Source organism: Astatotilapia calliptera, chromosome 19 (assembly GCF_964374335.1).
Source record: "Astatotilapia calliptera chromosome 19, fAstCal68.1, whole genome shotgun sequence".
Classification (NCBI taxonomy): Eukaryota; Metazoa; Chordata; class Actinopteri; order Cichliformes; family Cichlidae; genus Astatotilapia; species Astatotilapia calliptera.
Genome location: NC_137440.1, coordinates 13,665,707 through 13,781,609, shown reverse-complemented (window position 1 = coordinate 13,781,609; position 115,903 = coordinate 13,665,707). Strand labels below are relative to the sequence as shown.

The following is a 115,903-nucleotide window of genomic DNA, read 5'->3' as shown; positions in this document are numbered from 1 at the left end:
AATATAAATTATTCTGGTTCACAAGACATTATAGGGGCTAAAATGGTAGAATGGGATCATTTAATTGCTCTGCTTGTTTATCATACCCATATTAATTCATTTGCTTCTATGCAGATATACTAAAATGTTCATCATCAGTCATTTTTATGTGAAAGCAGCTAATTCCTTTCATATAAAAATGACTGACTGCCTTTATTGTCACTTTGGGCATCAAGTATCTGCCTCAAGGTTTCTGCAGGAAGAAATCTCGCTCGTCTGCGTCTGTTAGCCGCAGTTCACTGCGCAGCTATTACAATAAAATCACAGACTGACAAATATATGGTAGAAAACATATTTGCGATTGAAAATATCAAAGCAGCACACAGGTCGCACAAGAGTGCCAACAGGGACTTTGGCTCAGGCGCAGTTCAATTCAGTTTATTTATACGGCACAAAATCACAATAACAGTCATCTCAAGGTATTTTATTTTGTAAGGTAAAGACACTAAATAGTACAGAGAAAACCCACTATGACCACCTATGAACAAGCACTTGGCGAGAGTGGGCAGAAAAAACTCCCTTTTAACAGGAAGAGACCTCCAGCAGAACCAGGCTCAGCGAGGGTAAGTTTGCCGCGACTGGATGGGGGAGAGGGGAGGAAGACAGGACTGCAGAAACACTGTGGAAAAGTACCAGAGATTAATAATAACTGATGATGAAATGCAAAGTTGTGTATAAAACAAAAATGGCCCCAAGTTAAATCCAGAATATAATGTAATCTCCTTCTTCCTGAAGAATTTCAGAATTTCTTCTTTCATGTTTTATGTTCTGTTGTCCTTCTCTCTCTATGCTTCTCTTTTGTCTTTTTATCCCCTCAACTGATGCCAATCTGAGTGTGGTTCTGTTAAAATGGAGCTCTGTCTTCCCACTGTTGCCATAGTGCTGTTGACATGGGATCATTTGATCACTGAGGCTTTCTCACTTTGATTTGAAGGGTCTATTTTAAAGATAAAGTAGATATAAAAACTGAAATATACAGCTCTAGTGATAACTCCAGTGATATCAGTCTCTCACTCACTCTCATGTTTTCATGTAACAGACACACCAGCTTGTTTAAGCTTCTTAAAAAATACCTGAAAATGGAAAGACCTTTTTCCATAGCGTCCAGCTTGAACAATAACTTTCTTTGATTGCAGCTGAAGGTCCAGTTCCAGTCCAGCTCCTACACCATCCCACTCCATGTGGAGTCACACATGCAGCCACTGGAGAGTCTTAAAAGGTGTTGTGGTAGAAATACAGAGGCACGCTTTGGGATGTCCTCGCCTTTCTATGATGCAAACAGAAACTTTCTCTGCAGCTTGAGCAGTTTAGATTATCAGATAGTGCACTGAGATCATCGGTTATTGAAAATGTATCTATTGCAATTAATTTTCATTCATACCCTGCTTTGTCTTAATTTTATCTTTAGTAATAGAAATTAGATTCAAACTAACTCTTTTTTATAAATATTGAAAGTTGGTTCATTTTGTTCATTGCTGAGACATGAAAGCAATGTCAGTTTTGTGAGCTTATTCTAGTAAGCCGTGATGCAGCCTGGTTGTTGGAGGGCTTTTACAACCCACTTACATTTAAAACTAGTTGGCTTGGAACAGCACTTAATGTGATGGACCCTGCATGGCAATGGAAATGCAGTGAAAGTAGGGAGGTGCTGTATTGGCAGCTCCAGAATTTAGTTAAACAGTAAAAAGAAAAAATCCCTCCTACATCTTTTCTTAAGCAGTGCTGCTTAACCTCAATAGAAAATTACATAAGGTCAATAAAAATGAGAAGCAGAACTCCAAAATAGAAAAGAATGCAGTGCAGCAGATCCCAGTGACACAGAGAGGCTGCTTAATGGGACAGATATTTTAGATGTAGCTCTGCAGTGCGTTCTACATGTTTTGGCCCATTTGTTCCATTTTATGCAACACTTCCAATCCTGCTAAAGAGATTATCCACTTTAACTTTTGCCTTTAAGGCTTTCAGTATCTAAAAAGTAAAAAAGAAGCTGGCAGTACAGCAGTGCTCAGAATGAGGACAGATATAAACTTCACTTCGATCATTTTAATGTATTTCATCATCTTAGTTTAACGGACATTTTTCTATTGCATGTTCCAGTGTGCTTCAACCCCCCCCCCCCCCCTTTTTTAAGGCAATGCATACAATAAATGAGCCATTATTAGTATAATACTTGGGTAACAGTATCGTCAGTGCATTCAGTGCAATGGAAAACCTAATTGGTAGCGCTGAAAGACAGGAGGGCGGTTCACTCTGAAATACTGCACTGGCACATGGTTATAAACAGAATTGCAGTCCTGTTTAGTCCAGAATTTAACTTCATATCCTTCTTCCTGAATTATCAGGCCCTGTCATACATTTAAGACAATTCGGCACTTTTGACCCTAAAATATGTGAAAGATTCAGGAAATCCAGAGAAAACTATGCAGAGACAAAGCTGAAAAGTCTGTTTAAAGCTCCGCAGTCCAAACACAAAAGATAGATATTCAAAAGCCTGCCCTTTGGTCCAATCAAATAATAATTCAACTGGACCTTAATGATAATTAGTCATATTTTATTGTCACTGCACATCAAAAAGGCAGCATGCGTACAAGGTAATTACATATGGCACAGAATATGCTGTGATACTGCAGACAGTGCTATTGCTTATTTCTCCATTCTGCACACATTCCTCTGTATCGAGGGACTATACTATACTATACTCATCTGCCTGGAGTCCTGAACTGTCACCCAATGGAAACATGTCGGCATGAAAAGCACAGGAGACCCTGATCTGTTGAGAGCTGAAATCCTGACTCAAACAAGCTTGAACAGTAATTTTGCTTTGAAAAGCTGCAGCATGTGCTTTTAGCTCCCAAACTGTAGAAGTGTGTAATTAAGGGCCTCTTCATTAACTCGGTAAAATATGTCACAGATTTTCATTTTAGTCATTTATAAATCTAATTGGTAACATATAATTGGAAGCACAGATTAAAGATTATGTTCATTTAGCATTTCTCTGCTGAGATCTGATTTCTTGCCACTAGATGTTCAACTGATGCTGATGGAGACCTGTGGAAGGAAGAAAGCACAGATTAGTTTAGATGGTTTAGGTAGGAAGTATTTTGAATAGTTCAGCCCCTAAAGTGATTAACCTGAAGACTGATTATTTGTGGATCAGGCTCCACCTGCTGAATGGTGTGGCTCACAGGTCAGTAAGTGGAAATCAATAAAAAAGGTGTCAACTGTAGATGATTGTAATCTACCTCTAAGCTGGTTTGACAGCTGCTAATTATCGCATGCCATTTACTTAAATTTTATGTAAAGTGTAAAGAATGGATATTAGTATTCTGCATTTTAAATATTTAGGTGTTGTTTTTTTCTGATACATCTGCAGGTAAATTGATTTTTCAGTACAGCAGTGCTTCACATGACTCAGTGCTGCTTCACCCACCACCTCAGATCTTAATCACCAATTGCTGACGGTTGAAACGAGTGCCCAGTGGAGAGAGTGGACAGCTTCAAATACCTCGGAGTTCACATCACGCAGGACCTGTCATGGTCCTGTCACATCAACACCGTGGTGAAAAAGGCCCGACAGCGTCTCTACCACCTCAGACGCTTGAGAGACTTCCAACTGCCCTCCAAGGTGCTCAGGAACTTTTACTCGTGCACCATAGAGAGCATCCTGGCGGGAAACATCTTAACCTGGTTCGGGAACAGCACCATGCAGGACAGAGGGGCTCTACAGAGGGTTGTGCGGTCAGCTGAGCGCACCATCCGCTCTGAGCTCCCTGACCTGCACTCAATCTACAGCAGGCGGTGCTGGACCAAGGCCAGGAAGATCGTGAAGGACCTCAGCCATCCCAACAACAGACTGTTCTCTCTGCTGAGGTCAGGAAAGCGATTCCGCTCCCTGAAGACCAACACAGAGAGACTGAGGAGGAGCTTCTTCCCGCAGGCGATACGGTCTCTCAATCACACCACCACACAGTACTGACCCACACATATGGTTCTTACACACACACTGGACTTTCTGGACTTTGTTTTTGCACAACACTGGTCACTATATTCTTCATTTCCGGTTAATACTTGTACAGCTGCTGTTATTGTGTATATATTTATTTATATTTAGATTTCTTCATACATTCTTATATAGTTCTATATTGTGTATTTTGTTGTACAGTTATTTTATTTTCAACTTTAATTTATATATTTTATCTTATTCCTTCCCAGTTAAATTTACCCTTCATTCTAATTTGTGTTGTACAGTTATTTCATTTTTAACCTTAATTTATATTTTATTCGTTCCTAGTTAAATTTACCCTTTTTAATTTTTCATATTTATTTCCTATCTTATTCATAGCCTTTTCCTTTTTTGTTTTCTTTAGGTCACGAGCAGTTGTCCAAGCATTTCACTACATATCGTACTGTGTATGACTGTGTACGTGACAAATAAAATTTGAATTTGAATTTGAATGTCAAAAATAAAGCAGGAGGGCTCTAGACTGACACTGACATGAAGTGTTTGTCTTAGCTCTTCAGATACAAAGAACGAGCTTCTTTCAACACACAGCCCACTGACATCCCTCACCTGAGTGGCAGGTATCAGTATCATCACTGATGGTACAGCAGTCGCAGAGCAATAAGTTATTTCCAGTGTTTTTAGGCAAGCTGATCATTTCTGTTAGAGTACTTAAAAAGCACTTTTGAGTTTCCAGGAGATATCAGAACACCCGAACTGTTCTGGATTTACCAACAATTACACAGTGTAGTGTAGTGTGAAATCATTGCCTCCCTGCGATGTGAATCTTGAAGGTCAGGTATTAAATACAGCACTGAGATGAAATATTCATACAGCATGCATTATTGAAATGAAAACCACTGCTGCCTGGGGTGTGATGGACATACTGTAATTTTCTATTGTACTAAAATCCTACAAGCCACAAATACCCTGCTTTAAACTTCTGTGTATAAACAGCAACCTCTGGAGCTGAAAATTGAAATCCAGAAGTTGCAAAAACTGCAGTTCCTCTAATGACCACTTGAGGCGGGCTCCAAAACCAAGGCACCCCCCTTGGGGCCTTTTAGAGCATCGTCAATGGTGTTACCTAAACTAATTTAAACTTGTTGTGACCTACAGCTGGTCCAAAGACTTTACACTCACTGACTACTTTATTAGATATATCTGTTGAACTGCTCATTTGCACAAACATCTAATTATCCAATCAAATGGCAGCAACTCAGTGCGTTTATGCATGTAGACATGATCAAAACAAGCTGCTAAAGCACTACTGGGCATTACAATGGGGAAGAAATGTGATGTAAGTGACTTTGAATGTTTCATGGAGGTTGTTGACTTATTGGCTGGTCTGAGTTTTTCAGAACCTGTCGACCTGCTGGGATTTTCCCCAAAAATAATCTCTGGAGTTTACAGAAAATGGTTTGGAAAGGAGAAAATACCCAGCAAGCAGCAGTTCTCTGGAAGGAAATGACATGTTGAAGTCGGAGGTCCAGAGGAGGGTCAGGCTACCTCAAGCTGATAGGAAGGCAACAGTAAGTGAAATAAACACTTGCTATAAACAAGGTATGCAGAAGAGCTTCTCTGAATGCAGAAGGAGAATACCACACTGGGTGTCCTTCCTGTCAGCTAAGAAAAGGAAAATGAGGCTCATCAAAAACTGGGCGACAGGAGAATTAGAAAAACCTTGCCTCACCTGATGAGTCTTCTGTTATGACTTTCAGATGTTAAGGTCAGAGTTTGTCGTAACATGAAAGAATTGATCGATCCTGCCTTATATCAACAGTTCAAGCTGTTGGGGTTGTGTGGGAGATATTTTCTTCTCTGAGTACCAGTCGAGCATTGTTACTCACCATGTCCATCCCTTTATGACCACAGTGTACTCATCACCTTCTTAACACACCATGGCACTTGAAACTCAGATCATCTCAAACTGATGTAAACTCTACTGAAACGGCCTTCACAGACACCAGATCCAATTTGCATTGTGAACGTGCAGCTGAGAAATCTGGGGCAACTGTGTGATCATGTCAATATGTACCAAAATCCCAGAGGAGGGTTGAATCTATGCCATGAAGACTTAAGGCGGCTCTGAAGGCAGAAGAGAGCCAATCTTTTACAAACAACATGTACCTAATAAAGTGGCCACGGTATCTGATCTAACCTGAGCTCACTGTGTGGCTTCAGTCGCCCCGTTTACTGATGAAGCTCAACCAACCTTCATTCATTTTTATCAAAATTAAACTGTAGTTAAGATCATCCTGTATAAAAGTATAGGATGATAGGACAAGTATAAAAAGTATCTGAATTTTCCTGAAACCCATGAAACCGAGCAGCTGTTGAATAACAAGTATTTTAATAGGAACCTGTTGCCATGATGAAATCCTCAACTCATCAAGCTTCATATTAAGATTCAGTATATGCTCCTATGCCGTCATCAGGTTGCCTTGGATACACGCAGCAGCTGCTCAGCTCTACCTTGTGATTCCCTGTCAAAAAACATGAGCAAACATTCCCAAATCGAGGCATCAATAACACGCCGTCTCTGCATCCTCATTCTGCTCCTCTTACTAATTTTAGAAACACAGTTTTTCAGCAATAAAGGAGCGATGCCTCACGGCGTGTGGCATGAGTTAAAAGCAGCGTGTTCGCGGGACACCGCGCTCTTTGACATGAACATCAATTACAGAGCATTCACTGCAGTGAGCCTGTGCATGTAGGGTACATTCAACAATGGGAAAACAAAAGGGGTGAAAAATGTTGATCACTGGCCGGCTCAGCCCAGCAGGACTGACCACTCACTGTGACCTTTACACTGCCACATGCAGTACGTGACAAACAGGCTGCAAGACCTTTGTAAAGTAAGAGAGCCCATACAGAAATCGTTAATTAGTAGACAAAATGTCAAGCTTCCTTTCTTTGTGTATTCAGCTGCAATTAGAAATATATTTTGTCTCTTTTATTTTTATTATTTCATTTATCTGAATGCTACAAAACAGCTTCATCCCGGTGAGAAATTGTTAAATAATTTCTTTTAGAGTCAGTGGAAGTGAAGTCACCTCTAACCGCATCCTTTGCTGATGCGGTGAGTATATACTGTAAGAATACTTCTACACTCACTTTGTTCACATGTGGGAAACTGTGTTCATAAGGTGGGATAAGAGTTTGACAGGGGAAAATGGAGGGGACTAATGGACAGGATAAATGGGACATTAATCGCATAAATAAATATGTGCAAATTACATGTACATATGTAGAGATGTGCATAACACATACACAGACATGCACCGCTCTCGCCACCTCCTCTGCTCATACTTGTTTACTTGTTCTATTTATAGCCGCAGCTCTGTTCAAATGCCCTCTGCTGGGCTCATCAAAGCTTTCTGTTGTCATAGAAATGGGCTGCTGCGACCATTAGCTCCTCTGTCAGTCCGCTTCCCAGATCACATCCACTAGAGGTGGGAGCACAGCTGCAGGTCAGGTAGATGGATGATGCAGACCAAGAATCTTTATCATGTGGGAACAGAGCGGAAAATTGTTCAGCCGTTAACAGAGCAGGTGAGGCGACACGTACCGGTTTCTCCCGGTCGTCTGAATGGACTGTGAGGCTGTTGTGTCACAGTGAGCAGCATTTACAACACAATCATGTCCGCACCATGTGTGACCTTGAAGTGCGAAGTGTCGACTGCGCTCCTGGGATTTACCTAGTCTAACCAGACTGCTCAGGGTTACTGCTGGAATAAACTGGTTTCTGCTTTCAATCAGAGACTGCAGCTGAATGAGAAGCATATACTTTAATGTTGTCTGAGCTAATCCTGAGATAACCTGCTTTTATATTTGCTCCTTTGTTACTGAATTAGATCCGATAGGGACGACGTGATGGCAGATTTCAACCTCTTTAAAATTTTCAGCAACAGATGTCCTTAAAAACCAAGCAGAGTGCTGTTCAGAGGAGCATAACAGGAAGACGATTTTCACTGTTTCATACTCAATAATAAAAACACTGTGCTGATTAGTTTTTGATGTGTTGCACAATTTTGAGTAATGCACCAAATGAAAGGGGCAATGAGCACTTTTGGTCCTGCACCCACCCTGCTTTGAGGGTCATTATCCATGCGTGAGAGCTGCGATCTGGGACCAAGCTCCAGCTATAGCTTGTTTTGAGCAGCCATCTAACCCACAGGATATATGACCTTTGAATGTTCAATGTTTGAATGGTTACCCAAAATGCAGTTTTTGCCAGTCAATTTTCAGAAAACAGACCCCCCCCCCTCCCTCCAGAGCACCAACGTTTGTTTGTGTTCTTTTACAATGTAGACATTGTGGTGTTTTGCTATTAGAACTGTTATTCAGTCATGCTTTAAAAAATGAAGAACATGCTTACTTCTTCTAAGGGAATTAATAAGATAAGCAGCAGGCAGGTGCTGGTCACCAAATGCACTTGATTAACTGATTGTCATCAAGCATGATCATCTCTGTAAAAGGAGCAGTTTTGCTGGCCTGTAGCATACAGACCTTTCATTAATACAATGCCACAGCCTTTTTATTTTCCAGGCTTTTCTTCTGTCTATGCAGCTATTCAAATTGCATAAGTCTTTATTAATATTGCCGGTTATTCTGCAAAGGAAACCATCTAATATTTTCATTATAAAACTATAACAAATGCCTCAAAGGCTGTTTGAAATGCAGATTGAACCAGAACACACACTGCAACATGCACCTTTATCATAAATATCATTTTATCATCACGAAAAACTCCCATTTTCACCTCCACAAGATTACACGTGGAGCTGTTCTTATTTTAAAATTCAATCTTTTGTCGCTCGGGCTGCTTCTGAACAGACAATGCAGAGAAATACACAGGATTATGCAAGTGTTCACATCAAGCCCATTATCTGCCAGTGCTCTTTGTGAAGAACCTGATATCTTATGCAACTGTCTGAGAGCTGAGAAGGCAAACACTATCTCCAAGTTGTTAAAATGAACTCTGCACAGAGCAGTGAGGAGCTGTTTCCATAGTAATAGCCGCCTACACACAACACAAAGTGACCTGACTGCTAATTTTAATGTGACATGAACAACAAAGTCTGTTGTTTTGACTTAAAGCAAATCAAAGCAACAGCCTAGGAAATAATGGGGGGGTTGCATGGGTTTAACCACCCTGCAACCCCACCTTAACTTCAAAAATGTAAAATATAGTAAATCCTGCCCTTTAAAATATCTAATATCTTCTTTTACTGCGTGTCTACTTCAGTACTGTGACAAGCTGGACCTGTTCCCAGCTGTCAGGGTTAGAGGTAAGAGTTAAACCAATCCGATCGCAAAAACAATCTGACCAGCAGATTTTTCATGTGCAGTAACACGTGCATGAAAAATCAGCAGAGTATCCCAAAACGCACGGGGGAGTGCCGGAAATGCACAGCAGAGGAAGGCAATGAAGCACCACCACCACCACCTCACAGCAAGTGAGGGTTTGAATGCACCAACTGATTGTGGCCTTACAGTGCGAGTTGTGAGGCCTGCGAAAGACGGGTGACCTCTCTGAGGTGTCCCCTACCCTCACCCTATCACAAGCTCCACCTCAACCACTACCTCGACCTGGATAAGCAGAAGAATATGGATGTATAGGTATTTATTAGTGGTGGGCAGATCGATCCAAATATCGATTGTATCGATACCAAGTCAGCATCGCTATTGGATCGATACCAAAATATGCAGCATTGCACACGACTAGTATTTATTCATAATATGAAAAATTTCCAAGCCTCTCTTTGCAATTTGCTATTTTGGCACTTCTGCTTAACATAGCACTTTACTAAACTGTGACACCTCAGTGCAGTGTAGTGTCCTTATCAGCTGATTCTGAGGGGACAAGGCAGTGATGGATATTTCAATGAATGACCCATGAATTCAGTTATGCATGGCAAACACTTTATTTTTATCTCGTTGCTTTGCTCTGGGTTTTATACTGTTTTTTTCATTGCATGTAGTCAAAACTGTCCATATTTGATGCTCTCTCCTTTCATGCCGAACACCACAGGGATCAGAGCAGAGATACTATCAGTGAGCAAGTGCCGTTTCTTGCTACGAGAGTCACCAACCAATACTCATTTTGTTGTCAACACACATGTGGGTAAACACAGTGTCACACTTCACTGAGACTTACTGCGGGCTTTCTGACAAACAAAATGGAAAAAAAGATGCTAATACTTGTCTGAAGTGTTTCTAACTTTGAGGCACTTTTGATTAGAGAGCTGTGACACCACCATGTGACAAAACTGTGTAACTGCATGCTAAGCAATAATTACTCAAAATGACATTTAAATTAAAACACTTAATAACTTATAAAGATTTAGCTCAGTTACTTAACATATAATCACACTAAAATATTATAAACTTTCTTTAAATTATATAAAGAGACTTTTGCTTTTAAATTTACAGTAAAACTGCACATTTCTTTATTTTTCCTTCCATTCACTGAAGTTTTTTCATCGTTATACACACCCTGCCCACACACACACACCTGCACGCATACAAAAGTTTAACTCTGCAGTTTGTGCTTCAGGTTGGTCAGTTGCTCCATGTTGATGGTGGAGCCACCGCACACAATCATCAGCAGAGGGCCCATGAGAGCTGGCAGACGACCTAAAATGAGGAGAAGCAGTAACTGATGTAGTCATTTCTCTGAACTGAGAAGGTCTCAACTGTCTCAGCCTGATGGACTGAAGTACTCATCAGCTGCTTCAGTATGAAGAAAACAGAAGGAAGGTGAGGACTTACCTTCATTTTGTAATCTGACTATGATACCGCTGTAGACAGCTGCCAGCGCTGCTCCACACGCCATCTCCACCAGCACGCGTTCCTCATCTGCAACCGGCATGCCATCACATTAACTCTGGTGCAATTTCCACTTAGTTGTGCATAATTTTTCAAACATTTTCCACTATTCAGCAAAGCCACAAAGCAGCAGGCTTAAAAGTTACTGATTAAAAAGTTTTGTCATGGTGTGAACATTGTTGCCATAGTTACTGAAGGTAGAGGTATTCAGACCCTTCACCTGAATTCTTTGCATGCGTGAATCATCCAAAAACCAACTTAAAGTGGACCCGCTTTGTACAATTCACATTTCCTCTGTAGAAGCCAGTGAAGGTGGCTCCGGCCTCTGGTTAGGATGCCTCCCTAGTTTCTCTCTTTGCAGGTTTCCAATCACACCCAACTGGGAGGAGATCCTGGAGTAGACCCAGACACAGCTAGAGAGACGATACATCTCATCTGGTCTGGGAATACCTCAGGATCTCCAGGAAGAACAGAAAGTGTTGCTACCCTTTAAAGCCTAAACTGTCCTCTGACTGGCTGGCTGGGTAGGGCTCCTGACTTCATACAGATATGAAGTTCAAAAAAACCGACAGCAAAATGTTTCTAAAGTCTCAATGGAGAAGTGTTTGTTCTGTTATAAAATGATAAATTAGCATGTTTAGGGGCTTTTGTGACACTGCATTTTATGAGGGAAATTTAGGCAGCATTTTACTGCAAAACACAGAGGACAGGCTGCACTGGAGGTTGCCAGATTAATATGGGAAGATTAATGTGAGAGGGAAGAATTTAAAGTATTGCTGCACAGATCTGTGTTCTTTAGTTACATATTTAAGTTTATAGTGCAAAGCAGCCCTAGTCTAATATTTCACAAAGTGTTGTGCTATATAAGATTAGTATATGTTTTGTTGTATTAGATAAATTAACTACAACTGATGTTGTTCAGTATAAGTTAATAATAAGTACCAACAAGTATAGTGCTTGAATAAATGTGCTAATAAATTATTGCCTTCCCCTGGCTGTTGCTCTATCATTAATCATTAGACTTTCTCTGCCCCCAAGAGGGCAGAAAATGGCTTCCACAGGCCTGTATGGTTTGCAGTTAATTTCATTCATTCTGGGGCATAAAGACATGCTTGTCCAGCAGCTCGAAGTGAAGAAAAACATTGTACAGGGAAGCCAAACGAAAGCATTTATGTACAGGAAGTCTTTTACAGAGTAAAACCTCATTCTAATTTTCTGCAAAAACCCTTCTTTATACTCCTTATTATCAAAGTAACCGTGGAAACTGGAGGTATTAGGATGCACAGGATAGAAACAAAAGTCTACCATGCTGATTTGGACACTGACTTAATAGCATTTGGTGAGAATAAATGTGATGCAATATGAAAAAAAAAAAAAAACTATTACAGATTCATTAATTGACACTCATCACCAAGCTTAAAGGCAAATTCAGAGGTAAAAACACTCACCCAGGAATGTTTGGATAGCATGCAGAGCCTGCTGGTCGGTCACCAGCTCAGAGATGATTGTCAGCTCGCTGCTCTGGCTGTAGTCGAAGGCTTGTTTACAGGCTGTCTTCGCTCCAAGACATTTAGCCTCGCTGTGGAGAGGCAGTAGGTTTGATGGATGAGGGTACGTTCGAAACACTTCATTGCAAAAAACTTTTAAACTCCTTTAAAGTCAAACCTGGTGATGTCATCTAAAGTGACCAACTTCCCCGCTTTAATTGCAGCATTGAAACAGTGTGCCCCCACTGTTTCCATCGCGACGATGGGCACGTCTGTCCAGCCCACATCCTTGAGGCCCTGGATGACCCCACACAGGAGGCCCCCTCCGCCCACAGACACCACCACAGCTCCGGGCTTCACGCTGGGACCCAGAGAGGCAGTGACCTCTGCAATCATACTGGCGTGGCCTTCCCTGTATGGGTGAGTGCGTGGACACAGGTACAGTTTGAAAGGGAGTCTTTTTAAAGTGCCCTGTGCTTTAATGAGGAGGTTCTCTACCATAGCAAGGGGTGATCGAATGGAGCAACATAAGTAAGCCCTTCAGTTTCTGCCAGTTTGAGAGCCTCTGCGTTGGCATCATCCCAAACCTGCAAAGATAAGAGTCTTAGTCTTCTTTAAAAAATAAAAATAAAAAAAAAATCTAAATTCTGGATTTTAAACCATCATATCAGTGAGCTTCACCTTGCCTACAATTCTGACAGTAGCACCCTGATCATGGAGTCTCTGGACCACCAATGGAGGAGTGGAGGAGGGAACTATGATGGTGGCTGGCACGCCCATTTTTTGGGCTGCATATGCTGCAGCCATACCTGCATTACCACCTGAAAAAACACCACCTTCAATACTAAAGAAACACACTAATGACACTGCATTGTAATGAGAATATGATGTTTAACAGGACAGAGTCACCTGAAGAGCAGATTACTCCTTTGGAGTGTCTGGCGAGCTGCAACGACACATTAAACAGTCACTGTGTGACAATGTGGATCTGAAGAAAGGGAGCACGCGTGAGGGGGGCTGTAAAGATTCCCACCTGCTGGCAGAGGTGCCCGATGCCACGGATCTTGAAGGAACCAGAGGGCTGTGCATTCTCCATTTTTAGATAGACAGTGGTTCCCACCCTCTTGGACATGTTGATGCTCTCCAGCAGCGGTGTCTTCAGGTGGAAAACCTCTGCCATGGTGCACCTAGATGCCAATGAAAGAGAAGCAGTAAAAACTCCACAGAGTGCAAGTGGGTGGTACAGTGGAAAAGTTGTTCATCTTTTATACACATTTTCATCTTCTGTTAGGTTTATTGGTAGTCAGAGCACAACTATCACCAGCTCTCAGATTGCAGTGCTGAAGAAAGAGAAGAAACAAAGAAGTTGCCTCTGCACAATTTGTGTTAATTTAAGGCACTGAACTCTTGAGTCATTTTCCATTGGTAGACTGTCTTTCACATGTAATTTCACTTTAATCTTTCTGATCTGATTTAAAATCAACTTCATCATATTTTATTAGTAACCATGAGAATATCACCCCCCCCCCCCTTCTCTGTGTACTGTATTCACGTACTGTGAATATTGTAACTTTGATTTTTCTAATCTCATCTATTCTGTTTATTACTGCACAAATCATTTCTCCCACTTTCCACCGAAATCTGTAAAACCACCATCCTTCACTTCCTTCCTTCCATTGTTGTTGCCACCTTCAGTTTCTGCTTCTTTCCTGATAAACCCGAGTGTTAAATTATTTTCCTTGGCTTCCTTCGAAACCTAATCTCACATTTTCCAATGATACCAAACGTGCCAGAGCACATAAAAACACCCCAATGTGTGAATTCTTTAGTATTTCTCTTGGAATGCCCGGTCTATTGCCTGTGTAAATACACTGTAAATGGGTTCGTTTTTAATATTAACTACTATCACCGTTTGAATTATGTACCAAGCATGGGCAGTGTTGCTTTCAATAATAAAATAAATTGTCCAAAGTGGAAAATCAGGTATTTATATTCTTCACTTTAATCTTCAGCAGCTCTCTTTAGGGGTCGAATCTTCTCGCCTCTGTGGCAGCAAAACCTGTCTGCCAGCGGAACTTTATTAACACAACAAAGCAATAATTAACATAAAGCGTCCGAAATGCTACGTTGTAATTTGGGATATCAAATACAAACCATTATATAAACCTCTGACTTACGTTCGGTTAAAATGTCTTCGTGAATGAGCCCCGCAACAAAAATTAATCAACTGTTTTCTTTTGGAAAATGTATTACAGTTTCACCAGACGCTACGCTACATACGAATGTAGCACATTGTACCGGAAAAGCATCCAATAGTAACAAGACTACTTCCGGTCACTGCTTCAAAATAAGTGTTTGATTAAAACCAATGACTGTAGAAACTTAAAGTGAATTTACTGCTGGAAACAAGATTATATTACGTTTGCCTAAAATAAACTTAAACTAAGTGTAAAAAAAAAAAGCATTTTAGACAAATAAAATTACAAGATAACAAAACTAAATAACATAATTGTCTAAAAAGTGTCTTAACAATTCGTCAGTTTCGCCAACTATGTCAGCACACCAACTCTGAGCCAGCTTTGGTAGGCATGTAAACTGGGTTTTTACATGAGTATGAGTATGTGTGTTAGTAGTGTTTTGTAATTTTGTACAGTTCTGAACTCATCAAACAACATCCATTTCACAGTGAATACATTCTAAACTCCAACTAATAAAACTAACTGAAGTGAACAGTTTAACAATAAGAACTAAACTGGAAAACTGCCCAAGTAACTCAACTGATTTTGAAATTTCCCCACAGATCGGTTTGCCAAGTGTTTTTATTTTGAAATTACAAAATAAAGGGCTGACAGTTTTCTGTAGTTCAGTTCCTGCATTAGAGTTAAATTACATAACAAACGCCACAGTGATTGAATTTAGGAAAAAATTTACGACTGAAGAGCTTTCTGTCGGTGCTGGCTCTCCTGAATGACCTTTGAACTTTAATTCCCATCTAAAGTCCACGGTTTATTACTTGAGGCTTGTAATTATGTAAGCTCACGTGTTGTCTGCCTGTAACTGTTCCAGCTGTGCATTGTTTGACAAAAAAAAAAACAAAAAACGAGCTGAGTCATTGTTATTTTTCTCTGTAGGGATTATAATTTCTTTATTAATATTGTACAGTAGCTGTATAGTTACAGTTTGCATATACACAAAGTGATGGTAAGCACTTCTCAGAACAATATCTCACTCTCACACCAAACATCACTCATCTTATTGCTTCATATTTTACACAGCTCGTGCTGAAGAAAACGGCGCTTTATTTTGTGGCAAACCTTTCCTGTACACTAGGTGGCAGCAGTGAGCAGCACCAGCACTGATACATGAAAAGAAACAGGAGCAGCGTGTGCTAGTAATGAGAAAAATAATAATAGAAAGCAATGTTTTGTTTTAAATAAAGCAATATAAATCAGGGCCAGAAACAGAAGCAGTGGAAGCAGTTCTTCCTCCACTCACGGCTAATTTAGCCCCATTTCAACACTGACACAGGTTCTCTTTCCCAGGCCAGAATTAGGCTGGGCTTTCCTTGAAGCCACCTTTCTGAGCAGCCACAGGACCTTTAATTTAACACATTTAACAGCAGATTGACAGAGTAGCGTTTAATTAATGGGTTAATCGTCAGTTTTTACATGAGGGTCGGTATCTTTAGTCTGAAGAAAAATATGCAACAACTAGCAGCATTTTTTTTTATCTCCTCTAAATAAAAGTATCACCCATCCTTCACTTTCACACCCTTTTCTCCTCATTCTTGTTTTCCTTCCTCTTTTCCCCCTTTCTCCTCCTTTACCCTCAACAACCATTTTGGCAGTCGAACACATGTACATGTGAGAGCGTGCATTCATCCCATAATAGTTGACAAATGCTTGAATGTCAGATTATGAACTCAGAAACAGCCCATTATTCTGACTTGACTTCAAACCTTTTTGCTTCACCGTGCGTGGGTGGATGCAGATCCCAGCTTCCACGTGTCACAGTCTTGTGGTTGCACTTCCAACTCTTTTCCTCTGATTCATTTTCTGCCGAAACCTGACTCCCGTTAACGTTGTTTACCCTCCCCTCACTTTCCTCTTTCCGGCTCCACTTTCACATTTCACATCTCACACGTACTTTCAGCCTGTAAATTTACTGCATTTACAAATCTTCACGCCGTGCAGCGTGAAGGTGTTTCCACTGTAGCTGAGAAAGAGCGCATTCCTTTGCTATGTCGCTGATGAGGCTGGCATTATTTTAAATTAACACAGTACAAAAATAAAGCGACATTTAAAGAATATTTGGAGAATATCAGACAGAGCTTTATGACTCCAAGCTCATTGTTTCATATTTTAAGCTGCGTGGAGCTTTAAAAAAGCTTTAATTGCTTTTTTAATACTCTTTTTTTTTCATTCAGCATTTCTCATGCAGCTGAACACTTTGAGTTATGAATTTACGTCAGCTCTGCAACATCTTGGTGAAAATGCACACTGCATCTATCACGATTTGGCTCTGTTGCATCCACACAAATAGAAGAAAGTGGCTCCATCTTTGTCCTCCCCTCATTCTGCTCCTTCTTCTCCTTCTTCTTCTTCTTTCCTGCATGCATGCCCCCTCTTCGAGCATGAGGCTCCTGATCTGGGCTTTATGCCAGTGAGCGTTGTCTGGGTTTGATCCTTGGATACAGCTGCAGAGAAAACAAGACAGACACAGAGAGCTAGAAAGAGCAAGCGAGGATGTAGGTGAGGTCACAACATCATGTCAACATGTTCTCAAGGTGCCTGAACATCTGAAGGCCAGCAGACTGAGGGGCATCGTGTGGGAAGAAGGTCTTCCTGCATTTGCATGTTTTCTGTGTGGTATAAACTGAACAGAACATAGGACAGACAGGTACTTGACATACTCTTGCTGCTCTTTTACACCATCTATGTGACGCCAAGAGTTGGATGGGGCAAACCTTTCTGCAGTTAAATAGCTCAAAATCAGAAATCTCATCTTTTCTAAGTGTCCTTGACGTCTTATATGCTAACATGAAACCAGCTGCTTGAAACTTCAGAGCAGAATTTCAGTCAGCCCTAACCTTTGAATAAAACTGGACTAATCTTTGAAATAAAATCCTTGTCAAACACACATGAAAAGTTTCTCTCTTGCCTCCCACAGAGCAGCATCTCCACTTCCTACTTTCACATAACCCCTAATCTGGCTTCTCTCCACTGGCCTTCTGTATGTCTTAGAGTTGATTTTATGATTTGCTGCTACATGGCACAACTGTTGGCACCATATGAATATGTTTACAGGCTTAGATCCTCAGCTGGGTCCTCCTGGCACTGTGAAAGTAAGGTGATCGTGTTTATATCATCAGGGTCACTCTACTCTGCCTGAGGAGATAAAACTCACAGTATCATCGACTCCTTTGAAGTCTTTCTCTCTCTTTTTGTCCTTGAGTTGTACCTGTTCTTATACTAATGTCTAACTTTCTCACTGTGATATTTTCACCAGAGTCGCTCTTTTGGTTTCGGTTCTCTCACCCCCAGCAGATTTCTGGGCACGTATCCCTCGCGGTCATTCAGGCGCGCCCACCACCACTCTGTCTCAGTGTCGTCGTGGCGACGCACCACAGTGATAGCATCACCTTCGCTGAAGGAGAGCTCATCAGACTGCTGGGCTGTGTAGTCCCACAGGGCATAGACTAAACCTTTGTTCATCACACCCAACTTTTCCTGCACACCTGTGAGAGACACAACGATGACTTTAGACGTTTACCTGTGCGATTATGGTAATTGCACACGCAGGTGAGTGCGTCTGTATCTTCCTACCGTAAAGGAACTGGGAACACTGGGTGTAGCCCTCTTCCATTTCTTCACATTTGTCCGCGGCTGTTTCCACGTCGCTGATCGTTGTGGCAAAAATGGCCGCCCCTGACTCCACCAACATCTTGCAGAGGTGGACGCTGTTACATGAAGCTGCACAGTGCAGCGGGGTCCTGTGAAGACAACAACATTAAAAGGGACCTTGCAAGGAAGAAAAAAAGGAAATTTGATGATATATTATGTTACTGTAATTGCAATAAAGATCTTTTGTAGATCTAAAGCAGAGTCAGCTGAGCTTTTAGTCGCCTTAACTCGCTTGATCAAATTTTGTATGACTGGCAGAGTTTGTGACTTCACAGCAAAAAAAAAAAAAAAAAAACTGTTAGCATAGCAGATATCCAAAACTACCAAACTGCTGTCCCTTTGCTGTTAGCTTCCTTCACAAATAGATTCACCCATAGGTGGGTCTGATCCAGCTTTATAAGCCAGTATTGGGCTCATGAATTCCCCTTATTATTAGGACTATCCCCTCTTTTTGATATCATATTGAGCTAAAAGTAGAAAAAACTGCATATACCAAGCATTTAGAGCAGTATCTGAAATCTGAAACGTTGCCTATGTTTAATATGAGCATCGCAATTCGGTCAGTATATGCAGTCCTATGAAAAATGAAGTACACCATTACTGTTTGTTTCCATAGGAATTAGAAGGGTAAGCGTTAGCACCTTTATAAAAACAGAACGAGACACCAGCATATCAGCACAAACTCCTCGTACCAGCTCTCAAGCACAGTGGTGGAGGGATGATGATTTGGGCACCTTGTAGGATTGAGTTACCAAGGGCTTCTCTGTATACCAAAGTATTCTAGAGTCAAACGTGACAGCTGAAGCGTCACTGAAACTAGGTCATGCAGGAACACGATGATCCTAAGCACAGCAGGAAATCTACAACAGCTGCAATGGCCCATTCAAAGTCCAGACCTCCAAAAGAAAGATTGGGTCAAAATTCCTCCACACTGATGTGAGAGAGTAATGAAATCCTTCAGAAAACGATTTCTCCAAGTTACTTAGTTTAGCTGCTAAAGGTGGTTCTGCAAGCTACTGAATCGTGGGCTAGATTTTTTCACAGCACTGCGCACATTCCATGTGAGAGGAAATAAAGAAAAGGATTAGGTCCTCCTTCAACATGAACATTTCTCTTTTTACCAAAGTTCATTCACTTCCAATCAAAGAAAGAAAGAAAAGATGTTCCTGTAATGCATTTTAAAACAACTACAGTTTAAATTAAACTAACCACGAAAGAATCAAATGCATCAGTAATTAAATCAAGCAACTTGTGGATACAGACCCTAATTGCATATTGTAATCTCCTCCTTCAATACTGCTAAGGCAGCTGAGCCTAAATGAAAGTGGAGTCAATTATCTCTGTCACTGCTGCCTCTGAGCCGAGCTCCAGCACCGCCACCACAAAGCGTGCTCATTACTCAAACTCCCTCAAGTCCTTCATGCAGCCGCTGCTCTGTTATTGGTCTCTGTATTACTGCATGACGCACAGACCGAATGAAGGCACTGACCATCCGTCACTGTCGGCTGCGTTCACGTTAACTCCAAAGTCCAGCAGGAACTTCACAATATGGTGATGACCAGCACAGACGGCGTTATGAAGAGGTGTTATGCCTTCGTCGTTGGGCATGCTGGGGTTTTCCACCTGAAATAAAAAGAGATGCGTATAAAGAAATATTAGACTTGGAGAACGCCGGAATAAGTTATTAGCTGCTCACCTCCACAACGGTGATATCAGCCTGGAGAAGCTGAGAATGATCTCAGTGCAAAAGTCAGGAAACAACATGTTTTGAGCAGGTTGAAAACTATTGAGTCTCACAGCCTCAGAGTGTAATAATATCAAACTGAGCTTTTTGTGGATCTGACTGTTTCCTTGAGAACATTAACTTCAGTTTAAAGCCTAAGAAGTCAGTAAGGACTCTCTTCTCCCGTGAGTGATGGCAGGGTTTCCATCGAAAGATGTGAGGCTCTGTTTTCTCTGCTGCTACAGAGTGCATCCCCGACTATAACTTGTACAGTTCCCTGCTGAGACCTCCTCTCTACTGGCACAGATTAAAGGGAAGTATTGTCAGGAAGGTACTGAAAATGCTTTAAAACTGCCTGGTAAATGGCAAATTTGTTGAGGCAGTCTGCATGTGGGTGTAATTACTGGCATGTAAAAATATTACACTGTTGCATAACCCAATGTTTTTTTTAATGCAACACAAAAAAGTAACCTTTACAAGTGTAACCACATTGTGTGATGATTTTCAGCTCTGCTTAAAAATTATCTCAAAATCTGAAGGCTCTGCAGAAGTTTCCCTTGTCTTCTAAGAAGACCAACTTTCCATAGTTGACCAGCTGCTACCTCGCACTTCAGAGACTATTTGTTCAACAGGACTAAAGAAAATATCATCAGGACAGCTTCTGAGTTCAAATGCACTCGTTATTTTTTTAAGTTTACTGTTGTATGACACAAGATTTCTGTGGTTTAGGTCATTCTCCAGATGCAGATCATATCTACTGTCTCTTTACAGTAGGGCATATCTCAAGCCTCATCACTCATTCTGACACATTTCAGTGTCTTCACTACAATAAGTTTCTTCTTCTTCTTCTGGGCTCAGTGGGATGCTGGATATCGGCTTCTGGCCCAAATCCTAAATGATAGCGATCCATTCCTGTCTCATCAGTGCTCCAACCTGATCACAGTCGGTGTGCTTCTGCTTTTTAATCACTGACCACATCAAAAATGTCCTCAAAGACCTGTCTTGATGCCTGCTCAATCATCCAGGTAAGAGCATCATCCAAACCGACGGCCAAACTGAGGTCACTTTGATGAGTGATGAAACTGAAATAGTGCTTTCAAATGTCTGTGAGTCAGTTTTCTTGTTTTAGCTTCTGCGTTTAGGAATCATTTGGAACTATGGCTGATGTAGTTATAGAAATAAATTATATTCAACTTAATTTTACCTTTGCAAAGCAACACAGTAATCTTTGCAAGTATGAAAAGTGAGACTGTGTTATAAGAGCACTATAATTGCACAACATCATGTTCTGATTTACCTCATATATGATTCTCTGCACCAGGTCAAACTCTCCCTCCAATGACGCATCCAGGAGAAGAGCCAGAGGGTTAAACTTGACTCTCAGGCCGTGACCGGTTCGCTCTGATGACGGCTTCTTCAGGTTGGTTCGCTTTACCTGCAGCAAACAGCATAAGAGAAACAGTAAAGAAAATGAACCTGGTGTATTGTTGTGTGACAGATGCCCAGGTTTAATGTGTATGCTTTGTGTTGTTGTATACATACCTTAGGCAGAGTGGGCGGGGCAGGAGGAGATGGTGAAGGAGAGATGTGGCCAACTGAGTTTTGAGCAGGACTAGAGCCTCTCTGGTTGTTATTATTTTGGTCCTCTGGTCTCTCAGGTACAGGAATCGGGCTTGATTGGGTCGATGGTGAGACGCCGTTGCCAGTCTCTGCCGCTGCTGTTGTCTCTTTGGATAATTCTGTCGTAACTGCAGGAGGAGACGAACGGCGGGAATCCGAATTCAGGTTTTGGGCTTCACTCTCCGCGGCTGCTGCAGCGACCTGTTTATCTCCACGTTCTACGTTTCCATTAGCTGAATGAATGTTGTCCATGTCTCCCAAAAGGCAGTCCGGTTGGTAGAAAGTATTGCCTAGAATTAAAGAAGGAACTTAAATCTATATATATTTAGGCACACAGATGTCACCTGACCATCATATGTCGGTGTCTTACCTGAGCTTCCCTCCATGCCTCCTGCTAATGTGTTGAACCTGCAAAAAAAACACGGCAAAAACAAATTACATTTTTCCATTTTGATTCTGTTTCTGTCTTAAATTCCTGAAAGTTTTTTGTTTGTCCTGGTGCAGTTAAACATGTGGTAGCACCAACCTCTGGTAGAGCAGTTTTTGGATGTTTGGCCCCTGAGGGCCTTCAGGTTCAGTGATCGAGCTCCGTTTCTTGAGGGGCCGCGGCGCGTTGCTGAAGCGGCGGCGGAGAACCTCCAGGTCTGCATCGCTCTGGTATCGGAGCTGAGAGTGGGCTGTGGGGGACAAAGCTTTAAAGCTACTTTCTTCTTTTGTCATTTGTTCTTGGCAAAATGTATTTTTTTCTGCTCCTGTTTCTTAGATTGTATCTTTTTTCTTTTGCTGAAATTATTCCCAAAAGCTCTTCAGGATAGCGTGATCTGTGACTGATAAGCACACTACCATAACTTAATGAGAACTTTCTTTAAGACTTACAGTATAAAAAAGATATAAATGTGATATTCTGGGATTTAAAAATCTGGTCCTGCTTTTAATGATTTCCAAGGTGTGGGCTACAATTCAAGCGGGCCAAGAGAGATAGATTTTTTAAATGTCTTTTTTTAACATGTTCTCGCATCTTATTTTTGTTATCAAGGGAAAAAGTTAAGTACAAAAAGATCTAAATGTATCATTGGAAAAAGAAAGAATTAAATATATTTTATTTGGCTCACGTGATTAAAGGTTTGGGTGTGTTTCAGGAGATTTGGAAGCAGGCTGCAGTTTGAGAATGGCTGATTTAGCTCTTTCTAAGGAAGGTCCTCTGACTCAATTCTAGGGCTGCTCCCAGGAAATCAATGCTTGACTGAACAACTGACATAAAATTTGTGGTTAAATGATGAAGGAGGCTGGAATATGCTTTAGTAAGAATAAAAAGCTAATAAGAAGAGTATCACTCAAAGAGACCAGTGAAGACACGGGAAATTTATGAAACTATGCGAGTAATATTTCTGCAGCCAGTGTGACTAAGTGACTGGGTTACTGTAATAAACTTTAAAGTGTGTAGACATGCATTTAACACCCAAACAGAAAATAAACAAATGCATTTTTTATAGTTCAAAGAGCGTTAATTTATACATCTTTTGCATATCTAGATTGCTTGAAATGAGCTTTTTCAATCCTTAGTGTCGTATTTAACATGATGTGACATCTTTTTCAGTGTGCAGACAAATATACTTTTTTTTCAGCACAAAGTTTGGCCTAAAATGTGACAGTGCATTAAGTGCTGCTCCATCATCTGCCTCCATCCTATCCCTGGCTATCATCTGTCACACCAACCCTCTGCATGTCCTCTTTCATTACATCTGTGAATCTTTTCTCTGGTGTTTCTCGTTTCCTCCTGTCGAGGTCCAGCGTTCAGCATCTTTATCACTCTTCTTATTTTAACACAAAATGTGTTTTCTGGTATTAAACACATACAGGAGAAACATTTTAACAAAGAAAGGTAACATTTATTGGTGATTGGTTGCACCTACCAACTGGGGTGAGCTTAGTGGGACTGAGGGGACGAGGGATGTTGTCCACACTGGGTGGAGGTTGAATTTGGCCCTCGCCGCTCTCTCCTCCTTCTCCTTTTCCTCCATCTTTATCTGTAGCTTCCTCCCCTGATATTTTTACTCCTCCTCCTCCCCCCTGGAGGAAAAAGACAGGGGATGGAGAAGTGGAGGAGGAGGGGAGGATGGGTTTACCGTAGACTGTGGAGAGACAGGAAAAAGGATGGGTTATGGTTTGTTTTCACCTGCAGAAGCTGTCAAACTGTCTAAACAAGTAATTGCTGTTTAATCACCTGCTTTGACAGTAGCCCTGTTGCTCAGAGATCCGTAGTTTTTGGCCTGAGGCTGCTGTAGGTACATGCTGTAGATGGAGCTGCTGTTCATAGTAGCAGGGCCCTTCCTGGGGGACTGTGGCCTGGAGGGATGGTCCGGGACGTAGGGACGTACGGCCACCGCCGGAGGGGGATCTGTCCGCTCTGTTTGTGGGGACAGCGGGGAGGGCTGGGAGGTGGTGGCAGAACCTAAGTGCAGAAACAGAAAAACAAAGTTATACAATCAACAGGACTGAAAGAAGAAGAAGAAGATAAGCTTTTATTTTAATAAATAAAACTATTTATTACCTTGGCTTGAGTTAGGAGGGACAGAAATACGGTGCTGTATTTGCTGTGAAGAGGGGGATGATGAATGGGGGGATGAGGCGGCACCGGATCGAGGCCAACCCAGTGTACCAGGGGCAGAACGAGGCAGGGAGCTCGTGGCACAGTGATGTGCAGCTGCCTGGTGGGTGGCACTGGGGTACGTACCATAACCAGAGGGAAGCTGGTGGGAGGGAGACACAGATATGAAGTATACAGTGGGGCAAAAAAGTATTTAGACAGCCACCGATTGTGCAAGTTCCCCCACTTAAAATGATGACAGAGGTCAGTAATTTGCACCAGAGGTACACTTCAACTGTGAGAGACAGAATGTGAAAAAAAAATCCATGAATCCACATGGTAGGATTTGTAAAGAATTTATTCGTAAATCAGGGTGGAAAATAAGTATTTGGTCAATAACAAAAATACAACTCAATACTTTGTAACATAACCTTTGTTGGCAATAACAGAGTATTTGACTAAATACTTTTTTGCCCCACTGTAACTGCATAACCTATTTTTTTTTCTTCTTACACCAAGACATTCATGACTGCTTCCCATGGAGATTTTCCTCCTTAGACATTTTGAGTTGAAAAGTTCACACCATCACTTCACTGCTAAGCAGAAGCCTCAAGTGAGCCTTGATACCTCTATAACAGCGCTTACAGTGCAATAAATTATTTATTATGATCACAGAATTCATGAGAATAACTAATATAACTGAGAATTACACCAGTACCTGTTCTGGACTGTTGGTCCTCCAGTCTGTTACGCTCTTAGTGATGGTGGGCCACGGTGCTTCATTGGCTGAAGGGAGAAAGCGGCAGAGAGTCAGGGAGCCGAGGAAGGGATCAAAACAGGAAAGGAAATTAAAGTGAGAAAGAAGCAAATAAATCCAAATGGAAAAGACAGATGAAAAAAGATACTATGAACGGTTAAGTAACTAAAAAAATGATCGGTTAAAGGGAGTGTATATAATGTGTATTTGTTGCATATACATGTATATTTTAATGCTGCTAAAATAGCATACACAGAGCATGTCTGTAGTTTACTCGGCAACATAAATCCAAGCGGACAATGCACTGATTCCCAACCAGGCGTACTCCAGGCGCTTACACCTTTCACTTTTCAAGAGTTACAATTAAATTAAAAAAAAAAGGGTTCTTAGCAAGAAAAAGTGAGAAAATTAAGAATGAATGGTTGAAAAGGACATCTAAAATAACAATACTAAGTAAAGGTAACTCATCAATACTTAAAATTTGTAGCCAATATAATTTAAGTTGTAATAATGCACAGTGACTGACAATAGCAGTCACAGAAAATGACTCGTGGCTGCAGTTAAACTATTTTTACTAGAAGAATAAAACCTCTAAAAAACAGGAAGCCGCTACAATCAGGGTTTAAAACAGAACAAAACTCTACAATGTGAAGTTTAACTCAGCCTCTGTCTCTGCAGAGGTGTTGTTACATAATAAACTGGCTCAGTTCAGTGCAGAGTCACAGTAGTAAATCTTCAGCCACTGTTGTCTGTGACAGCTAAGGTCAACAGCCTAGCTCAATGCTTTGGAATTTCATGGCAACTTGGCCACACCCTTGAAGACATTTAACAGGAAATAGCTTTGTGAAGAAGTCAGGTGATCTTCCAAGGTATTGCAGAAGTGGAGAAGAAATGACTGATGGAGATCCACCATCAAAGCCGTGGCGCTAAAATGGCTAAATAAGTGCTGCTAAATAAAATTCCACATAATGTTAAACTCCAGCAGCCATTTACAAACTGTTACCTAACCATTTCGCCCAGTCACGTCACAGTCCTGGCTCATACCAGACTAATACTGATTAACTCTTCAACCCAGGAGCCACGCAGTCTGTACAGTAAGTTGTGCTGCGAAACCTGTTGGCTGCTTTAACCCGCTGACCTCAGGAAGAAAACAGTCACGACAGGAAACAAGCAGTCAGTTCTGTGAGAGGTGGAAACTTGGCCGCCTGCCCCTGAGAGCCCAGATTAGAAGCAGTCACTCAGTGTTATAGAGGAAAGACAGTTTACAGCACAGTCACGGTACGTCCTGGTGCAAACGACAAACGGGTCATGCAGTAAAGCGTTTCAGCCTCACCACTCAAGTCTCTTTAGTTCACCATTTTTAAGCGTTTGAGTTTGATATTCTGTCTGTAAAATATGATGTTGCCATAATCAGCAGCCACAGCATTTAATGCAAACAAATGATTAAATGCAATGCTCTGCTGAGAAATCTCTCCTCCTGCCTTTGACGTAGATAACAGCCCAGCTCTGTATCTGAACAGCATCATGGTGGCTCTGTGGTTCCAGGCAGACCATTCTGTTTCTGAGTTCTCCCCTCTGAGCTCCAGTTTCTCTCTCCATTTAAAAACATCTAATTTGATGCTGTGAGGACGCTTTCACAAGAGAGATTTCACTTCCTGTTTAAATAAAGGTTTGGCTGAAAAACTGCACGCTCATACAGTAATGAAATCAACAGGCACACATGCTAAAGCATAACCTGATTTATAGTCTATTTTTCTTTAAATGCGAACATGTTTTACAAGATAAAATCATTTCGTATTAAAAACAGAGCGAATTCACGACAATGTTTTTGAAACGTGAAGCGTAATTTTGATCTTCTTTTGCTGCTGGTTCAGTGAATTTTGGTCGGAGAGAGACCAAAGCTGCAGTTTCAGAATCTGTGTGTCAGCTTTCAGCCCCGACAGCGTGTCCGTGGACGTGCCGTCAGGTGAACGGTCCACACTTTGTGTTTACATCTTTTTGCGGAATCCGTTTACCTGCTCTTTAATAGTTCTGCTGGTTGTTGAAATAGTTTTGTGAGCTTTAACATGAGATGCTGGCATTTCTTGCAAAATACATTTATATTCAAAAATCAATTCAGGATTTAATGAATCGATATTGTATTTTTCCAAACTAAAATCGATTTGAATCGGAGAAAAACGATTTTTTTAAACACATCACAATTATTGAGGTCATATATAAGAGAGGATCACGATCATTTTCTCACAGACTTTTATATAATCTGACTTCTATTTACAGCTGGAGAAGTCGCACCCTGATGGCCATGAATAAAAATGCAGCTTTTCAGAGCCAGACTCAAGAGCCACCTTTCATATACAGTCACACTACGAAAACTGCTTACAAATGGCCTCACGTAATGAGAAGGAACTGAAGGAGTTCACCAGAAACAGATCCGACATCTTTCACCCAACCATCAGGATGCACAACAGAAAGCTTTAGATCCAAATATAAAATTATTATAAAAAGTAGTGTAATAAATATCCATCGTTTCAGCACTTTCTAGCAAATATGAGCCAGTTTTGTTTAACATATTTTAAACAAATAAATGATTCCTTGCTTTGCTTTTTTTCTGGGCTTAATCTCCCCGATGACATCACCCTCTCACCTAAAACCTCTTGTTATCCGACTCCCTCACACACTCATCACACGTACTAAAGATAGCTACAATTCAGGCTTTCTCTCATTCATGTGCAATGGCCCCCTGCCCAGTAGACTGTTGATTTGATTTACAACTACGAATTTTCCGCATTACATAAGCAGCGACATTAATAGAACTGTGGCATTTGCTTTGGGATTCAAGAACACAATGGGTGTTAAAACAAAGCTGGTTGAAGACTCTTTATTTTACTTCAGTGTAGGTGAAAAAAATAGATATCGGCAGTTTAAATTGTATTTTTCCACACTGTGTAGGAAGAGATGTCGGAATAAATAAACTCGAGTCTAAAGCCAGACTTTGGTTTATTTTCTGAAGCTGTGCTTCTTAACCCTGAGCAGCTGTTGGCTATCAGATGGCATGTCTGCACCCTTGTACACTCGACCTTTACAATTTAGGGTCCTTTGAGCAGCTGATTCAATTATGTTTTGTCTCTTTACCATCTGGTCTGCATAGCGGTTTAAACACGAGCGTGCTCGGTTTGAATGCATCCACTCTGGGAGTCAGATTAAGAAAATGTGTGCTGTGAATGCCCTTTTCTATTTTGGGTCTTTGCAGCTGGCTCCAAAAGTGAGTCAGTCCCTATAAACTCCCGTGTTAAAACGTTCAAGTTTACAGCAGATATGAACACATTTAGAACCACATACACAGAAATTTTAAGCTCTCTGTATTAAATTTCCCCTTCATGACAATAACGGAGGTCAACTTTTAGTAAACTCAGTTCCTTAAACTGAACCGCTCAACTACATCTGTGGCATTTTGGAACATACTGGAATCTTTTTAAAATCCATTATCTGAAAATGACAGTGATCGCTATGTAGACTGCTGGACTAACCTCCTAATTAACTTGCACTAATTAGCAGGAATACAGTCTATGATAACTGCTCATGAACATGTTTTTCTGACACACACACAGAGACACACACACACACACACACACACTTATTCCTGGACAGAAAAATAACTTCTTGCTGGACTGGGATGGTTTATAAATCGAATAAAACATCTTGCTCTGAATGAGCACCATCACTGGATCTTTCTAAAAATATATATATATAAAATAGTGTCAGCCCTAGATTTGAAACCTCTGACCTGATTTGAACCGATTTAACGAATGTTATGTGCCTTGTATATGAGGAGCTGTACACAAAATCTCAGTCTCCTACCTGCAAAACTGTGTTTTCTACAAGGCTCCAAATCTACTGTCTCAGATCACACATCTGACATTAACTTTCTATGTTAACTCAAGCTGCATGTCTCCAGTTACTCTCAAGAGCAGCACCCTGACCTCCTTAGAGGCCATATTTACAGAGCCATACCACCAAATATTCACCCTAAAAAACTCACACAAGCAGTTTCTAGATAACAGAATGTTTAAACGTCTGCTCAAAAAATCTATTAAGTGAATCTTTCGAGTGGTCATCCCCTTCTTTTTCACATAAACATGTGGTGCTATGTTGAAATAATATTATAACCTATAAACTAATTTTCACTACTATCCCATACACTGTTTTGATACTTTACACTTGGATTTGTGTAAGGTGACTTTTGGCAACTGAGCAACTTGGTTTTTGTGTAAAAACGAGGAGTTAAGGCTGAAGGTGCTGCTAGCATCGTGCTATCACCAATAAACCCAGCGGTGAGTAAGTGTGTTTAGTGGTTTCTCCTGGACTCACTGTTACTGTCGCCCCCCTGAGGGGACAGAGGCCCCTCCCACCGCTCAGTGGGCTCTGACAGGACGATGTCTAAATCTGACTCTTTCCATTGGCTGGGAGGCTTCCTGATGGCACTCCTCTCTTCCTCTGTAAGGCCACACCCACCACCACAGACAACACCAACCACGAGACAGTAACACCCACCAAACAACAGCACAGACGTAAACATCACCACCATGACATCGGAATGACGAAAACAACAGCGAGACCCACACCAGCACCACAACACATTACAAAACAGCAATCACAGAACCACCACATTAAATCATTGAACATTGGAGAGAACACCGACAGAGAAGGGGAAGAGGGAAAAAACACGACAGGAGAAAGAAATGGAAGAAGAGCAAGTTAGAGGTCAGACAGTGATAAAGACAAACCAAGTCTGGTAAAGCACAGAGACTTAAAATGGGGGAAAAAAACAAAACAAAATAAACATCCACCAACCTGAGAGGGAGCGAATGTGGCTGAGAGGGGTGGGTTTGGGCGGTGGGTCAGCTGGGAGCGGGTACCCTGGCTCTTGTCTCCCCTCGGATGGAACCTGGATGTAGGGGCAGACAGCTGCCACTCGACCCGAAACTCCAGCACCGGGGTGGGAAGAGCTTTGAGGGGAGGACAGAGTGCCTCCATTCATACGACTTAACTGAAGTGGACACACACAGACACCCAGAATGAGACTCATATAACATGATAAAGAAAGACCAGACTTCTTTGCAGACTGCACCTCTGCTCTCTTCTTATGCAGGCGTTCTCTCAGGTCACCGATGCGTTGATCCATCACGGTCACCTGGGCGTTCCTCTTGTTCAGCAGCTCCTTATTCTGGGCCAACTTGCTGCTCTGCTCCAGATTGTGCCGGTTACGAGCCTTAAAAACCCCCAAAACGTTTTACTCACATTTATGATTTCTGACACCCAAAGCAGGCAGGAGAAGGTCGCACTAAACATCTTTTTTTCTGCAATATTTTTATTATGTTTTTGATTGGTTTTAAAATAGCTGTGATCAGACAGCCACATTATATCCACTGTAGGTACCAAACTAGTATAACCTCATGGCATTCACAGTGTTTATTGCATTGCTTATTTGCATGAGCTTCTAAAACATATTGTTCCCACATGCTTAGATGGTTTGGTGGTGCAGCGGAGGTGTTGGTAGAACAGGTGTCCTTTGTTTTTCCAACCAGATTGAGACATAAACATTTACTACACATCTTTTCAATTAGCCGTAAAGATTGCTTGGCAAAGGCCAAGTGTTTGCTCAGGGTATAGTTTACCTGCAGCTCCTGGTAAAGTTTCCTCAGCTCCAGAGCTGCAGGGCCTGAAAGAGGCGATCCCTTATGACCAGTGCCTGCACCCTGGGGTCCCGTGGGTGCCCCCTGACCTGGTGCACCAGAGTGTAGCTGCAGGCGTCCTCTCCTCAAATCCTCCAGCTGCTGAGTCAACTGTTAGACCAAAATTAAATACATATATGTGCACATATATCTTATCAAATCAAATCTGCTTCAAAGTTTATAGAAACCAAATAAATTTTCATACCTGGTCGACTCTGATCACCGCAGTCTGCAGCTCCGCCTGCTTCTCCTGAAACAGGCTGCTCACATGGTCAATCTCTGCAGCTACACACAGAGAGCAGGACGTCAGATTGAAATTACATCGCTGTAGTTATTAAGATTTTAGTGCTCAGATTCTACAGAAATACATATAAACACCGAGCACGCTGTAAGGGACTGAGTAAATGGTCAAAAAAAATCCCTCACGCTGCAGCATCAAGGCTTTATGAGATTAAATTCATGGTCTTTTAATATGCAGTCGTTTACTTCAGGGCCTGTAATCCACAGTCACCAACTCTACAGTGTTACAGAGTGTTTAGGCTTACAGAGGTTTCCGTTGATCAGTTTGCTGTAGTCGACTTGGCCTCTCATGGCTCGGATCTTCTTCAGCTTCGCTTCCTGCGTCTCCACTCGCTCTTTGAGCCGCTGCAGCTTCTCAGCTTCAGACTGAAAAAGAGAAGTCAGTGTTTAAAGTGGTTAAAAACTCCCCATACACTCAAGTGGTGGCAGTTCCAGTCATTTAGGTATACTGAAAGGATACCTGCTCTGTAATTTAACTAAAATGTGACCCAAGATGCAGAAAAATACATGTTTTAGTTGATTATTTACTGTCTCAGTTTCAGGAATAAATGCCTACAATGTGTTTAATTTGAAGATGCTCAAATGAATTCTGAAGGTTATCCAATGAAAGCGCAGGTATTTGCTTTACTTGGAAAATACTTGCAGACAGCAGTAATCAACAGACAGAGCTTCAGCACCTGTTAACATTTAGCCCTCTGACAGACAAACAGGAAACTTAACCTTCAGCGAACTGGCCTCTAGGTTAGACTGCAGTCACATTATTAGATATAAACCACATAAAGGAAGCAGTATGCAGATTATTGTATTTTAAACTGTATTAGTTTGATGAATATATTGCTCACACAATTGTGAGTAAAGCAACAAAGCAAACTTTAAATAGGGTGTCCTTGTGCTGTATAGACTCAAAGGAGACTAACAGAGGTGTGGATCGCACCTGTGACTGTCCCTGGTTGGATCTGCCTCCTTGCTGAAGATACCTCAGTCTCTGTTCCTGCAGGAAACAAAAGTACAGTGAAAGTAGAGTCATTTCCAGACTTTCATTTATTTCATTTGAAAAGTGGCATGGCATTTTCAGTTTTAAAGAAACTAAATCATGTTTTGCAAACCCAGCCAGAAAAAAAACTAAAAAATACTATTTTTATATTATAAAAATAAGATTATCTGGTATACCAACTAAACTTAGCGAGGTTGAGCCCGTTTTCACTTGGAGAACCTGAAAGCCTGTTTTCTGAATCAGCTCACTGACTGAGGAGGATCCTACACAAACAGAGGAGCAACAGTGGCATTTGTTCCAGCACTTCAATCAGCAGAATTCAAATTTGATAAACGTGTTGGTGTTATTCGGTTACGTTTTTCAGCACTGGCTGTTAAATCTAACTAAATGACTATAGAAATGAAAACTGCATGTGTTTTCACATTGTTCCCTCTCATTTTGCACACCTGCATGTTAATCTTATTTTTCATAAATAAAATCTTATTTCAAATGTTGGTGAAATAGATTAGTGTGCCGCTTCATACCATGCATCCTGTTGTACACACATAATACCAGATTATATATATCAGCAGCACTAGCACCAGCAGCTTATTGCCGTGTTTAAGTGTTTATCTTTACTCTACATAAAACATGCATTTTCTGGACCATCACATCTGCAGCTACACACAGCCGTCATCTATCTCAACCTCAACCTTTACTTGAGCCTTAAGATCTTAATAAAGCTGAAACTGTAAGTCAAACTTGGAGACACCAGTTACCCCACTCGTCTAATATTTTACCAAAGAACAGAATGTCAGATTCCTCATTAATGAGGAATTAATTAAAGGCTGGCATCACTTTACCAGGAGCAACAGTGAATTGGAGTACTTAATGACTTAAGTACAGTTTCCACAAACTGCAAAGAAATCTAGTGGGATAAACTGGGCCCTTTGGTGTGCAAGTACTGGTCCGTGGTCCACATGTTGGATGCCCATGTGTTAGACCTAACAGTCAGCTGGTCTTCTGCATTCATAAAATATGAATTATTCATTTAAACGAGAAGTGTTTTCAGTGCTGAATAGTGAGGGCAGGAACACTTAATCATCTGGCCGTGCACATCCTTAGTCAACAGCATAATACTATAATAACTGCCATGCATGCAGTTTATTTTCACCCGATCATCACATCCAACTCCGAAGACCATCAGCTGCTATTGATTTTCATTTAAGCTTGTGTGTATCTATGTATCTGACACACACAATAAACTACAGTGAGGAGACAGAGAAAGGCTGTGATGTGTGATGCTGACTGAAGCAGTTTACACCACTCACTCTGTATTTTGCAGGTACATAGTACGGCTGACCTGTGTGTGTGTGCGTGTGCGTGTGTGTGTGTGTGCATGCGTTTGTGTGTCTCTCTCTTTCACATAAACACACAAAGAGGAGGAGAAAAGGGCATGTTGGCAGGAAGCTGCCCTGCTAACACATTACATAAGAGAAGGGTGTTTAATTACAGACGTAGTGCAGGAATAAAAGTTTTTATGTTTTCGACTTTTTATTTTCCAGGAAGTCATCAATCTACGTTTCGTTATATTAATGTTGAGAAGACAGAAAATGTTTCTACATCAGCGCCTGGGATTTTTTTCATCCAGCAAGGAAATGCTTGAGCAAGCTGGAAGGAAACACTTAATAGCTGTCAAATTACAGAAGCAGTTAAACTGCTGCTTTAAAAAAAAAAAAAAAGCTGGATATCAGCATTAAACTGACAGGCAAAAGAAATCACTTCCACAGCAGTCTTGAAAAACTCAAAATGGCCAAATAAAAGTTTGTGGTTGATGCATTTTATCGAAAACTTTACCAAATGAATGCCGTTTGGCTCACTTTCCTGACTCCTTCCTGGAGTACAATACTGGGTAAACTTCCCAGCAGCTGTAGATCTCTGCTGAACTCATTTCCTGCTAACTCAGAAGGCCACTTCCTGAATCTGGGGATGGGGCCGAATGACCATGATCTGTGTCTCCAGATATTTTCTCACATGTGCTGCAGCCCTGAAGCTTTCTAAACATCAGCCAAAAGAGTCAAAAGTGAGAAAAAGTCGAGTTCACACCACATCAAAAAAGAAACATCTTTACCCCTTTCTTTGATAAAGACCTCTGTTCTGAATCCAGGCAGTATTTGTTTATCCCCAAGGGGCAATTAACATACAACAGAGCAGCATAACGTTGACGAGAAGGACAATAAGAACAAGCAATAAGAGTGAGACAATAAATACACAGAATATACAGTTTTAAAATTACACAGTTTTTAAATTAAAGTGACTGAAAGAGGGGGGAGAGAATAACATGAAAGCATGGGTCTATGCTGCCTTGTATCAATGCTTCATGCTTGTGGTGGTTTAATGGTGCAGGAGATATTTTCCTGGCACACATTTGGCCCGGTAGCACCAACCGAGTATTGTTTAAATACCACAGCCTACTTGAACGTTGTTGCTGACCATGTCCATGCCTCTATGACCACAGTGTACTTATCTCAAACTCTAATTAATCTCATATTAGTTTCTTTTACATGACAATGAGTTCACTTTTAGTCCACTACAGCATGCTTGGGATGTAGTGGAATGGGGATTTGCATCATGGTTGTTCAGCCGATAAATCTGCAGCGACTGTGTGAGGCTATCACATCAATATGGACCAAAATCTCAGCACTAGCAAGGTCCACCAAACAACATTTCTACAAGTCTAACTTCTTTTTTATGGTCAGCCTAGCTAAAAATCCATAGCTCAGTCTTCTGCAACAAAGCCGGCTGCAAGGAAAAACAAAACTTGCGTTTACAGTTCCAACACTCTGAAATGGGCTAGAACAAACTGAGCCTGTGGTGCTGTAGTCGCGTTCCTATTTTTAAGTTCAGCTCCTATGTGAAGGCTTTCCAAATGTTCAAACGACCCAAATTATGTTGTTCTAAAACAGAAACTCTTTCATGACAAAACAGACGCACTATGTAAAGACCCACACTGTCCAGTCTCTCAGATCTGCTCAAACTGTCTCCCTTCAACATCAACAACGTGTGCACATCTACAACTGACGGGGTATATATGTACTTGAAAAAAACAACGACAAAAAAACTTAATCTGGGCGTAGCAATATTTTGACCCATGTCACCTTGGGCTTAAGGGGTTAACGTGCAAACTCTCCAGCACAAACTTACTGTGACCTTCAACTGTGCGAGTTTTCATCGATTTGTGCTGATGTGAGAAGAGCGCTGGTAATAGTCTGGAGAGCAGCTGTCATGTGCGCTTCCTCCTGCACACTCCACCCAGGCAGCTCCCTCAGGTAAACCTCACTGAGTATTTCTAAACCAGACTATCTCCTGTGTGGTGCATGTAAGAAACTGCAGCCTCGGAAAAAGTCTTAACTCAATTCTCCCCAGCCTACGTCTGAAAACGACATCTCTCCTCCAGAGCCAATCTTTCACGTCGTTCCTCAAACCCTGAACTCAATCACACACACACACACAAAAAGATGCATGTGATGTGATGCGCACACACATTCATCTGAGGCTCCAGGGGCCTCAAAGCCGATCTTTTCAGACAGACTCTAATGTAGCTAACCTTACATTAACTGACAGGCAATCCATCCAGCAGCTCTGTGTGCGTGTACAGTATGAGTGAGTGTTTTACCTTGGCGAGCAACATCTGTTGCTGAGCCTCTATTTGTTGTTGTTGTCTTGTGGCCATTTCTTGGAGCTCAGAGAGGGTCAGCTCCACACGGGGAACCTACACCGGCACACAGGGGTTATACATTAATACATTATGTACATAGAGACAGACAGTGTTTTCCCACAGTTTCCATCCATTACACGTCTGTCGAGATGAAAACCCAAACTGTGACAGGAGATAAAGCACAGCTGCACACATATATCACCTCACATTTTAGGTCACTGAGCAGCTTTACTGAATGTTATTAGGCAGGCAGCTGGTGGCTCTGGAAGAGCGACAGAATTATAGTTTAGGGCTAAGAAAAAAAAAAAAATCGCCAGAATCATCCCCTTTCCCTCACAGCATTTCCTTACAGATACATCTCTGGGAGAGTGCTTTGTTCAGGAATATCTTTCTAGAGACTGATGTGTGTTTGCGTGTACGTGTGAGGGTGGGAAACGGGGAGGAATGCCTTTAGCAGACAACAACGGAAGGTTTCAACCCAGCTACATCCTACTATTGTGCACATTTACTTATGAACACACACAGACACACACTGCACCTGGGGTGTTATATTCATTTCCAGTTCACAGTGAAGTCAGACAAGCTGGATATGACTACATCTGTCCTTTAATAGCCAGGTTATCAGAACACGGCTCCACGATTACAATACTTTTCAACAGACTGCGGTACAGTATTATAATATTTAATAATTATTGTTTGACAGTTTGACTCCTACAACACCAGAAAGGTCTGGCCTCTGGAGATATTTTACTATCAGCGTGTGAATGACTGATTATGACATAATACACTACATCAACTTAAGCCATCCTAGGACAGAGAAAATGGAGTTTCAACCTGGGATTAAAAATGCGATCATACTATTAAACCTCAGACAGGCTTACAGCTTCATTTAGTTTAACCCCCCATCCAGAGTAACATTGACGTATGAATATCATCCATCACTCCCATTTGGGCTGAACAAACTCCGCCTATTGTGCTGCAACTGTATTCTTGTGCAAAGTTAATCTCAAATCTGAAGCTTTTCCAAATGTCAAAATGACTCAGATGATGTTCTACAAAAACAGAAACTGTCTTATGGGCAAATGAATGCATGAGCATTAAAGATCAAGACTCTGTACACTGATATCTATTGAAATTTGCTCCCATCAACATCTTCCATTTTTAAGACTCGTCGTGTGACTGTTGTTTCCAATTTTGAACCCCTAACATATGAGCCATCTTCCCACATCACCGGGCGAGAATGTGAGTTGTGAATAATTTTTAAAAAACTGCGAACTTTTCAGTTATGCTTAGTTTATTGCATTACATCACCAAGAAGTATTTATTTCCTTGGTCAGCCTTGGAAACACTATATGATTAGTATAGTAGATTACTTATACGGCACAGATATCTATTAGGGCAGTTTGATCATCTAAAAGGAATCAGTCGGGACCTGAGATGAAACCCTGAGGAATACCAGAGTTAACAGATTGTGGTGGGACAACATTATAAGTAATATAAACGAGTATGGCAAAATCTAAGATGGTTATTAGTATAAATGATATACTCACAAACAGGGAGTATCAGAGTATCAGTAACAGAGGTCTAAACAGTAAAACCAGTGCAGATGGGCCTTAAATGGGAATCGCTTGTAAAGGCCAGCAGGGGGCGGTTGCTCAAGAACAAGACAGATTGGATAAAATTCTTGGCAACTGACTCGTGATTACTTTAGTAAACCCTTTTCTCTTGAGTTTATGGGCTCAATCACTAGTTTCAAGTCCAATGTAATAAAACATGATGTTCATTTTATAAATTATGGTCCTTATTAGTGACCCTGAGACCTTGAGTATGCAATGTCCTTCGGTTTCTTTGTCATGTGTTTTCACTTGTGTCATCTGGTTTCAAAAAGCTGAAATGGTAATGGCCAAAATGCTTCAGAAACCAGCGATTACAATGTTATTGGCTGACATTACAGTGGCTACTTCCTTCTTTATACTCAGTCTTTGGATACACAGTTTTAAAGGGTCAGTTCATCTATGTTCAGTGCACTAAAAACATTTTTACTTATGTGAGTTCTGAGTTCTGATCATTGCAGGTTTTTGCCAGATGTCTGCTTGAAACCATGGACGTTTTTTTTTTTTTTTTTGATGGCGCTCAAGGAAAAAAAATCCCAAATCAGTCTTTTTATCTAAATAATCTACAGTCTTCTCTGTGAGAGCTACATTGGTGTCTGTTTGACTTGAAATGATTATTGGCAGTACTTCAGTGGCCTGAATTTGGGGACTGCTCCGATTATCGGACACAGAAACTGGAGACAGAAGAGTCTGTTGTTACTGGCATTTAATGGGACTTGGAGTAAGGGTTGAGTAGTTCAAGTAAAAATGATTTTTTTTCCCAGTGATAAGACAGAAATAGTTTCCAAACGTTAAATTAGGGTCGAAGAGGACGGAGGCCACTGCAAATTTTGTTAAATGTGTGAAAAAATATTGATGTCTAAGTGGAGACTTAGATGTGCCATGAGTAAGGGAGGCGCTGATGAATAACTCCATTACCAAGAACAGCGCCCTTGGGTTATGACACAAGTTATGAAATCAGTGAAACAAATTAAAATCATCATCAATTTAACTACTGGAAGCTCTAACTCTGGCAGCACTAGTGCTATGCTAAATATCAGTATTGGTGATTAATAGCCCTGACAGCCACACTGTGCTATAGACCGTGGACCGAGTTATGTAAATCTACATAAAACATAATGCACACATAGTGTATTCCACTGCAATACATCATGTTTTAGACAGTGACATTATGCACAATACACAAGGTTTTCCAGGCAGTGTCGCCACATATCATTAGCTAATTGCTGACTTTTGGGATCCTGTGGTTCCTCACTTTGATGTGCAACAATAATTGCATTGTTTTCTCATATCTCAAGAGTAATTTCAGAGCCAATCAGCATAAGACACTTTAAGATTTTTTATATTTTTTAAGCCCTTTCAGTCTGATATCCCTTTAAAATGTATATAATGCATAGATGGAACTACAGGGTGGGGCTTCAGACAAGCAGCAAAAAGCAGTTTTTATGCTTACATGCAGTAACCATACGTGGTTGATGAAGGATGCAGTCAGACTAGGCACACTTGTCTTGTGCCATGCCTGAGCCTGATAGCCTCCCCTCCACACAGACTAAACTAAAACTGTGCAACAGCATGCTTCAGTCTTTTCTGTCCACTGCTGAAACCACTGCTCCTTTCTCTCTCTCCTCTCAGTTCCTCGTTCTTTTAGTGCACGCTCTGCGTTTTTATCATGAAGAAAAGTGCTTTTGCAGAGCATCGTGAGGTTCATGAGTTTATGTATTTATGCTTTAATTGGTGTCATTTCACATCGGCCTTTCTCGTTGCCTTATTGATTTATGAATTTGTTAACATGGCGATTTTCAGTTAAACTTCAGAAATGCTGTTGTTGGTGCCAAAATGTTGAAGTTCTACATAGTTACAACATGCACAACATGTCCTCTCGGACCCACCTGTTAAAGTCAGACAGGGCAGAACGGATGGATGGTCTGACTTTGGGGGTCAAACATGCTCAGGCACAGCTCTGATCACCTAAAGTGAGTATACACTTCATTTTTACTCTGATATAAAGCCGTCCAGAGACCATATATAGATTTCAGGCACCTAGTGACATAATGTGGCAGGACCTGAGATAAATTCTCTCAACTTCCACAGAGTGCAGGATGCCACTGATTGACATATGACCTCATGGTAAATACATTAGTGGCTTACCAAGGCAACCAGAGCCTAAAATGCCCACTAGTGACCAGCAGTCAGTTTCAAAGTCATGCATGATGATGGACTCGTTTCCAGTTGCAGCTTAATGCCCGTACAGTCACCTGGATGAGTTGCCAGCATTCTTTCTCATGCTACATGCATAACAATCCTACTACTGCCAGCACTGAGGACCTTTTAGAGCTGTTCATTTGAATATGTTTTAGTAAAATTTTTCCTGCCGTGTATGATTTTTGTTCCATTTTTCACGTTATTCATTAAATTATATTGTCATCTTTTTTCTGCCTCTGCTCTCCATCACAGCCGAGCCTGCTCCTATTTTACCTTTAAGCAAGAAAAGTAATTGTTTTCTTTCTATTGCTTTTGTATCACGAGTGTTTGCACAGGAGTACACGTGTGTGTTATTTGAAAATGTACTAAACTAGAACCCTGCAATGCATCAGCACTTTTCACATTTTGGAGCCATCGCAAATACATTTTAGAAGCATCTAGAAAAAGCTCTGAAGATTCGACTGCAGCTGGTTTCAGAAAAGCAAACATGATACGTATTGCTCTGTAAACACCCTGAGCAGTTTTGCTGACTTCCTCAGTTTAAAAACCTCCGTCTGCAGGACTGAGGCTGAGGATCGCTTGTCAGTCAAAGCAGTGTGTGAGACAGTTTTCCTGGGATTTCCTGCCACTGAAGTCCTCTAAATGCTTCAGCTTCTAGCTTTCCACTGATTCAAATGGGAACATGCACTCCAGCTACAGGAAAGTTAAAAATTCACCTGACACTTAGCCACAGTGTCATGCCGCTCATGCTGTTAAGACACTCTAACACATCCTGCAGACTGTGTTGCTGCGAGCCCCCCGCTGACGTTAACATGCAGTTCCTACCAGCATCCCGCTGTGCTGTATTTACCTGCAGGCTGTCCCATGTGATCCTGCAGGAGCGGACTTTAATTTTGCTGCATTGTCCTTCAACAGTAAATTCCTGCACCAAATCTACCTCATTCCACTCCATCCTCACAAGCGTCTCAGAGACACGCCGGACCTTAATGCTTTCTGATGGAAAAGCGTTGCCAGAGGCTTGCACGAGAACCGCTTAAAGAGGAGGAAATGAGAGCGATCCTTATCACAACTTTCCCTCTCGTCCGCCTGGTGATGTGCTGAGATTTACGACACTCGCTCTTCCTCTCCCTCACTCGCTCGGCCCACACACCCTCCCTTCTCCTCCTTTCTCTCTCTCTCTCATAAAAACTCTCGATTATTAGTGCGTTCTCATGTGACGTTTTTACAGAGAGCAAATCCCACCGATGTGACACCGCTTTCAACTGCCACAGTAAACATGAAAAAACACAAATAGGTGCGAAACGAGAGAAGGAACTCCTCGCCGCCCTCGTTTTCTGTTTTCTTTCAGTATCACCCTCTTTTTCTGTTATTGCTCTCAGTTTCCAGTCTCTTCGACCTCAACCTTTTCTTCATCTATTCGTCTCCACTCTTCCTTCACTTTTCTCTCTGCTTATTAAGCCCCATCTTTCTCCATATCTGTATTCTTTCATCTCTCTTTCTCTCAGTCCTTGTCATTTCTCTGCAGCTGGCTTTTTGCTGCAGCGACATCCTCTCTCACTCTCTTTCCCTCTCTCTCCTCTCACACCTCCCTTTTTCTTTCTCCTACTTTCTCTCAGAAGGAAAATCACTGCACCACAGCCTGATGGGGCACTAGCTGCTCTCATCAACCTCTGCCTCCTGCTCCAGATGTGTGGTGTAAAAAAGGTGAAGATGATCAATGGCTGTGGTAGTATGCATGGCGCACACACTATACAGTTAACAGCTGACTGCTGCTGCGTCATATTTTCATTCACACACACACACACACACACACACACACACACACACACACACACACACACACACACACACACACACACACACACACACAGAGTGACATGTGACTCAGTTGCTGCATCACACATTTTCATCTTTCACACAGACAAACACACATTTGTTATTCCTCCTGTTCTGGGTGCAGCCCTCCATGGGCGTGACTGTGCTGTGTGTATAGTATATTGAGCTATGTCAACTATTTATAACCAGCAACACTGATTTTAACATGTTGTACTTTAGGATGTGAGTGTTATTTCTTTATAATGGATGGAAACTTTGTATCATTGTCACTGCAACAGTTGCTTATTGCTTTATAGTGGAGTGGAGTGGAGCTGTGTGCTTCCTGAAGTCCACAATAATCTCCACTGTCTTCTGGGCATTCAGCACCAGGTTGTTGTGGCAAAAAATAGCAAAAATGTTACTTTTAACAGTTTAATAGTTGAAGCTCAGATCTCCCAATAATTTAATTCTTACAATGTTTTTCCAAACTTGACTAAAACGTGACCTCTTTTCTATGAGTGACTCCGGGAAGGTTGGCAAAATTACTTGGGTTTTTAAGGAAATGGAAATCTTGACGCTAGTATCTGCAGACTGCAATGGAAACACCAAGAACATTAACTATTGCACCGGTGCCATCAATGAGTTCAGTCTGCAGCCACTTTAAGAAGAGGATCACAGGGCATTCTTCTAAGTTGGGTAAGTTTAAGGGAGATACCAGAGCTTTTAACTTAGTTACTTCTGTAACTAAACATCAATTACATTTAAAGTGTTTTCTTGTTGCGGCCTGCATTGTTGTATTGTTGTTCTAAATGTTTTATAGCAGGTGAATAGTCCGTTTCAGGTTTGCATCACTCATTTAATAATGCATAACACAAAGATTTCAATAAAGAGCTTCAATATTTTTGTGGATACAGTGTTATAGATGCAACATTAGGATGTTCAAAGATCCATATTTGGACTTTGCTTTTAGATGGAGGTGTTCTGGTGCTTTGTTTGGCTCCAGGATCCACATTTTGGCTGTCAAAACCCTTTTCCACCAACACTTTGCTGTGCCAGTGCAGAGCCAGTTCTGTCTTGGTGTCTTTTCAGAAACAGCCCACATTTACAGAATAACGAGAACAAAATATTTACTAATAGAAGTTTGGATCCACTTATCTGTCCTGATTTTCATTTCATTGAAGTTACCCAACTTTTTGTTTTTGGTGAGAACATGTGGAACCAGTTCTAGACTGGAAAAGAGCAATTTGTGCCGTGGACTCCTGATAGACAGAGGAGCTGCTTTCTCACTCATGGTCCAGGTGGAAAACAGTGATCTGAAGGTGACTGAAGTTTCTGACGTGCTCTTTATGCTGTGCCACGTTTCCTTCTTGAAAAAATGATTAAACATCTACATGCCTGGATGGCAGTAGAGTGTGTGATCTGGGTTTTGATCTCAACCATGTGGGTGCTCACCTGCTTTGCTCAGTTGTCAGTTTTGTTGGCTCTAACTGGTGGAGAAGTCCTAGTTTAGGGCAAACAAAATTGGGCTACTTTGATGACAGCAGGGGGTGGCTTTGAGGCTTGGATAGTAATATTTGGTGTCAGACAACCCTGGCAACCTGAGCAGTGTGTGTTTTTCAGCTGTAAACTACTTTCTCATGGTGCAATTGTGCCTATAATCTGAAGCACATGGAGATATTTGACCTTCTTAGTGTGTGCACACTGCCTTTCTCAACAGTGCTCAAAGTTATGCATACAAACACACACATTGTTCTGATCATAGGTCCCTCCAGTAATAAAACCCATCCCCTGCCCATCTGCTGTGCACCTCCAGTAAAAATATTTTTCTAAATTTACAATAACAGCCTTCAGACATTCCTGAAGCCCCAGGCCGGACCAAAGGGGAAAGCTCTGTTATCAGAAGAGCTTCAGTAACCAACATCCACACAGCAGGGTGGCCTGGTGGCTGCAAACATCCTATAACTGAAAGAGCTCATCTTTGAACTTGTCCATCATGTGACCCGACTGTGTCCTTGGGCAAAGCAGTTAACAGCATTTAATTTAAGAGTATAGGAAGCTTCGGCACAGCAGCACCAGGACTTGCGTCACAGGAGGCAATTCAAGTCCGCAAACGCCCCTGACCCTGGACTTTGAAAGGCTTCATATTAATTTAAATCAACACATCCCTTGATGTGTGTTTGGTCAAGAGCGCTCAGACACACCTGACTGCTTAATATATCCCACAGCAGCGCTCCCACATGCAGCTGGATGGGGTTGAGTTACACAGAGCAGGATCAGCAAACTGAATTCTGTGCCTTAACTCAAAGTGTGTGACGGCCCTCGTGGTTACTCTGAGGTCAGGGGCGAGGTTTGTAAGAGAGTGTGCTGCAAAGGGAAAGGCCTGCAAGACACCAGCATTAAGTAGTAACAGCTACTCATTTATTGAGCAACTAGCACTGTGTCAGTCAGATGAGAAACTATATGCTAACATGTTTTTCCTAAACAGAATAAAGTGAAACAACACAGCGACCATCTCTAATTTAGAGTATGTGTCAGTCCTTCAAAGAGCGGCACAGTTTGAGGACACAGACGGCTCCTTGATGCAGTTAATGTCAGCATGAAAATTTAATTTCGTCTGTAATTTATTATGCATCAGTACTATTGGCTAACAGCAGGACAGTATATGCTAACAAAATGCACCACTCAGAGCCATGCCAAATGTGTCAGAGGGAATCCTCTTGATTTGTTTTTTCCCTGAGATGCGAGCATAAAATTTTAACACATTTCCCAACCAGCCCCATCTGGACTGGTCATTAGACAGCCATGCCCTCCTTTCCCTAATACTGTTAGAAACTAGCTGGGTCCTGACCAGGTTGGTGTATGCTAATAGCTATTATATGCTACCAACAAACAGAGTTAGTACTTCAAAAACTTTCAGTTCACAATTAAATGTCTATCAGTGTTTTTTGACTTGTGGCTCCGTGTTGCAGTAGTTAAGGCTTCAGGCCACCAAAGATTATTGGGGAAAACTGTGAAATTCGGTAACCAGGGAGTGGGTACAGGAGGTTGCTGGCCAGGTAAAATCGATCCATAATCCACATTGATCCATACGATGACCTGTCTGCAAACGCTCGCCATTTACTCTCCGAGCTCCAGAGAAAGGTGTGGCTTTCTGCTACAATCAACACAATTCAAAAGGTACATCACACCTTTCACAGTTTCACAACTGCTTGATGTGTCGTGTTTTTGTGTTTCAAACTGTGGGCAACCAGGTCAATCTGCTAGTGGCCAAAACAACTGCAAAGAGGTTTTCATTGCTGTACTACAAACCTTTTTGCAACCAATTTCACTTAGTGACTGATAGGAAAGTCCAGCGCCAAAATCCAGTTGGGGAATACATATTTATTCCTAATGACTGGTGATTGTCAAGGCGTCACTGGCTGGTCTCTAGACTCCTGTGATTGGGGCCTAATATATATGCCTTACACACAAAAGATTACCATTTTCAGACCAGAAGGAGACACAAACCCAGCCTCACAAGCCAGTCATCTTCTATTGCAGGTCCCAAATTCAGATAAATGAAAATGCTGCATCAGAATGGCATCCAACATCTAAAATATATAACAATAAATCTGTGCCAAATCAAACATGTGGATCCAGCTGTTGTGGTAAAGTCTTCAGAAATACTTAAAAAAAATCTGAGCAGTTTGAGGCATAAATGAAACTCTACATGATTTTCTCTGTAGCTGTGCACACACGTAATGATGGATAGACTGAAAACCTTGTGGCGTAGATGAAAATATCACAACTAAAATCATCATCCAGGAACCACAAATACAGGTAAAAAATGTCACTACAATCTGTAAAATATAACCATCAAATATAAATTATTCTTTACTCGACTGACTTTACTAGGCTGCTCTTGGAGCTCGTGTATTTGTCCTTTTTTGTCGGAGAATGACAAAGTCTGGTCTACTTTTTAAAGAAAACAGGGAATACTCACTTATCCTGGATTGTTGCAGTCAAAAACTTAAAGGATGAATCACTATTCATTAGTGAATAACAATTCTAAAAACTACTACACACCGATCTCTTTCACACATCGCTGTCATCTTTACATCATCCTGTGGCAAGAAACAGCATCTGGTGTGCGTTTGTGTGCGTAAGTGAGTGAGCGCTTTTGGATATGATTACACAGCGCCAACAGCTACACCCCAACTCGGAGACACGCTTCCAAATCCCAAAGTAAGGCTGACACACATACACACACACACACACACAGACAAAATAACACAGTCAAGCAAGAAGAAGCCACACCCTGTTTTCACAAGATGTAAACCACACTGATTCACTGACACACAGAGAGACACACGGCCAAACGCTCCACCCTGACACATAGACAAACTGCTCGTAAAGTATCCAGCCAATGTGTGTGAGTGCAACCAGAGTCAGAGAATATCTCTCAGAAGTTTAAGGAGGAGAAAACAAGCTTATACACAATTATTCACTCGCTCAAAGTCACCTTCAGATTGGCTTCTGTTTGGTGGAGTTATTCTACTGTTTCATCTAAAGTGAAAAGGTCAAAAAAAGTGGAAATCGCATCAACGTAGCTTCAAACACACACACACACACACACACACACACACACACACACACACACACACACACACACACACACACACACACACACACACACACACACACACCCATATAAAAAGAAATGGACCAAAACTCACCCCCTCTGTCTTGTTGTGCCTCAGATCTTTTTGCTTTAAAGCAAATGTTCAAGGATGAAGACGAAGAAACACGGAGACCTTAAGAGTGTGAAGGAGTGTGTGAGGTGAAAGGAAGACGAGACGAGGGAGGAGGAGCTGTTTGGCTCACTAGCAATCCTCTTAGCCTGGTTATGTCATGGGACCAAGCTAATCCTACCTTCACTGACTGACCCACACACACACACACAGAGGATGACCATCCAGCAGACTGACCACCACCAATACGCACAAAAACAGTCTATGACTGGCTAGCCGAGGCCTAACCCAGATATACAAAGCAAATGTGCAGTTTGTGCTGAAACACAATGGTTTGGATGGTTCAAAATAGCTGTTAGTGACAAATTAAAAGCACCAAACATGAGGTCAGTTGCTCTTTTTACTGCATGACCTCAAGATAACAGGATAAGGCATGCTGGCAAAGCAAAACATGGTTAGCTGAAGGACTGACTCAGGCTGGTGACAAAAGACTAATTACCCTTTTTTTCTCTTTGTGAATTTATAAACAGCAATTACAGTGTGCGTGTATAGTGCATGTGCTGTGTTTGTGTGCTCGCATGGTTGTTCCTGGTAGAACAGTTCAATCATCACTGTCACTAATCCCCCGGCTAATCCGCTGCACTACACACACAGACAAATACATACACGCAAACGTGCACATGCATTGTGCTGTACGTGTGGGAATACTGGCTCACAAAGACACACTCATACAATTACTTCGCTGCGACTACGGGGTTTATTTTGTATTCCTCAAATTAAATGCTATTAAGGAAAGTTTAAAGAGCCAGATGTCTTTTATCCTTCGCTGACTGGGATTATTTCTTGCATTTATTTTGAAAGTCAAACCCAAAAGCTATCAAAATAAATTATAGGAACATTTCTGCAAACAGAGGGTATGACTAACCAAATCCACCTTTAAAGCTCACCAATAAACACTTAGTGTATCTCTATTGGTCCATGCATGAAACACCAATATGTGCGGTACAAACAAGCTTGGTTAACCCTTTTAGATTGCCAGATATCCCTTTAGTTTATGGGTCACATTCAGTCCAATCTGATCTCAAGTGGGCCGGACCTGTAAAACTGCTGCATGATAACCAAAGTGTCTTTTAATGCTTACATCATTTCTTCATCATTTTACAAAAACAGCCCGAGTAGTTAATTTCAGCAGCATGTATTATTACATTTGCAAATCACAGCGAATCTGCAAAAGCAAAAACATGTTGACTTTGAATTTTGAGTTCTAACCATTTCAGATCTAGAATTGACTTTCCAGATATTTCTATGTATGCAAAAGACTGCTGACATGACATCACCAGGAGCAGCAGTGCAGCTTATTGAAAAAACAAACAAATGAGAATAAACTGCATTTTCCATTCTTGCAAAGACATCCAGGTGACCTTTTGACCCCCGGGCTGCATGTTTGTCACCTCTGTGCTAGTATACTTTACCTTTACAGGCCACGATTTCCCTCCTTTTCCAGTCGTTGCTCTTGCCACAGTTTCTAGCAGTAAGCAGAATCCAAATGCAGGACTCGCAGACAAAACAAAGTAAATGAAAACTAACCTTCAATTAAGTCAACAAAAATAACACTCCAAACTCTTGGAAAGAGCACACACAGGGCATTAACACACACAAAAACAACAGGAAACTGAGGCTATATACAAACACACAGACATGCAATCAATGGAAGAGGAAACAGGTGGGAAATGGGGCACAGCTAAAACTAATCACATACAAAAGAAGTAAAACTAAATACAAAACACGAGAGACTAATCATGACGACGAAGAAGATGCGGGAGAAGATTAATAACTCAAAGAACGCAAAATCCAAGCAAAACACAAAACCTTAAACAGAAGCTAAACAAGGAGAAATAACCTGAACCTCACAATGACAAAACCCACAGGCCATGATGGCGCTATGCCAAACTGGCTGCAGGTTAAACCACAGACAGCCCAAAGCTGTGGCCTGAAGAGGCCGTGTGCTATCTGGAATCAAGGAAGTCATAACTGACATGGATGGTCTCAAAGCTGTGGATGTTTGTTTGTGTGCTGCAGCTCTTCACCGAGTCCTCATCTTCAAATTTTATAACAGAGGTGTTTTGATGAAATTTTACAAACCTGAACCTAACGTGGAGCTTCAGAGGAACAGAAACAATCCCAGTTTAATAAATCAGAATATTCTTTTGGTGCATGCACATCAGTATGAATCCTGCAGTTTTAGAAATAAAACCTCTGATATGTCATGCTTAAATAACTGCATGATATATATTTTTTGTAGTTACATATACAAAACATAGACTGTGTGTATAAACATGCTGTAACTGTACAGAATCAAAATCTCAGGAGACAATGAAAGCCTGGATGTTGAGGTTGAGCCAATTGGAGATGCAGAACGTGGCCTGTCGTGTTCCTCATGTGTGTGTGTGTGTGTGTGTGTGTGTGTGTGTGTGTGTGTGTGTGTGTGTGTACCAACCTTGTCATTAGCACTTTCTGCTGTTGCTGCTGTGGTCCAGCTCTGCTCCAAAGGCTGCTGACTTCCTGCATATAAATGAACAATGAAAAGAAAAGTGTGCAGAGATATTGAAACAGCATATTAAAACTGGACCTGGGTGTGCTGAGCCCTGTGACCTGGCAGACATGTGACTGACACACACAGAAACAGAGCCTTGGCCTTAATTAACCACCGAAGCGCGCGTGTTCGCCTTATCGCAAGGATAAACGAACAGGATGTGAAAATCTGCTTTCTTTTCCCGTCCACCGCATACTAATCATTATTATTATTTTAACACTGTATTTTCAAAATAGAGAATATTTACAGCAAATACTGAGAGAGAAAATCCTTTTTTTGCACCCAAAAAGAAAAAAAGGGATCCACTTATCTGTCCTTATATGTCATAATTAATTATTATGACATATTAATATCTTCAGTTGAATGTAAGCTCTCCTTTAAGGATGTCAGCACTAGGGATGGGTACCGTCATGGCACCGGTTCTGACATAAACGGTAGTAACCAGACCGAAAAGCAGCGCACATTTCGGTGCTTTATTTCGGTGCTTTTTTTTTCCTGAGCTGTGATACACTTTAGATTCTAGCCAATCATTTTACGTTTCCGAGGATAGTAGGCGGGGCCAGGTACGTACGTTCTTTTAGAGCAGAGCTACAGATTAAAAATGTCCAAGGAGGACCGGTCAAAAGTCTGGCTGTACTTCACAGCAAAATATGCAAACTCAGCAGCAACAAGTGCTTTAAGCTGATTGTGATACTGTCAAAGGAGGTAACACCTCAAATCCGATGAAACACCTGGCGACGCATAGCGTTTTTTTTAAAAGCCCAGAAATGCGCCGTATTTGATAGCTTGCTGCGAGACCTCACACCGTGCACATCTACTGCGGGTGGGTTGCCAGTTATCGGAGCCGGAGCAACATCCCCCAAAAACCCGAAGAATAGAGTCCTGGCCCCTAGCTCTGCCAGTGTAGCAGAAACAATGACGGATGATGACGGCAGCAGCAGCCGTTCTTCTCTGCGTGAGTAGCTTAATGTTGTTCGTGTGTAATTTACGTTGAGTAGGCTAACCACGTTATTACATTAATGCATGTAAGGTGAACTAGCAAGCATCATCATAGCTACATGCGGCTGTCTTCTTGTTTGATGGCAGATGCTCCCTTCACCCTGGCCAAAAAGGCTAAAATGACCAAAGAAAAAGTGGAAAACAGTTAAACTTGAGAGGTTTTTGGAAAAAGTTTGTGTTTTTTCCATTGTTTAAGCACTGCTTCCAGCCAAGAGTGATACCATATATGCCCCATAGCTGCAGAAAAGGCTAACATTGTTATCTTTTCACAAAAAAACAGCTGAACATGAGAGGTTTTTGGACAAAGTTGGTGTTCTCCATTCTTTAAGCACCGGTTTGAGCACCGTTTAAGCACCGGCACCGTTTCAAAAGTACCGGTTTGGCACCGGTATCGGATAAAACCTAAACGATACCCATCCCTAGTCAGCACATAGATCACTGGGCAGCCCCAATAAAAATTGCCCAGGATCTTTACAAACTTTACTTTTTACAACTCCACTTATCTTTTAACTACATATTTCCAAAACTTGGAAATATAAGGGCATTCCCAAAAACAGTGAATACACATTCCTAGGGGGTGACCTGTTGGAATGTATTTGATTCACCACAGGACACCATATTTTCCATGTATTATCTTATATTGAATTCCTTTATTTATTACTTAGAAATAAGGAATGGGATCATTTACACTAAACCTCCCAAATATCCTCACCATAGGCTTTCTGTAAATCATCCTGAGAACATTCCCAGCATTGTGATTATATTATTTCTGCAGGATGTTGTAAAAACCCAAAATAAAACCTTTATTTAAAGCAAACTTCACAATAATTTTCTATGGAGCCTGGAAGTGAGCAGGAATCCTGCGACGTCACATAGTGACAAATTTGAAGATATGCATAAAAATCTTTCTGAGGAAGGCCAAAGGTATTTTGAAACTGGGCAAAGGTCATAAGTTTGTTATTTTCATCAAACAGGTCTGCTGTTAGTTTGACACCTTTTCTGCACCAGGATCCAAATACAAGCAGGGAGAAAATCTCTCTTGCTGAGAGGAGGTGTAATGTGGGTAACTAAATCCTTCCTACCAATTTATGTCTGTTTATATCTCGCCATCTTATCATTGTGTTTGGAAGAATTGGATTGTCTTTCGTTTTGAAGCTGGGTTTATTTTCTACATGTAAGCTCTCCTACTAAATCAAAGGCATTACATCCCCATTTCTCAAAAGGAGTTTAAGATAACAGTAAAGCCACTCATGGATGAGCCTGCCATGACATGCCCAATTATAATGTCTAATGTTAGGGAAGGATAAACCTCTGCAGAGAGCTGCACAGTCTTCTCCCTTGCCAAATAAATTTAGAAAAGTCTTTTTCAGTCTCTTTTGCTATCTTAGAAATATATAGTGGTAACAACTGAACAGAATAAAGTAATCTTGGCAGGATATTCATCTTTATAAGAGTTATTCTACCCATCCATGAAGCTGTCAGATTCATCCATCTTGTAAGGTCCTTCCTTTTTTTTTTTCTTTTTGCACTCTGGTCAAATTGTGCCTCAAGAAGGTGTCAATTCAGAGTCAGTCCAGAAGAAAGGGGAAACAGATGGATGTGAAGTTTTACTATAAAACCAACTGGCATTGCTCTTGATTTTATCAAAGTTAATTTTATAGCCTGAGATCCAAAAAAGATAAACCCCCTGACGAGTGAGGCTCTTATCGCCCAACTAGCTTAACCAATGTTGACGGCAAAACTTTCCCCAAAATCCTGGTTAAAAGATTCGAGAACTATCTCCCTCTCTTAGTTAAATCAGACCAGACTGGTTTAGTTAAAAACAGAGCACCTCTTACAAACATGAGAAAATTATAATTATCCAGTTTTCTATAGTGAATAAGATACAGGAGCTTATTATGTCCATGGGTGCAGAGAAGGCTTTTGATCGGGTAGAGTTGCCTTATTCATTTGAGGTCTTAGAAGAGTTTGTACTTGGAGAGGGCTTTATCATTTTTGTCAATTTTGGTCATAAGAAACCATAATAGTACAACAGCACTTCAAACAGATTCTGTGCAAACAAGATATTTTTTTGCATGCTGATGATGATCCTCTTCATCTCTACAAATCTATACTCATGTTAATGTTGATCATTCAACATTTTTGGATCTCTTACTAATACCTTAAAATAACTTAATTACATGTAATTATGTAGCTCTGTATTTATCTGTTTTTAATCTATTAATTGCAGGATTCATCTTAGATCTACTAAGATAATAATAATAATGGATTGCATTTATATAGTGCTTTTCGGGGCCCTCAAAGCACTTTACAATCCCACTATTCATTCACTCACATTTGTAGCCACAGCTGCCCTGGGGCAGACTGACAGAAACGAGGCTGCCATATCGCGCCATCGGCCCCTCTGGCCAACACCAGTAGGCGGCAGGTGAAGTGTCTTGCCCAAGGACACAACGACCAAGACTGTCTGAGCCGGGGCTCGAACTGGCAACCTTCCGGTTACAAGACGAACTGCCAACTCTTTGAGCCACGATCGCTCAAAGAGTTGAGCTCAAATGAGACAGGTTCAATCTGGGCTAATCCCAGGCAGCTCCAACTTTCACCTCCAGCCAATAAAGCAGCCACAGCAGCACTCCCCATTCAATAAAGTAGTTAAAATTGTATTTAAGCACCAGCAGAGAGAAAGTTCACATCAAGCAGATCAATAACTAAATATACTGTGTACTCTGCACTTTGGTTTTCACCGTGGGACATCGATCCATCAGTCCATCCATAATCTGACTCTTATCGCGGGAAAGCGGTCTGAGAAGAAATGCTCAGACCTTCCTTTTGATGTAATCACTCCAGAAGTGTCAGGATTTCCTACTCAGCAGACATGCTGAGACACCTCACCTCAGAGGGATCCAGGAGGTATCCTAGTCTGATGATGAGCTATGGCGCCCTTTGAGGTGAGGAGGGTTGCTTCTCTGGGTTGGGAATGAATGACTGCACCAAGTGGTGGAGTTTAATACAGATATCTAAAAATAATTTGGTTTTCTGAATGCTAACCTGAACTAACGAACTGCTTAATGAAATTCTAGTCGTCTTTCTGTGATACTCACAGCCTGTGCATGCATCTTGCAAACGTTAGCCTATATCCTTCTTTCAAACATATTTGTTTGGACCATGGATGTGACCAAGCACACATTGGTTACATCCATCACTCATATACAATCTGTGCTGTGGGCCATATTGCTTCTATTAAGTTACCTCTGTTCCATTCAAATAAGACCAGTTTGCTCTCCATGGACGGACCAATAATTTTTAGGTAATGTGGATTAATTACAGAAGTCTTGATGATGGAAAGTGATATCCTTGCACAGGAAGTGCAAACTCACCACAGGCACCTTCAATAAGGCACTGAGGGCAGATGAAGCTAAATTAGCCTAGGAGCAGGTAATGCATTAGGGTAATGTGATGCTCCAGTCCCTGGAGAGCTATTGGCTCATTTAAGAAGCTGTTTTATTGTATTAGGTGCAGAGCCAAACACAAGCTGGCAGCAGAAGTGTGGGACAGTTTGGCTGCCGCAGGGGGCTGCACCAACAAATCCATCCCTTACAAGCACAGATGATGTTACTCTTTCTGTAGCTACGTGCGCTCACAGCTCAAAACCACATCTGTACTAAAGAAGCAGGCGGACCACAGGGAGAGAGAAGCGCTCCACAGCAGCAGACCAAATGAGCTGCTGTTCTTTTTATGTTACCACAGATCTCCTGGCATATGAACTGCGACTGGATAAAATCTGAGATCCAGACACCATAATGAAAAAATCTCAACAGACACGAGAAAGCTTTAATGGGCTGAGCCAAGATGAAAAAAAACTTGGTGGTGATTAATTCATTTTTCTGAAAAGACTTCACAGCTCGCTAACAGACGATAATAATGAGATTCTAATGAATGATAATTGAGCTTTTTAATGACTGAGGGGCAAGACGGGAACCAGCAGGTGGTGAGGTTGTCCCGTCCCTGTGGGGAGCACCAGACGCAGGCACAAAAACACACCAGCGCTACAGTGACGCCAGTACATGCCTGCTGATGAATGCTTTGGCCGGTAACTCTCAACAAACGTTACACAATCGCTCATTCGTTGATTAAGAAGTTTACGGGGGAAAATCGGGTCATTTCGCCTGCCTGGTTTCACAAAGTTCTTCTTTATGGCTGCCAGCACATCAAAGAGTTGTTTTGGCAGAATATCGCCTGGCGTTTCAGCAGCATTTGTCTGCCCCCTCGCCGTCACACCCCTGCCATTATGTAACTCTAATCATCTTATCTGGCTAATTACTGACCGAGACCCTGAACTCACCTCTAAACCTCATGCACAGCACTTATACCGTGTTTTTCCCACGTTCTCTTCAAATAATACCCCCAAATCCTTTTTTTTTTTGGTTTAACACCAACAGCTGGATATAAACGTAGTTTTTACTGAGCGCTTTAATGAATTCAGTGTGTATGTGTATTTGTTTTGCTGTACCTTGTGTCCAGGAAGGGCAGTGTCTGAGGTAGAAGCTGACCTCGGGCCTCCTGGCTCCCCACTGCTGAAGGAGATCCAACAATAACAACTCCTGAGGGAGAACTCGCTCTGAGAACAGACGAAGGGTGAGAAAACATTTGACAAAGATCCCACTAATTACATAACGTCACACTATTGTGTTATAGAGCTAGAAAGAGATAATTCAGAATTCTTACTTTGTTAAACAGCACATTTACAATTTTATCAGGTCGACATGTATAATTTCACTGACTAGTTTCAAAAAATTACCTGTGCACGTCGTGTACGGCCAAAATTGTCTATAAACGTATCCTCCACACATAGATACTGTAAAATATGTCTTTTTTTACAAACTGTGCAAAAGCTCCTTATAAGAGAATGAATAATCTTTGCTTTGGAATAATGAATAAGAATTCAAAATTGCAGCTGTATTGTTGTTGGCTGTACATCAAGCCACACATGAAAGGTTTGCAACATATATGCAGCATATGCAAGACAGCAACCTATCACCATTGTCTGCACAGTGACAGTGAAACGCACAAAACCCCAAACCTCTTTCTGAGTGGAGCGGGGCTTTAAGGATTTATTTTTACCCTTTTTTGCAAATGTTAGTGTGGAAAAATGAAGCCAGAAAAAAACCCAGAGAATCAATATTTTCACAGTGAAGTAAGCCAGCTGTGCCCTTGAGGCACAGCCTGTTGTCACGCACCAACACTCGGCACACAATTTATGCCGCCATCTATTATGTGCTGCTTTACACAGACACTCACGAAGACATGGTGTAGTATTAGAGCCGTTTATATCCTGTCTGGCCGCTCAGTCACATCACAAAGCCGCACAAACGCACCGCCGTTACTGCGCAGGCTTCACCGCGTCGACAGCTATGACTGAATGAATGTGGGCCACGCTTTAATGGACGCCCTCAGTGTGTGAATGAGATGGGCTGGTCTATTCATATAGTAAACTTGGAGCACACAGCACTCTTGATTTCACAAGCTGAAGCCGCAGCATACTGTAGGTCTGACTCGGTTTATAATTAGCTTCACAGCAAGTGACTCAGATCTGAGTTACGCCGTGTCGATTATCCTGTCTCTTAATGCAAGATTATAATCATGCAAGTGCTCCGATGCTCCAAAGACAGACTGCCAGTAGTAATTATATGAGCTGGACTCTTTATGACGAGTGTATGGATAAAGAGATGCACTGTGAGAATAGTCCAGTCCCGTTCAGCTAATTTTCTAGATGTAATATCCTGTCTTGTCTTGGCTGATTTCTAACTTTGGTCAAGATTTCTTACTGATTATGATTATAAGCCTGGGCGCCTCCAGGGTGAGGTGTTCAAGGGCACGTCCCACTGGGAGGAGGCCCGGGGCAGACCCAGGACATGCTGGAGAGATTATATTTCTTGGGTGGCCTGGGAATGCCTTGATGTTCACTCGGACAAGCTGGAGGTGGCCGGGGAGAGGGAGGTCTGGGCTTCTCTGCTTAGGCTGCTGCCCCTGTGACCCGGCCCCGGATAAGCGGAAGATGGACGGATGGATTATGATTATAAGTTAACAGAAGATATGAATAGCGGGTTGTTTTAGGGATACATTAGGGATATCCCCTCTCTTTGACATCACTGAGGCGAGAGCAGAAAACCTGACTTAAACAGAGCAGAACTGAGCTTACAGCTTACTGGGGTTATTTGTACTTACACTGACCTCCTTATTTGAAAGTTTGGTTTTAATATGAGCATCCACCACCGGACCAGAGATGTGACAGAATTTAAGCACCTAAAAGGGCCACTGACACTGATCAAATGATGCCACTTTTCAGCTCCGTGTGTGAATCTGCAGCTGCTGAATAATGCATTCGGCGTCTCCACTTTAAAGCTTTCATGAAGTTAATGTCTTGCATTTGCAGCATGTGCTGCTTTCCTTAAGTGATACTAATCAATAAGCATTATCAACCAATGAATGGACTCACCATGCCCGTTCCATACTTCAGCTAGGTGACACTCCCCCTCACCGGCCTCTTTGCAGTACTCCACCACATCGATAACTCTGGTCGCTGGAGTGACAGGGACCTCAGTTAGCATCTGCTGGGTGTCATTGAGGTAAACTGTCAGGATCACCTGCAATCAAAGAAAAATCAGGTTAATATCACTTAGATATTATTTTATATGGACTCAAACTCAGTAAGATTGTTTCCTATGACTCACTGGCTGGAATCAGATCACCAATCTCCAAATGCTGATTAAATAACTAATTTATCAGCCATATTTAAACTCTTATTTTGAAGGAGTTATTGTGGCTGGTAGCGATGATTACATTCAAAGCTAAAAATCCCAGTATGAAGTCAAGACCACCTCTGCAGCTGGATTTCATTATGTGCAGACAACAGGTGAGTCAGCTGTGATATTCAAGTGAAAAATAAATTTAATACAAAAGTAATGTATTAAAAAAACAACACATCTTAATGTTGGGCGATATGAAGGTGACCAAGGAGCAGGGGCAGATTTTGTCCAACAAAAGCATGATATAGTCCTTCATCCATGTCATCACAACACTGATCTCAGCTTAATAACCTCACAAAATCAATATTGTGAGGTCTCACTTTGAATCCTGAGTTACTGTTTTTCTTTGTTGTCTTTTTCTTGTTTTATTTTGGCGTTTCTTTTCTTTCATTTTTAATGTGAGTTTAATGCGTGTCTTCCCGTCTTTCAGTGGCAGATTCTCTTTGTACTCCATGTGAAGTTTTTTTTAGTGTTATAATTCTGTTTTCTGGTGTTTGCCTCTGAATACTCTTTGTTGGGTTTGCTTGTCTGATATTTATGGACGTCCTCTTTACTTTTTGGCCCAGTAAAGACTGAATCTTTAATTTGTTTTCGAATCTTGTCCTACTCTATTAGTTGTGACACATAACTGGTTGTACACAGAGTAACACACACGGCCAATTCTCTCTATGACAATGGCAAACCCAGCCTAATCCATCCATCCATCAATCCTGCTTATCCGGGTCTGCGTCGCTGGGGCAGCAGTCAAAGAAGAGGTATCTCCTCCATCTTTGCCTGTGGGTCTCCACCAATTGGGACCTGCCTGAAACACCTCGCTTAGGAGACATCGGGTCAGATGAATGACCTCAACGGGCTCTTTTTAATGTGGAATAGCAGCTCTACTCTGAGCCCCTCCAGAATGATTGAGCACCTCACCCTATCTCTAAGGGAAAACCCAGACTTTCCCTGGAAAAAGCTCATTTCTGCTGCTTGTATCCATGATCTCATTCTTCTGGTCACGACCTAAAACTTGTGGATAGGTGAGGGCAAGATCATCTTTACTACTGCTGCACCAATCTGCCACTTCCTCCCCAGGTCACCAATCAACAAGACTCCAGATCACTTGAACTCCAACCAGGGTGGGCACTCCACTTTGTTCCAGCTGAGAACCGTGGGCTCACTCTCATTTTAGTGTCCGTTTATTTCTGTTAACATAAATAGAAAAAGCACTTTATGATTTTAAAGGTGATCTGCGGAGTACTGATCCCCTCTCAATAATTTTGTTATCAAATCCTGTATATTCTGCAGCCAAAAGATTAAAATGTCAATCAGAAAAGGACATCCTGTGTTATCGTCAGTGATGTCACTGGTGATGTCACGCCAGATAGTCAGCCGGCAGTCGAAAGATAAATTTAGGGTAATCTGGGATAGGAGTGCATCGACACACCACAGCGCTCACAGATACATATACACTTTTTAATCTCAGTGTTGCTTTTTCTTTTTCTCTCACACACACACACAAACACACACAGTCTTCCTGTGCAGATACTACAGTATGCACACACTCAAAGTATACTCTGTACACTAATCCTCAGTATTCTATATACCTGTCCCAGATCATGTCAAGTAATCTCTGGCTGCATGCAGACGGACAGAGCAGAGACACGGGCTCTAAAGCTTGGATTAGACACACACACATACACCCACGAGTAAACTCCTAAACCCTGCAAACACACCAGGGGTTTTACTCGTCCACAAATCGTTCAAAGTAGGCTAATCGTGGCCTCAGAAGCGCTGTTATGTTTTTCACATGGTCAGAAACATCATTTGTTACACTCACGGGGTGCCGGCTGCAATAAAAGAACATCAAATCATCCAGTGTGCTTTTCTCCTTTAAGTGATTTAATAAAAAAAGACTACACAAAGCAGACAAAGACGAATGCAGTGCAAACACGCTGTCGGTGAATTTCACTAATAATAAATGCTGTATTTGAAACACTGTCTGCAGCACATTTTCTTGTATTTTGACCTTCGAGTGACTGAGTGTGATCACTTATTTATTTACATGTGGCCCTGTAATGTTTTTAATTGTGAAACTGGAAAGTTCGTGGTGTGAGACAATCTGTTTCTCCTAAAACTTTGGCCTGTGAGGGATCATTTATTTCCCAGCATGGCCTTTGGTTTTAATGTCATTTATTGGTAATTAATCAGGCGTCTCATATTAACAGTTATATCTTTCAGATCTTTTAGTAATCTAAATATTTTAAGCGTGTCTCGAGAAATTGTTTCAATTATTACAAATCTACAGTCTTGATGTACAAAGGAAAGTCAAATGAGGGACCGTGCCGAGTGATACAACACAAACATTATAAAAAATGAGGCAGGCCTTTATTGTGGCTGATCAAAAGTCTCAAATACAAAAGTCCAACCAGAACCAGAATCAAAAGAACACTGAATATGCAGAAAAATCAAACAGGAACAAAGCAGCAAACACAGACAGGAACATAACAGATGCTTTGATAAAAGACAAAGAGAAGATGAATTGATTGATGAGCCTTTCTGGAACTAAAACCTCACTATTGCTCATCTGAACTCAGACTTTCCTGAGAAGGGATGCAAAGAAACCAAAATACAAAGACCAAAGACAGAGTGAGGAACTGAGAGGAAAACACTGAGGGAACCAAGTCTACAGCAAAGAATAAAAATCAAAGCCATAATGTAAAAACAGTAAAATACTGTAGGTGAGCTTCCTCCAGCTCATCTATGGTGCTAGCATCCTGCAATACACGATTCACTCAAGCATAATTTAAAGGTTTAAATGAAACTGTATTTTCTGTTAAACAATCAGATCAGGCTGGTCTAAGCAAGTAAGTTGTATGATTTGTATTTTGTATCAAAATTATTTCAAACCATAACAATTAAAGGAGATCTCAAATTCATCCTTTAAATAAATAAATCAGTTTATTTGCTGAAGCAGTTCAATCGCATGAAGGTAAAGCTGAGCTCTCGGATCCCTCACAGGCTGCCATGTTAACCAGCTGCGTTAAACCTAAAGGCTTGGACACGATGAAGAAAACAAACACTGTTTTGCACTTCGCTGATGTCGTCCTGCATTAAACTTTCCAAAAGCTTCTTCTGGGTTATTATGAACACTGCATAAAAACACGAGCTGACGCGTACAATAGAAAGCTTTTTACCTCCAAATTCTGTCCCAGCTCTGTCTAACATACTGTCCTCACATAACTCCTGCATCCAAACTACAGTCTTCTTTTACAGTTTACCTGGAACTGAAAACCTTATTATGGTGTCAAACTGAAGCATGAAAAGAAAAAAAGATTTTGTGAGCCACTTTGTTAAGAAATATCTAAGTTTCATGATATCGTTTCACCTCCCATGTAAGAGGCTTCTTCATTTCTAAAAAAGTCCCAGGTACCATATATCATACCTACAGCCATGTTATAATAATAGCGCTGTATTGGATTGTAGATTCACCATTTGGTAGCATGGCTACAAGCACAATTTGGGCACCTGTTGCTGACCATGTCCATCCCTGTATGACCACAGAGCTTCAGCAGGATGATGCACCATCTATCTGTCTGTCTGTCAATCTTGTTAACATGGAGATTAATCTTTGTGGAATTTTTCTGGCACCTTGTTGAATCTATGCCACAGAGAATTAGGAAAGCTTGGAAGAAAAAAAAGGAGCCGGTCCAACTCAGTACAAGCAAGGTGTACCCAATGAAGTTACAGGTAAATGTGTATCAGTGACACAAAGCAAAAGATCACAAACCAGAAATTCCAATTTTCTATTTTGCAGCAGCACATTTATGTCCTAACTTTAACTCTATACTTTGTGCACATGCAGACCTCTAAAGTTAACAGACCTTTAGTGACTTTCCTAATGTCAGCAAGCATTTAAAGCAGAGTCAGCCTGAAACCAAAAGAACTGACAGTCAACCTTTGAATAATAATAAAGTTCACGGGGACCAGAACTTACTAGGAAAACCACAATGTAAAGATCAGGAATAAAAGCTTTAGTAACAGAACTCACCGTTAGAATAATAACATAAACCCAAACTAAAAAAATGTTCATCAAGAATCTGAAACTCAAAAGCACCGTGACAGCATGTTAGGATCAGTAAAATCACTTGTACTAGTGCTCACTGATCATGTGAACATAATGACCTCACAGTAATGACAGTTCCTTCCTGGCTATCAGTGACTGAGACACACAGAGGCAGATTGAGCTGTAGTTCCTGAAATGCCTGTGGGGCTGAATGGAGTGACTCGGGCTATTTTCAGCATTAGAGAAGGAAAAAACAGAAAGTCAGATAGAGGAAGAGTGAGCCAGGGTGACAAACAGCCCGTGTTAGTGTCTGCAGGAAACAATCAATGCTCGTTTTATTAGTCATTTTAAAACAACACGTTAGCCTCTATCAGGGCCCAAAACTCAAGTACAGAAAACTCCGTCCAGACCTTTCCTAGCAAAAACTAAATAAAACTCACACAACTAACTTCATCATGTTAGACTGAGAAGAACATATATGAAAAAGCAAAGTAGAGCTCTTCTCTCACTCACCCACTGTTTGCTTTTCCTGGTTTGGAGCTGCTGCTTCTTCTTCTTCTGTTTCCTGCAATTACTCAGTTTGAAGTTTTCAGACAGAAACACCAGCCGCTCCAAAACCAGCCCCCAAAAACGCCTCATTGGAAAATCACTGAGCAGAAGCACACACACCAGCGTGTGTACACGTGTGTGTGTGTGTGTGTGTGTGCGTGCATGTGTGTGTTTGAGAGCGAGAATGAGATATATAATTGATGGTGTCAGACAGAGAAGGTAGTGTGTCTGTAGGTGAGAGTGTTTGAAATGTACGTGGAGCAGGGAATACAAATGTGAGAGAGGGTGTCAGTGAGGGAGGAGGGAAGGGAGTCGGCTTTCAGTAAATATAAGGAGAGGGGGTGAGGAAGATGAGCCATAAGAAAGGAAAGGCCAGACTCTGTTCGTGTCTGTTGTTGGGAGTAGACCGTGAGCTGATATTGTTATATGTTCATCATACATCTGGCATGACGGGGGCGTTTCTATTTTTTTGTCGGTGACTGAGTCAAAGGTTTGACTGTAAAACTCGGACGCTTGTCACCATTCAGTTTTAGGTAAAAGTTTAGTTCTTCATGATAAAAGTAAACCAACTTCCAGCTGCTGTGAAAGGCTGCAGTTGGTTTAAATACAACTCGACCTGACGGAAACAAAACAGAGCTTTATTTTAAAGAACATCTGTTAACCACAGTCATATAAAGATGATGTTAAAACAAAAGTAACAAAAAAACAAATCAAGTAGCTAGATGCAGAGGACAGGAAGCACAGGAACATAGATGATGGAGCCAAGAAGGAACACAGACAACAAAGACCATCCCTGATTCTTGTCCCTCTCATCGTGGATGCAGGTGGAGGAGGGGAGCAAAGTACGAGCGGGGAGGACTCGAGACATCGAGACGATGGTATTTGGTACAGCTGCATCACAGATAGTTTTGTTTTAGATGAATTAAAACTACAGCTGAATTTTATAACCTCAGGTGTTGCACTATGAATGACATGTTTTCTATTTAGGACAATGTGATCAAACCTTTTGTTTTTTAAATCATGCACACAGAAGCAGAGCAAATCAGAAGATGAGGAAAGGATGAGGTCACTATGTGACTTTGTTCCACGTTATAAATTTCTCATTTATGAGCTTTTAATTTGACTTAATTGCTGTAATTGCAGTAATTCTTATGTCTAATGAGTAAATTATTGCGTATTAGGGAAGCATAAAGTCTATCACTCACTGTACTTTTCAGCTAACTGGTTATAAAAGAACAAAAAGCTCAACTCTGTGAGTTAACCCTCTCTTGTAACACTCTGCTATTAGCCCTTCCAAGCATATAGCTAATAGCTCTTCCAAGTTTTGTCAATTGTGATTCACGTGTCAAAAAAAACTATCACGTGGCAACAGCCCAGTGCATTTAGGGATGTAGACATGGTCAAGATGACCTGCTGATGGTCAAACAGAGCATCAGAATGGGGAAGAAAGGTGATTTAAGTGACTTTAAGTGTGTCACGTTTAGGGGTGACAGACAGGCTGATCTGAGGATTTCAGAAACTGCTGATCTGCCTGGATTTTCCTGCACAACCCTCTCTAGGGTGAGAATGGTCTGAAAAAGAGAAACTATCAGTGAGCGGCAGTTCTCTGGTTGAAAATGCCTTGTTAATGCCAGAGTCGGGAGAAAAAGACCAGAATACTTCAGGCTGAGAAGAAGAGAACAGTAACTGAAATAACTTAGTATAGCCAAGGTATGCATGAGAGTATATCTGAATGCAGAAGCAGAAGAGCACACAAGGTGCAGTTCCTCTCAGCCAAGAACTGGAAACTGGGGCTACAAATTTTACCATAAAGACTGCCTGGTTGTTTCAGTCTTGATTTCTGCTCCAACAATTGGATAATTTTCAAAATTTGTCATAAATGACTTGAAAGCATGGCTCTATACTGCTTTGTATCACCTGTTCAGATTGGTGGTGTGGTAATGGCATGATATTTTTGACAGACTTTGGTCCCCTTGGTACCAACTGAGCGTCATTTAGACTCCACTGCTTACCAGAGTACTGTTGCTGGCCATGTTACCGTAATCCCTTTATGGCCACAGTTATCCTGGTGCTAGGTTATCTAGGAAAACACGCCATTTCACAAAGCTCAAATTATCTTGAACACGTGTAAATCATAGATCATGGATGTGTGGCTAATTCATCTGCAGCAGCTGTGTGATCCTATCACCTTGTTGAATCCATGCCATGAAGAATTAAGGCGGCTCTAAGGCAAAAAGGAGGTAAACGTTGGTTATAGCAAGGTGTAACTAATAAAGCGGGCAGTCACAGTTTAATGTTTGTTGAACAATTACTGCAAAGTGAAATTTTTAAAAAACCTCAACTTAAGAGAAACACCTAAATATAACAATGAAACCACACCACCACCTAATAAACTACAAATCTGCAGAAATATGAGCGTATCTGTATTATTTGAGCTGTGGTGTGGATTGAAGCTGTCCAGCAGCAGCAGTGGTAAAGCTGGAGGGCAGAGATTAGAGAGGCTGCACTGATATGCTGCAGCATGACTGCACTGACACACACACACACACACACACACACACACACACACACACACACACACAGATAGGACACAGAAGGTACACTGGCAGAAGAGCTTCACCCCTCGCTCTCTGTTCCTGTCACACAAGGTCACATGTTGGGTGCATGTGCTCAAACACACACAGATACCCTCTGTCTCTGCGGCAGCTATTGGCAGAAAATCAGTACACAGTTCAGTAGAAAAGAGACGTTACATTAACATGCACTGTGACTAAATCTACTGTTCCTCCTGTTCTTGCACACGCGTAATCAGAAATCTTCAACACAGATTATTTATCATGTGACTCTGACTGATATTTATGCCCCACAATCCTTTGCAGCTGCTGCCTGAAGACACTTGAGCCAGACAGTGATGAGTGAGAAGGACTTTTCTTGATTAAAGAGTTATATTCAGAGATACTCGAATTCAAGTGAAGAGCATCATTAAGACGTTTCATCAGTCACACGTGTCATTAATAGATAAGTGGAAAGATTAACTTTTAATCACATAGCAGGCAGTGTTTTTCTTATAAATGATAGCAGTCTGCAACTGCCACGTGTATTATCAGGGCCTTCAGACCAACGAACATCTACTATGAGTTTGGATTTAATACACAAAATGTTTGTCCAAGTTCCTAAAGAGGACAGTGATGTACAACCACCTACAACATACAATACAGGCACAGAACAGAGACAACCAGGCTCTCTCACACCCACTTTTCCAACCATTCGTCCATTACAGCTCTACAGGAAGTACGCTGACTGCAGTGTGCATGTTTGCACGTCACACTAAGGCATATGAGAAACCACTGAGGCATGTTTATCAGCTGTCACCAGCTGTCCACTAGAAGGACAAGTGCTTACAATAAGTTCTTAAACAGCTACAATCATTCAGTGAGCTAATACCGTGTAAACTGACTTGTGTCTGTTTGCAAGTACTGCATGACTGAGTGTGTAAATATCAGAATATTTTAGTATGTTTGTTTAAATAATTTTATGAACGTACGTACATCCAGCCACAGGTTCACCTTTATTTCAGCCTCTAGATGATCTAATGTACCAATGTGTTTCTTTAAAACAAACAAGAAAGTTACAAACTTCATTATTTCTTTGTTTAAAATAATGAGGAAAAAGTAAAATTCATCATACTAGGATAATAATAACCCAAAAAAGGGAATTCCATCCTCCGTTACCTTTCAGTTAACCAAAGTCAGGTTGGGGTTGCAGCAATGCTTTTCAGTTCCTCCTCGGGGAATCCCAAGGCTTTCTCAGGACAGATGAGATATATAATCTTTTCAGCAGGTTCTGGGTCTACCCAGGGGTGTCCTCCCAGACGTGTATGCACAGATAGTACGCACCCAGGAGGCATGTACATGCTACCTCAGCTCCTTTCAATATGGAGCAGTGGCTCTAATCCCACCAGATGTTCTTGACCCAGTGTCTAAGGCTGATCTCAGGGGAAACTGCTAAGAGTGGACTGCTAAGAAGAAATCGTCACCTTCCAGCTCAGCTCTCTCTTCACCACAGCAGGCCAGTTAAATGCCTGCATTTCCACACTAATCCATCGCTCCACCTCATGCTCCCCTCCCCATTAATCGTGAATAGGATTCCGAGTTACTTGAAATCCAGCCTCTCTTCCCTATAAAATCTCTAAAGGATCAAACTCACTTTGGGGATATTTAATCAAACTTGGAATCCACCACTTGAGACAATAAAACAGACCTCACACTGCAGCTGATTTAGCTTTGGGGCCATCAGTCTATGACCAAGCGACTGGTGGTGAGGGAGCATGACTTCTTTGCATGCCAACAACCAAGAAATAGCCTGGTCCACAGTCCATGTAATCCTCCTCATCATCTTTTTCAAAGAAGCTGAAAGTTCATATTTCATTTGAATCTAGGCCTCGATGGTTCAGAATGCCTACGACATATAAAGTTTCTACAAAGACGGCCTTGTATTTACAGACTGTGAGTCTGTCTTTCACCGCATTAGTTGTATAACCAAGCATAATGGCCGTGTCAGGAAGTGTGTCATTTTCCTGTGAATTATGTAACCAATGTGACTGGATGATGTTTGGGCTGCTGTTGCATTGCTGTTTTGAATGATGATAGACTGTGTTGGGGATGTGGGACTGTAGTGTTCCTATATCTGCTCTACCAGTCGTTCATGGAGAGAAGTTCTCCGGGGAGTGAAATGGTTTGCAGGTGGTTCCTTTCTTCAAAGTTTTGCACCATTTTCCACTTTTTTTTCTGCATGTCCTGCGACTGCTTCTGCTCTTACACTGTTGCCTCCACCTTAGATCTTTCTGGTCTAGGAGCTTAAATTAAATCAGGAAGAAGATCTGAGAGCAGCTGGTTGCAGCAGCCCACACAACTTAAATTAAATTTCTGTGATATTTCAAACGACAGTGCGTTTACTTGTTAATCATGAATCATGAAAGGATAAATCAGCCAACGTGGGTGGGGAGAAAATTTGGAAAGTGTTGCACACTGAATAGAAAATAGCTCGGCCCCTCCAGAGAGGCAGCTTCAAGGAACACCTGCTGTTAAACTGGAGGGATTTAAAGCTTTAACTAGGAGATATGGAGCAGTGCTCACTGAGGGCAGACTGATGACATATTTTAAGCTAACTCAAAAATACAATTAAGCAAACCGTTAAAAATGCTCCAAAAGGTACCCAGAGCACAAAACAGACGTAGAGATCTAGTTCAGTGGCTTCCATTAGCAACGTGAAATCTAACAGACAGCAATTAGCTACAGCTGCCTGTGTCAGGACACCACGCCCTTAAATCCAATATCCAGGTGAATGAAACCATGTAAACAGATGATGTAAAGATGGAAGTAGCTTCCACGTCTGTATTCTCTTTAAAGGCCAACAGGGGGCGACTCTTCTGCTTAAAAAAGTGATTTCTGTTTGGATACATAGTGACTTTGATAACAAAGTCACAATTTGAAAAGCTGAGAACACTGCACACTCAAATCTCTCAACTCTTAGAACCACAACATCAATACACAGTGAAGTGATGGTGTGATGTCTGTCTATCATACAGTTTATGGTGTCCTTCAGCCACCTGTAGACTTTTTAGACAGGTAGGAAACTATCTGCAGAGGCTATAACCTCTGCAGATAAAACACTTTTGTTGTAAAGTTGGAGATTTTAACCACAGACCAGATAAAAGAAGCTCCATGGAGCATCGTGGTGGGTTTCCTTTGTTCTTTTTAGCCAGAAGTTACCTGATATGGACGAATGGCTGGAGTGTTAATTTATCGACTAACGCAAGCATTCATAAACTGTCTGGGTAACTTAGGTAGAGGATTAATACAATGCTAGGATTTCACTCACTAAAACTGAAGCACGCAGATAATTCAATACAAAAATGATTTCAAAGGCACTAACACCATAAATATAGTGAGAAAGTCCAGTTTTAGGATTCAAAGTAGTGAAGATGAAAACAAGAAATTGCTAATCGGCTCCAGCTGCCTGTCAATGAATGTGGCCACGCCTCTAAGGCAATTATCTAGGTGAAGGAGTGATATTAAGAAGGTGCCTTTATGGATAGGATTAACCTGTCTGTAAAGGCCAAAACCATTTGTGGTACCACCTGTAAATGTGCTTGATATGGGTTAAATATGTAAATTCGGGTGGGGGACTCACTCTGGAGCCAGCCTCAAGTGGCCACTACAGGAACTGCATGTTTTGGCATTTTAACTCAGACTGTTCTTTAGCTCTGGAGGTTGCTGCTTGGTTTCATTGCATCCAAAAATGTTTCCTCTGGTTATTAAAGGTGTGTTGCGCTTAAATGAATAAAGCTTCTAAATAAAAAAAAAGCAAGGAGCATAAACAACAAATAACAAAACAAAAAATTAAAAAACAAAAAACAATCCCAGAGTCACACCAGCCTCCCTACTGCCAGATCTTGGCCTCTGTGTATGTGTGTGTGTGTGTGTGTGGGGGGGGGGGGGGGGGGGGGGGAGTAGGCCACAGTGACAGCTGAAGGTGATTTGTGTTTCAGCCACCCTACTCTCACTATCCACACCCCCTCACCCACACACCCACAGAACAGTCAGTACCGTCTCTATAGGGACTGTGTGCATTGAGTAAAACATGAGCTACCAGCTCAATGAGAAGCAAAACAATTCTCACACTTGGGGGGCAATACACTGCTGCTGTATTAATAAATCATTTATTTTCATGGACTTTCTTTAGTCTTTCTTTTTCTACAAAGTCTATGCATAACAACTTTTCACAAAATACCACAGTTATTTGACTAAAATAAATAAATACTCCAAAGCAAAAAGCCACTTGATCCATTTACAAATATTTTCACCAAGCTTAAAATGTTGTTTTTTCCAATCCAGACGTGATGTATTACAGACATTAGCGACGGACAATGCTAAATTTGCTACTGGTAAAAATACACGAATAAAGATAAAATAATATTTAGAGCCTAGAGCATTTCAGGTGTGTCTCTGACACTTAACTTAGATCCAGCAGCACTTTGAGTTAAATTCTAACATAAACGTCCTAAACCAATAGAAATGACTCTGCTCCGTGACGTTTACATGTAACTTCTGTCACCAACATGGCACGCCTACAACATGGCACGCCCTCTCTGTATTTACCATTACATTTTAAGTAAAGACATGTTTTTAAGGGGAAGCTATTGAGCTTTTTCTTATACTCTGTCCTTTCAATTTCATATTATAAGGTAAACAAAAGCGCCAATGGTTACTATGTCAATATATGAGTCTGAATCATGCAAAGCTACTCTAGTAGCAGCATTTGAGCAAAAATATGGCGCTGTAAATGAGTCTTTTAAGGTAAGAGTATAGGTTTTCTGTGCTAAAGCTTTGAATAAAAATTCTGAGGAAGATGCAAAATTTTTCATGAACTTCAACATAAAATAAAGTAAATGAGAGATTGTACGGCGTTTGTAATATTTCTGTAGCTTCGCTATTCGTGGAAAAAGAAGATACTGACGGCAGTGCTGCCGGCTCTGTACCCAGGAAAATATGTGCCGGCTGCTCAACATTTCAGAAGAAGTTGCCAGATGATATCATGCTCTGTTTTGAATTTGTTGTGTCAGTCTTGTGAGCTGCCCCTGTTTGGAGACACGAGGGCAAAAGAGCTTTAATTGTCAAAACAATACAGTGAACAGTGGCTGGTTTCCAGAACAAGCTAGGAGATGGTGTACTTTGGATCAAAGGTTAGAGAAAGCGCCTGAACCGAGGTGGAGGACTGGAAATTCAGGGTGAGGTCAAAAGTCAAAGTAGCAGGCTTCTATGCCTCTCTTTCTCTGCCTCGCTCTATAGAGTAAACACTTCTGTATATCTTCAGAGTATTGTCTGGAGCTGACAGCAGCCACAAAGAGGTGTAGTGTTTTCTGCCATGTGTCATGTGGGAGAGAGAGAGATAAAGAGAAACGGGAATAGAGGGAGGAAGGACGGAAGGGAAACAGGAATACTAATGTCCACCGATTTCAGGGTTGGTAATTTGAGACTTTTTCTCTAAAAGATGCAGATCAACACAAGCACGAACGCAAACATATATATACATTAACTCTACTGTGTGAATGGAAACATAACATTGGTCGGGACCTTCAGCAAAGTAGATGAAGCAGATGATGCTTTTAATAGACAGTGAATGGAGGTGGCTACTGTCACATCACCCATTAAGTTTGTGAAGTCTCATTTTCAAGCCTCAAGATGGCTGTTTTCGCCATCACTATCTTGGTGTTTTGAAAGCTGATACCAAAAGCAAAGGGTGGATCTCATTGGCTAACGGCTTGTGCCACTGTCGTGATGTTTGAAGTGCAAATATAAATGCAAATGCAAGAAGTGCAACGCTATCAGTGGACCAGAAAAGAGCAGGATGATGAGAAGACTCTAATATTATGCCCCTCGTTAGCACACGCCCTCTGTAAAGCACCTACCCGTTCCAAAATGCACTTTTTTATCTTTTCAGGGATTATATGTTCTAGAACAAAATGTGAAAATGTGTCAAGCTGGTGCTAAACACAGACCCCGCTTCAGGCACCTAACCAAAAACCAGCACAAATGGACCTGGCAGTACAAAAACACTTCAGGCACTCTGCGCTCGACTGCAGATATTTCCTGTGTGTACATACAGAGAACCTCCAGCGTCTGCTGCATAACCCACATTATGATAAGGCTGTTCATAAAGGGTTAATGAGATGTAGTTAATGCTTTATAAATGGTTAAAAGACTTTTGCTTAGACACCAATAGGAAGACACTGATAGGAGGTAATTTGGGACAACTGTGGAAAATCTCAGCACAAAACCAGTGAACCACAGTTTATTTTGTCGTCCATTTTTCCTCCAAGTCACAGAAACTTGATTCTGTTCATCTGGTTGGAAAGTTTTTAGTGTCAAAAACGTCTTCAATGACTTCCTCAACATCATCTGATGTTGCAACAGTACAGTTGCACCACGATCTCAGTTTCATATTTGTTAATCCTGTCGTGACCATTAATAAATGGCCGTGAGTTCCATTCACAGAGTTGGGAAATGGCTGCAATCACAGCATTGTAAGATGGTGAAAGATGTGCCCTTAGACCCCCTCAGAGATGGGAAGAAAATCTAAAATTACATGAAGTATTGCACTGAGTCACTTTGCAGTCATCTGGCTCAAACAGACTAAATGAAGTCTGGTGTAAAAATGTTTCCCACAATTCCAAACGAATGTTTAAATATTAGGAAAAAAACATGGTGAAAAATATCAGGATACAGTCACATAATCAGCTGTCTTGTTGGTTCTGGCTGATGATTGGCTGTTGTGTGACGTGCACTCACTAAAGTTGAAGGAATGTGAGAAGTGCTGAGCAGTTTAGTTATTTCTTTGTTTCCTTGTCTCTGAATGAAAATTCACCGCTAACATTCCTGGAGATGACATGGGAAGTGCTCAAAGCGTTTCCTAAACTGTGCGTTGGTTTCCAAGTTCGTGCCGCTCTTGAAAATTAAACAGTTAAGTGGAAAACAAGGGTAAAAATTGGACTGTCACAGCACTTTACATGCTGAGCTTCTCATGTATTAGAAAACTACAGTTTTATTGAGTCCAACTATTGAGCCACTTTGTTGCATTGAAATAAAACTTTTTACATAGCTTTATATATTTATTATATATTATATATATTTATTTATATATTTTTATTATTTTTTATTTTTTTAGCCTTTAACCCACTGAATCTGATTTCTTTTTTTCTATTAGGTATCAATACCTTAATGACCTATTACTGCCTTATTTCAACTATTTTGTTAGAAGTAGTACCGGTATTTAATATTTTGGCAGCTGTGTTACAGGAAATTCCAAACTTTTAGAATAAATAAATTCAATCCCAGCCTATCTTATCTTATCCTTATCCTGCCTATCAGTAGTTGCACTTGCACAAGCAAGTGAAAGCTCAGCATGCATTTATATTGAGGTTTGGCACATTTAAATTAATGCACACAGTACGTTTAAAAAATGTTTAATTAATAAATGAACTGAAACAAACTATACCCTCATCCAGACATAGATTGCAGGAGTGAAATGAGCTTATTTCTAAGGGTCTGACGTGTGTTTGAAGCTGTAGGCTCCAGGCTGCTGCCTCAGCTCGACTCTTCAGTTCAGAAGTTGCATATCCATAAACTCCTGGAACCTTTCATGAATGAAAACTCACCGGTAACATTCCTGCTGCTCGCCGCGATGCTGCACCCGTCCCGCTGGAAAAACAACTTTCTCCTCCTTATTTTCCTCTTCTCTCCCCTCTGCGCGTGCTTTTTCTGCCTTTTACCTTTGCTTCGGGACAGTTTTCCATAAATCCGAGCCCTTTTCCTTTTTTCGTCTCTCCCTGCCAGACATCCAGATGCTTGGGAAACCTAAAACTCCAGCTCCTCTCTACTCCTCAGTCCCTCCCTCTTCCTTCCTTCCTTCCTCCCTCTCTCTCTCTCTCTCTCTCTCTCCAGGGGGAAATGCAGCTGGATGTTTTTATAAACTTGAATCACCCTTAAAATCTCACTAATTGCATCCTTTGATCAGCTGTGGGCGGTCGTCCGGTTTGGTTTGCGGGGTGAACTGGGTCGCCGTCCTGATCATCCCTCCCATCTGACCCCTGCTCTCCTCCTCCTCTTCCTCCTCTTCTAGTAGTCCTGTAGTAAAAATCGGTGGCTGAACAATCGTTAAAGTAAAGCTTCATATCATTTTGCGTTAATTCATCTGATTTCTGAGTGCGAGCGCCCTCTGTCGGCCTCATGAGCAACAAAAAAAGTTTCACACTACAGAGTGCCTTCTGCCTTGTTCCTGCAAACTCGCCTAACTACGCAGAATATGTGGAGGTATATTCACGGTGACTCGGACTTTTCAGTGCCTGTATTTCCACTGAACGTACAGTGCTGAATGAAGCACTGTGGTACTTAAAAGTACTCACATTAAACCGTAAAATACTGTTATAGCTGGTTTAGCTGAGCTTTAACTTGAACTGAAGTAAAAATACTTCTCAAAGCCAGTGTCATCATTATAAGAAACGCTTGTTTGGGAAGGTATTGTAAAGTATTTTCTAACTTTAATTTTAGTGATCACCAGAACATTAAAACTGCATGTAAAGAACCACCAGTCAAATTAAATTTTTTGTTTTAAGCTTAGGTATTCTAGGTTTCTGCCATAAAATAAGCCTTTAAAAGGTTTATCTCTTTCTTACAATGTCTCTGCTTTATTAGTCAAAACAAAATTATTTACTTCTTCATGTTTACGCTATAAAATGTGTGATGGGCTCAACACTTCAAAGTTGAGTCTGAGATGGAACTATACGAGTAAATTTGCAGATATATGTACTATGGCATATAGCGTAAAGTTTTCTAGCTGAGAGCAGAAATATGGCAGAAACCTGGATTTAAAATGAACCAATCAGGATTCAGTTGACATGTAGACCCAGAAACCATGCCTGTCTGACAGAAAGTGATGTAGGCTTCAGATCTTTTGGCCTTTTATTTAATTTCTTCTCTCTGATTTCATCTTAATCTGATTTTCAACCATTAAAAGAACTTCTGGCTCCATTTCTTTTTCTGCTCTTGCGGCTGATGAATCGCTTGTGTTTTCTTTCATCTTCACAGTAGGTGTGCATCAAGATATGCCTGCCACCTGAAGAGTGTTCTAGCTTGGTTGCTCTGAAAAGGGTTATTTATTGATTTTTCAGTCATGGAAAGGATCCTGCGATCATCCACTAGAGCCATCTTCTGTGCACATGTAGCCACTTTTAGTCAAACCGCTGACTTGGTGGCTCTTGTTGCTGCAGCCCAACGATGGCTGGTTTCACATTTCTCCTTTGATCACACTTTGGTGTCGGTTCAACATCAAAATACCAGATGCCCCGCTTGGAAGAGAAGCCAGACTGTTTAATTAATTAATGTAAGAAATAACATGTCCATTATACACCTCGGGAGTCAGTTTTCCTGGTCCTTTGAAAGAGAGTACATGGATACAGAATAAAGAGTCTCAATTGCTAAGTCTGAAAGCTGAGATTCTTTAAGCTCATTCTGCAGACCTAACCAAAAAAAAAAAAAATATTTAGGTAAACAGTTTTACAGCATCAATTAAAATATTGAATAAACTTTACAGTTTTGCAAAATTGTAATTTTTTATAACAGCAGAATTGTTGGGCAAGATATTTTTTTTCAATCCAAGATCCGTCTTAAATTTCCCATCCCCTTTCAAAATTAAACGGGAAGAAGGAAAAACGACGACATAGGACGCCGTGGACTCGCACACAGAGTTTATATAGCTTACACTGAGCTTAGAGATGCTCAGCTGCCATAAATTCAGCAGATTATCACAGAGCTGTCCTCTGCTGCCAAGGACGATTTGTCTGCCCGTGTATGTATTTATGTCCTCAATGAGCCATGATGCTCATTTTAAAGTCATAAACGACTAAATTACTGCCCTAAGTTCATTGAAATGCTTCCTCTGACACGCTGTAGGCCTTTATCAACTAAAACCTGTTATTACTGTGATGTGGTCAATCACTTGTAAACAGAAATTACCTTCATGTTCAAAGCTTTAAATGCATTTGAAGGTTTACAAAGTGCAGCTTGTGGTTTTTCTTTTAAATCTCAGTGAAAATTACTTAATTATTTTTATTTATTTATGTTTTTTAAATCCTGTCTGGCAGCTTTTGCAATCAGAATTATGATCTGAGCCAAACATATTTTGCTTTTCCAAGATTAGCTCTATAAATTCTCTATAGGCTCCTCTTGTACCACATTATATGTGGTACACAGTATGACAATGTCTAAGCTAGGACAGGCAGAGTGTGTGCGTGTGTGTGAGAGACAGAAAGAGACAGAGTGTGAGTGTGTATTTGTTATGAAACATACTTGGGAATGAAGGTGGGAAGCTGTAATAGCGTCCCCCAGGAGCCAGAGGCAGGAAGAGATGGGTCCGGGAGAACTGGGCCATCCGCAGCCCCCAAGAGTACTAAAGACGCAAGGCCACACGTCTCTGCGCGCTCATCCCATCAGGAGGAGGGAGGTCCCAGATGGGGCGCCCACACCAAGGAGTGGTAGTCCCAGAGGAGACAGGCAGTCAACCCTGGTAAAGGCCGCCCACCCCGGTGCGAGCAGAGGGTCCCAGCGCTCCAGGCACGCGAGAACCACCACAGCTCCAGTGTTCAAATTGTAGGATCCATGCTTTCATGTTGTTTAAGACAAACAACATGAAAGCATGGATCCCTCCCACGTCCCACTTTATGAGCACACTTGAGAGTGTTCATACCAACTGAGTACAGAGCCATTAGAGTACAGTTCTTAAGACTGTACTCTAATGGCTCCCACTGTCACCAAATCTCAGTCCCACAGAGCATATTTGGAGCATGAAGAATTGAGGCAGTCCTGAAGGTCAAAGTCCCAGTAGTCACTAGTAAACTGTACCTAATAAATCGGCCCTCACGGTTGGTGGATTATTATCAATCAGCTGCAGCTCGTCAGTTCAAGGTCAGTTCCTGTGCATGTTTTTCTTTTTGTAGGTCAGTCAATAAAACCAATCAACCTTCAGCCATCCACAGGGTCCACGTGATGCTGCGATTCCACTCAGACAAGCACCACCACAGCCGAAGGCCGGCTCGCTTTGTGCAATGGCGAGTTCACAGAAATCAGGGATGGGTAACAGTCCAACCGCTGAGCTGATGCGGAAGATGGCCAGAGCTTTGTGAGGATAAATTATTAATACGTCTGAAATTTTTAAACCCGTACAATGCAGGGATTTTCTGCATATCATTTTGATCAAGGGTTTATTTAATTAAACTTAAATATATTTGTGCCAAAAACAAACAAAAAAAATACGTGTGGCTGAAATGATCAGGACCACAGCATCCCCCCGGATAATTTGGTCTGATTACAGTTTCCTTTATGTGGCTATCACTCTAAATATTTGTCAAATTTATCAATTGATACCAAAGACAATTTAAAAAATGTATTTTCTTAAGTCACAATAACACTGGGACTGCCAAAATTGCCTCATTTTGCATCAAAACATACAAAAACCAACAGTTAAGATTACTAAACACTTTAATTTTCCAAGACTAAGATTTTTTTCCCCCCATCCATCAGACAAACATCTCACAAAGAAACAATAAATAACAGATACAAACAGATACAGGGTACAGGAAGGAACAAATAAAATAAAATCTATAAGAAAATAATGGCACAAAGACCAGATACATCTTACAAACACTGACCGAAGAGCTAAGTGGAGCCAGAGATGGATGAGAACTATGGCCAGTAATGTTGCAGTGGCAGCCACTGTGGCTCCACAGTGCCGTTACATGGTTGTTGCAACAGGAACACATAAAGTATTTGGGAGATTATCCTGTTGATCAGAGAGATGAGAAGAACTTTGGCTCTAAAATCATCTGATTGTGTTGCTAACTTATCCCCTAACGTCTAATAGTGAACATTAATGCGTCTGAATGGACCCGAGAGTGGATCTCAGATTTTCATCGAGCAGATTATCCACGCTTTAGTGTTAGCGGGTAGATTAATACCCCATACTGTTTACTGGCCCACAAACGTGTATGATGCAGTGGAAGAAATGTGAATATTTGGACGATTTTAATTATGTTCTTAATGCTTGTCAGTTACTAGGATAATCTACCAAAGCCTTTACATGTTCCTTTGTTAACAACTGTTCTTCCACATGTTAGTCCACTTCCATGGAGGTCAGCGCCAAATATTTATAGCCAACACAAGTTTATTCTACAGAAGCTTATGACTGATTTGGGACATAAAAGGAAAGTAGATAATCTAACATTTGCATCACACTGAGAACACATGTCATCATATGTTTTCATCTTAAATATTGTGTGTTTTCAAACTGAATTCTTCTGGCATTCTGGTTGCAGGACATTGATTTGATCAGTGAGCACAGACTCATAAATAAATCACTCTCAGTCACTGTGTGGATTGATGTGCAATAAACCAACAAGCCTCTATTTATTCAGCATTTAGCTTAGAGCAAATATCAAGCTGCAGACTATAGAACACTGTCAAACACACTGCCAGCTGCATTATTCATCACATCTTATTGGGGTTTTTTATTTTTACATTACAGACAAACAAGCTTTTAAATCTCTGTTTAAGTATTTGTGGGTTTTTGCTACATGTTCAGGGGAGGTTTGAAACCAAAGAAACGGAAATAAAAACTTTAAAACCTCCACTTTCTTTTTGCAAAGAGTCCTACTGTACACAGCAGCTTTGCCCGTTGGCATCTTTGGAGCGCAGACACAGTTTAGGCTTGTAGTTCTCCAGGTAATGCAGCTGCTTGGCATTTAAAGCTCCACGGCGCTTCCTGGCAAAATGGAGGAGACATTAGGCTCAGTTTCCGAAATACAATGCAAGAAAAGGAGGAGCAGCAGAATCAAAGCTTACTGTCTTATTAGGTGCACCGCATCCTCGTATTCCATCCCACATTCAATTAGAGCCAGAGCCACCAACACGGGCGCTCTGAGGACAAACAAGAGGAAGCCTTAGTTAAACTTTAACCCCTGTATGTGACTGGTGGTAGACTATAACAGGTGACTCAGTTGCATTTGTTGGGGGTGATATTTTCCTAGTTTAATCATTTGCCTCCAAGAGAATTCAACTCAGTAACTTTTAAGAGCCTACACTTGTAGCCTTCGCAGCTAAGACAACTACTGACGGACAATTTGGAGCTTTGAGTCACCAAGGGCAGCCTGCAGCTAAAAAACACTGCCATATATTTAGGCTCCAACTTACACACAAGTACAAGCCAGCCAGTTGTAAAGGTTTCCAGAGCTCTGATTTATTTGACACCTGTATGACTTACTTGGCAGGTTTTTTGTGGGAAATAACTGAAACTACCACAGCGAGAGCAAAATGAATGCTTTTGTCAGCTGTCACTTTATTGCAGTCATCCTTAAAGTGTGTTAAACTGACTGTTTATATTATGCTCATTACCAAAATAGGAACTACTATCTTGAAGTGTGAGCACAGTGGCTGCTGTCTGTTTAAGGCTTAGAAGTAGGAAAGATCAAGCAGACACACACTAACCAAACAAAACCTGAAGAGTAAACGCAGCTGAAAACACGCACAACACATTGTGCTGTATATAAAATTATTGTGTACTAAACATCAGAATAAATCACGTGTCAGCTTCATACTGACCGTCCCAATCCAGCTACACAGTGCACAGCCACACAGGAGCCAGGCTCGTCTCGAAACTTTGTCTGCAGAAGGCTCAGCCAATCATCGACCACCTGGTCTGGGGGGGCGGATCCATCATCAAATGGCCAATCCTGAAAAAGAGTAAAGCATTAACTTGAGCTCAGTTTTACTGCAGACCAGTCAGCGTTCATAGGTTTTTAAAATACCTCTAAATTATTTTAGTGACCATCCTTAATGCACGAGACGTTTCTATAATTATAGTTCTATAGTGTATGTGAGGATAATGTGCTGTGTCTGAAAACCAAGCTGCTTTAGCTACTAAAATGACCAAGTGGGGTTTTTTGTATTGGATTCATTTACACACAAATGATTTTTCTCTTTAAAAAATAATTTGTGTTTAAATATTCTATTTAAATTGTTTATCATTATTTATTACAGATATTCCAAAATGTTATGCTATTAGTTATGTTTTTTAAAAACATTCTGAAACTGTGTTCAGCACAAGACTTTAAGTATTTGGGTAACTGAACTGCAAACATTGTACAAATATACCTGAAATCATCAGGTATGTCTTGGGTCTTGTAAGCGAGATATAACACATTGATTTTCTTGTGCTTTAAAGACCCAACTAAGAATGAGCTTTGCAAACCAGCTAAAGCTGTAAACGCTGTGATGTAAGACTAAAGTAAACTAACATAAACAGGGTCTGAAAAGTGAAGCCAAGGTAGAAGAGCCTAACACTTTCATTCTTTGTTGTATGGCCAGAAGGGGCCAGTAGATGCTGGAGAATTTAAAAAAAAAAAAAAAAAAAAAAAAGAGACTGAACTCACTGACACCTCAATAAAAACCTTCCTGCTGAGTTTATGCCCTCGGTCACACATTTTACATCATACTGAACAGAACATTATACCAACTTAGGAAACTGTAATATTTTTTAAAGCTGTTGAGCACGGCTACATCCATCTTTGCACAATCTGCAGTTTGTACGTCTGCTCTGGCTGCTTAGGTGTCAAAGAACAGGTTCTTTAGGATATCTTTCAGTACTGGTCTAGCCACATTTCACCAGAAAACATCAGGATGCAGTGATGAGAAGTGGGACATTATAATAAAATCAAAGTCTATAATATTAAAAAATATATATAAACCCACACCTTTCCATAACTCTCTTCACACCAGTACATGTAAAAAACCATTAAAAGCTGTAGAAAAATAGACTGAAAAACTCGTAATCTGCTGGGATAGACTCCAACTCAACTATGACCTGAACCAGATAAGAGGGAGAACAGATTCATGGATTCACGGAAAATATCACAGCAGGACAGTGAAATGCATAACTCATTCACCTGAAGGTTAATTTTCTTCTTTCAGCTCATTAATCCTTTAACTACCCTGCAGATCATGTTCTTACTCCTCCCTTTGTGGTTGACGTTCACTCTATTGTTTGATTTAGGTTCTGTGTGTTTTTAGACTTTGGTACTGGAAGCTGGCGTAATCTATTAATGACAGTAGCTGCATTAAACTCAACGTGTGACTCTCTCTTCACAAACTGCTCTTGTGATTATTTACAGCCGCCTAAGTACTGTTTGCTACGCATCACCTACCAGAACCTGGATGCCTTCTTGTTCCACCGGTGTCTTGTCATACGTGGCAGCGCACACTCGCACTAAGGTATTTACTCCGAATGCTTTCAGATCCTACACATCAAATCACACATTTTAACACAACACCCTGCTTCTGTGTCTTCCAAAGGAGAAAATGTGCAGAGATCTTAAACACGTGTTACCTCTATAAACCGTCCGAGTTGTGCATTGGTGGGATTGTGCGTGATGAGGAATCTCAGACAGTCATAGGAGATCTCCACTGGAGCTGGCCGGTTCATTTTTATACCCAGAGAAGCTTATTAATAAAGAATAAAAGTCTGGAAAGTACTGTGCTTCAAAGAGTGGAGTAACAGAGTCTGAGGAAAAACCCTTCTGAGTGTTAAAAACAAAATGCAAACAAACAAACAAACAAAATCTTCCCACTTAAAGAAAAACAATTGTGTTTTTTAGTGAATGTTACTAAATCAATCTCACGAAAATACAAAATTTTGGTCGAGAAATAGAAAAGTAAATTGCCTTGGCAATAAAGTAAAAGTAAAATTGGCTTGGCAAGAGTTAAACTCTTTTTCTTTCAACTCTATTAGCCCATTCAGAGAAGACTTGTACAAATCACAGCAGAAGAAGAAGAGGAGGAGGAGAGGAAAAGCTGGAAAGAAGAAGAGCAGAGAGGAAACTCCCAGGCTGAAACCAATGCTTGCCCCTCTCTCCGAGACAGCTCACAGACTGCAGGGTGGCTCTTCTTCATAAGGGTTGAACGGGATGGCAGTAGGGACCTATGAGGACAGGAAGGGTCGGCCATTTTAGGTCACTTTAAAACAAAAAAGCTTTGCTGTGACTTTTTATTTACTGGTAAACTTTAAATGTAATTCTCATCTAAATAAGATGTTTATATATATATATATATATATATATATATATATATATATATATATATATATATATATATATATATATATATATATATATATATATATATATATATATATATTCTGCTTTACTGTGATGAAATGGTTTTTAAAGTCTCTATAAATTCAAGTTTTTATGTGTCTACTAGTGAATTTTCTGTGATATCAGGACTTTTGAGACAAACAGAGATGGTAAATGGCCTGTATTTGTATAGCGCTTTGCTAGTCCCTAAGGACCCCAGTCATCCACTAGAGGTGGGAATCACCATACATCCCACGATACGATATTATTGCAATTTCTTAAAATATTTTGCGATATTCAGATTCTGTACATAAAGGCAAACTTTATCAATATTCATTTTATCTAATATCAAAGTCTCACACTCAGTCTTTCTCTCATTTCAGTTTTATTGTTGACAAACTGAACGGTTTGTATTACAGTCTAGTCCAACTTAACTGAATGCAACCATCTGGTACAATTATAGCTATTCTGAACTATGCAATATGAAAACTATGCAGCCCATTCAGCAACTGAAGAATTTGAAAGTAAATTAAAACAAAATATAATTTTACATTAAATAAAAAGTTTTAAACTTAATTAAAATAAAACATGTCTTAAATTAAAAGAAGTAAACTGTCATGTTTATTGCTGCCAAAAAACAAGTTAAACACATTTGGACAGTCAAGCAATGTCAGGATTCTTGCTCAGAAAAAGGATCAACATGCTCTGAAGTCAGAGTTCCAGTCTACAAAAACTTTTTTTGTAACAAAATATCGATTTCTGCTGTCCCTGTATCGATACATTATTAGCAAACAAAGTATCACGATACTACACAGTATCGATTTTTTCCCCCACCCCTATCATCCACCCATTCACTCACACACTGGTGATGGCAAGCTACATTGTAGCCACAGCCACCCTGGGGCGCAGTGACAGACTGCCGGACACTGGCGCCACCGGGCCCTCTGACCACCACCAGTAGGCAACGGGTGAAGTGTCTTGCCCAAGGACACAACGACCGAGACTGTCCAAGCCGGGGCTCGAACCGGCAACCTTCCGATTACAAGGCAAATTCCCAACTCTTGAGCCACGATCGCCCCATTTGGAAACAAACAGAGATGGTAATCTCTGCAGTGCAATCCCAGCCATGTTACTGCAAATACTGAACTGCCAGCTGATGGAACGCGTCCGTATCGCTCACTGAAGGAATTTGCGACTGTTATCTGAATCAACGCACTGATTGGATTCCTACATCAGCTGATGGGACTGTGGCTGTGGTAAACGGATGTGGATAGTTAGCTTGACTGTCCTGTTCACATTTTACTGGACATGCAGCTGAACACTCAAAGTCGTTTCAGCTCCACTGCCACACAGACGGATACAGAAAATCTTTACCACCTCATCATTTATAGTTAAGCTCCTTATTGTAACATAAACAGGTTATTCATTGTATCCTGTTTAACTGAGCCCCTTTTTGAGTGACATTTTTTTACCTTTCTGAACTGTTTTACTGTGTGATAATTATGTATTTTATTGACATTGAACCAAGTTATTTTTCATGCTCTGGCTGCATAACAGCTTTTTTTTTTAAAATTGGGACATCGAGTTCAGGAAGGGATTGCGTATGAATTCATGCTGTGCATGCAGCTGATTCCCTTTCACCTTCAGGAGAAACTTACTGGTTTTAAAAAATAAGCATTCCTTAAATCATGGTTAGTAGTCATTTTTATAAAGAATTTGCATGACGATCTTCACCACAGTGGACTCTAAGACTGAAGTGAAGACTTTAAGCTTTAATATGGTACGATTAACAAAAGTACAAAAATGGAGCCATGGGTGCCAGGCAGTAGAAGTAAAGCTTTTGATGCTGTAGAGATAACACATCAAGGACTAGACTTTATCCTCAAAGTTTCAAATGAAGGCACCACCTGCCTTTATCACTCACCTGTGTGCGTGAATGGCAGTGAGTGTGCCTAGCTGACGTCTCCTTTTCACTTGTCCACAATAAGCAGCAGGTGCTGGGCTTGGCAAAACTCCCCTCCAAGCCTCGCCAACGCCATACATGTGCAGCCTGAGAGCGAGACATGAAGAAGAGATGAAGTCATGAGACCAGAGTGCACAACATTTTCACCCTTTGTCCTCCTGTAACCATTTAATGGTTTATAAAAGTGAACACAAAAAACACGTGGCTCATAAAAGAATAAAGTGATACATAGACTCATCCCTACTAAAACCCAGCAAAGATACGAGACAGAGGAGCAACTGAAAAAAAACAAAGAGAGAACACACAACCATGCAAACACTAGAGTGAAATCTGCGATCTCGGTCTTGAGTGTTTTTACAGTTTGGCATTTCCTTAGTGCATCAAGATATTCTTGCTGTGTTTTACAAGTTTTACAAGCAGATGGATAAACCCCGAGCCCACCGAGTTCACGTAGCATCTCCTATTCAGCTTGGTTATGTTTTGAACTTTTTGCAAACTCTATTCCAGTATATCTGAGAATTTAACTACCAAATATAGTAAAATATATCAATTCATTTGTGTGAAAACCTTAGAGAATTTAGTTGTGCTCCTGTAGAGAAAAGTCTAGAACTAAGGCACTTTTGGGAGTTTTCCTTCAACCTCATAAAAGTACAGAAAAAAAATGTAGCTTCCTTTTCTATTTAGAAGGCTGGGAAAGAAAATACAGGATATTTATCCTTCATATGATCAAGCAGACTGATAGGTGAACTGCCACTGTGAATACTGAAGGATTATAGACAGAGCTGTAGTCTTAACATAGTCATAACAATCTTAATGACATAAATAAAGCTTATTGACTACCTAATAAAGCTAATAAAGCTACCTGTGCATGATAGCTGATATCTGGATAATAGTTTGGGATGACAAATAATGATATATGAAATACTCAGTGGTGTAGCTGTCTTGGTCTGACCTTCCTACCTGACCCAAAATCTCATGGTACATCTGTGTTACTCTTACAGAGAACAAATGATTCAGCCTGTAAAACCGCAAACCTAAAACACAGATGTGTATCTAATATTAGCCTAACCAAGTTGTTTATTCTGTTTACCTCTGTCAGAGATCATTCTGACGTTCATGTCAGAGATACCAGCACACGAACAGAGACAAACAGGTTACCAGCTGGATGCGCTAATCTCCCGTCCTTACCTTCTCCAAGCTGCCCACATAATGTTTCTAGCCGGCCCTAAACTTATCCCAGATGTAATTTATCTGGAAATATGGTTACCCGAGTCCAACACGAACTGCGGCGTGGTGATATACTCACCGTGATGAGAGCTGAGGAGATGGTTCATTGAGCGGACACAGGAAAATGTGACGGCTCCGGGATGTAGACACACCATTGATGATGATGCTGCTGCTGTTTTTCTGGGTCCTGGCTGACTAACGGCCCGTTAGCTTAGTGCTAACCTGCAGCGAATAAGAAGAAAACACGTCGATATTTATCGATGACTTCAGCTGCTGCGTTTTAGCTTATATGTTGATATTCCAATAACCAAACGCAATATGACTTTTAAAAAAAAAACGAAAAATAAACCGGGAAGCATGACACTTAACTAGGCTAATCACTTAAATACCTGTACGAGAGCATCCATGTTTAAAATTAATCTACACGGCAGTTACAGTTAAATTACCGAGAAGCCAGCTGGCTTTTTTGTTTTTTTAAGGCACACATAGAGCGATTATGACACACGCAGATTAAGAGAAAATGTCAGCATATTATTTATAAACTGTCTTACTGGACTAAACAACAGCACCTTCTGTCATTAAATGCTCCGCAAGACAGGTCAGTTAGAAACCAGGTCAACAAGCAGAATAAAAAGCAGGCTAAAACGCTCACCGGCTTTCAATAACAGCGAGTACAGTGACCTTGCTAGCAAACGAAACATTAGCCGGACAATAGCGACGGCTATAGCGTAGATTTGAAACGCCCAGCGTGAACAAAAGCACTTACAAAACGAAGCAGTTTCACAAAATATCCAGAAGCTTCTAATAATGGACGAGAGCCTGCGAGGGAGACATGTTGCAAAAAAAACGTCAAGTTAGCAACGTAGGACATGATGACTACCGGTCACCGTCTTTCCAAAATAAAACTGCTGAAGACCCATGTTCCGGTTTAAAAAAATGAAAAGAAAGACCATTATTCGCAAACTCAATGACACTATGTTGTTTTATATGAGTTTTGCTTAATTTAATGATAATCACTTACTCAAAACTGAACAGCACCTGTTGTGTTTGAAGAAATGTTCTCATTTCCAATTTGACCACCTTGTGAATTAGGAAAAAATGTGTTGTATCTGATGTATCTTGAAATTTAGAAATAGTCAGTAAGTCAACAATTTGAAAGAACTCAAAATTTCAACTTCCCTCTCTCTGCAATTTTTTTATTAATTCATTTAATTGTTAGAAACAAGTTTCCATTTTCTCGTCCTCCTTTACCTTTGGATATTTATCCATAAGAAACACAAACTCAATTACATTACAGACCATTAATTACAGACCATTATAATGGCTAACTGGTTTGATTTTATTTGACGACTTGCTCTTTTTGCATATTTAATTTAAGTTTCCTCCTGTGCAGAGCAACACAGTACAAATATATAGGAGTTAGCTCATGGCTTAGATGAACAAATTGTAGCTTTAATATCCCACATAACCAAATGTAGATTGTTTAATATTTATTTCTTCAGTATGTTTTCCTATGCTTATCATCTACAAAGGGATGATCATGTATTACAGACTAAATCTACCCACTGATACAAAAAAGTAACCTGAGCCTGAACAGCTGAGGTATGTCAACTTTTAAAAGCCAAAGGATAAGTGAATGTTTTTTGTTTTGGTGTTTTGTTTTTTTGGTGTATTTTGTCACATAGGCCATCAACAGTCACCTCGAGTCGCTTTATATTGTAGGGGAAAGACTAGGGATGTAGCTAGCAATTATTTTAGTGAACGATGAATCGATAGATTATTCCATCAATTCACTGAGTAATCCAACAAGAAATATTTTTGTCTTATTAATGAGCAATCATAAACATTCAAAGGAGAAAAAACACAGGTCTTTCAAAATGAACTGCTCGTTGTTTTCCATTTTAGAAATTGCAATGTTTTCACGTTTAACTACATATAACATCTGTCAAAAAAACACAAAAAACAACTAAACCCCTTTGATTGTATGTACATGTCATAATAAATTTGATTTTTTTTTAAAAGAAAACATTTTCTTAAATTGTAAAATGTATAAATAATCTCAAGCACAGTCAAAAGTCACAAATAAAATAAGATATATATGCAAACTAAACTAAGGCATAGAAATGCACCTTTACTCTGTCTTCTTGGAAGGCTTTCTGACTTTAATAGGAAGCAAGTGCTGCTGAAAACAGATGCTATGTTAGTGTAGATATTAATAATAATTCAGTGTCCAACCTAACAACCATCAGGTCAGTGGACCAGAGTTTAATAGCCCATTTATATTTTTATTGGCTTGTGGAAAAAATCTTATTTCTATATTTTTAAATATTAATGGATTTTAATTAACACAATATTTGATATTATTTCACTTACAGTGTTAAAAATCTTACAAAAGCCTTGAAATTAATAAGGTCTAGGACACCCAATGCCCCCCTTTATACTCACCCCTGTTTGCTGCATATAAAACAGGACGGCTATTGTCAGCATTCAGCACGCTGTATGAATAACATTTCATCTGCATATTTTAATACAACTTCTGGACTCTTACTGCAGATTTTGACTGTGTAAAACAAACGGAGCAGCGGTGGATGGAGCAGCTACAGCGTTTGCTTTTGGTCGTGTCAGTTTGTTGATCAGGTGCTTTGACAAAGGACTCCACTAGCCTTTTCCCAGTAAAGGTTTTAATGGTGATCACAGGAACAGCTGCTGTTTTTTTCACTCTACCTGAGCTCACTGTCTCAGTAACAGCTCCGCCTCTTTGCTCTTCGCGGTGTGTAAACAGACTCCAGCTCCACGTTAAACTGTGCCAGCGTCATCATTTCTACTGCTGTGTTGTTATCAGTGTGTGTGGGCTCAATATGGTCAGACTTATTATTCACTGATAATAAATACGTGTCTATTGCAGGTCTGTTTTTAGTGGGTGTGCGTGGGAATGTGGGGGAAGATGCTACAATAATACAGAGAGAATTTCAACAATCAGATGACCACTCTGAGCAAGTACTTCACCATCGTCATCATCATCATCATATGTCCCTTTCTATAGATTTTGACTCCTTAGGGTATGTCTATGGTCTCCAATAGATGCTGAAAAGTTGTCATAAATCACCATTCTCCATATCTGCGGGGCATCTAGCCCTAACAGTCAGATGACTTAACAGTGGGATTATAAAACTGAAACAGATGATTTTTGTCCTTAGGACTATTGTTGGATAACAGACTCACATTTGCCAAGAAAACTGAAGGTAAAAAGTGGATTTTTGTTCAGAAGCAAATCCTGCTTTTCTTCTGTTAGTGATACTGTATGCATGCATGCTTCTCCCTCCATCCATCCATACTTTTCCATTCACATTCCACTGTGTTTCCTCACAACTGACACCTTTCTACCTCAACATTGTGTCTTATACAAAACAATACATAACAAATTTTAACTTAGTTCAGGTAAATTGGTACTTTATATTGTAAGGCTAAAAACCAGATCACAGAGCAATCAAACGTCCCCATTTGGCGATGCTGGGAAGGAAGACCTTTCTAAGAAGAAATGACTTTCAGTAGAACCATGCTCAGGGAGGTGCAGCCATCTGCGTCAACTGACTGGGTGGTCAGGAGAAAGAAAGAAGGAAAGAGTTAATGGCAGGTAGGCTATGAACACAACGAGGACAAAACTCAACCGACAGAGTGATGGCATGCAGTAGTAGCATATAAGTACATCAGGAAAAGAGAGGAAGAGAAAGGCTCAGTGCATCATTGGAAGCCGATCCTGCAGCCCCAGTCCCCAACCCCCAGGGTTGGTTCAGACTCACCTGATCAGCCCTAATTATAAGCTTAGAAAGTCTGAAGGCTCTGCCTTTTAGATATAAGCCAGTAGTCTCAGACCAAAATGCTCTATTAAGATAATTTTGTACTATGTGGTCTTTGACAAATGATAGGGCTTGAGTGTTTAAGACTGTGTATGTATGGACTTAAATTCACATCTGGATTTAACTGGAATACAGTTCATTATAATACATGAGTGTTACCATGATCTTACTGTGAATTCTTCCTACATGATCCAGAGTTGAGCAGCCAAACTTGCCAAACAGGTAAATTTTGCAGGTCTCAGGTCTCTGGGGGTTCTTATCTGTATTATGAAATCATTGTTGCATAACAATCACTGACAATAGGCTAAAATTACCCAGCCTTAGCATGTCTGCACCTGTAACACCTTACAAAAGCGTCCATCCATTCAGCTGACATGGGGCAAAAGGCAGGGTACACCGTGGACAGATCACCAATCTGACACTGGGCTAACACATAGAAACAAACAAGCATTCACATCTATGACCAGTTCAGAATAGCCCAATAACTTAACCCAAAGCAGGCCTTTGGACTATGGGAGGAAGCTGGACTGCAAGTTGAAAACCCCCAGACTGGATTCAAACCTGGGACCTCCTTGCTGTGAAGCATTGGTGCCACCTCACCCCCCCTTTGCATCGAAACATCACATTATTTTAATTTCACAACAACAACATCAAATTTATATGATTTTATGCCACCTATGCTATCATGAAGCCTTCCACCTATCAACTGGCCTGCAGAAAACCAGTATTCAGACAAAACCATAAATAAACATGTGATCATGCACACAGTTTTTTTTTTTTACCTTTAAAATAACTTATTAGAGAAAAACATGTATTTTAACTTCCTCTGTTAAAAAAAACAACAACATTTTTTTCCCCAAACCTAAATGTCCTGCTATTTGTTTTGTATGCAGGTTATTTCATATAAAATCTGTCAAATTGGAAAAAGGTTTCGACTCAATCCCCTCAGAATCGATTTCACTCTGGTAATCTCAGCATAAGTAATACAATATACTATTTTTCCAAAATACAGTACCTACACAGGGTTGCACTAAAATTTGGGACCTTTTTCAAGAAGCGTACCTTTTCCAGCCCTCACAATGTCTTAAATAAAGAGGATATCCACATGGAAATTTCAGGGCTGAAAAACAGATTTTTGTTCTGTTCTGAGAAAATTTATTTTACCCTTAGTCCAAATCTTTGTTTGGTTTGTTCAACATGGAGAAAACCTGCAGTGAATATGGGTTCCCTGTTGCTTGTACTCTGATAACAGAGGCAGGCAGAAAATGCAAACTGTTTTTATGTTTTTATTATTAAGCACACTGAGTTTGCATGTAATGCAATGTGCTATAGGAATGAAATTACAAATGCCAGTGTCACACCAGAAATTTAAGGAGCTTGGAAAGAAAAGCATCTGGACTTCTTTAAGTTTCTTGAAGACATTTCACCTCTCATCCGAGAAGCTTGGTGGAGAGTCTCATATTTAAGCCCTATGGGAGTGTCTTTCCACCAATTCAAGAAACTTAAAGAAGTCCAGACGCTTATCTTCCCAAGCTAAGATTATAATGACCTCGATGACTGAGAACCTTCACAGACAGACCGAACAGAAAGTTAACACTTATTATGGAAAATCACACTGGAGGATGAGACGGGCAAAAAGCAGGCTTTTCCTATACTGTAAACTGTTTTGATTAGCCACCTATCGCACATGGTTACACAAACTTGAAAGGTTTATCCAGATCAAAGATCCAGGCTGATTTCTGTTAATCTACTGTGTGTCACAATCATTAAACAGGTTGAGATAAACTGCTGCAATCTGCTCCCAACCCTGTTTGATATACTATGATTCTGCTAAGCTGTTTGCCATCTGAGGATATTTGCATTAGTTTCCACAAGCTGTCCGCATTCAGGGTGTGGCGTTTTCTCTCTTAGTTACTCTCTTCAACCCCCAAACACACACACACACACACACACACACACACACACACACACACACACACACACACACACACACACACACACACACACACACACACACACACACACACACACACCAGGCTTTCTGTTTGACATAGCTGGATGTTCTGTCTTCCTTCTCAATGAAGAATTTGTGTCTGTTGCTTTACTTATTTATAACGTGTTAGGTTACATGTTTTCTAGGGAGTGGAGTCTACGCAGCCGATGTTCATGTGTGCGTCTGTCATGACGTCGCTGCTGAATCTGGTTTGGCAGGCGTTCTGAGGAAAGAATGAGTAGACAGAGGCAGCAGGGGAAAGAAAGGAGCTGAAAAGCTGAAAGTAGCTTTTCCCTTCAGTGCTTAGTCTTCGCCTGCTGGTGTCGGCACACGGGGTGTTTAAGTGGCGTTTCACTTCCAAGTAAGTTCCTTTCTCTGTTTGGTTTTCAATAATTTTACTGTATCCTAAAGTCAGGAGTGAGCGGTAAACATGGAAACTGTATTCAGGAGTCTGTCATTTATCCCCTGGCCAAGCTAAAGTATGTTTTTGTTCTTTTTAAAAGTAATGCAAAAGGTGAACACGAGTTGTTTATATGCTAGAAAAATAGGGAAACTCATTTAAAATAATAACCAGCTATGGAACAAACATTTCCTTTTGTTATGACTAAGTGTTAGAATATGAGGGGAAAAAAATGGTGGTCAACTCTAGGTTCATCAAAAAGACCGAGGCGTGGTGGAGCGGGGTTCACATTACAGTAAAAACTTTCCATGTAGCCACCGATGATACATAAAGTTTCTATTAAAGTGCCTCCTTTATGTCTTTTAGGTTTTCTCTTTGCTTTAGTCTCTTACATGACTGTAACCAAATATATGTCTATGGTACAAAACACTGCTGCTGAGGATCCTGGGATGGCTCGTTTGTATTTCTTTTGGTTCTTTCCTGCATCACTGACAAACTGTCAGAATGCCCGCCACCAACGATCAGCTGCTTCTCAGTCCACTACTGTTAAACTAGACTGTACAAGCTATGAACAAAGCACGTCCACAGTGGCATTAGTAGAAACCACTACTGATTCCTTTTATTAAACAATAATTGTCCCACAAAAATTGGGAAATCCCTTTAAGTTTAGTCTTAGCACAGACTAACATTACAAGCTGTTTGCTTCTGTCCTCTTCTCTGTGCTCATATAAACTTAAATACAGCTGAAATCCCATCAAAGCTGTTCTCATTTATGTTTTTCTGCTTCTGTTGTCCAACAGCACAACAGGTCCCAAAAAGCTTTCAAACCTTTCTTCACTTCCGCACAGCTAAAATACTGATATCAGTGATTTTGTATAACAAAAATGGTTATACAATTTTTAAATACAATTTTTTCTTTTTACAATTGTTAAATAAATTGTGTCATTTTAGCTACAATTAAATGTGAAATGATCCTTTTGGAGAAAAAAGAAGCAACAGAATTTCATAAAAAGTTAAAAACGTTTTCACTCTGGGAATGAAATTTGGCTACTCTACATGTCATAAACCTACTGGACCCTCAAAAAGTCAGAGCAATGGTTTAGCTAATAATGGCTGTGTGTTGGTCTTACGTAGAGCCTATGGACAGCTTTGCAGATTGTCACCTACATGTTATAACTGATTAATGCCACCAGGGGGCAGCGTCACAACCAGCTGCATGTCAGCTGCTCTCTTATGCTGTGGTTGATCGTTCAGCTAACTGTGCAGACGACAGAAATGATAACATACAAGTAGCTCAAGTGAAAAATGTCCACTGAAGAACTGTCTGTGCTTTTCGTGCTGTTTTTTTCCTGTTATTTCCTGTTTCTGTCCACTTTGCTGCTCTGAACATCTGCATTCCCTGCATTCCCACGCATGCCACTCCCATCCACCAGGAGTAAACCATTGGTGTTAAAGTGGTTGAACTGGAAGTTTTGGTGAAGGTGTCTTAGTGGCATTTTACCTGTCAAACGTTTGATTGTAAGCAGTGTTGAGCATCCAAAATAATGGCCATACCTGAGTTCATGGTCTCAGTTGGGTCACCGTTTTGCTGGTCTGTGCTTGTCAGAGGTCGACCGTACACTCCCAATGACAATACGATTTACACATGCATTGTATTATCGACTTTTTTGTTGCTTAGTTTGAATCTTAAAATACTTTTTGCCCCATTTCTACAAAGATTTAACAGTTTCTTTATTTTTAAAACAATATTTAATTTGTCTTAAAAAAAAGGAAATTCATCCTGGAATACTGCCTTCAATTCAAAAATACTGACCCCAACATAAACAGCCTCTGCTGCAGGAGTTAATCTGGAGTTTAAAGTGTTAACAGAGAAAACTCCTCCAAACTGAGCCAATGCTCTTTCGTAAATTCCAAATATTTAACTCTTTTCTAAACACTGACTGACCTTCTACTGTGCCAGAAACCACAGAGGCCTGTGCGTGTTACAGAAACCATATGGATTTTATTTCCTTCTTCTAAACGACTGCAGTACTTTGAAAGTTCATCCTTTTCTCTTTGAAAGAATACACCCACGCCTTCCATTTAAGCTTCTTCTCCTATATTTCTGCATTTAACATTTGCCTGAAGCACATAAAAATCTAAGCAGAAATGTAGCAAAAAGCATCAAAAGCATGTTTTTGTCTTTGCAAGCTTTGGAAACTCTGAGAGTTCAGAAAACTTCACTTTGATTGCACACACTGAACAGTGTTCAGAAACCATAGCCTCGTAGATAAGCTGGGGTGCATGTCATTAGGGTGTTCACTGATAAATGTCATTCAGCAGCAGCAAACATGCAGACAGTTGATACTGACAGATAACCTGTGAGCACATAGAATCCAAGAGCACAGTGTTAATAAAAGACTCTCTAGGTGTTAAAATCACACAGACATACAGTCATGTTGTGCTCAGATTATATGTGTACATATTTAAGAAACACCTTCAGTTATTTACAGCTTCATATTTCTATTCTTGGACCGTAGTAGAGTAACTTTGGAGGATTCATTGCTCAAAATAAGTCTTATTCGGCTTATCCCAAGCCTTAAGGCAGCCTCTGAATTTATCCTCTATCTGAAACAAGCCATTTCATCTGCCTTTAAGGTTTTAATGCCAGAGCAGTGTGTCTGTGACGATCGTATTGGGTATATCCACTGCCACTGACATCATACACAGTCAAACTGAGAAGAGCGTGAGTCTTTTTCTAATATGAGAAGCTCAAATGTCTATAATAAAAAAGCATTAGCACAATAACTCTAATACAATTCAAGATTTTCACAAGCTTCCCTGCACATTTGTGTGTGATGCTTTGTTTTGTCCTTAAGAAAGATGCAATAATCCATTTTGCAAGAAAGAAATGTGTTGGTTGCATTTCAGGAGTTAGAGCAGGTCAAAGATTTACTGGATGGTTAGTGGTTTGATCCCTGCTCCTCCAGTCTGCATGCAAAATGTCCTTGGGCAAGATACAAACCCCAAGTCATTCTCCGATGCATCGATCGGAACATGAATGTGAGTGAATGTTAGCTAGAAAGCAAAAAACAATGCTTTTGTGAATGAGGCATGTTATATAAATCACTTTGAGTGCTCCATTTACATTTTGTAAGGTAAACAAGTGGTTAGATGCTCTAACCAGCCCAAAAACATTGCTGAAGGACATGTGACCATATTGCTTTAACACTTGCTTCATAAACAAGCTGCTTCTGTCAACTGCATGCATTCAGAATCAGATACTTGTTCTAATACTAGAACCAATAAAACTGGAACACAGACTTGTCAGCTTCAAAAGGCACCAATATGACAAACGACAAATGAGATAAAGAGCGTTAGCCACTTGTGCAGGCACCCAACTGTCAACCAAGGGAACCACGCCCACAATAATACATAACTTTAAGCCTTGTATACACTGTAAATGGGTGCGTTAAACAAAAGTTAATCTCCTGTAGATTTGTTATGAAAAGAATAAAATGAGCTGGCCTTAAGTGTGCTTGTTTCTGCTCCAAATTTGGGTTTTTAAACTAAGTCCACAGGGCCTGACTTGTTTCTGGGGCTGGTTTTTGGCACGTTTGCCTAGATTTAATGCTTCAATCTCAGAGGATGTCAGCTGTCACAGCTAATTTAAACTAACATAAAATTGTGGTGGTCATATTTTTCTACATGTAGGCAAATGCAAACAAACGGTAGATTTGTTTTATTCATCATTTTATGGCCCTTATTTTATTTTATTTTAACTGTTTACATTTTGTTACAGTTACTGAAGCATGCAGTTTCATTAGTGAGGATCCAGATAAGATGAATAAGCCTAAATAATGATTTATTGGGCATTAAAGGGAATCAGCAGTTGTACTGTTGTGCAAACCTACAGTGTTTCTAAATGTGTACTCTCTCCTGTTTGGCTGATACGAATGAATTCATGCAAGCCCAGACATGTATTTATGTGACCCACATTGCAGCTGATCCTTAACGATAGCAAGACCAAATTTGAGAATAAGAATAGAATGCAAAGCTAAATCTAAGGGAAGGTAATTAATATTTTTGTTTTTCTTCACAGAGCATTTATCTCCAAGGCCAGTCCAGCAGCGACAGGGATGAACTGGTCAGGATTGGAGAATCTTCTGAGCGGAGTCAATCAGTACTCCACGGCGTTTGGGCGGATTTGGCTGTCCATGGTGTTCGTGTTCCGAGTGTTGGTGTTCGTGGTGGCAGCTCAGAGGGTGTGGGGTGACGAAAACAAAGACTTTGTGTGTAACACCCGACAGGTAAGGCTGTCACTAACCCCACCTTCCAATGTTTTTCAGTGACAGGGAGAAATAAGAGTTGTTGAGAATGTTACAGCACTGGTTCATAAGCCCTTCAGGGAAATCTGGTCCACTGATTTTCTACATTTACACTCAATATAGAGACGTTTTTAAAACTGGAAAGTTAACCTGCCCGAGTCACTTCAGAGGTGGTGATGGTGGTTGTGGTCTTGGTTTGAAAGAATGTGCTTTACAGTCCAAAGCATAGATAAATGAAAAGAAAATGGGCTGACAATTAATGTCAGCTGTCCTCAAAAGTTGAATTTGTGTTGGTTACTGATGCAGAAAACTATCACCAACCAGCAGTTGATTAAAGAAAAAGATTCAGCTACCAAATGACTTACTCACACATACAGTGCCTTTGGATGGTCTAATTGGGTCATTTTGGATTATAATAAAGCTTCTGTGAAGAAATTTAACTGAAAACAAAGATGTTAGCCCAGAACAGCTTCACTCCTCCTCAGGTTTGATTCACCAAGTCTTCCACATACAAGGTTGTTTTCCACCCACATAAACATCGTGCCTGATGGTTAATTACCTGTCAAAGCATCCTGATGTTCAGCCAAAGCGCTTCTGAAACCGATGTAGCCAACACATCTCAAAGTGGCAGAACATGTCTGTGAGCCATGGCCACACCTTGCCATCATATGAGACGTTAAGGTCACACAAATCGAGCTGTGACTGCATCGCTCAGCTCGCTCTTAGCTGTTTCGTCTTCGGGACGAACTTGTTTTTTTCTGTCCTTTCATCTCCTGACGACTCACAAACATACGCTGACATGTCCTTGCATATTGGGAGGGATCCAGGGTTAATTACCCCGTTACCTGAATGGACTGAAGAAACCTTCCTCTCTGCTCTTCATCCAAGTTTAATGAAATGTAAAATATATTAAGTATCATCATAAATCTAATGAAGCCTCTATTTCACCTCTACACTGACCTTGTATTTGACCTTCTCGGTAGCAGGAAATCTGTAATCCTGCATATTTTTTAAAGGATACAAAATTTTATTTAATTATATTATCCCATAAGTTGAACTTTTAATTCTTTCAGAACGTTGTTAAAGTACTATGACTCAGTGAATGCATCTAACTTTTTCTAACAAAGGTAACTGCAAAAGACGAAATTCCCTCTTAGACACAATATGTTGGCAGGCTGGGATCTACATAAATTCAGTGCAGCTTTCTGATATAATGTTTCAGTCTTCTCTATACAGAACTTTTTATTCTAAATTTGAAACTGTTATATAATGAAGAACGCTGAAACTTTGTCATATGAACTAAAAGATGAAAAATTGCCCAGCAGTGACTTCGGTCTGTCAGTGCAGCTTTACCTCTTTGGTCTCGTGTTGTGAGCGCTCTGTTTTGCATGTAGTCTTTATGTCATTTGACTGTGTTGCTCTGTGTGTGATGTGCAGCACGACACAGTCGAACACTACGATGAAAGTCAAAACAACAGACAGATATCACATCGAGACAACACGGTTGAACCGAACATCAGGAAGACACTAACGAAGTGATCGTAAAAAAGTTCAGTCGACATGAACGGCGGTCGTGAACAAAACAAATGTAACTTCATAAATATGACTCACATCGTTTTCATACTGTTAATCCATCTCTTGTGTTCCAAGAATCACCGGACGCCACTAATGTAGTGATTTGATCCTTCCCTGTCAGAGTACAGGTGCGCCGAAAAATGCCACCAATAGGACGGGTTTATGAACTTTCACCTTGTGGTCTGTTTATCCTTACTGTTCACACTAATGCACGAGCATCACAGCCACTGAACGTGACCACAAAACGATTATTGATGACTTTTCCACGCATCATAAAGGCAAACCTTCCTTTGCTCACTGTTCCTATTAAAACAGGAGCCAGTTTTGCAGCTTTTGTGCGCTGCGATTTATTTGTCTTCCATTTAATCAGTGGGATCTTCTCCTCTCACGATCAATACAGAACCTACCCAGCATTTCCAATGCCTGCCTTAAACCTCGACTGAATGTTAATTCAGTTGTGCACTTCGGTGAAAGCCTCTGCAGTCACTCGTTTATTTGAGCTTTTCCTTTCATTTGTCACGTATTTACCAAATTAGATTGTAAGACTGAATTAGTGTTGGTGTTACATTAAAAGCCTTGTATTAAAAGCATATTGTGTACAGCATATTATAATTATAGGATATCTTCTCAAATAAATGAAAGCAAGCAAAAAGTAAAGAAAAGCAAAATACTTCATGTCTCACTAACCTGGTTCTTTTTGTATCTTTTGTCTTAAACTTTATTTTTGTTTTATATTTATGCCCTAAAAGCAGAAACTGGTTTCAAAGCATCGTCAGTTTTTAGCGTCATACAGAGGCATTAAAACCTTCTGCATCAGCTTCTCATTCTGACACCACAACAGTCCCTCTGTTTGTATTTATCATCATATGACATCTGCATTAGCTGTACTCTAAAATAAAAATACAGCCACTTTCTTTTCTCCAAGTTTCTCTTTAATGCAAAAATCCTTTGCTCTTGCTGATTTTCTCCATCTGAGACGTGAGACGAGCTACTTAAGCGAGTTACGACCCCGACTTTGTTTTGCAGCCCGGCTGTACCAATGTCTGCTACGACCACATCTTCCCCATCTCCCACATCCGCCTGTGGGCGCTGCAGCTCATCTTTGTCACCTGCCCGTCTCTGATGGTGATGGCTCACGTGAAACTCCGTGAAGGAAAGGACAGGAAATATGTCGAGCTGCACCAGGGCTCGCACCTCTACGCCAACCCTGGCAAGAAGAGAGGAGGCCTATGGTGGACGTATCTGCTGAGTTTGATCTTCAAAGCTGGATTTGACTCAGCTTTTCTCTATATCCTGTTTCAGTTATATCATGGATATGACCTGCCCAGGTAATGCTGGTAACTTACTGTTATTAAAATGAACCAGTGTTGTTCTGAACTCGTTAAAACCTGCTGTACTCTTTTCTGTCAGGTTGTCCAAGTGTCAGCTGTCGCCGTGCCCCAACACCGTTGACTGCTTTATCAGCCGTCCGACGGAAAAAAAGATCTTCATGCTGTTCATGGTCATCTCCAGTGCGGTTTGCATCCTCATGTGTATCCTCGAAATGATTTACCTCATCGGCAAGCGCATCATGAAAATATTAAAGATCCGACATGAGAACGAGAGGCTCGTCTTCGCTGACCAGCACGAGCTCACTACCATTGCTCCAGCCCGCTCTCAGTGCAGAAGCAGGAGAGATCCGACAGTGACCGACAGCGAGCTGGAGTTAAGCAAGAGGAAGGATGCTAAAACTACAGTACTCTAGCATTCTGCAAGCTGCAATCATGGCTCGCCAACAGGAACAGAAAGTACCCAATAAGACTACTGAAACTGATCAAAAAGGGTTGTAAGCGATGGGTATTGTTTAGGTTTTATCCGATACCAGTACCAAACTGGTACTTTTGAAACAGTGCCGGTGCTTAAACGGTGCTCGAACCGGTGCTTAAAGAATGGAGAACACAAAATTGGTCCAGAAACCTCTCATGTTCAGCTGTTTTTTTTGTAAAAAGATAACAATGTTAGAGTTTTCTGCAGCTATAGGGGATTTATAGTATCACTCTTGGCTGGAAGCAGTGCTTAAACAATGGAAAAAACAATCTTTGTACAAAAACCTCTCATGTTTAACTGTTTTCCACTTTTTCTTTGGTCATTTTAGCCTTTTTGGCCAGGGTGAAGGGAGTATCTGCCATCAAACAAGAAGACAGCCGCATGTAACTACGACGGTGTTTGCTAGTTCACCCTACATGCATTAATGTAATAACGTGGTTAGCCTACTCAACGTAAATTACACACGAACAACATTAAGCTACTCACGCAGAGAAGAACGGCTGCTGCTGCATCATCATCCGTCATCATTTCTGCTACACTGGCAGGGCTAGGGGCCAGGACTCTACTCTTCGGGTTTTTGGGGGATGTTGCTAACTCCGGGTCCAATAACAGGCACCACACCCGCAGTAGATGTGCTCGGTGTGAGCTCTTGCAGCAAGCTATCAAATACGGCGCATTTCTCGGCTTTTAACAAAATGCTATACGTCGCCAGGTGTTTCATCAGATTCGAGGTGTTACCTCCTTTGCACAATATCAGCTTCAAGCACTTGTTGCAGGCTGCTGAGTTTGCATCTTTTGCTGTGAAGTACAGCCAGACTTTTGACCGCTTCGCCTTGGGCATTTCTAATCTGTAGCTCTGCTCTAAAAGAACGTACGTACCTGGGCCCGCCTACTACGCTCGCAAAGGTAAAATGATTGGCTGGAATCCAAAGTGTATGACATCTCAGGGAAAAAAAAGCACCGAAATGTGCGCTGCTTTTCGGTCTGGTTACTACCGTTTATGACAGAACCGGTACCCATCCCTAGTTCCTGTGGATTATGATCCTCTCATCCAGCTGCATATGAAACGTTCATGATGTCAGCTGCGTTAAAGAAATGGCACCTAGAGCTGCTGACCAGAAAACACTGCTGAAGGAGAGGACTGTCAGCGGTCCGACATCGCATTTTTTCACTGTTTATGTCACAAAGATGCGAGGACAAACATTCAGGTTATTCCGTATCAACAAGATAAATTAAATGGAATTTAATTTTAGGTTATTGATTTAAGAATCTGCAGCAAACGACTATTTAATTAATTGTCTCACACCATTGTAAATATTGCAGATTACAACACTTGCTATCTAAAACTGCACTGTTGAAACTGCACTGTGCAGTTTAACATCTTTACACTGACAGAAAGGGGTGTTTGGCTGGTTCGGACACTTAAGATGTGTCACAGGATGTGAAATGAGTTTGAGATTCCTGCTTTACACTAAGATACACCCGGCTTGTTCTGATCTGAGGTCTACGGTGCATTTAATGCACAGTTTTTGCAGTAAAACTGCAACCCTGACAAAGATCTAACAATTTTGTATACAATTCTAAAGATTAAAATAATATTCAGTGAAATGTGTGTTAATTATAGACACATCTATTTTTATCGTTTTGTTAGCGCCATCATCTGGTGGTTGAATCTTGTGCTTTAATAAGGCCACCGTAATGTCACGGGGCAGCAATGGAGGCAGGAGGTCTGTCCCCAGTTAAAAACATCAGGTGTGGTTTTTATTTCTGACTTTTCTGATACTTAAACAGAAAAATATGCCAAATGTAAACAAAGCTGTTGATTTACTGATCGATCTACACTCCCACCATCATCTATGGTCTCATCTATGTCCCAAAAATTAGATTGTGGAAAAGGCGCCTGGTCTCTCCATTAGACTAAAGTGCCAAGTAGGTGCCTTCTAAGTGAGGAGCATGAGATAAAACTTTGGGGCACACTGGTGAGATTAGAACAAGGGCAGGGACAGGATGGGCTCCTCTGGTTAGCTTGGAGCAGCAGATGGATGGATGGATTTTTCTCCTGTGCTTGCTCTTGATTATCAAATCTGGTGGTACCTAAATGGCAACAGATGGGTGTAAAAACTGTGCCTTGGGCCCTTTGACCTTCAGGCAAAAATGCCGGACTGCGATATCCAAATTGTGGCCACTACTGCAGTTGGGTCCAAGAGTTAAGTAAAGGCCACAGAATTTGAAATATGATCCTTAAGTCATTTTTTTATCCCACTTTTGGAAAGAAGTCAGTCGGAGTAGCTGTCAGGTGGTGGTAGCAAAGTTTTACAGTAAAGAAGAAAATATCCGACTCTCACTAACCGTTTTCAGAGCTGAAGTTTGGGAATGGTTAGAAAGCAAACATTTTTGCTGTGTGGCCTGTTAAGATGAGCTTTAGTCACCAGGTTTTAAAATTTACCTTTAATTACGGTTATTAGATTTTTACTATTTAAAGTGGAGAGTGTGAACCTTAGCTACTGTCTTTGTGTGATTTTTACGAGACATGTCTACTTTAATCTCTAGTTTAATCTTCGCACTCACTTCTGCTCTGACTATGAGTCAGCTGGAATGACATGCTGTGGTCCAAGATTATTTTTTATATAAATAACAGGCTGTTGTTGACATTACAGTGATATATTTATCTGCTTGTAATAAAAAAGAAACTGATTATAAACTGTTTGTGTAGACTGTCTTTTCTTTGCAGGAATGAAGCTGTATATGTGCAGTATTATCCTACAATGCTGCTGCGTTGTTGCTTAAACAGCAAATAAAGGTTTCATTTTTCATTAAAAACACAGAGTACTTCACAAATACACCATTTGTCATATTTATCTGACTGAAACCTGAGCAAAAAAAGTCAAAATGTGGAACAATAACAGTTTAAACATGTTACCACTAGATAGCAGCATTCTCAAAATTGAACAAATGTGACATTTATTTGCATATTTGCACACTTTATGAACATTTAAGTTAAAGTTAATATCAATAATGCTTCAAATTTGTTTGAACTACATACAGTTTTATTTGTATTTATCTGGTCAGAGGGCCCGGTGGCGCCAGTGTCCGGCAGCCTCGCCTCTGTCAGTGCGCCCCAGGGTGGCTGTGGCTACAATGTAGCTTGCCATCACCAGTGTGCGAATGGGTGCGTGAATGGGTGGATGACTGGATATGTAAAGCGCTTTGGGGTCCTTAGGGACTAGTAAAGCGCTATATAAATACAGGCCATTTACCATTTATTTACCATTTGTATGTCAGGCAATGCTTCAGTATAATTGCCCGAATAAGTGACCAGCGGTATTTCATGATGATTGTGAGACTTTTAATTCTATTTCATGAAACACAGACAGCTCATGAAGTTAAAAACTCCAGCATGAAAAAATAAATTTTAACATCTTTTAAACTGTTTACTTTCAGTATTTAATATCATTGCATCCACATGAAAATAGACACATTACATGTTTTGTAACTAAAAACCTGTCAGGATTTATAAATTAATTACATTTATTATGTTTTTACTCATCTTTAATGTTGCCAGACCCAATAAAAGGAAAGCAATGCATTTAAAAAAAAAGAAAAAGACATGACTTCACTATAGTTTTAGCACATTGCTAAGACATCCAGATGGCCAAATTAGACCCTTTGGTGGGCCAGTTCTGGCCCTCAACCCTGATGTTTGACACCCCTGTTGCACAAGGAATTTAAAAGACAAGAGTAATGCGGTTTTCATCCAATTTTTCAAAGCAGTTTAACAAAAAAGCCAAAAAGGGCGACAGATCTTTTAAAAAATTTAAATGTCTCTTTACTTCAAGACGGAACGTGTTGTTAAAAAAGGATCCGAGTCGAACTGTCACACGGAATAATACCCATTTCAGGTTTTACCTACAAAACATTCACTGCGACGAGGATGGGATTCGAACCCACGCGTGCAGAGCACAATGGATTAGCAGTCCATCGCCTTAACCACTCGGCCACCTCGTCTGTGAACCCGCACGAATATTACTGAGTCTGGACATCAGCGGGACCAGTATGCAAACATGATACATAGATAAACGGTGGGCAGCGTTTGACGCCATGTTCGCTTTTGTTTCTGCGCCACTCTAACAGTAAATACGGCTTTCACTGTAAAAAGTCTGCAAAAAAACAAAAAAAGTAAACGTAACAAGTGGGCTGAGTTAAATTTAACTCAACTTAGCAACTACCAATAGGAGCGAAGGATAATCTTGATTGACATATGAGTGGGTGGCAGCCACTGTGTAGACTCGTCGATGTTCGACGAGCTGATCGGTTTAAATCTGTGTGTGCGTGTGGTTAAAGGCTTACCAAAGCTGTGAGGAAAAGGAGGCTGCAACTGCGATTTATCATCAAACACCAACAACGTGTAAACGAAACGTTCATGATTAACCGGAAGGCAACAGGCGGCACAGGCACTTGCAGTACAGCAGTCGCTCCAGCAGAGGGAGATAAAGACCACCAATTACAACTAGAGGGTCGCCAAATAAATGGCCTCTAGTGCCTGCGTATCCCATATGTTGCGTCCTAACGTTAATTAGTTATTAGGATATATGTATATTTATGCTTTGCTTTGCTACACGTGACTCAGCATGCTTTATGACCACATACTGGACCACATGAGGTCGTGCAGCTCTTGCATTAAGGTTATGTTTGCATGACAATGATGCTTTAAATCTTTCCTTTTGTTAATAATTTAATTTCTCAGGGTGTCTACTGCTGTCATGACCTGTACATGCACACCTGATATTTATTCATGTGGTGTCAATATGCCATCATGTGTTTGAATCCAGTTTATAGTATCCCATCTATATGTGGTACTGCAATCAGTCCAGATTGCAGGTTTAAGCAGCCAGATTTTCCGGTCTTGGCGAATCACAAGGCAGAAGACAGACAGAGGGGATCAAACATTTATTTACCCTTATTAAAAGTTACAGTAAAACCATTAACATCTTCAAACGATAGCAAAATAAAGAGAACCAAAAATATTGGCCAAAACATATTTACAGAGACAGTTTGCAGATAAAAAGCTCACATTTTTTTGTACACAATCCCAACCCCTGCGCCATAAATTCTGAAATGTGAACACTGCAACACTCAAGAAGCTCGAATGTGGTTTTAGCCAGAAAAAGAACCAAAATGCACGAACAAAGACATCTTTTTCCACCTCCCCTCCTTGATGTTCTCCTCCCTATACATGACAAAATACTTGAAATTTGGGGGTAAAACATAGGAATGTAGAATTCTAAAAATTAATAAGATGATCTGAAAGGTTTATGTGTCCATATATCAGTCATTTCGAGTGAAGGAGATGGTCTGCCCCGCTCCGCCGACGGTGACAATTTTTAGATCCCAAAAAAAGATGAGAAAGAAAAATAAGATGTTATAGGGCTGCCACGCTGTTTAAAAGGATGCTTCTCCATGAATTGGGAAAATAAGTCAGTATTCCTGATTCGCTCCACATCCAATCCATTACCTTCGCCGCACGCCAGTCCCTGTGTGTACCATGAGGGGGCAACGCCAGCCAACGCTTTCATCATGAGAGGGCCCGGTGAGTTTCCGTCTGTCGAAGAACTAATAAAAGGCAGTGAACTGGTGGTTGAATCAGCAAACGTGATATATCCTTTGTCTTCTTTTGTAGTTTTGTTTATAACTTTATGAGCGTGGCACGAGTCTCTCATATATATTTTTATATACTTTAATCTTGGAAAATCAGTTCAGGTGCCGTGCTGGAGTGCAGTCACTCTGCCTTGGCCTCGCCCTCGGAGGCTGCGGGTGTCGTGTCCTCGGCAGGGGCCTCCTCGGCGGGTGCGGCCTCTGTTGGTGGGGCCTCCTCGGCGGCCTTGGCCTCTTCCTCGGGTGCAGGAGCGGCCTCTGCGGCCTCGCCCTCTTTAGCCTCGGTGGCCGGCGTCTCCTCTTTGGTTTCCTTGGCTGCATGGCCGTTCTCCTCGGGCTTGTCCTCGGTCGTAGGGGAGGTGGCCTCCTCCTTGCCCTCCTCGCTGCCCTTCTTGTTCTTCTTCAGCGAGATGCCCTTGAACTTGAAGGAGTTCTTCAGGGAGAACTTCTTCTTCTTCTTGACCTCCTTGGCAGCCTCGCCCTCCGCTTTGGCTGCCTCGCCCTCGGCCGCAGGAGCAGGCTCGATAGCGTCTCCGGCGCTGGTCTCGCCCTCCTTGGCTGGCTCCGCGGTTCCATTTCCATCCGCGGCCGCTGCTTCCCCGTCGGGTTTGGCTGAAACATCGCCGTTGGTTTTGACATGGCCATTCTCCTGCAGAGAGAAAGAGTCATAGATTAAAACACTGGAGGTGGGTCAACGCAAACACACTGCCTGCGGAAACGAAGAATTATTTATGCATAATGAGATGAGCGCACTGTAAACACATTAACATTAGCCCATTTATGCCTACAGTTAATCCATGTTATTCTTCAGGAGAGCAGCTCTGACTGTGGTGGGAGGGGGGGGGGGGATTTAACAGCTGTCTGTATTACTCTGAGCTGGCACACGGGGGCAGTAGTGCTACATCAAAAACATCAACACTACCAGCAAGTTGGGGAACAAAGGAATCCCCGTGAAACCTGCTCTGCGCTCTCATCCTACATCTACCAGCTCCACGCAAGAGCGCAGACAGCTCACATCAGCTTCAGCTCAGACAAAGCCACAATCAGTCCACGCACTCGCCAACAGCAGCAACAGGGACGTTTTTACATGTCTCGAAGTGGGTCACATGAGTTCATCTGGGCATCTCTGTAATAACGCGTATCCTGACCGGATCAGTCACACACCACTAATCGAAACGCACAATTCACTTCTAACATATTTAAATTGTTCAAAGTTTACGCGGAAACCCACTCCACAGTGTGTGTGTATGTGTGTGTGTGTGTGTGTGTGTGAGAGAGAGAGACTGTGTGTGGGTAACAGCCGGGGGGGAAATGGGGTCAGAACTGGCGCCTGCACGCGCTTTGTTTGCAACTCCGCAAAATGCGCCTCCAGCAGAGCGCATTTGCATCCTTTGCACCGCTCGCCTCACATCTTTTGTTCGACGCTCAGAGCGACTATCCGCTCAACTCATGACAGAAAACAAGCTCAAAACTCACACGGGGACCCAAATCCGACGCTCTCGGGTGAAATGTGCGCGTAAATCTCCCCAGTGGGACAGCAGGCGGAATTAACAAAGGCAGGCGGGCAACTGCGCGCTGCTCGACGGCTGCCCAGCCGGAGGTCTCCCGATGCCCTCATTTTAGGCTAAATTCAGTTTTAAGTGTTTTCCCCCCACAGCTATGAACGAACCCTGACACGAAGGAGCGACCGCCAGCCCCCCACCGCGGCACCCATGCCGCCAGTGGGCGTCGGGTGCCATGTGGCTCCCCGCTGATGCTCGGGCGCACCGGGCCCGCTTTACTCACCTGGCCGTTGGCTTTAGCAGCAGCAGGGTCGGCGGCGGCTTTGCCCTCAACAGCTACTCCACCCTTGGACAACTGGGCTCCCATTTCTGTCTTTCCTTTAGTTTTTATGAACAAAAAATAAAATCGAAAAAGAAAACCCTCGAGTTTTTGAGATTTAAAAATCCAGTTCTGGGATAGGTGAGAGCTTTCCGCCTAAAAAACAGAGGTGAAAATCCGACAGGATCTCCTTCTCCCTTACAAAGGTTTGTCAACGAGAAGACCCCCCCTTAAGCGTGTGTGAACCCCACGGAGGCTGAGCTCAAATTAAAGGATGTCAGGGAGACGGCTGTGAGTATTTCAACCGCGCCTCAAAATCGACCGGAGACCCCTCCCCTGGGCGTGGCGGCCGGGCTTTGTCCAATCTGCAGCGGGGGGATGGGCCTCCTTCTCCGGGCTGTCACTGCCACAGTCTGCCACTCAGCTGGAGAATGAGCAAGACTTTATTTTCCAGCTGCTTCAGATGTCTGGAAGATTGTGGACACATTTTAAACTTTGTTCTCTTGTGAATTGTTTATAATTTGGCACAAATTGAAAAATTCATTCATCTGTTCAGGAAAACAAGACAAGTTTTAGAAGTCTGACCCGAACAGGTGAGCAGAAAAGTTAAGTGAAGGTAAGAACAAGCAGTGGAAATAATAAAAGTCCTGAGTACATGCACAGCAGCACTGCTATACATAAAGGAGTTTAAAGAAGTGCATCAAAGCATTTTAAAGAAGACGTTTTATCTTTTATTTGAAATGAAAACCTAAATGTGCACGTGTCTCTTGTTTTGATTAAAAACTCTAATATATGACACCCATTGGATAGAAAATTATATTCTCCTCAAATAAATAATGTCTAAGACGTGATCAGTAAATCATAACCATTCAATAAACTGTGAGAAAAAATAGAGGTAGCATAAAGGTCAACACTAAAAGTATTTTTTATCAGTGTTTGTGTGCCTGAAGATGAAAAATGAACATAAAATATGTCTTAAGACAAAACACATGAAAAACAGATTCAGCTTTAACAGTTAGATGAAAGAAGAAACGAGTAAACATATAAGCACGAACATGTAAACACACTGCATTTCAGTCATTTTATTCCATCACAAGCAAGTAAAACTGTTCCTTTTCATCTGTAGCGGTGATGAGTCGTTACAGTTGTAGCTAAAATGCAGACGTGGACTAACAGTGGATGTTGTCAGTTAAGGATAGAAATATGGAGTTGAAGCAGTTGTGTTCACTAGCATACTGAATATCTGGTAAATAGAGTAGTAGCCGAATGGTTGAAGTAGTAAGCCATTAGTTATGGATAAACATTTTGAATCCCTCTAAAAAAGTTCGATCATTCCAAACCTAGGACTTCCAGCTCTCTGAGGTGTCCCACGTTAATCTGCTGTTCAGCCTCCCGGCAACATCCTTTATCTCAAAGAGGCCCTCCGCAGAACTCGATGATCACAGAACAACAGCACATCAATGAGAAGCGAGGAATTTTAATGGCCTCCTCTGGAATTTGAGTGACAGGGCCCGGCTTTCCAAGAGAAAACCTGTTACATAACACGCAGCGCACTCAGAAGAGACTTTGAGATGGCACTGGGGCTGCTTTGTCACCAACACAGACACCGAGACAGTGAATCAGACTGTCGGCTATTAATGAGGTCTCGTTGGCTAGAACCGTGCATCCCACGGTCGCTGCAGTGACACTGCGTTTTTTTTTCTCCGAGAGGTCAGGGGTCATGTGTTTTAAGAGTTATGAAAGCCAGTGGAAAGCTTCTATATCCTGCATACATGCTTTTGTATACCAGCTTCTTCCTTTTAAACCTAATTGTCAAATTTCCTTTCCCATCATTTATCCCTCATGGGACCCCACGTTAACAAAAACACGGCGCCGAGCCCCCTTCTCCTGCTTCATTAAGTGCAATTTATGATTTCCTCCTTCTTTTAGAGCATCCCTACGTGGGTCCGTCTCGTTCCCCCTGTTCACCCACTAGAACAACCCCCCTCCACACAAACACACACACATGTCACAGCTGTGGTATGCAAGGCATGCATACACCACCCAGAGAATGATCCCCAGCCATTTGCGGGCCAAGCTTCCCAGAGTGGAACACACTCCGAGGGGTTCAACATCTACACCTCCCCACCCCTCCTGACCGACCTCCATACATTCTCCCAAACTGAGTCAAGAAAGAGAAACACATGATGTTTTTAACCCCCCCGGTCTCACCTTTCAGTGGATTCATGGCTCAATTATGGTTGTGTGGTTCCTTTCAGTGCTCTGATATGGAACTCTAGGATAGGTGTACCCGTGAGGTGGTGCTGTGGGAATTATGTTCAGTCTGGCATCAAGCATTTGGAACCAAAGGGAGTAAAAATTATATTAACAATAAGAAATTTCTTAGGTAAGAATATTAAAAATGAGAAAGACACTGGGAAGAGGCCCTGAGTCCTCGGCACAGGAACGATATCCAAACAAGTCCCTGTCAGGCAGCTTAGCGGGGCGAGGTCAGCCCAGATTTATTTCAAAAGCAGTGAAGGTCAAAAAGTCACTGGCTGGAGAAAAAAAGTGTTTTACTGGGTGACAAACTTAAAGGTCAACTTTAATTTGAAAAAACTCAAACAAACCTCAAATTTCCAGATTCTTCTGGCCTGATTTTTGCAAGTGGGTTTTCTGAGTACACAGGAATGCTTTAAACTTTGGGGATACTTTGATCTGTAAACTTTCAAAGATGGTGGGGCGGGGGTATAAAGGCAGGTTAATTGCCCCTTTGGGCCTCCTGCTCTCACACCCCCTCGCAGTCTTGCCTACATCAGATTGATAACAGTGTCTTATCAGCAGTGGAAGCAACAACTATTGTTACAGCTACTCCCATTATTGTAATGATTATTTTAATTAACATATATTTAACCTTCTTTTCTCTTATAGAGGGTGCATGCCCCTTAATGAGTATTTTATTTCCAAGTATGAGACGTTACTCTTACTTAGTATGTAGTACACAATGTAATCCTGTTCACTATTTATAGAATCAATATCCAATATCTGAATGTTTTTTCTGCATTTCTGTAGCTAATAAGATTGTGTAATTGCAAACTGTTACAGGAAAATAAAACAAAGCCGTATTTAATAGAGGTTGAATGCTTTCAGTGTTGTTTGTTAAACAGAAATATAATCACAAACCAACTTGTGTTTCAATCCAATGCTGAGGTGGTTTTCTGATCCCTTGAAGCGTTTCCCAGCAGACTTTGCATGTCACTCTGGCCCTCCTCTTTTTGGTATCACATGACAAACCACTATGACCTGGGTATTAGAAGAAAGTGTATACAAAAGTTTAATATTACGTTAATACAGGGATCTTTCTACTTGTATGTAGATGTACACTGGACATGCATGTGCAGGTGAAAAACAGGAAGCAGACTGTTGATCGGCAGTTTTAAAAGTGACATAAGATTATAAGGCGCTCTGTACTGACTGGGAGGCTTTTCAAAGACTGCAAAGTGACATCTTAGAGCTGTACTAGGAGTGTAATTGATTGCCAGAGAAAGCCTTGGCAATGACAAAGAAGAACCCACACAAAACGGCTGAAATCACTAAAGGTTCTTGAGAGTAGGTGTAATATTTTGGTTCCTAGTCAGGAACCAAACATGAGCATTATTGCTTTGAAAAGACTCAGTGTTAGCGGGTCTTATAACACCAGGGTTCAGCTTTAAAAGAAATAGTTTTCTCCCTCTAAAATCCTCTGCATGCTTTCTTTTACACCTACTTGGCCTCATTGCCCCCTTAGCACTTAAGGCTTTGCTTAGCCTACATCTATACCTTTGTCCAAAGGTAAAGGTCCCTGCTCACAAAAAAAAAGAAACAATAGCTGCGGTTGCATGATGAGAGTTTAAGGATGTGGGTCCTTATGAAACCACTTGTGCAGAGGTAAAACAGGACATAAATTATTAGGCAAATTTAAAAGTGACATTGGAGTGTTTTCAGGGTGAAGAGAGCTGCGCTGGCTGTTTCCCCACTTTTTAAAGTGCTCGTCACTCTATATTGGTTCGCAGGTTTGAATGTGGAATCAATCGTCTCATCTCATTCTCAGCAAACGGAAAAGAGACACAACTCCCACAGGTAATGAGGTGCAATGGCCTTCCCCAACCACCCATTTAAAAATGAAAAATGGTGCCGTTAAGAGTGCAATAAGCACAAAAAAAGCCAAGGCACTGACATGGAAGCCTTACTATTTATTAACTATGCAGAGCACACATGCACACTTGTAGGATGCACACTGTGATGATAACAAGTCCTGATTTCCTTGAGAAAAACGAGAATGTGGCTGAAGAAATACCCCTGGTCTTGACCTGTCTGCTTATTTCTGTCACGTTTAATGTGGTGCCCCCCCCCCCCCCAATGAGCCGGTCAATGCCCCTGTTTGTGCTGCTGGCCATTTTTCATCCCCTGACATGGGATGAGTTCTCACCAAAAAGCCCCCATTGTCTCTCTCGCTCCCTGCAAGCCAACTGTGCATTACAATTAGAAAGAGAGAGGGATAAAAAAAATAAAAGAGAGAGAGGAGGACTGGAGCGAGGGAGCAGCATCAGAAACACGTCTCTGGAGTTCCTTTTGCTTCTGGGAGGAGAAAAAGTTATCTTTATGACAGTCACCTTGAACAGATTACTTGAGCAGATCAGCATGATGAATATGTAATTTCCCAAGGTTCCTCAGCTTGTCAGCAATCCATGCATACAAAATCACAAAAACAAGAGTGCAGGCTGTTTCCTGTGTGCTTTCCTTTGGTTTTACTTCACGTTTGTCTCACAGCTGAGAGCTCGAGTACCTAAATAACTGATGCAATCGTACAGCACCTTTCAGAGTAGAAAATAATATTATTTAAAGCATCGAAAATGCTAATGCAACACTGAATTTTGCTCAAAAGTGGCGTCCAAGCGGCTTTGTTTATACGCCGAGTTGTAAATGCGATTTTATGTCTCTCCTAAACACAGCATTTGCATTGCCAAGCACCTAATTACAAGGACAATCAGGTGCACAGCCCTCTTCACTGCCATGAATACGAGCGTGTCGACTTAAAAGAAAGCCCATTGTAATGCTAATTATTTCGATCAACTAGCTTATTGACTGCAAAAAGGCCCTCACCAGCAGGCAACCACAAAGCTGCACATGGCAGCCATCTTGGCCAGGGGCTTGTGCAGGGTCTGGCAGTGGCTCTCAGAGGAGACGGAGGAGGAGGAAGGGATGCAGGAGGGATGTCCAGTGCTGAGCCAGGCTTGCATGTTTGACTCGCCTCATTGATAAAACAGTCGTTCACATTGCAGGGGGAGCCTGGAAAACAACACAAGCTCTAAAAATGGAGGGAAAGAAACAGTGGATGTGTTTACTGTAGATTTCCCTTCAGACACACACACACACACACACACACACACACACACACACACACACACACACACCTCCCTGCCTAAGGTGGCAGACATGACGCGACAAACTCCCCCCCCTTCCCAATCCACCCTACATTTCTGTATGCGTGCAGACAGGGGGCCAGAGTCGGTTACCATGGCAACTGCTGCTTCTATCAACATTTCTGGCCGATGTTACAAAGGTACACAGTTCAGTGGAAAGGCAGGAGAAGGGAAGGCCTTGGCGTTCTGTTTGTTTGTTTGCCTTATCATTTTGCCGAGGTTTGCTTATCTGAGATGACTCCCACAATTTAAGCAGGCAAGACTCTCAGCCTCTCTGTGACTACAGGGAAATTAAGCGTGGTTCCCTTTTAACATCTACCCTCCCCACCAGGCTTTATTTTGGTTTTCCTCATCATAAATTCTTTCTGTCTTTGTTGACTCCTGTTCATTGTCTCCCTGTGTTTGTCTCTGATCTCGAGGCTTGAACAGTTCTTGGCAAATTCCACCAACGGTGCCTTGTTTCTGTCTGTTGTCATAACATGCAGGGCAGGTACGACGGGAGCGAGAGATAAAACAGATGGTAGGACAAGTAAGAGGAAAGGGTGAGAGGTTAAGGAGAGCAGAAAGGCTTGATGAGTGAGGCAGAGGGAAAAATGGCTGTGTGTATCAGACAGGGGCGTACAGTAGTAGTAGGGCAGCTTACCCCCACTGGCAATGAAGCTGCTGCATTACTAGGTCAGTGTGCCATCATCTCATTCATCATTATCACAACCTGCTCTTCCTCCTCCGCTCTGCCTCTTCATCCCTCCCACATTATGGTTCGATTGTTCTCCTTGTCCAAGCTTCAGAGACAAAAGGAAAATCAGCCTAAACAGACCAGGTTGATCATTTCAGAGTCTGTAATTAATTTTTTATTAGTAAGTAATTTACAAAAGCAGGACGTACAATTGATACACCATAAAGAATACGGTTTGGTTTATAAGATTGCAGATATTCACATTTATGCTGAAGCTGGCTAACTTCAAAGAGATGTCCACAAAGGAAGCATGTGCATTGCGAATAATCCAGGCTCGGGTTGCCTAGTTTACCCTCTGGTGTTTTTGCCTCCCTGTCATGTGTCAATCAGTATGAGCTCTTATTGGTAGTTGCTTAAACTGCTCAGGAGGCGCAGAGTTAACTGTTTATTCATTACGATGCCGAATGTCATTGACATTGACAAAAAAGCCAAAAGAAAAACAATTGACATTGACACCAACACCTGGATGATTTACCGTTAAATCCTTGCAGTCAACTTAACCGGATCCATCCATCCAGGTGGGCTGGGACCTATCCCAGCTGTCATAGGGCGAGCAGCAGGGTTCACTCTGGACAGGTCTGCAATCTCTTGGAGGGCTAAAATTTGTCAGTTTGTATGCTACTGTGTTGTGATAAGAAATAAATCTTAGCAGGGCTATCACTGCAAACTTGAACATATGAGCACGCTAGCGTTATATTTTAGAGTATATTGGTAAATGCTGTGTTTGTATAACTCCTGATTCTGAACTGATTAGACAAAAGCACCTCTCCAAAAACTACTCAGTGATCATTCTTGTAAAGATACATGTATATGCTGTTTAAAACTTTCAAAAGATTTATTTACGTTTGGGATCTGAAGTAACCCAAACAATGCAGGGACATAATAGTTTCTTCCATCTTCATTGTTTTATTCTTTCCATATGATGGTGTTTGTCTTTACCATGGATGTTAGCTGAGAGCAGTTTAACCCTCATCCTGCATTACTGTCCCTGTGTTAATATGTTTATATTAGCCTAACCATAGACCTGTAGCTTATCACTGTGTAGCAGATAATACATCAGCTAACCGTGTGTCAGCTACATGAAGTCCCCATAAGGAGCTTGGACGGATGGTCATGAGAACCTTTCCAGACTTTTTGAGACAGCCTTTGGGTCTTAGTTGATGTTTTTCTTTTGGCTTTTTCCCCCGTGATCTTTTGTGATGTGGGTTGCACTCGGAGTGGCTGATCACTTTAATTTATGCCATAATCCAGTGCATCACGTCACACACTCCAAACAACTCCTTTTGGATAAATTATCCATGCCAGCGGCCCTATTTGATGCTGTGGATATGTGCATAATCAGCACTTCTGTGACTGATTATGGCTTGTTTGTCACATAATCTAATCATTGTTTTAGTGCCCAAGTCGGACCCAGTACCATACTCATGTCTCCTTTGGCTTTCTTGCAATTATTTTAATGCAATCTGAGCTTTTGTTACGACTTCAGCAACATTTATATTTACCCTGTATCAGCGACTTACATACTTAAAAGTGGGCTTTCTTGGAAAGTTGAAACCCCTTTTCAAGCAGTAATCAGCATGAAAATAGGAAATAAAGTTCAGACATGAAAACCATTTCAGCTGAGCTGACAACCATTTAATGTGTCAGCCTCAAGTGTGAATAAACACCCTGCTCTATAAATGTCACAGTGCGGATCTTATTAGAAGGTCTCACCTACTAACAACAATTTATCACTTTAAACACTAAACAATTTAGAATGAATGAAGTTCTAGTGACAGGCATGCAAAATTATTATGTATTAAAGCTTTGACAGCATTACATGTCATCTTTTGCAGTATAGGCATTACATGGCACAAGCCTGTGATGTCTAGGCTTGTGCGTTAGATGTTAAAAAATTGGGCTATTGTGTTTTTTTATTCCTGTAATGGCCCTTGTGTGTCTCAGAAAAGCTGTCAGTGTAAAACAGGCAGAAGGCAGCTCGATGAAGCTTTTGAAAAGTCAAATCCACACCTCCTCCTGTCAAAACTGCAAAATGTCAGCTGACCTATGACACTCAGAAATCCCATGAGCACAAGCATAGACATGCTGACACACTGCTGAAAGTGGATAAATAAAACATGATAAGCTATATTATGTGACAGCTTTCGTGCATATCATAAAAAAGGGCTGCTTTTGATACAAAATCAAACGGACATCTTCCCTGCTGCTCAGGAATAGCTGACAGCACAAGTGCAATTTGTTTGCTGCACACAAAGAAATATATATGACAACAACCACTTGCGTGCAGCCACATGCAAATGAATCTACCCCCAACTGCTAGACACCCAACACACACACACAGATACACTCATTAGCTCAGTTTTGGGTTAACCGCTATGTGGGGCTTTTTTTCGACCAATCTGTGAGATCATCACTCTCTCTGAGCCCACCATCAGTTTTTTTTCTCTTCGTCGGCTGCTCAAACCACCCCCACCTCCTCCTTTCCTCTCTACCATCTTCATTGTAATGCAGATTTAAGAATCGGGTGGGGGATGGTGAGAGAGGAGGTTTGTGGAGAAGCTGTGGTTAGTGTTAAGTATGACCTGGCAGCCCGCTGTGCCTCAGCGGGCTGCCCGGCGTGGGCTGGGGGGAGGGGAGCCCAAGAGAAGAGAGAGAAAAGAGATGAAGAAAGAACTTTGAGGGTTTCCCCCTCAGCCTCTACGCATGACTCAGACATTAGAGATCATCATTTTGAAATAAAAGATGGCAGACACGCCCCTCCTCGCATCTCCATGCAACACTAATCTCATCCAGAGAAGAATAGGATGTTCAGCGGCGTTTAGTTCTGTCTAGACATAATGAGCTTAATGTCACTGAGGTCATGTTGTTGTTCTCTCTGTCATAGACTAATACCATGTCAAACTAACTGGAAAATTAATAGTGATCGTTATTTGCAAATGGCTCTTTATTAATCCGTGTGGAAGCCGTAAAACATCAAGCTCATCAATGTCCCCACAAAAACTGTAATACCGAGTCTGCTATGTTTTTCTGCAGGTTTGCCAAGTGTGTGTGTGTCTGTGTGTGTGTGTGTGTGTGTATGTGTAGCTGTTGTTACTGCAGGTTCAACTATGGCCACACTCACAGGGGCAAAAAGTCAAATCGTGCTGCCCACTTCTAACAATATACCCCACCCTTCTTACCACACACACACACACACACACACACACACACACACACACACACACACACACACACACACACACACACAGCAGGAATGGTAGAGATGGCAGAGTGCAGAAAAAGGCCTGCAGCAAAAATAAATAAATGTCTAGAGTCGACCCTGGGCCATTGTGCTTTAATGAGCCGCGTGTGGTCGGATTCATTGACTTTGCACCTCTTAAAATAAAAGGAGCTCACTTCTGTTGTTGACTCCTCATTCGCTGTTTAATCACAATCAACTACGCTCTTAACCCATAAGAGGAGGTTTGCCAATTGAGGATTATTACCACTGTTAACTTTCATAAGCCAACATTTGTAAAAACAGGATTAATTATGTAAAAATGTGCCTATCCCGTGTGCCCACCCATTGCAGACATCTAAGTGTGGGTACAGTTATGGTGACTTGGTGGCATGCTTTCCTCCTCTTTTGCTTGCTTGTTCCACTTTGGCACAGTTCATTATTTGGTTGTCATTTTGCTCCACTTTTCCATTTTATCCATCTGCCATTGCAGCTGGGTTGTCATGGAGCATCATTGCGGCGTATTTGTGAGTGACCTATTTATAACCCGCCCCCTTTATCTCTTGCCCCCAATTCCCTCTCTTGTCCCCGTCCAGTTTATCAAAACACGGTTACATAAAAGCACATCCCTGTGAACCGCGAAAGTCCTTGTGAGTTATTAAATAATTCAGGAGAAGAAGTGAATTGTTGAGTCTGGGTTATTCACATTTCGGTCTTAGTTTATTCTGAGCATATGACTTTTTCCTGGTACGTACACGTGCGTTTGAATTATTCCACTCAAACAGAAACTAGAGTGATGATGCCTTTTATGTTATGTGCTTCTGAAATCAAACATAGGAAGCTTCTGCCAGCTAAGATCTGAACATACACCTCCTACAGTTTGATGTTGTTCTAATGGCTGCTTCAGTGTGCCAGCTTCTAAAACAGACTGAATGAACTGAAAAGGTGCACCAAGGCTCAGTGTAAGCCAGAGAACAACGTCTAATGGAGTCCAAGACTAGAAATATGGAGCTGAAGAGGATTACATTAAAACCAGTTTAAATGTCTGGTCTATCTGTAGGTTTGAGCGATTGCTCTTAAGACCTCAGATGTGAGTTGTGTAAATGAGGTTAGAAGTCTCGAGCTTGAAGGATGTAACAGTGTACGGCTCCCTCTCCTAATTAGATTAACGACTCCGAGGCTACAAAGACAACGGCTGCCACTTGTCAAAATCTCACCCTGCCTTTTTGCTTTGACCTCAAGCCAGCCTTCACAGCTCTATCATCAGACTGGAAACCCAGTTGCATTAGCTCCTGCTATACCAGCAGACATCTTCCCCCTCGACTCGTGAATTAATCTAGAGCCGCCTGGCTGTGCGTGCTGATCTCATCTGCACTGGCCTGCTGAGGCAGGTAGCATTGATCTGTGCTAGCTTGACCAAACTGCCCAGTTGAGTCTGCATTAACTGTCTGACAGAATGGTTAGCCTGTAACTCTTTGCTCGTCCTGTGACAGCGATTGCGCGTGATTGATCGGGGATTGATTGGTTGAAAGAGGGGACAGGGAGGAAAGTGTAGTGAGGTAAGAGAGTAGGTGCAGTGGGTCATTATTTAAGTTTGGGTATCATTGGAAAATGAGTGAAAGGCTGAGTAAGATTTACTGTTACTGCCCATATTATTCTCTCATACATTCGGTCACTGTCAGAGGCTGAGATACCATCCATAAAAAACAAAATGGTGTAAGTATATCTCCTTATGACAAGCACAATATGAAAGACACCTCCTTCAACAACAGCAGAGGGAAGAAAAGAGCATTTGACTCCCCCAAAGGGAGATCCTGTCTTTGTGTGATGTCCCTCTGGGGCTTGCTAACTAGGTTATTATTGGTCAGTGATGAGCTGGGAGTGGAGATCAATGGTTAAGCATTTAGAAGACCCTGAGCGTCTGTCCACAATAAAGCTCTTAGCATCAGGAGAGACAGGGGTGACAGCAGGTGTGGTATTTGGGCCAAGGGCACCAACTGCACCATTTGATCAGGCGCTGCGTAACCCAACATATAAGCAAATCGGGCATCACTCGGGACTGTCAGAAATATAATCTGCTTGAACATAATAAAAATGATTGACACCTTTATATACGTATACCTACGGAGAGTGAGATAAAGATAGAA

The 115,903-nt window shown here is 41.2% G+C and overlaps 5 protein-coding genes and 1 non-coding gene across 13 annotated transcripts; 1 reads left to right on the top strand and 5 right to left on the bottom strand.

Annotated features, from left to right (window-relative positions):
• Positions 1-9,945: 9,945 nt before the first annotated feature.
• sdsl (serine dehydratase-like) lies at positions 9,946-14,680 on the bottom strand. The gene is made up of 9 exons (XM_026152829.2): positions 14,538-14,680; positions 13,394-13,547; positions 13,270-13,306; positions 13,042-13,181; positions 12,859-12,947; positions 12,539-12,772; positions 12,322-12,452; positions 10,817-10,903; positions 9,946-10,681 (listed from the first exon to the last, which is right to left on the bottom strand). Exons 2-9 carry the CDS (start codon positions 13,538-13,540, stop codon positions 10,578-10,580), a joined length of 969 nt encoding a protein of 322 aa, XP_026008614.1. The 5' UTR covers positions 13,541-13,547; positions 14,538-14,680; the 3' UTR covers positions 9,946-10,577.
• Positions 14,681-15,475: 795 nt separating this feature from the next.
• On the bottom strand, positions 15,476-71,643 carry LOC113011648 (apoptosis-stimulating of p53 protein 1-like). 6 transcript variants are annotated; one of them, XM_026151257.2, is made up of 24 exons: positions 71,242-71,643; positions 56,122-56,269; positions 54,136-54,243; positions 48,531-48,595; positions 35,632-35,727; positions 31,917-31,973; positions 31,228-31,348; positions 30,888-30,967; positions 30,626-30,793; positions 30,079-30,219; positions 29,802-29,997; positions 29,319-29,444; positions 24,912-24,979; positions 24,158-24,356; positions 23,831-24,058; positions 23,520-23,738; positions 22,133-22,283; positions 21,977-22,014; positions 21,529-21,896; positions 21,284-21,421; positions 19,753-19,886; positions 18,186-18,352; positions 17,898-18,097; positions 15,476-17,056 (listed from the first exon to the last, which is right to left on the bottom strand). In XM_026151257.2, the coding sequence occupies exons 1-24, from the start codon at positions 71,248-71,250 to the stop codon at positions 17,015-17,017; spliced, it is 3,267 nt and encodes a 1,088-aa protein (XP_026007042.2). In that variant the 5' UTR covers positions 71,251-71,643; the 3' UTR covers positions 15,476-17,014. The 6 variants fall into 6 exon arrangements, with proteins under 6 accessions (XP_026007042.2, XP_026007040.2, XP_026007041.2 ...); XM_026151255.2 differs by lacking the exon at positions 71,242-71,643 and adding an exon at positions 60,990-61,273; XM_026151256.2 differs by lacking the exons at positions 29,319-29,444; positions 71,242-71,643 and adding an exon at positions 60,990-61,272.
• A 3,457-nt stretch (positions 71,644-75,100) lies between these two features.
• LOC113012435 (protein tyrosine phosphatase type IVA 2-like) lies at positions 75,101-83,857 on the bottom strand. 3 transcript variants are annotated; one of them, XM_026152648.2, is made up of 8 exons: positions 83,718-83,857; positions 83,031-83,173; positions 81,686-81,811; positions 79,017-79,607; positions 78,835-78,927; positions 77,234-77,364; positions 76,478-76,552; positions 75,101-76,397 (listed from the first exon to the last, which is right to left on the bottom strand). In XM_026152648.2, the coding sequence occupies exons 4-8, from the start codon at positions 79,110-79,112 to the stop codon at positions 76,286-76,288; spliced, it is 507 nt and encodes a 168-aa protein (XP_026008433.1). In that variant the 5' UTR covers positions 79,113-79,607; positions 81,686-81,811; positions 83,031-83,173; positions 83,718-83,857; the 3' UTR covers positions 75,101-76,285. The 3 variants fall into 3 exon arrangements, with proteins under 3 accessions (XP_026008433.1, XP_026008434.1, XP_026008435.1); XM_026152649.2 differs by having other exon boundaries at positions 83,604-83,783; XM_026152650.2 differs by lacking the exon at positions 83,718-83,857 and adding an exon at positions 83,521-83,612.
• Positions 83,858-89,021: 5,164 nt separating this feature from the next.
• On the top strand, positions 89,022-96,970 carry LOC113012266 (gap junction beta-3 protein-like). Its single transcript, XM_026152365.2, has 4 exons — positions 89,022-89,162; positions 93,283-93,490; positions 96,110-96,411; positions 96,494-96,970. Exons 2-4 carry the CDS (start codon positions 93,320-93,322, stop codon positions 96,825-96,827), a joined length of 807 nt encoding a protein of 268 aa, XP_026008150.1. The 5' UTR covers positions 89,022-89,162; positions 93,283-93,319; the 3' UTR covers positions 96,828-96,970.
• Positions 96,971-100,812: 3,842 nt separating this feature from the next.
• On the bottom strand, positions 100,813-100,894 carry trnas-gcu (transfer RNA serine (anticodon GCU)). Its single transcript has one exon. It is a non-coding gene; the product is annotated as a tRNA-Ser (tRNA).
• Positions 100,895-101,821: 927 nt separating this feature from the next.
• Positions 101,822-104,659, bottom strand: marcksl1a (MARCKS-like 1a). The gene is made up of 2 exons (XM_026152366.2): positions 104,327-104,659; positions 101,822-103,190 (listed from the first exon to the last, which is right to left on the bottom strand). The coding sequence occupies exons 1-2, from the start codon at positions 104,408-104,410 to the stop codon at positions 102,666-102,668; spliced, it is 609 nt and encodes a 202-aa protein (XP_026008151.1). The 5' UTR covers positions 104,411-104,659; the 3' UTR covers positions 101,822-102,665.
• Between the last annotated feature and the right edge of the window lie 11,244 nt (positions 104,660-115,903).

Coding starts and splice junctions, on each gene's coding strand:
- sdsl (XM_026152829.2), bottom strand. CDS start 13,540: ATGGCAGAGGTTTTCCACCTGAAGACACCGCTGCTGGAGAGCATCAAC. Junction 13,307..13,393: donor TCGGGCACCTCTGCCAGCAG/GTGGGAATCTTT, acceptor GTGTCGTTGCAG/CTCGCCAGACACTCCAAAGG. Junction 12,773..12,858: donor TTCGATCACCCCTTGCTATG/GTAGAGAACCTC, acceptor TCACCCATACAG/GGAAGGCCACGCCAGTATGA.
- LOC113011648 (XM_026151255.2), bottom strand. CDS start 61,115: ATGAGGCGTTTTTGGGGGCTGGTTTTGGAGCGGCTGGTGTTTCTGTCT. Junction 24,980..29,318: donor TCAGGGGGGCGACAGTAACA/GTGAGTCCAGGA, acceptor TTCTCCCTTCAG/CCAATGAAGCACCGTGGCCC. Junction 22,284..23,519: donor CACTAAGCTCACCCCAGTTG/GTAGGTGCAACC, acceptor TGTCCCCCACAG/CCCACTCTCAGCTCCGATAC.
- LOC113012435 (XM_026152648.2), bottom strand. CDS start 79,112: ATGAACCGGCCAGCTCCAGTGGAGATCTCCTATGACTGTCTGAGATTC. Junction 78,928..79,016: donor AACTCGGACGGTTTATAGAG/GTAACACGTGTT, acceptor TTTGATGTGTAG/GATCTGAAAGCATTCGGAGT. Junction 77,365..78,834: donor AAGAAGGCATCCAGGTTCTG/GTAGGTGATGCG, acceptor ACTCTTTTTCAG/GATTGGCCATTTGATGATGG.
- LOC113012266 (XM_026152365.2), top strand. CDS start 93,320: ATGAACTGGTCAGGATTGGAGAATCTTCTGAGCGGAGTCAATCAGTAC. Junction 93,491..96,109: donor TTGTGTGTAACACCCGACAG/GTAAGGCTGTCA, acceptor TTTGTTTTGCAG/CCCGGCTGTACCAATGTCTG. Junction 96,412..96,493: donor CATGGATATGACCTGCCCAG/GTAATGCTGGTA, acceptor CTTTTCTGTCAG/GTTGTCCAAGTGTCAGCTGT.
- marcksl1a (XM_026152366.2), bottom strand. CDS start 104,410: ATGGGAGCCCAGTTGTCCAAGGGTGGAGTAGCTGTTGAGGGCAAAGCC. Junction 103,191..104,326: donor CTGCTAAAGCCAACGGCCAG/GTGAGTAAAGCG, acceptor TTCTCTCTGCAG/GAGAATGGCCATGTCAAAAC.